General features: G+C 41.4%; 2 protein-coding genes across 3 annotated transcripts; both read left to right on the top strand.

Annotated features, from left to right (window-relative positions):
• The first annotated feature begins 28114 nt into the window (after window positions 1-28114).
• On the top strand, window positions 28115-77528 carry myt1lb (myelin transcription factor 1-like, b). Its single transcript, XM_053335206.1, has 20 exons — window positions 28115-28611; window positions 40100-40566; window positions 44492-45670; window positions 49471-49605; window positions 53263-53353; window positions 55517-55624; window positions 58198-58424; window positions 59110-59405; window positions 65336-65566; window positions 67383-67504; window positions 68048-68110; window positions 68934-69002; window positions 70349-70411; window positions 70737-70820; window positions 73324-73545; window positions 74560-74654; window positions 75241-75344; window positions 75476-75619; window positions 76598-76660; window positions 77388-77528. The coding sequence occupies exons 1-20, from the start codon at window positions 28115-28117 to the stop codon at window positions 77526-77528; spliced, it is 4401 nt and encodes a 1466-aa protein (XP_053191181.1).
• An 8554-nt stretch (window positions 77529-86082) lies between these two features.
• Window positions 86083-137130, top strand: LOC128375238 (peroxidasin). 2 transcript variants are annotated; one of them, XM_053335534.1, is made up of 23 exons: window positions 86083-86267; window positions 98069-98140; window positions 100159-100230; window positions 102833-102904; window positions 105009-105080; window positions 106981-107052; window positions 108117-108286; window positions 111027-111144; window positions 111442-111611; window positions 113430-113702; window positions 113872-114147; window positions 116208-116320; window positions 116680-116836; window positions 119200-119308; window positions 124254-124411; window positions 128317-129323; window positions 129461-129957; window positions 130155-130289; window positions 130513-130721; window positions 134838-134927; window positions 135324-135442; window positions 136029-136142; window positions 136958-137130. In XM_053335534.1, exons 1-23 carry the CDS (start codon window positions 86083-86085, stop codon window positions 137102-137104), a joined length of 4407 nt encoding a protein of 1468 aa, XP_053191509.1. In that variant the 3' UTR covers window positions 137105-137130. The 2 variants fall into 2 exon arrangements, with proteins under 2 accessions (XP_053191509.1, XP_053191508.1); XM_053335533.1 differs by having other exon boundaries at window positions 134838-134949; window positions 135313-135442.
• The last annotated feature ends 7049 nt before the right edge of the window (window positions 137131-144179 follow it).

The following is a 144179-nucleotide window of genomic DNA, read 5'->3' as shown; positions in this document are numbered from 1 at the left end:
ATCAAAACACTGTAACATCACACTCTGAGAAGGTAATGTACCTCCAAATTGAGAACTATTCACAAACTAAGCAACAGCTGTGTTTTTTCATTTGTTATTCTTTATTTTGCTAAAGAAAAAGGACATTTGCAATGCATGAAGGAACTCTTAATCCTTCACTTTATCTGAAAAACCACCAAAATCACCATATGATTAGATGTCATTTGGATTCTTTTTGACAGAAGTTATTGGTTGTTAGTGGTGGACTATTTTCTCTGGAGTTTGTGTCATTATATTTGTTTGCTTAACTGGCCAGTCTAAACTTTTGGCACTGGGGGATCAACGTGACTCTGTGGTTATTCATCTGGGCCTATAATGCCATTGATCCAAGGTCTAATTGAGACACAGACAGAGCAGGAGTGGGCCTCTGCCTAATCCTCAATAAGCAGGCTAACCTTCATTACAGCCGTGACATTTTCCCATGAGGTGCTAAGAGAGAGAAAAAGCCAGGCAGAATATGAAGGGCTCTCCAACATATGGCGAGCCGCAAAGCCGTGCGCGCTTCCTGCGTTCAACTCTCACGAGGAGCCTTGAGAGGAGGCGAGCGGAGACAACAAGACGTACGCTGCTGCCGCTCTTATTCGTTGCCGCTGTTTCATTCTGCTGCTTGTTGTTGATGATGCAGACCTTAAAAAATATGGACCTCAGAGAGAGTCTGACAGCTTCAGATAGGCGCTGTTAGTATGCATGTGTGTGTATGTGTGTATGTGTGTGTGTGCACTATGCTTCAACTACATATGTCAGTTTCTTTTAAGTAATTCAAATTTTTAATGCTTTTATCTTTGGTACATGGCAGTACAGTGATTCCTTGTTGCTTACAATGCATGTAACATCAGTGGCATAAAAAACAAAAACAAAAAATACTAAATAAATTAAACCACTAGTATAAGGGGCGTACTAATAATTCATTACCATCAGGAGACAACATTCATTCTATAATCTTTTTAGTCAGTGTGTTCTGAGTCCAGAAAAGATCCCAAACTGGTGCCTTAGTGTGTTTTTTCTGTTATTCTGTTAAGAATAAGCTCATATGTGGCTGTTTTTACTATGATGTTTGGCCATTCTTTTAAAACTAGAGATTTGAGGGTTTTCCATTGTCTTAAATATTCCACTATGATACCCACCATGGTTGCAGAAAATTCTCCACTTGGTATATTGTGTATTTTATTTCTGTCCCCTTTAAATAATCATAATCATCATAATCAATAATCATAATCTCAGGTTTTCCAAAGCTGTTGGGGTATAATAACTAGGCGTTCTCAAAATGCAGTTTAACAAAGCACCTGTGTCTTTCTGATATTACCAATACAAATGACTATTTATTAAACCCATTCCATTGGGTCTTATTATTTAATATGGGGTGAGTTCCCATTAGCTTCCCTTATGTATTTCCCATTGTTAGATATCATTTTCAGCCAATCCTCCTCTTCCATTACACATCCCAAATCTTTCTCCCAGAGTATTTTTAAGCTCTTACAGTCATTGCCTTCACATCGTCAGAATTGGAACTCCTCGGGTAGCGTGAAATAGTCCATGATGTGGTTTCCATCGTTATACTGAATCCTGGAGGTAATGCGGCTCCTGATTTGGAGATACTTCCAAAAATGTTCTCTTCACTTAAGATTATATTTTATCATTATGCCGCAGTATGAAGTAAACACACTCTCTTCCTCTTCATATAAATCTGCAATATTACATAGTCCATTAAGGTGCCACTTTTACCAATATACTGGTGTCTTTCCTATCATAGTCATGTACCTTAAGGAGGAACATAAGTGGTAATGTATCAATAGAGGTAAATGAGAATGACAGCTTATTTTTAACATAACCCTCTCTGACTGGTTATCTTTATACCAGTGTTTGGCTATTTTGGCCATGTCAAAGGAAACATAGTAAATCTCAAATCTGTTCTCCACCATACATGAGAACATATTTTACTGTGTTTATTCCTGGGTATTTTCCACTCCTATAAAAAGTCTTTAATTATTGTATCACATTGTTTATCTGAGGATATACAGTGACTGGTAAAGTAACTAGTAATTGTAAATTCTCCCATTTATCTGACATAGTTCTAACTTTTTGAAGCACTGGTTCCAAATGTAATGTAGGCATTTCCACCACATTCAAGCTTAGTTTGAAAGTCAAGTATTTCATCCTATTTGGTATTTGCTAGCATATTTTTTCCTTCATTAAAATCATGATTCTAGTCAATTCATTTGGACTACATAATCCAGATGTAGGCAGAGCTTCCGACTTCGTCCAATTAATTTTATATGCTGCTAACCTGGAATAAGACTGTTGTGTCCGTTAACTGCGGTATTGAATTCAATGGGTCTTTACCAGCATCAAAATATCCGCATACAAAACAATTTGTACTCCTTCCCACCTTCTTCCACCCCCCTAATATTTGCATTTTCTCTGGTGGCCATAGCCAGTGGTTCCACTAAGCCCTTGAACAATAATGGTGACGGACCGCAACCATACTGAGTATCTCTAGTAGGCTTAAAGAGAGGTAAGATTACACTATTGGTTATTACCATTGCCTTAAGGCTTTTGTATAATATTTTTATGTATTTAATAAAAGTTGGTCCAAATCCAAAATGTGACAAGACTGCAAATAAAAAAAAATCCCATTGAATTCTATTAAATGCCATTTTGGCATCAAGTGAGAGGGCAATGACTGGATCTTTTTTTGTACCATTCAAATCAAATGTAATAATCTCTCATGTCTGTTGATGACCTAGTTCTCATAAATCCTACTTGATCAGGTTGTATAATACTTGGTAATGCCTCTTCCAGGCATAGGGCCCACCATCATAGTTAAAATCTTGCAATCCAGGTTAATCAGACATAAAGGGTCTATATGTAAGAACCAGAAATTCCTTCTCATTTGTGACACCTATGGCTGTTAAGAGAACTGCAGTCAGCATCTTGTTACTTGAAGGTGATGTCTTTTTCCTCACTCACACTTCTCATATTAACATAAAAGATCACTAATGTTGTGTTTTGCACATTGACTGCATATAAATATGGACGACACATCTCTAGTTTCTACCACTAAATAAAAGTGAAGCCAGAATATCTCTTTTCTGAGAGCTGCCATCTTGCTTGTGTGATGTCATTTGGAGCCAAAGTCTGTGCAGTTGAATTGGAAGTTTGAGAGCAGCTGTCAAAGCTGTCAATCATGACATCACACCCCCTTTTTATATTGTATGCCAGATAACTCATTTCTTTCTGAAAGCACTTGGACAAACATCAACATGACAGGAACTACCTAAAGTTTGGGGAAAATGTATTTAATTCATAACCTATACTGCAGCCAGCAAGCAAGGGGTGATCACAATGTTTTGGCTTCACTTTTTGGGAGCTGTCATGGCATCCATATTGATATACAATCAATGGTTTTGCACCATGTTTCTGCAAAGAATGTCTCGCTCTCAGTCAGTCAGCCAGTATATCTATATACTGCTTATTGCACTCCACTGGAAACCTGTCACGACCAGTTGACTTCCCTGCTTTCATGAATGATGCAGCATTCCTGATTTCATTCTCTGTTACTGATCTATAATAATTCCACCTGTTCAGATATCAGTGTGGGCAGATTAATGTCCTATTTGGGGCTGATGTGTGATGTGTATAGTTCTTAATAAATCTGTTATATGACAGTTTCTATTCCCTTTGTTGAAGAAGCTCCTGTATCACCTTTCTTGATTGCTATTATTACATTACATGAATTTTGTTCCTGCAAGTAGCTTGCCTGTTTTCTCTCACCCTTCACAGAACGTTGTCCCAAGCCTAAATAAGGTGTATTCCTTTTTTTAAATTATACATTTCCTACAATCGAAACTTAAGCTTACATATATATCTTGATATAACTTGCGTGCAAATGTTTTGATAGTTTTATTTCCTGATTTCTAATTTCAGTTTCCAAATGCTTTATCTTCTCTTTTATTCTTTTTAGATGCATGTGCAATCATTTTCCTAACATTAGCTTGCAGTGCTTCTCATTCCATCACTTTTGTATCTGTGCTGCCAGCATTAATTTCAATGAAAGATTTAAGATCCTCCTTCAACAATAAGTTAAAGGTCTCTTCTTGTAGTAGCAACATATTCTCCATATTCTTTTTCTCTGTCACTGTGTATATCAGTACCAAGCTCTACGGCTGCATGATCCAAACGATTGCATTTATTTTACAATTTACAACTTGTTTTATGATACTGTTTGATACCAAAAACATATCCATTCCAGAATGAGATATATGGCAGTGTGAGAATAGAGTATATTCACTTTCAGTGGGTTTTATCAATCGCAATGCATTCACCAAGCCCATATCCTCACTGATCATATATATTGCAACTCTATCCTTAGGCATTACTGGAACACTGAATTTACTCCTATCTAAAAAAGCATCTGGAACTTGATTGAAGTTTCCTGCCAGAATGATGTGACCCTGCCTTCTCTCTGGTTAAAAGAGTGTTTTCTGGTATTAATGTGGTTTGTTGTTGTTTCTTTAAATACTTTAATGTGGTTGCCATTGGTGTTCAGTAGGGCTGGGTATTATTTAACCGGTACCAGTCCAAATACCCTTAAAGTGATACTGATACCAACTGAGTAATTTATTCGATATCCATTGAACATTTTGTGCACTTGCTTTTATCCGGTGCAACAGGCGTGTAGTGTAGACACACTAACTCAGATTCACTACGACTTCACCACCACAGACAGGTCGTAGCTGCTGTGGTAGTGGGTCAATCACATGATGCATTATATTGAAGAACGCTTGCATTGATTGGCTGTGAGCAAGTCCATACAAATACTACTGTGCACGTGACAAGTCAGTCTCATATTTTAGTCCTCTGTTTATTTATTCTTTTAATAAGACAAACATCCTGACTTTCCTAACTTTTTTTAATAATAAATAATAATATTTTTAATATTTAAATCTAAACCAATGGTTAGTATTTTCTAAATCAGACAGCTTACACTTCAAAATGGTTATTTTCATCTACTTATTTAAATATCATTATCAGTAGCATCGTCATAAAAACTATGTTCCCACTGCATAATAAAGTTGTATTTCTACACATTGAGTGTAATGTAAGTGTTGTTGCTGCTGTTGGAAAAGTTCAATATTTCAACAAGCAAGGAAATCAATTTGTTTAGAGAAGAACTGGGAGTTTACAATAATATCTTTTTCAATAATATGGCTGAACAGGCAAAGAAAATAATGCCACATGCAGAAATATATATTTAAAAAAACAAACAATTAAAAGACATGGCAATGCCACCCACACAGTGTGACTGACAAGGATATTTCAGAGCAGAAACACCACAGCATTGAGTACATATCAACTACAATGTAGAACAATTAATAAACAAACATTTCAGAGTCATCAGAAATATAATTAACTGATGACTGACTGATTTTTAATGTATTTTTGAATGAGTGGCAGAAGTGAGTCACCTAACACAGACAAGCAGGGCTGCTTCTTATATCTGTGCTTTATTGTTTAGACATATAAGAGCCCATGTACTGTAAGAAAATATACGTATACAACATGATTTCTCTTTCACTTTGAAGTAGATTACACATTTATGTCTTTCCTGCTTATACCCCATGTTGGTACAGAATAGCTTTGATAAAATGGAACAATGTTGAGACTGATGAGAGACTGGGAGCGAGAGACCCTGACTCCACTATGCTTACATGACTACTTAAGAAACATTCAGGGTTATTTACTCACACACACACACACACACACACACACACACACACACACACACACACACACACACACACACACACACACACACACAGTACTCTGCTGTTCTCAATCTCTGTCTGTGTGAGAGCCTGAAAGGGGAAAGCAGAGAACTGGACTGATAAGTTATTATTTTCCTTTTTTCTTTTTTTCCCATATTGCCATGGAAACCACAGTGATACTTCATGCAAAATATATACATTATATAGAGATATTTTAGGGTTTACCCACAGATACATATACACTCACACAGTAAGTACCCTTGCCCTCATCAAAATACTCTGGGTCGTTCCCTCCCTGCTACTCTAATAAGATTTACAAGGTATCCTTGCCTTTCATCATTTTATTTTTCTCCCGTTGAAACATTTATGGGCATTCATAAAGAAACACACCATTAGGGCTGAGGGGCTCTACAGTACAGTAAGTGTGGCGTTAATAAATCATGTTTAATAAAAAGAGACATCCAAACAGGGCCGCGGCCGTCGTCATAGTCCAAACCCAGCCAGTATGAATATTTAGGGACATCTGGAAATAACAGAGCGACGTTCAGAGGCGTTCAGGCTTCTGAACAATTTATGATGTGTTGGTGAGGGATAGACCTACCTTTACAAGGATATATGTAGGTCTGACATACTTGAAGGGGATGTGGAAGGAAGGATAATGCTTACTCTGGCATATGAAGAGCGTTAAAGGCCGGAATACAGCTGTTGTGTGGTGTTACAGTATGTCTGCAGCACATCTGTAAAATGAGGGTGACGCAGTGATAGATGGTTGGACAGACAGATAGGAGAGATAGGTGGATGAATACAGATATTGTGTCTTGCATCATTTCAGAATGTAAAGAGTAATTTGGAATTTAATATATGATTATTCAAACATTTGGGGAAGGAATTAACTAGGCGATCTCCTAGTCAATCCACAAACTAATTCATCTGTTCATTTGTCTCGGCCAAATATGAATCTCTGCATATTTGTATAGGTTTATTCTCTGTACTTTATTTATTATTTGAATAGTTCTTATACACAACACAACATTTGGCCGTGAGATATGAAACACAATTTGAAGTAGCTCAAAAAGCACATCATAATATATGCTTCCTAACAAAATAGAAGAGTATTAAGTTGTTGCCAAGTCATAAAGGCCAAGAAAAAGAAAGAACACAAAAAACCCAACAATGGAAAAAAGGGGGCAAACAAAAAAAGTTGGTTTTGTGTGTAGAATGATTAATAATAATGAATATACGGGTCATCCAGGTCATACCAGTCTACTAGGCTGAGCGGGAACAAGGCTGGAAGGTCTCAATATATCTATGGATGGGCTGCCAAACCCGTTCAAATTTAGAGGTGGAGGCACGTAGTGTATGTCTGACTAGCTTCATAAAATGAAGTATATCAACCACTCATCTTGTATGTGAGGGTGGGAAAGGCACTTTTCCAATTGAGTAATATGAGTTGCCTGGCCAAAAGTGTTGCAAAGGCAAAAAAGTCACGCTCGCAGGCAGGAAGTGTCAGGGGGGAGAACACCGAATAGACCAGCAATAAGAGAGGGCTCAGAGGGGTTTGCAACAACTCCAGAGTGTTGCAAATACTAATTTCCAGAAAGTAGCAAGAGAGAACTGGACCAGAACATGTCTAAGAGAGTAACAGGAGCTTGGTGGCAACAAATACATGTTGGGGGATATGTTTAGGTCAAATCTAGACAGTCTACATCTAGTCCAGTGAGTTCTATCAACAGTTTTGTCATTGAATTACTTCATGTCTGGCACAGATAGAAGGTCAGAACAGCTCATCAGGTTGGGTCATCTATAGCACAATCTACATATATCCTGGGACCAGGCTGCTTTTAAGGTGATTTTAAAATGTGGGGATGGCCCCTCAAATATCAGGGGTCAAGGTCGAGAAGAGGGTCAATAGGTGAAGAAAGAGGGGGATTTTGTGTTGCCAAACTGGTGAACAAGTTACTGTCTACGTAGAGATCTGCATTATTGTGTAAAGAAGGAAGGGACAGTGGGTTGGTGTAGAGGGACTCCAGATTTTAACACTTGGCAACAGTAATGTTATTGTTGTACCTGTAGGATGGGTCTGTGAATGCTAAATAAAACAAAGCAAACTATGATAAAGAAGAAGAAAGATTCAATGCCAAGCTCAGTTGGGATGGAGTCAGGGGGATTTAAGTTGGATCCAATGTAGTATTGAGTGGAATTGGCTGCCCAATAATAAAACTGAAAACTGGGACAAGGACATATCACCTAAGCTTTTGGGTTTCTGTAATATCTCCTTCTGCATCTTACGGTTCTTATTGTTCCAAATAAACCGAGGGGATAATATTGTTAAGTTTATGAAGAAAAAAGATTTGGCAATGAAAATGGGAATGCACTGAAAGAGACAAAGAAACCTAGACGGAATATTCATTTTGACATAGTTTCTGTGGTTGGCCAGTGAAAGAAGGAGGAGAGCCCAATGCTGAAAATCTTGCTTCAAGCGGTTAAGCAAGGGGGTGAAATTGAAGTCAAATAGGTCATTACATTTCTTTGTAACACAGACCCTGGGGAAAAGTTCACTTTCCCGGGAGATCTTGAATGGAAAAATATAGTGAGGGGGAAAACCTTGCCGGATGTATTAACAGGCATGAGTTCACTTTTATAGAAGTTCAACTTATAACCTGACATAGAAATATATTACCAAATGCATTTGAATGCATCAGTACTTAGGGGATTGATTTATCTGGGTCTACCAAAAACAGAAGTATGTCATCTGCGTACAGCGTTAACTTTTACTCGATGACTCCTCTTGTAGTACCCAACACATTCTTATTGGACCTTATTGCAATGGCATGTGGCTCTACCACAATGGTGAATATCAGTGGAGGAGGTGGACAATGGACAATGCACTGGTTTTAAGTTATTTCCTAAGATACTGAGTACACTGATATTTTCACCAGTGATACCGTGAGTATAGATTTTTGATTGAAGAGATTTTATAGCGAAGCATTGACTTGCAGCAAGACACATTGACAAAGATTCTACAGATCAAATTTACTCTGATTTAAAATATGATTTGCTATGATTGAACATGACAAGAATCCAAATGTTTCTTTAATTATTGTTCAATGTTACGTTTAAGTTGTGAAATCATCAGGTGTGAATTGCCTGGTAAAAGAGTACATTGAACCCGAAAGAACATTAAAGATCATTTTTTCGAGGCTGTCTGTTGTGTGTTTAACAGCTTGTTTGTGCCTTCTCTGCAGATGGAGGTGGATGCAGACGATAAGCGCCATCGCACACGCTCCAAAGGTATTTGCACCAATACACACACATACACACACACACACACACACACACACACACACACACACACACACACACACACACACACACACACACACACACAGGTATTCAGGGTGACCTTCACTCCCCCGACACAAAGACACACACATGCACAGACACAAGCACGCACGTGTATAGATATATATTGTAGACACAACACTGCACAAATCCCAGACTCTCACACTGTATTTTTCAGAAGCAGAATAAGATTTTAAAAGCTTTGTTCCAAAAGGAAATATCCAATAGGACCGTATCTAATCCTCCAAAACAATGCATGAAGTGCAAAATGAAAAGAAATAATGGAACTTTTAAATGTTTTTGTTAATTAGAAAACATTCTGCTTAAAAATGTGTGAACAAAATTACAACAAACATCAAAATTCTCACTAAGTTCTACCCCCATCTGATTCCCTGCCAGCTCCCCTGTCCACTCTCACAGGTTTAAAGCACCTAAAAAGAAATGACCATGTTTTAATCAGAGAACCTTGATCCATATTTTATTTCCTCTACCATTTAAAAAGTAGCGTACACCTTTGACCGAACAAGGAATGAGGTGGTAACCATTGTTTCTACATTATGTGGATCAAATGCTTTGTAAGAGTATTGAAGGCTTTGACAAGACGCTTGTTTGATTGAGTTCCAGGTATCCTCTAACCTGACATGTTACACAGAACTGAGATGAAGTCATCCTTGGAAACTATTTGGAAAAGAGCAGGCACTTTCAAAAAAACCTACTTGGCATGTGATTGGATGAACCATCTGTCTATTACCGTCATACCTTTACGAGGCAGCTGGAATTATTATTTTCTCGTGAGAATCCTCATAGCATGCAGAGTGTTCCGAACCAACGGTGGTTCAGACGCAAACCTGACAAGAGGAGATTCTTGCATGATTTCTTGACATGATCTCACGAATCCAGCTGCCTGGCAAGGTAAGGTATCATCTGCCTGTCAGCCAAAGACAGAACAAATGTACCAGTGGAAGATGGGCATCGAAATCATCTCATTGACCATGTCCAAAACTACTCCATCTTTCACTTATTCACTGCTAACCTATACACTATACACATTCAATCATTTACTATATAGAGAACAGTGCATTTACATTGTAGATGCTCATCTAATAATTTAAAACATGATGCATTACACTACCTTTTTTTTCTCTTGTTTGACTTTTAAGGGCACAATGCACATATTCACAATGAATTATCAATGAACTATCCAGCCTTATGCCTCAATATCAACAGGTCACCATTTCCTCACCTATAGGACAAAGCTACTCTTATACACACTGAATATTTGAGGTCTTTCTTTATTGATGTTTAGTAGAGCATTTGCAATTGTTTTGCTTTAAAATCATGTAATCTAATTCTACCATCATGTCTGCATTATTATTTAATCTGATTCATTACAGTTTTTAATATTCAAAACCAATTTCAAAATGAATACTGATAATTTTCCGATTGAGCAGATTTTCTTTTCTTTCTTTTTTTTGTCAATCTTTTAATCACATATTTCTTATGGTGACAAATAAATGAACTGAGATGTGCATTTCCTGTGAACATACACTGAAACTACTGTGTGTGTGTGATTGTAATTGTTCTAATTGTTCACTTAAAGCAGTTTTCATTATAAAGTCTGTCAGCTGGACGTAACACACTACACAGAGGAAACTGGTTTAGAAGTCAAATTAAAATTTAAAGAAGTTAAATATCACATATTTGAGTTGCTCCCACAAACGAAACTACTTTTCTAAGTTTTACTTGTAATTTATTTCATGGTGAACCTACGCAGATCATAAGTCACAATGATCAACTATTCAGCAGGTTCCTTTTTATGTGTTATACAAAGAGAGCCTGTGAATTTAACATGCACAAGTCAGTCCTGTTTCATAATCATACTCTCTCTCTCTCTCTCTCTCTCTCTCTCTCTCTCTCAGTGCCTGTGGATCCAGCATTAACAGAGCTTTTCAGGTCAGTGGGATTGCTAAAGTGCACTGACACACACACACACACACACACACACACACACACACACACACACACACACATACACACACACAGAGAAAGAAAATACCAGAGCAGTACAAACACATCCACACCCCCCACAAACACACACACACAAACACACACATTCAAAATTGCCCTGCTTGTTGTCTCAGTGCCAAGGTAGAGACAGTCAAACAGTGCCTGGATCAAAACTGTCACCTTAACACCAACCAGAGACACTTTCTGTCATCACTGTAGCTGTCTTCACATCAGCTACCAGTTCATACATTTCTCTTTCTTCTTCTTTCTGTCCCTCTTGGTTTCTTTTTCTCCATTTCTCGCTTTTTTACAGCCATGAGGAGATACTTGTAAATAATTTGCTTTCTCTCTCTCCTCCATTCCTCCCTCTGAGTGTGAATTTCTTACTCTCTCTCTCTCTCTCTCTCTTGTTGGACATCTTCAATGTCACAAACGATGTTAACAGATGAACAGAAACAACAACCACCAAATCCTTTCTTCCCTCTAGTTAATACAATTCCCCCGTATGAAATATTAAATAAGAGGGTTTTTCTCCTCTTTTAATGTTCCAACTAGACGAGATAAATAATTCCGTCTTTGTCTCATGTACTTGATGATATTTAGCATGATAGCCAATTATCAATTCATTACCCATGCAGCACAACTCGTTCTCTCTCACCCCTCTCTCGCTCTCTCTCTCTTTTTTACGCCTACAGCCTTAAAGTTCTTGTTGGGTGAGCTGAGTGGGTGGAAGGTGGAACACAACTTCATTTCAAATTTGAAGCTTTTCTTTGTCACTGTAAAAGTTTCTCGCTGGTGTAGTTTTTAAGAGCTATTGATAACACAATCTGCTTTATTTAATGTAAGATTTTGACTTTACTCTCATACTCTAGAGACAAATAAAGATAAATATGAAAAAATACATTTTATAATCTATATAAATACAGTATATTGGTACACAGTAGGGCTGTACATGCAGCCTAGATTTCCAAGTTGACTCAGAGACTCCAGTTATGGCTGAACATTTGACTTTTTTGGGGTTGGGATTCACCCCACTTCTGTATAACACTTTGTCAAGTCATCTGCATATAGTTCCTGCTTACTTATCTATGGAGTTGTGGGATTTATTTGACATGTTACTGATGTTTTATATCAAACATGGATGGATCTACTGTACGGGCAATATAGGCACATGCCCTACAAAGGGTCCTCAATTTTTTTTCTCCACAGAAATATGACATAAGGCTTGACCCGTTCTCTTGATGTTGATGATAATGGTCACTGTCAGAAATCTAGTATGTCCAAAACAAAATATGGAGTTACAAGGTTTCCACCTGCCTGATATCAGAACACCTTACCTACAATTACAAGAAACACATTATTCAATCTGCTGCCAACTTACACTGCAGTCCAGTAGGATACACATGCAGAGCAGTAGCAACATGCTACCTGATGTCAAGTCAAAGATTTGTTCAGGAGTCATGTTTTAGTGCCTTTGTTTCTCATCTTTTATGTGACAGTAGGAGATTTCCACACAGTAGAAGAAATAAAAAGTGTGTATCCAGGTAATGAAATGAATGAAATCTTTAGCTATTCTGGTTCAAAAGTAGTTTTGCTGATCTGCTGTCATTCAACACTGGAGCATCAGAGTCGTGCTGCCCCACCATTCTATATTATTATTTGTTTTTCAATTCAGGTGATTATGAGGCAAGACCAGGTTTGTTACCATGTTGAGGTATCCATGTGCCATGTTATCCTGGATTTCTGTGTGTACAGTAATGAAGCCAGAACCATTTTTCTAAGTCAGGCATGTTCAAACTATTCCATAAAGGTTCATGTGGCTGCAGGTTTTCATTCTGACCAAGCAGCAGCACACCAGACCTGACCCATTGAATCAACTGATCTCAGACAGCTGATTGGTGGAATCATGTGTGCTCTTGATTGGTTGGAACAAAAGCCTGCAGACACACAACCCTTTTATGGAATAATTTGGACATGCCTGTTTGACGAAATGGGGTTGTATCCAGTTTCTACTTACCTGATGATGACAAAAATAACTGTTAATAACTGCTGCTCACCATTCAAATGCAGCAGCTACTGAAACATCTGGGCTTGAATAGAGACCTCACACTGACATTGTAACAACATATTGACTTATGCTACACACAGTCTCTTGGGATGCGTTGTATAGCCCAAAGGGTCTACTTAAAGTTCATTAATGTTAGCCACTCAGCCTGCTCATCCAACTGTAGTTGTGTTAGACATACACACATGGGCTAGCATTAATATGCAGAATGTTTGCAGGATTTTTTTTGTCATAATATACAGGGCATATGTTTGACTTTCTTATTATTTTCACTATTATTTACAGAGAGTAGAGAATAACCTGTTTGGGAATTCAAGGGTGGGTATTTCAGTGTCCTCTATGTGTCTTTGCAAGTTGTTTCCACCCCAGCTAAGTATGAATTTCATTTGTCCTTGGCTGTGTGTGAGGGGGCGGTTGCTGCTAAAGATAAGGGTTCCTCCCTACCTATATATCAATAAATAATATTCCACCTGGAAGATTACTGTGTAGCCTTTAGCTGATATTCATAGATAGTACAAGGTGTACTCTCTCGCTCCCCTCTCTCTCCCCTCTCTCGCCCCAATCCTTCATCCCTCCTTTCCCCATTTTCTATCATTCTCACCTCACTTGCCGCTCTCTCTCTCTCTCACTCTCTCTCCCTCAGCCTCACTCTGCTGGTGCCTGCAGATAGTAATTAATCAGGGGATCGATGTGAAGCCTATCTCCAGGCTGAGGCGTCTATAATGTCGATAATGCTGCTCGATGGCCTCTCTCCCCGGAGACTTGATAGTCTTCAAGACCAACACACTTGATTCTACACAGAGCAGACTGGGTTGGGTCAGGCCGTTTCTGCTCTGTGTATGTGTGTGTGTGTGTGTGTGTTTATATGTGCAGCCATGTAATTTACCCTCAAATATAGGAATCACACACATACAAACACTGAAAAGGGTCAACAAGGGCCTGATTTACTAAGATCCCAAATAGTGGGTACTAAATTGTGTGCACGGTGCAATAGATTGCGCGTTTAGTTTGTGTGCGTTTTGCGGTGATCTACTAAGAATAACTGTGTAACTGAAAACAGGTCCAACAGGTGCAGACAGCAGTATTTAAATGAGGGTTTTGAGAGTTTGGACGAGCAGAAAGCTGCAAGCACAAAATGAAATGTGATCAGGTTCTAGTGGAAAAGGTTAACAAATATATTGAGTTGTAACAAAAACAAATATTACCAGAAAACCCGACATTTTTATTTGTGTCAATGATGTTAATAAAACCAAATATATTCCACTCCAAAATTATTAACACATGGAAAAACTCCATCCTGTGTGTATTCTGTCATTGTGCCTCTGTCTCCTCCTCGCCAGAAGTCATCTGAGTGGAAGGTATTATTTATAGATGCGGTTTCCGTCAGAAAAAATACCTTCAGGTTTGGTAAATCACAATGCATGTGCTAAATAACATATTTGCATTTTTCCTCCCTGTATTTTGCACACATTACATATTCATTATGGCAAATGTACTAAATGGACAGCATGTACTATCTTACACAGTTGAAAGATGCAAACCTCAGTGCGCTGTGTTAGTAGATCAGCTTGCACATTTTTTGCGGGTGATGTCAAGTTTGCACACGTTTTTACAAGTGTAATATAAGTGTAAAATATTTGTAGGTTGACTGTGAGGCATCGGGATAAGGATGTGTGTGAACTGGTTCTAAAACACCTTGAGAAGGCTCCACAGGAAGTTCAGAGCCCTGTGAGTCCTTCTAACCGTGACACACCAGATGGTTTGTTACACAGAACCATCTGAGAATTCTTCCATGGAAACAGTTTGAAAAAAAGGGCAGACGCTTTCAAAACATACTTGGCAGTTGATTGGATGAACCATCTGTCTATCACGTCTTACCTTACGAGGCAGCTGGATTCACCAGATCACGCGAGAATCCTCGCAGGACGCTGATTGGTCTGAAACACCATTAGTTCGGACGCGAGTATATAACCTGAAGCCTGAAAAGATGGATTCTCACGTCATCTTGTGATCTCGTAATCTTTCAAATCCAGCTGCCTCTCAGTGTAAGCTTCCTTCATTGTACAACTCAAATTGAATTGCAGATTTTTTTTCTCCTTCAGCATGCAGATCTGCTCTGTAAATCACGCCACATGCTCCCCTTTGAGAAACAAGTCAGCGCCTAAAAGAGAAATGTATATTTTTTGGATTTAGGATTACGCCCTCAGTTGGAATGGCATTTATTCTTCTTATGTAGATGGAGAGCTTCTTTCCATGCAAACAATCAGATTGTTTCATTTTCAAAGAGCTCCACACTTTAACTTCCTTGATAATATTTCTTTACCTTATTATGTCTTGTTCTATATCTTTAGCCAGTCAGCTGTTTCATATTGAACAGTTTAAGAAGTCAGGTGGAAATGCTCTCAGCTACTGTTACCAGCAAAGTGTATTTACTTTGTCTCTCTGTGCCAATCCCATGAACATTAACATACCCTCAAGCTTGAAAGAAAAGGAGCACTTCTCATATTTCCTGAAAGACCTTTTTCTTTCTTTTAATAAGAAAAAGTCTATTTAAAAATCATGTTGCCATCATTTAGGACTTGGAATGGATGATCAGTTGTTTCCAACCAGCAGTAAAATGCATGTTTCCAGAGCTTTGTTGAGCTGAAACCTGCCAGAATGCAGATTTGGTCACAGTTAGCTGGATCATGACTTGTAAAGGTTCAAACATAAAGTAAAATCAATTATATTCATTCATTATTTTCATTATTCAATGTAGATATGAATAATGAAAATGTTAATTCCTTAAAAGACACCAACCGTAGTGTTGTTCAGTTTGCTTATGGTGAGAACATCAGTGAGGAACTTTCAACATCTGGGATAATGATGACTTCATTGTCACAACTGCAGAAAATACTAAGATAACATTGCTGCACTTGAAGAAGTGATACATTTTAGTTTGTCTCATGAGCAAAAGGACTAAATATAACTTTTTTTATAATATTATTGCTGTTTCCATGGAGATATGTCTTTTAGAAAATGTATTAAATTTAAATATATGTTATACACCTGGATTTGTTCTATTTATCATCCATTTAGTTTGAGTAATTTTCATAAATCATCTGAAAAATCAGTCAAACAGATCAAAGGTCGAACTATGAGGAATCAGTGTAATCTATATAAAGTCATCTATATATAAATAATGCTTATTATATACAGTATGCAGGAGGGAGGACATAGATTCCACATAGACTAAGGTTTGAGGTCTAGGTTTCTTGACATGTGTGAAACAGTTCAGAAGTTGTATTCAGTGAGAGTCTATGTGTCATTTCATCAGCCCCACATCTGCACACAATAACAACAGGCACAGCAGCAGGAGATATGAAAGAAATAGAAGGTAAAGGCATCACTTCCCATTTAAAGCTCCAATTACATGCTTGAATTTCTTTTATGAAAGCAAAAAAAAAAAAAAAAGAACGATAGCTTTAACAGAGACCCCATCTCAATAAACCTCATCATGGTTTTTCATATGCGGGAGGGGTTATGGGAGGAGTTGTGCTAGACACAGCTCACAGCATAAACATTCCCCTCCACATCTCTTTTGTCATTAGCATATTTACAGTCTGCCATGCTAATCATGTTTATTGGGGTGTATAAGTACGGTGCATGAGCTCAATAGGGAAGGATAGGTTTCTGCCAGAGACTGTATGGTGGAGGCACACACCCTCCCCCTCCCCCTCCCCCTCCCCCCATTTCTAGAAATAAACGGTTTCTCCTGTGGTAATCCAATTTCAAAAGACAAAAAGAGAAGTCTTACGTAACTAGGACAGCACGGGCTTTTGCTAATTACGACGTTAATGCATGGAGAAAGAATTCCCCTGATTTTAAACAAAAAATAAGATTGGTGAAGATATTTTAGTGTTGTTGGTTGTTGTGTGCAATATCGCATCTTAAAACAGAGTAGGATTTAAATAAATCTCTCGCTGTAAAAAGTTGATGGATGTCTGGCTCACAGGTAAAAGGAATTTGTTAATTTGACTGAATGTAGCATAAAAATGAAAGGAAATTACACATAAAAGCTATCAATATGTAAAGACGTTCAAGGTGGATGTCTCAGTGCCTAAGGCGGGCTCGCAGAGGTAAACTATTCACTCTCTTATTTGCATTAATCAAAAAAAGAGAGAGAAAAAGTAAAAAAAATCCAAGGAAACCAAATCCAGATTTGCACGATTTCACCTTGAGCACGTTAGATTTCATTGTCAGTCCCGTTGTGCTTTGCGCTGAAGTGTTGAGAACAGTTAAGTAAGGTGGATAACAGCTAAAGCCTCCCTCATTTTTCCCCTGTCACATTCCTGCTTCCGTACCAAAAAAAAAAAAAGACATAAGGTTGTCCTCTGTCGCCAACTGGCCGAACGAGAGAGGCGTTCCAGCCTTGGCCCCGACTTTAATTGCCGGTGTCAGAGCTTGAAACATGGCCGAACAGGAAATGATCAAGTTAATGAAACGTTTTAATTATTCAACATAATTGTGGAACGTGATGAGCGTGTCGGTGAATCCCTGCTCTCTGGCTGTTCACACAAGGTGTCTCCAACATCCATCCGAACACACACACACACACACACACATAGAGCTCTCTCTTCCTCTTTCTCTCTGTCATTCCCTTTGTCTCACACACATGTGAACACTTGCTTTCCTCACAGTGCTCTCCCTCATCCTTATTACTCGCCATTCTCTCCCAATGATAGAACGAGAGAGAGATCAGTCCGCGTTATAATTACTCGCTCTCGCCTGCTCTCGGGGTCGTTACCACCTCAACCCCCCCCTTCCTCTCCTCCACCACCCAGCCCCTGTATGCCCACTGGCCTGAGCCCCTCCAGCCATTCTGCACATGACTGCAGGGCTTGACAGGCACCGTCGTATCGATCTGAGAGCTGGAGAGCGCTAGAACGAAAGTCTTTTTTTTCTCTCCATCGTTCTCCATCGCCATCTCTCTCCGTTTAATACCGCACACGCACGTTTGCTTTACCGTGCACGCCAGATAATTAAAGCCAACTAAAACAAACATGAGGATATCAGTTCATCAGCACGCCTGAGACTCCTTCCTATCTCACTCTCTCTTGTCTTTGGTCTCTCCTTTCTTCCTTCCTCCCTGTTCCCTCATCTTGAAAGTCCTCCTCTCTTCTTTTCCCCCCTTCCTGGTTCGTTTCTGTTCCTTTCCCCCCTCATCACCTCACATCCTAACTGTCCCTTCCTCTCTCCTGTCCTTCCTTCCTTCCTTCCCTTTTTTTTTTTCTTTTTCCTCTCCTCTCCACCCCTCCCATCTCTCTCGGCTGTCTCTGGCAGAGCTAATTCCCTCTTCAGATGGTGCGGCTCTCATTTGCATACTTATCAAAGTGTTTGGACTATCCGACAGAAGCTGTAGGAAGGTGGGGTCATTAATATGTTAATTAGCCCCCCCCCTCCTCTTCTTCCTTCCCCCCCACCCTCGCCTTTAGACGCCGGCACACCATCCGTATCCTCTACCTCTCTATCCGCTTCACACACAGCCTTTGAATGTTTGAATACCCTCAGAGGCCCCCGCAAATGCCATAAGACTCTGTAGACATCCACACATGGGGTTAGGGTAGGTTCACAGTTATCTATAGAGTGTGTGTGTGTGTGTGTGTGTGTGTGTGTGTGTGTGTGTGTGTGTGTGCATGCACTCTGTAAGCTACCATCATTTACATGTCTACGCTCATGGATTAGTAGCATTTGTACATACACTCATAGGAAATTTTAGAGCCATATGATGATCCGGTTGTACAATATGTAGCCCACCTCTGAGTTTTAAAAAGGCTGTATTGTCATAGAACAGTGCCATAAAATCTACATATGGCGCTATTTGTAGATTAAGTCTAATCCTAACCCTTCAACAAAGCAGAGTTAATGAAGAATCTCTCCATTCATATTCCAAGGCCAGGTTTAATCTGCATACAGGATGCTGTTCCTGTGTCAGTAGCGCTAACATGACTACAATAAGTGTCCTGCGTGAGGGTTGCAGGGTCAATGGTTAAGTCACTCAACTGAAGGAAGGGGACACGTTGTTAATTCTGACTTATCTGCTCATGAGCAAAGGTGAACAGGTCAGTGGAGGCGTCCGCTCTGTTATAACAAGGCTCGGTTGGCAGCGCATTGCAGATGAGTCAACGTTGATATAAGTGATTGACTGAGGTACTTAGAACGGGCAACAGTGGCTGACATTAATTAAAAATGGCAAGGGATGTTATAAGCAAATGTTGGCGCAAGGCACCATGGGAATTTCTGTCCTTGATCAAGCTTGTTTTTTGGGTTTGCTATTTAAACTTTGGTATGTGTGTCTGCCACTGTATGGGAATGCCAGAATCCACAGAATTCTAACATTTATTCAGTAATATGCCAGCAAACACAGGTAAGTGCCTCCTGGAATGAAAGGGAAACATGAAAATAAATCAACATTTTTCTACGGAACAGAAAGATAACCAGGGACTCAAGTGTTTTCTAAAGTAGGTTTCAATAATTTAACCAGTAGACAGTGGAGGGAAGGCAGAGGAACTGTTACAATATTCCTGTTAGCTCACCAGTTTTGATTTGAGCTTTTCAAGGACTTTAACAAATATGAATTCTAACAGCTACCTTGCTGAACATGCTTATGTGTAAGTAGACTTTCTTTCAGTCACTTGCTTTCACCTCTACTGTGGTTTCTTTTCTATATGCTATTGTACTAGCATTATGCGTATTTAGTGGTGGAAATGAATTTAGAAGGGACTATATTATTACACATTCATCAGTATAAGTGTATATCTTACACTGTATCAGTGTAAGATATGAACAGTGTGATTTTTATAGCAAGAAGCAGCAGAGACCATCAACGCTTGTATTTTACCCTTTCTGTGGGTAGAACAGGCTAGGATGGTAGCAGGGTTTGATGATGTTTGGAAAGGAGAATAGAATAGTGTTCCTGTAACTTAGTAATCAACGTCTCTTAAAGTATTCGGAATATGACAGTGTCCCTTCTCATCAGTCCATGGTCCATCAGAGCAGGGTCATGTATTTTTAATTTATAAATTTGCAATTTCCTCTGCTTAATTGTGATATTGTCTTTTGTTGTGTCAATGGAAACTATGAAGTATAGCTGTTTACATATATCATGATTATAGTACAGTAGCATGATTGTGTGCACTGAAGCTCACCCAGATATGACAACCTAAAATGCAACTGTTCTAATTACTAGGTAGTATTAGGTAAATAATAAATACATGTGACATTAATAATGGAGACACATGCAATTGTACTATCAGCTACTGCAGTCGTTGCCTCATTGCCTCATTGCTCAATGAATTGTGGCTGTATTTTCTAAAGCTAATTTTCAACAAACCAAAACAAAATGAGAAAATATTATGTATATTTATATTTTGGCTATTTGGATTTACAACTGGTATTTATTCATTATTACTACAGAATATACTTCATCATCATGTATATGTACGTGGAACAGATTCACCCTGTGATGCTGTCATGGTTTGAATGTGTTTTTAATATCACATGGAAATTGGCGACAGTGCTTGTGGACTGGCACCAGGGTGGTGGTTCCCAAAAAATAGGGGACCGGAGGGATCACACAACCTCAGCTTATGCCAGGGTGCTGGAAAGGAGGCTCTGGCCTATGGTTGAACCTCAAATTAAGTAGAAACAATGGTGATTCTATCCTGGCTATAGAACAGTGGACCAGCTCTTAACCTTTACAAGAGTACTTGAGGTGTTGTGGGAGTTTGCACATCCAGTCTACATGTGCTTTTTGGACATGGGGAAGTCTTACAACCGTGTCCCTCAAAGCACCTTGTAGGCGGTGCTTGGAAAGCGGGCCATTGCTGCAAGTCATTTGGTCCTTATGTAACTGCAGTGAGAGCTGTGTCTGCTTTCTCTGCAGTGAGTTAGACTTGTACTTGGTGGGTGTTGGGCTCTGCCAGGGTTGTCCCTCACTTCTCTTTTTGTAGATGATATGGTTCTGTTGGTTTCAACATACCTAACCTCCAGCAGGCACTGGGATGGTTTGTACCCAAATGTAAAGTAGTTGGGGTAGGAATCAGCACCTCCCAAATCTGAGGTCATGGTGTTCTTCTGGATAAAGCTGGACTGCTCTGCTCTCTGGAGCGTGAGGTTGACAGAATTGCAGATTACACTACCTTTTTTTTTGTTTTTTCCTATACCCAACCCTGGAGAAAGGATGTAGGAATGAGGAGAGAAGTGGAGGAAAGACAAAGAGATTAGAGAGGACAATATGTGACATCAGGAGAGCCCTCACCTTGTTCTTCTCAACAATAAAAGCCTCACAAATCCACTTGGCCTTGCCTCTGAATACATATTTCTCTCTGTGCCAAACAAAGAGGGCGTTCAATTCAACCCACGCAGGGCAGACTTAATAATTACTCTCGCTTTGAATGCAATTTCCTGGCTGGGGGAAATGATTGACAGATTGTATCCATGGTGTCAGGGGGCCAGCCACGCCCCTCCTGACTAAGGCAGAAATTAGAGAACAGCAGGAGCTAAATCACACCTTAGCAAAGACCTCTGGCAAGAGGACAGGAAGGGAAGCATGATGAATGAGAAAAGGATCAGAACAGAAAGGTAGAGGGTGAGCCGTGTGGGAGCATGGACATGATTGGAGGAATGGTTCAGAAATACATTTGTAGCCGCACACACAAACACACACACACACACACACACACACACACACACACAGATGCTGGTAGACACACAAACACTCGCATGCACGCATGCACCAAGGTAATGGGTCTGCAGTACTATTGGAGTGCAAAGGGAAAGACACTTAAATGCCATCTCTACAGTTGGGATGCTATTTACTCCCTCACACACACACACACACACACACACACAGGCATCTCCACTCTCTACTATGTCATGCACTCAAAGCACTCAGACTGATATGAGAGCAGCAAGCAACCAGCAGAGTGGCACAATGAGTCTCAGGGTATCTACAGTGGAAGAGCTCAACGGCAGCAGGTAGTGGGAAAGAAGGGTGACAGATTGTTGGTGTGTACAAATTGTAAGGTGCCTTTTATCAGTCTGTATTAGGTCTTGAAGGACAAGTCTGGTGATATAGCCAAAGCTTGATATATCTATTTCTTCTGTGCTATAAAACTCCATCGTTGTCGAGAAACTATTAAAATACATCAATCAGCCATACTGTTGCACAGGGTGACAAGTTCCTTCATTATCATGAACACACACAATGTAGTTTGTTTTAACTCAATCCCTCATATTGTCCTGTTGCTATAATACTCAGAAGGGTATTAATCCATGTCTGAAAATAGTCTCCAACAAGCTTTTAACTACAAATTATTTTCTTCTTTAGTAATGTTTGCTAAAAAATGAGCGATCAGCTGTTTTTTAGGAAATTCTTGAAAATGAAGCCTTTTTGAAAAATAATGTCTTTAGTAGACAATGGGTTTGTAGCATGATTGGGACGTCTGAAAGGGTTGAGAGATGAGCTAACATATTGTTGGTTTTGGTCTTTTATGGGATTTGTTGAAAAAAGACCCAAACTTATCCTTTAAATGTTGTTTTTTATGTTTAAAGCAGTTCCACATCTTTCGAACATTATTTCAAAAGTGGAAATGTTGTAAACCAAAGCAAGACTAAAACCAAGGACATTTTGAATTTGGGAAACAGAGGGTAGATAGTGTTCAAATCCAACTCTGGTTTGATACAGGTGAAGGACATAAAACACGAGTCAAAGGAAAAGAAGAGTTGTCAACACGATGAAATGTTCAAGCTCCCAAAACATTAATTGATGTTTCAACCTATAAGGTCAACATCCACCCAACTGTAAAGCAAGGAATCTCTGTTTGTCTTTCTGTTTGCATGACTGTCCTTCACATATCTCAAGATCTGTTCTACTCATCTCCCATCTACTTCATACAGGACGTGCAGTGTTGAATTTAATGCAATTTGGACATACAACATGTTCGGTATTAATAAACTTTGAATAAAGAAGCTATCAGCGAGCCGCTCTGCAGCAGCAGGGCGGGACTTCTGTGACTGTGTGAGCAAGCGATAGAGATACAGTGATGTTGAGAAGAGACAGTGAAGAAAAGCCTGTGAATGACAGAAATACGCTGTTTCCTGATTGTTTCTCAGCAGTGAAGTTCTAAAGCACAAATAAACAACCATCAAACACTCAACAGATGATTTGCTATGGAGAGAGATACTATTAGTTTATGTTTCACTTTCCTTCTGTGCATTTCTCCTTTTCAGTCATTCATTACATCCAACTAATGCAGCGCTGAATACAAAAAACAACAGAACAATTCCGTATGGTTTTCTCCCTTATGTATGAATGCTGTGTTTCAAGTACAACAGCTGAGCTAAGGAGCTGTGGAAATCTTTTCTCTGAAACAAAAAGCTATGAATAAGATAACCAATCAGTGGTATTTAGTGTTTCCATGTTACCTTTTATTATCAGTTCAGCTTGAGAGAAGATTCTTCTCATGGCGTGATCTAAGACCCTGTTTATACCTGGTGTTAACATATCGCCGGTGATCCAATCACATTGCTGTTCACACCTGTCTCTATTATACGTCCCTAGCAGTCTTGAGCTGACCTCTTGTATGCAGATTTTGTTGCCCAGTTCAAAGTCATTATGTCAGTTAGACAAGCCTTTGTCTTCTTAAAGGTTCAGTTTTCCAGTTTAGTAGCATATAAAAACTTAGTTCAGGGTTGTTTACTCTGTTGGTAGTTCATCCGACCACACAGAAGCTTTTTAGGCATTAGTTTGCTAGCAGATAGAAGTGACAAGGAGGCACTTTCACTCAATGCAAAGTCAATGAAGAACAATGAATTGTGTTCCTTTCCGGTGTGGGCAGGACTTAATTGTGCTCTGTTTCTATATAAACAGTTTGTCACCATTTCTGTGTTTAGGATTTTTTTTTAATATGGGTCTGAGATAGTGGCTTGGTGACATAACGACATCAAACTAGCATGACCTCCCTTAATACCATATAAGATCTAGAGTACCTTAGCATCAGCTTGGTGTGTAGTCTGTTATTTGCTAATGACAGCGAGCAATTCTGTTATTGTTAGAAGTCAACTCTGGGCAGATAGAAAGGTCTACCCTTAATTATGAGATATTCTAGCTTAGTAGAGCAATGCCTCTTGATAATGGTCCATACACCAACCTTAGTGAACATAAACATGCAGTCCCACAGTCGCCACCTGTGGTCTTATTGAAGTCATTACCTGTTATATCCATCCTGCAGGTGTAGGACCCCAGTAGCTCAGCGGCGCTATAGCAAATGCTGCTATTAAGCCATGTTTCTACAATCGCAGTTCATCCATTTGTTTCACCAGGGACTGTACATTGACAAGGGAAATGCTGGGTAGAGATAGCTGATGAGGACTTAGCCTTAGCTTAGCCCTCAGCGCTCCCCTTCCCCCTTTTGTTTACACTGTCTCCTGGCTGGCGGAGCAGGGTTGATAGCCTCCAGTGTCATGATATTAGCTGTTATTGGTGAATGGGACCATTTTCAGTCAATAGTAGCTCGCAAGGAATTATTTCAAACCTAGCTGAAATGTCTATGGGTGGGTAGATTCCGTCTTAAAGCGCCGGTCCACCCAGAGGATATATCCATATCTCACTGCCTTAGGCCACATTGCAGACCCTTCTCCTGTGGCTACTATATCTGGCCCTTTTAGCAAAGAAGTGAAAAACATTAACACCGATCTCCATTAAAAAACACATCAATTTAACATAATGATTGTTGATGGATCGCTTTTTACCTAGTCATTTAAATAACACATTTACTGAAATAAGTCCACATTTACCTACCAACTATGTGCCAAATTAATCAGTGGCTACTTTACGTTGACTGTCTTACAATTACATATAAGGTCTATTTTAAATTGTCTATGTTTATAAGGCAGTGCAGCATGAGTATTGTTAAGTATTTAGGGTCAGAGGCTGTTTAGTTGTGCCATGCTTTCAGCACCTTCAGCAGCTTTACCTGGACTAGATATGACCTGCTACTGTCATCATTTGTCATTTTAACCAGTTAAAGCGATGGTCTGCGCTAGCTAAAAAGCTGCTGTCTGAATTTTTAGTTTAATAAGAAAGAGGGAGGACAAAGATAAAAGGATTGATTACCACCTTAGCATCTTAGCATACATAGAAACTGTATATTTTACCAATCCAGATGTCAGAAATAATTGTTCACATCACATCTCTAGTATTGTAGTATTTTAGCCAACTTAATAGATAAAACAAAAGAACAAGAGAAGAATATAGTAAATGTGAATATGGATATTCTTTGCAGTGTAAGGAGTCACTGTCTGCTAGTGCCAATCCACTTGTGGCTGCTGTCTGATGGTCCGCTAAGTGTTTGCTGCTAAGACAGATGGTGTACTGTACGTTTACCTCTATCTGGCTAAAGTGCTGCCAGCCTGGTTTCAAGTGCCCTCGACTGGAGCAGAGCCTTCAGAGCAGGCTCTTCACCTGGAGGGAGAGAGGGTTAGAGAGGCAAAGGGCAGCACGTCCACACACACACACACACAAACACACACACACACACACACACACCTACGTAGACTCTCTTAACATGCGCTGACACAAATGTAGACAAGCCACACACACACACATCTCCTAAGCCCTCACACACACACAACCTACTTCACATGTAGAGCAGCATTCCCAGCTGAGTGCCTCTCTCCAACCTGGCAATTTCAGCGGAAAGAGAATTCAGCTAAAGTACACAGGGCGTCATGCTGATTTCACAACAGGGGGGTTGAATGGCAGAATGGCCTCACTACAGCCCTCGTTACTGATCCGGCAAGATCCAACTCATCTATTTCAATAGCACTCTCATTTGCACTTGTGTGTGCATATACAGATGGAGTCAGATTGCAGAAGTCCTAGATTTTTTTTACAATCTTGGTACAGCAGTGCTGGATTGTTGCTATAAACACTGTTTATCTAATGCAGGGCAGATTTCAGGGGAGGACGGACCTGTATACCTCCAGCAAGCAATGCACAGATACAACTCATACACAGACACACTGTGTACTTGCTTAGACACACAGCACCATCTGATAGTGTTGTTTTGGGTGACATTTAGTTTCTAGGTTGCACAAGATGCTCCTATAAATGAATCATGAGTAAATCTGTGAAGTGTGAATAATAGATGGGAGGAGAGGTAAAAAACAAAGGAGTGCTGTTATTATTTGTTAATAAGACACTCTGGAGCATCACTAACTAGAGCTCATTACCACAATACACGCAGGCATGCATATACACACACCCACAGCCACACACACACACACACACACCTTGTGCACACATCCCACATGCCAAACACATGCAGAAGTCTCTCATCCTGTATGACTATTTTTACCTGTGAAGCCTGTCGTTGCCTAGCACTCTGTAATTACATCCCACACTCCACCAACGAATGATTAGAGGCAATGATGGATGGGTTAACAGTCACCTAAGGATGCCTCGGTGCAAAGCTAATTACGAAACCATACATGTGTCATATGCCTGATACATGCGATAGCCCTCTCAGCCTCCTGCCATAACTGTGGAACAAGTGCGATAAAGGTGGACGACGTGTCTCCTGTTAATCAACAGATAAGAGATGATGAAGTAACTCTGCCGTTGATTAATATATATCGTCGTAGCTCAGCGCTGTCTTAAATACCGACTTACCTGAATGACAGAGAGTGGCTTCAGTGTCACTTTGCCTTACTCAACATTTAACTTACGTTTAACATGTTCTTTCTTTCTTTGAATTGCAAAGGCAAAAGATTTATGTTGTAAAAAAACAACTTTTTCTCTTATCAATAAAAATATGGTCATAATTTTGTGTTCTTAGCAGGGTTATATATCATGTAGAAGGACTAGTATTCCACCTGAGCTATTCATTTATTCTCAGCTCTTCTGAATGCAAAAACTTTCATTTTTCTCTGTCAGACAAGATAGTGTACTATGGATTTGTATTTATGGTTAAAAAACATTGAATATTGACAATTTTCGTTTTATTTGGACCAGGAAATGGGGTATGCATGTCTGCTTATACAAGTATGTGTGTCTGTGTAATGTGTGTGTGTGTGTGTGTGTGTGTGTGTGTGTGTGTGTGTGTGTGTGTGTGTGCTCAGACAGAGATGTGAGAGGTTGCGTTTATGATTGCCACGACTGCAGCTGGGGCTGTGGGCTGAGTAATTGCCTGTCTTGGTAGGGACAGCATGGTAGCGAACTAAAAGTCAAGTGCTCTCTTCCTGCTGTAGACCTCATTTGGATTCCACATAGCTAGCTAGCAAGCTAACGCCAGCCTTGGGCCTGTATTATTCATAGCTTGACAGATAGCTCTCACTAAAAGCATTGGAACTGGGCCAGGTGGTGATGGAGAGACAGGGGGAGAGGCACCGGTGCACCTCACTCTCTGCCTGGCAGGAGAGGAGAGGAGATGAGAAAAGAGGTAGAAATGAGGAAAGAGGAAGGGTGAGGAGGGAGGGAAGGGAAGAGGAGAAGAGAGAAGAGAGGTTCGATTTTCAACCACTGGAAGGAGAAACGAGATCACTGTCACATCATCACTTGAGGGCAAAGAAAGAAAAACATTACTAAAATACAACAAAACCTGTCAACCAAACACAGAAACATGTTTCTCTGACCCTAAGTTTACAATCATCCCCTGTCATCTGATAATAATTATGTTCCACTATCAATCCTTCCAGAACCAGCACTGGCTCCACACTGCCGAAACTCTGCATGTTCAGTTTCAATGACAGCCGAGGATGCTGAACAAATAAATGTACCACTGTCCCAATCTGAGAGCAGATTCCCCAGCTCTGAATCCAGCTGTGCATTGTATCTGTTTGTAGCTATTGCCTCATGCACAACCCTCTACTGGAGGTCTGCTGTCTGCTTTTGAAGGGGCAGCTTGTACAGGGACTGCCAGCTGCCTTGCGAGGTAACGTCTGGACCAAAAAACTCAGTCACTTTGATTCCTTCATCCCTGCCAAAGAGTGCAGGTTCCAGAACCATAACACTGATTTGGTACACTGCTTTTTTTCCCTGGAGCCTGAAACTTGTCCAGGTGGGGAGTTGTGTCAGCAGCTGACCTCCTACTTCCTGACACTCCCCCACAGCTGGGGTGATAGACAGAGAGACGGGAAACTGTACTCACACTCTTCACTCCACTGGTCATACCAAGTATGGTTTTCTGCAAATGCTCTGTTTCGGGGCGTCCACAAATGTTGCTGTCACCTTCATCAGATGTCCCAGTTTGGTGCATCCAGCCTCTCAGAGATTGGGTCACAGGCTGGCAGACTGAAGTGGTTGAGTCTTTATGAGGTTGTTAAAAACAAAGGTTCCTCAAACAATCACAGGTCAGTAATCTTATTTGTGGCATGTGAGATCTTAAAAATTTTCCATGCCTGCAGTGCACAGCTGTAAAAAGGTTGATTAAGGTCCACATCCCGTGGTTGTAATGGGAAAAGCTGTTTATCATAGCTCAAGTGACCAGCTCTCCTCAGTATGAGTTGAGCTGTGTCTAACCAGCTTGGACCAAAGTTGTATAGCAGTTTTTGTGCAGTGAGGAGTCTAAATCTGGCAATTTTGGACTGGATGTTGATAAGTCCCTGCTCCCTTACCACCACAGGGAGATAGAGTCTTGGCCAAGGACTAAAGGTGATCCGAAGTTAATGGCAACCATAATTCTTCTTCTATATGATAACTGGGGTAACCACTTCTATTTAGACAACTGAGAGCGTACTTTCTCCTTCAAAAAATAAGTTACTGTATGTAGTTGACTTGAGTAATTGTCCTGTCAGGAACACTATAGGCCTGATCTGTATGTACAATTATTTCCAGGATGTCCCTAGCTCTGTTTCATAAGGCTCTGGAAAGCATCTTTTCGGCTGTACAGAGGAGAGCTACTGGCCTCCAGTTCTTAAGTAAAGCCAGGACCTTAGGGCATCAGGCAGAGCACTGCTCGCTTAAAGGAGACGAGAGGAGATTTTCTGAAACACTCCAACAAAACACAATGTAAATCAGTCCCAAAAGTATTCCAGAACCACTTATTAAAGTCAGTGTAGAGACTGTTAATCCCTGGTATCTGTCTTGATGCCATCTGGTTGACACCAAATGACTTCAAAGTCAGCTCGTAAACCAATGCAGCTTTCTCTTGTAGGCTGAGGAAGCCCTTCCAGGGGCTCCTTATGGGCACTCCATGCTGCATTGTTCTACTCTAAAGAGGACCGCATCAAAGTCCATTGTGTAGCTCCTTATTTCGCCCACACTGGTGGTCACTCTGCTCCTTGAAGCTTAAGGCAAGTCATCTGCTGGCTCTGTGTAACTGAACTCTCCAGATTGGAAAAGAAAGAGTACAGGCCATCCATGTCCTTTAGCTGGAGGAAGCGAGACATGACAGTAGCTCCCCTCTCTCTCTCTTGCAGGAAGGAGCTCAAGTGCCACCTGTTCTCCAGCAGCACATGACCTGTAGTGGGATGCAAGTCTCTGTGTACCCTCTCTTCAGTATTCCTAACGTTGGCTTCAAGTTCCCAAACTGTTGCCTTGATCTTATGGAATGGGAGGAATTGTGTCCTACCAACCGCCCACCACACTTTCAAAGAACTAAAATTAGTTTTTTTATTTTTCACTGCTGCCAACAGTGCTTAGAGTTCTGGCAGAATATATTGTCTTGCAGGAGGTTGTTTGATAAGAATCCAGAAGGACTTAACCCTTTCACCTGGTGAAATGATCCAGTCTATGCTAACAAAGAGGTGGCCAATAAAGCCAACTGGACTAATGTTGCTGTGAGCCAATCTGGAGCGGAGACTTTTGAGATGTTTGACCCTCCATGTTTCTAACAGATCGAAGTGTGTGATTTTACTCCTAAAGTTCTGAGATGACTGTGTGTGGGGATCCTTATTTGTCCTGTCCACAGTCAAGTATAGAATGCAGTTGAACTCCTGAACCAATGGTGAACTGATCCTGATGGTAATTCCTTACCTCATTTTTTAGCCGGGTGAAAAAACTTGTTCTTTCTGTTGATTGTGTACAAAAATGTTCATACAGCAGATCATAGAGCTCTCCATTTCTGCCCAGGTAATCAACAGCTGACTCTTTACCAACTTAAGTAGTTGCATTTACAATTGCTGTGAACAGAACAGGTCCCGCTGCACTAAAGTTAGCGCCATAGCTAAGGGCACATGAACCCTCCCACCGTAAGACCCAATCTAGCTTTTCTGTGGGATTGCTATGTCTCTCTTGCAAAAACAACACATTTTTTAAATTAATGCCCCTTTGTGCCTGTCTCCCCCACCATTAACATTCAAAGACCCTATTTTGGGGCTCTGCATAGAGAGGTCAGAACAGAGAAACAGATAAGATTACTCAAACAGAGAACAGAAAACACATTATCATGTTAACTTTTCGAATTTTTATTAGCTTTACCTTTTGTTGCTTTTCTCAGAGTTTTGATATGCTTTTTGAGATGTGATGGCTTCTTTTCATGAAAACTGACCAATTTTACATCAACAGATCTGATGAACTTGTTGCCAGTGTTGCTTAAGTGATCATTCACTCTATATATACTTTTTGAACATTTCATCCTGAAATTGATTTATTTCTTCCGAAGAGCAGAGGTGTATTCCTGTTAGATAGATAGATAGATAGATAGATAGATAGATAGATAGATAGATAGATATCGTATCTGACTTGGAGTGATACTTCCTGTCTTCTCCTTTTGGCTGTTAAACACACCCTGTACTTCATTGGGGGTCGCTGTGTGATCTCTGCCTGATGAATTTGTGGAAGCTGCTTCCTTCTGCCGACATGGATCGCAATCCAGTACCTGCAGACCGAGAGGTGCTCAGGTTCTCTGCAGCAGCAGAAGCCTGTTGCTTCTCGGGATTTACCTTTTCTTTGCTATCTTAGTAATTATCTTCAGAATGTGAATGAGTGGCAATGGCTGCCGCACCTGCAACCCCATGATCTGCTGATCTGCTGTTACACTTACAGGTGTGGCGCCCACCGCTGCCTTGGCATGTGTGGAGCTATCTGCCGCATTGCCAGACTGAGCCACCACCTGCTGTTTATGCAGACAAACAAAGCATTTGTGTCCCACATTTCTATATTTCACCTGTCCTGAGCTAGCATACACCATATAAAAGCCATCGTCGTGCTTTACTCTGAAGCGAGTCCAGGAACATAAAACACCTGCCACCTCAGAGACTGTAAGGAATCCTTACATCCCAAATGCACCATTTTAAATTTAGACAACAGAGCTCATTCTCTAACTGGGTATGTATGAACAGCCGAGCAGCGGATACTGTGATCTGCATGGAGGGAACTGGCAGCTCGGGGAAGGTTGCACAAATATGTCCCTGGTAAACACGCCATTCTCTATCAGATGATAAACATATGGCTCATCTTTCAAGAACACCACCACTGATTTGTTCATTCTTGATGCAAAATATAGTTTATCATGTTGTACCTGCTCACTGACAGCCAACAGAACCTCCTCCACAGTACCGTTACTATCCAGCAGAGCTGTCCTTACGTCTCTGAGAATGCCATTCCACCTCCAAAAACCACCTAACAATACCACCGATCACTTGGGCAACACAAAGGTTTTACTCTTGGAAAGCTTACCTGATTGTGCACATAGGACAGATGGAGAAAATCCAAAAACAGGGCTGGAAAACAATCCAAAATGATGCTCAACTCACCCACTGGAAACAGGAAGGAAGATAGGAAAAGATATATTGAAGTAAAGGATATGGAATTTGAAGATAAGTTGGAGCAGCAGTGAGATGAGCTGTTTTAACAGAAACAGAGAAATGTCTAAGTGGGATAGGAAAACGAAGCAGGGATCTAGAGATGAAGAGACTGAAGAGGTGAAGAGGGCACATGGGGTGAAGAAGAAAATCAGACAGAATTATCAGAAGGCCATATGAACTCAGAGAATAGTGCGACTACAAGATGTAAAAGCAAAGCTTACATTATGACTGAGATAGAGGATGAGTGCACTAACCACAAAAGGGTGAAAACGGAGAGAAGGCAGAAGCAGAAACGAGCGAGCGAGTGAAACCATTTCAAATAGAGGAGAGAAACAGGCCTGGAAAAAGAAGAAGAGGAACAGGCAGCCATCCACCCCCGCCAAGCTCAGCAACCCCTCTGCCTCCATGTGCAGAACCAGATAAGGTCGCATTAATCAAAATCTGCCACTTCCCCTTCCAAAAAAACACCGTCTCTGCCATCAACCCCCCTCTGTGAAGTATCTGTCACCGAAACGGAAATTTCCATATTTAATGGGAAAGCTTTATATCACCAAAAAGGCAGTGTGGGCTGAGGGTGAAAAGAACAGAGTTGGTTGGATCCGTCAGCTCTGTCATTAGCTTCTACACTTTAGACAGCATGAGGAGCATTTGGGTTCATTACAGTGCGGTTGTGATTTCCATTGTTATCATCTTAACATGATGATGAAGCCGGACAGAGATCGCTCCTTGTCTTGTACCACTGCAATCTTTAATATAACGATAGTATATTGTAACAAAGCCGTATTGTCTACATCACACATTAAAGAGTACTGTAACAAAGGTTTTTTTTTTTCTACTGCACATTCTGTCCTCACGTAAACCTCTAATGCAATTTAAAAGACACTTTGAAAGCATTTCAAAAGCAGGGCCACTGAATTTACAGTGGCGTTCTCATGCAGCTTCCCTCGTCATGCCGTCCTCTCTGATGCCATTTGTTTATTTTCTCCCCTTTGTAATTTTCCCCCTTTATTTGCCTCCTGTGCATATTATGACAAGCCTCGCACACTACCTTTCCAACATTACCCGGCGTCAGATAAACAGGTGGTGTTTACGCTTTTTTTTTTCCCATCCTCTTTCTTTTTTTTCTCTCTCTTTTTTTTTTTTTTTTTTATAACCGCCTCCCCGAGGAGAGACATCAAAGGGAATAACAGATCATGTGCTGTGAGTGCGGAGCGTGCCAGGGGGACGTGGGCATGATGGTGGGGGGGAGGGAGGGGTGGGTGAAGGGTAGGGGTGGGAGGGGGGTGGTGGGGGCGGGCAGCTGCTTAGGGCCGGCTCCAGGCCCCGGCACATTGTGACCTCTAACCCCTGAACCCCACCCCCCCACTCCCTCCCCGATCCCATCGAACCCACCCCCCCTCCCCGACCCCTGGCCAGCCCTCCCCTCAGAGCAGCTGCCAACTAAATTACATCAATGTCAAAATGCTGTCCTCGTCTGCTCGGGAGATGGAGTCTGGTAAACATGACACAGAGCGGGAATCACAATGCAGCACATGAAGGGCACACACTTCATTCTAATGTGTGTGTGTGTGTGGGAGTGGGGGGGGGGGATACCAAAAGTAACCAAGTACTAGTCCATTTCTCAGTATGTTTCCTCCTCCCCAGCTGGTCTGTGGCTCTCGGTAACCAAGCCCATTTCTTCCCAATGCAAAGAATAAGATGTACAGTATGTGGCTCTTTGTCTACAGAGGGTCACTTTTGGTCTTTTCTTAGGATTTGTTGACAATAAGTAAAATGTAAAATATTTCCTTTGTTTTCAAGTCAATTAACTGATTAGTCAGCAGACAGAGGATTCATCTGCAAATACTTATTCATCGTCTAGCATTTGTCATTTTTCAAGCAAAAATTACAAATTTTCCTTAATGGCAGCTTCTGAAATGTGAGGATCTTTGCTGCTTTTTCTTGATTTCATGTGATCATAATGTGAGTATCTTTGGATTTCATGAACGCTATATATGATTGATTGATTGATTGATTGATTGATTGATTTGTTTATTTAAGTGTCTTTCACCTTCCCGTGCCCAGTCGATATAGGCTTACAAGACACTAACCATTAACAACCAGGATGACTATGTGACCAATCATAATATACAATTCCATAAATTCACCAGCAGAACAAAGCAAAACATTTAGTTTACATGACAGAAGCTTCCTGTTGAGCAGCCAAGACTCTATAAATCCTGCTAAGCCAAGAATCTCCATCTTTAAGAGCCAAAACTATACATCAACTTGGACAAGCAAAATAAATCAGGATTTTTTCAAGTCACTGTACAAAGGGCAATGAAATGCACAATGAAATTCATCCTCAACAACACCATCAGTGACTATAAGTGACTAAACACACTGCTGATGACTTTTTCAGCATGAGAAGCTAAAGCTAAAAGTGAAGGGAGGAAGCATCATTCGCACTCACAATCTAATTCACCTCCTTTTTATTTATTCACACCTCATCCAAATAAGCAACTGTTGTGAAAGTCTGCACTGTGGTTTACACAGACAAATGGCCAAGCTAGGAGGAAGGAAATCCTTTTTTTTTTTTTTTTCAAAATGGCTGCTGGGCTCGCAGCTAACTAGCTGTGCTTCCTCTGTGTGTGTGTCTCTGGGTTCGGGTGATTGATTGAAGTCATTACACTGGTGGAGAGACTCCTTACCTGGCTAATCCAGGAGTGAATTTAGCTGCAGGATGACAGATAGGCGCATTACGCCCCCAGAATCTGCTGCCCGATGAGCTTTGCTGCTCAGGACTTCCTCCGCCAAATTATGCAAAAACGCCTCGTATGATACACATATAAATATTATCCCAGATCCATCTTCCAACAGCTCCCCGATATCCACATTACAGTCAATTTCCAGGAGTCAGAAACCACTCAAATGTTCAATAATACTACACACTAAACCCTACATAATAAATACTGATCATCATGTTTTAGATACAAGCTCTGAAATTCACAAAATCTACATGAATGTTCGGCGCAGCGACAAAAAACAAACCCGTCTCATTCCAACTTTAATGCAACCTACTCCCTGCTACTCCATCTCAACCCCCCACCCCACCCCTCTCCACCACCACCCACTACTCTACAGCTGCTTGATGGGGACAGTATCAGCAAGGTGCACAAACAGCCTTTTGAAAGGAGGTGTTTTTCCCACCAAGCAGGAGACTCTAGTATTTGGCAGATATGGACAAAAGGAGCTAAAAGGGGGGGTGGGAGCAGCTGAGATCTTGTAAAGATTGAGGGGAGGGGAGGATAAAAAGGTATAGGGAGATGTTGCCCACTACAGTCATCGTGCCGTATCTCGGTCGCCATTAGGCTTAGCGGTGGACTCGGGGGCTCTTTTTGGGATAAAGAAGAGACGAGGGGATGGGGAGACCCACGGTGGCGTTGGATAAGAATAAGTGTAAGGGTTAACAGCAATGTAAGGGAGGGGGGGGTATTTGACTAAAGTTGAGACTTGATTCATTTGGGCTTTGGGCTACAACAGGCTTATTGAAGCAGTGAGCTGAGTAGCTTGCTGTTGGGTATGGAAGCCTGGTAGCATCATCTCTACCAAACACACTGTCTAAAACATATAAAACCTATGTATTGTCTTTGCAAACATGTAGTCAAACATATGAGATTATACTTTCCACGCCGCTTGTTATCACACAGACCGGAGTGGACAGTAATTTCACTCACACACACACGCACACACACAAACACACACACAAACACACACACAAACGTCCCATAAGTTTCACTGACACCCAGGATTATTTCAACAGCGCTGCTATGAAGTAATATTTCATGAGTTTTAGGACAAACTGACAGTCATTCTTGCCTTTTGTGTGTATGTATGTGTGTGTGTGTGTATGTGTGTGTGTGCCATAGCAGCTGATATGCGAGCTGGAGCCTGAGCTGCCAGAAAACGCCCCAAATTGCAGCGTCTGCCATGCGCTGAGCCTCCTGCACCAAGACACTGTCTTTTGTTCTCCCCTGCTAGCGGGAGAAGCCTGACAGCTCTGAAATGATCCTCTCTCCTCTTTCTCACACACACACACACACACGCACACACACACACACACACACACACACACAGACACACACACACACACACTTCTGCTTTTTCTTTTCAACTCCTCTACTATATATCTCCCAATTTTACACACAAAAAAGGTATACACACATGAAAACATACATCCTCCTGTCTGTCTCTCTCCTATAGCCCTCTATTTTCCTACCCACCTCTCTTTTTCTCTCTTTCTCTTTCTCTTTCTCTTTCTCTCTCTCTTTCTCTCTCTCTCTCTCTCTCTCTCTCTCTCTCTGCCTGTCTTCCTCTCTCATTTTTCCTCACTGGCTTGCTGTGAGGATGGCGAATCCCTCATGGATTTCTGGAGGGTATCACCATGGAGACGGGCTCTGCCACACGTGTCTATAGATCCTCCTGCTGGATAGGGGGGCACAGCCAGAGGTGGTGCATTCCCTCCATCCTCCTTAGTCCTCTATAGTCTCTCTGCAGAGAGAGGGAGACAACAATGAGCTGAGGTAGTGGTGGTGAGAGATAGGAGGAATATTAGTGTTAAAAGAAGGATTCTGGGTAATATATAGATACAGGATGTACAGAGGAGGTGGAGAAAGTGGATGGAGGGGGGAGGGAAAAAAGGAGCAGGTGAGGTTATGATGGGTGAGAAATATGATGTGAGAACACCGGGTGACAGGAGGAGATGACGAGAGAGGGAGGGAGGTAAAAAATAAAAAAGCAGCAGCAGCAAAAGGAAGAGGAGGCAACAGCAGCCCTCATCCCTGTGTCAGGGAGACAAATAGCATGTGATGCTAATGACTGGCTAAAGCTTTTGCCCCTGCTGAGAACAGCCGCTAATATGACTGCTAATAAAGGCGACGTGCAACGCTGTCGCATTCCAACAGTCGCTCAACTGTCGCCCAAAATTAGCCAAACGGGAGCTCGCTCTCTTTCTCTCTCTCTCTCTCTCTCTGTCTCTCTCACTCTGTCTCTCTCTCTCTCTCTTTCTCTCTCTGTCTCTCCTTCTCCCGCCTCACATTACTGCTCCAGAAAACCAACGGGGCCCTCGCTGTAACATTTCCAGATGTTTTTTTTTTCTCTTTTTTTCTTTCCCCTGCATTAAAGGGCCACTTGTTCACACTGTAATAGAATTTGTTCCATCTTATAATGCCGAAGATGCCCACTCCATAAAATATGAAGTGGTCTTTTTGTGATCTGAAGCTCTTTTCTTCTTTGATTGCTACCTCTCATACACACACACACACACACACACTCATACACACTCATGGAGGATTTTGTGATTCTTGCCAGGGGAGAAAGCAAAAAAGAGAAACACAGAATCGTACAGTATTTTCTCTCTGCTTCTTCTTCTGCTTCTTCTTCTCTCAGCACAATGCCTGCAGAATCCCTTTTCTTTTTCTTTTTCTTTTTTTTTTTAATTTAAATGCCACCTAATTATTTCTGGAATTTTAATTGCCAAGCGCAGCGAGTGGGATGCTGCGCCTGCCACGACCAACGCCACCGTAGCCAAGGTCACGCCGCGACAGAGCCGGGGGAACGTGGGATGGCGGGGAGCTGCCGATTTCTTTCCCGTGGCTTAGTCATCACAGAGGGGGGGGGGTGAGGGGGGGGGGGGGAACACACACACCCTCTCTTCGCCGTGTCACAACAACCTGACAGCTCGGGGGGGCTCTGGGAGGACACCTGAGACCCCGAGTTTGTTCGTTATCCGACATCTCTTAACCACGAAGCAGCCGTAGCTTTTAAAAGAGAGGATGGATACTCGGAGCGGCGAGCGCAGTATTAAAGCGTGTATCAAAAAGGCCTATTTGTTTGTATGAAATCCCGACCCCAAAAACAATAAAGTGCACTTGACTCCTTTTTAAATACACAATGAAAAAAATACACAAGCTAGCGTTTATTACTCGGTGTCCATTAGCTGATGTTTGCCAAGCAATTACAGCGATTCGACGCCTTTTTTTTTGTGTGGTTATTTTTTCAAGTGATTCAGGTGAGTGCAGTCACATTAATACCTGTCAGCCATTGAGCTCTGCTGTGGCTCAGCAGCTGACAAGCAAGCACTGCCTTCAAGACTGCTTTATTGTTAAGATAAAGGAAGGTAGGAGGGAGAAGAGATGGTAAGGCCCTGTTTCTATCTATCTGCCATTCCCACACCGCTTCTCCCTCTCCATCCTTCCTCCCTCCCTCCCACTCACCTATCCTCCTCTCCCTGCCAGCCCGCCTGCCTTGGCAGCCGCTAACCTGCTGGGACCAGCCCCTTGATTTATTTGGAGAGGGGCCCTGGAACGGAGGGGCCAGGATGAGTGGCATTTTAATGTGCTTTTGAGATGTTTGGTCACAAGCACTATTGATCACAGTGGCGCAGCAGCACACACACACCCACACATATATATACACACACACACCCCTCCCTCACTGTCCCGTAGACCCCTCTCTCTCACACACTGCCCTAGGGGAGAGGTCTGGCTGTCAGGCAGGGAATGAGTTTCCATGTGGGCTTAGATTAATGAAATGAGGCCCCTGGTTGCGGGGGGTGCAGGGGGTCAGACCATTAAGGAATCCCTGCGCTGGGCGAGATTGAGCCTGCCAGCTGACTGGACCCTGACTGACTGATGGACGCCCGGGATTTAGCAGAATGGGAAAGAGAAGGAGAGAGAGAGAAGGAGAGAGAGAGAGAGGGAGCAGAATGGATAGGATATTGGATTGTGGAACACATGAAAAACAGAGAAATAGAAGGAGCAAAAATGGCTTTCTAAGAGCACAACACACCATCTAACAATCCACCATCAGCACCCAACTACAAGTGATGAGCCTTTCTCTCCACCACAGATGCAACACACACTGACCAACAACTTACTATTTTCTTCCTCTTGCAACACACATCCTCCGTTCATTCACATCAGGTCTTACTCTAAGTAGCAGCGAGCTGTGGGGAAACATCCAGAGGTTGTAAAAATAGGAGCTGGGGATATTTCACAGCCGAGTGAGCATGCCCAAAGCGTGTTTAGCTCCCTTACACTCAGGCGTGGACAGCGGCTTTATTTATTTGATGGCCAAAAAAGACTCAGCAGAGCTCATCATAGTTTCTGACTTGCACTCGGTGCTTTTGTGCAACTGTACCACACACATACACACACACACACACACACACACACATAAGGCAAATGTACTAACAGCATTGTAATGTCGCGCACATGCATCTTGCCTTGGAAAGGGGGGGGGGGGCAGGTATAGCAGCTCAGGGGCTCTCCGAGGTTTGATGAGCGAAAGGGATTAAGCCCCTGTGATCAATAGCCTGAGCGAATACACAGATTATCAGATTATCAGATTAGGATCTGTGCCCCTCCACCCCTCTCCCCCTCCCCCTCCCCCCCCTCCTGCTGCCGATGGGGGAAAGCCAGAGAATACATTAAAACCTGAGGTGCCTCTGCAAGATTCAATTAATCAGGCTACAGGTTGTCTCCCCTCCAATCCCCTCCACCTCTCTCTCTCTCTCTCTCTCTCTCTCTCTCTCTCTCTCTCTCTCTCTCTCTCTCTCTCTCTCTCTCTCTCACACAGTCAATTCCAGATGAGCGGCGGGTTGTTTCGCTACACTCGGCTCACATCAGAACAAGGGCATATCAGTCTTGTACAAAGCGTTTGCGGAGCATGCACAGTGATTTTCTTTAGCCTGAAGAGCAAATTGATGTTACCTGCATATAAATGAGCGCCAAAATAAACCAAATCTTTTTGCTTTGTTTGTCTCAAAGATAGCGATTACTCCCCCTCCTTTCCTAACTGTTTCAGAGAAGAAACAGAGCATTTTCTTCTAATTGCTCAATAGTTAATGAGTACACGTCTAATTAAGGGTAGTAACTTTGATATTCTGCCCCCATCTCCCCCAGCAGAAGAAGTTGAGAGGTATCGCTTCTCTTGTTACACCTTCACACACACACACACACATAAGCTAGAGGCCCATGTGCAAATGAGCATTAGCATTTCTGTCCAGGTGAGGCTAACGGCTAACGGCTACCTTCTTATCTCTCCTCCACAGTGTGTACGGCTGCCCTCTGGCCAAGAAGAGGAAGAGTCTAGACAGACAAACCCTGGAACCCTCGCCCAAGAGGAGCACCTACCTAGATGACATGGACAACTCCACCATGGAGGAGTGCTACGAGACAGACGGGACGGAGGAGATGGACGACAGGGAGGAAGAGGAGGAGGAAGGCGCCGTAGAAGAGGAGGAGGAGGAGGAAGAAGAGGGGGAGGTGGAGGAGGAAGAGGAGGAGGAAGTGGAAGGGTACATGGACTATAACGAGGAGCAAATGGAGCAGGAGGAAGGCGAGGTGGAGAGAGGGGAGGAGGAGGAAGAGGAAGAGGAGGAGGAAGAAGAGGAGGTAGAGGTGGAGCAGGAAGAAGAGGAGGAAGAGGAGAGGGTGGAGGAGGAGGAAGAGGAGGCGGTAGAGGAGGTGCACTATGAAGAGGGGGAGGAGGAGGATGGAGAGCAGAGTCAAGGGCAAGGTAAGAACCTTTCACCAAATTTACACCAGGAATTTAACGCTTTAGAATTTCAAATATTTCCCAATCTTTAAAAAAAACAAAAAAAACCCCATTATTTTTCAAGCAGCATTTGCATATCTGTGGTTTATATTTCCATATTTGATGGGCTGGATGAAGTAGTTTGGGGCAGTTGGACATGATGTTCAAACACTGATTGTGTTTTGCATTGGAATGAGATGAAAGATCCAGAACAACATACTGAAACTTCAGCATGGCTGTGATCGCTTATTCCTTTGATATTTATTTTTTTGTTTATGTTATTCATTAATTCATTCATTTACACATTTTCCTCGTATACTTGCGTGTACTCATTTTCAAAGCCTCTACTGTACTGCTGCTGTAGTTAAAAAACAGCTTTAGAAGTGGAAGAGAGGTGTACTGGCACCAGACAAACACCAACTTACTTTCTTATTTTTGATGTTTTCATAGAGCTTATTTTAAAAATATATTTAGGATTTTTTTTTTAATTACAGAGCAATGATCAAAATTGATGGCTAAAATCAGCAGGGCCATCCTTTCCAATTATTTCCTCTCTGAAGTGTTTTAACCCTCTCCAAGAGCTTTGTTAGCAGTATCAGAGCCCAAATTGTCGATGAATCATGTTAAACTGCTAAAACTGGAGCCATGATTACTTTTTTTATAAACTACACAAAGACTACTAACAAATTCATCTTCTTTTAATCACAAAGAATATTGAGTTTCCCTTCGCTAATATTAAATCTTATGAATATTAGAGCTGCTGACAATCAAAGCTTTAATTACGCCTCTCTTAAAGACATGATACAAAAATACCACCCTAGTTTTTGGGTAGTGGGATTTTTGAGAAACTCCTGCCCCGTATGTTATCTCCTCTTCCCACCCTTGACGTGCTCGACACCAGATTTGGCAGGTTTCTCTCCAGCAGATTCTGTTTTGCACCCCCACATCACGATTGGACCTGACAGTGCCTTCAAGTCCAATTAAGAGTGAAGCTCTGAGAGAGAGGAGTGCGTTAACCCTGTTTGGTGCGCCCCGCTCTACCCACCCAAAGTGTTGATGTGGCATCTCAGCAGCCGTGGCTCTTATTGTCTCGCAGACGTGTTAAAACATCTTTACTGACTGGTGTTCATTAGAGCCCGAAGCCCAAGCCTTAACACTGAGACTGTGGACTGGTTGCTACTGTCTGATCAGCCTGGCAGCAGTTTTCTATGAGTAGTATCTGATTACCATGGATTGTTAATAAGACTGTTGTTGTCACTGGCAGGTATTCATGAGGAGTTCTGCAAATCCTCATCATTTAGCTCTATTATCATCATGTTTGCTTTGTAATTGAAGAATTGTTTGTAATCTGCAGCGTTTTCCCTAAGACAGGCAGAAACATTTTTCAATATGCTGTGACAACCTGGATTTCAAGCAGTATGTCCAACTAGTAAACCCCCCTGGAAACACCCGTTTTCACCCCTTGAAACACCAATTTTTCTTAACACGCTCACTGATTCGTCCTTGGCTCACACCAGCATACAAACATTTCTGTATATGGGTCAATGACGGGGTTTTTTGTGTCCATGTGGTTTAGTCAAATTTAAAGAGGTTAAATTTTTAAAATAAACATATGAATAACTTGCACTTACTCTTTTTTTGTGGACTCAGCATCAAATTTCTGCTTTTAATCCATTTTGAGAGAATATATTAGAGGATTATGGCAAAAATGTCTAAATGGTGTAACCATAAAAACTTAAAAACATAATTAAACTTGCTTAAAAACACTAAACAATAAAACAGCATATCAACTAGTTTGGCATGATCTTACATTATAACTTTTATATTAAATAAAGCTAATGGAATACAATTGTTCTAAATATTACATTTAATCTGGAGAATCATGGAGATCAGGAACCATTTACATGTTTATTTTTTAAATGAAGTCATTATTAGTATAAATCCACTTCAATACACTGTAGGTGGATAAATTATTTGATATTTATCATCTTTTGTGGTTACACCATTTGACATTTTCAGGAGCATTCAGTCTTACTATTTGTAAAAAAAAAATGGTGCAAATGTCATTTCAAATGATATAAAACCAACACAAATACTAAATGTACATTTTAACAAACCTGATGCTGCTTTTAAAACTATTCTGTAAGATATTTTTGAACTATAAAGGGTTTAATGACCTCACTGTTTCCTCTCTCCTCTGACTGACCGGATATACAGAAAGGTTCACATGTTGGTGCAAACCAGGGACAAATCAGTGAGTGTATTAAGAAAAAATGGTGTTTCCAGGGATGAAAATAGCTGTTCTGAGGAGTTTATTAGTTGTGCATACTCTTTAAAATCCAAGTTGTCACAATGTGTCATTACCATGTTCCCCCGTTCACCCCAATACATCAGTACTGGATGGCCGCTGGGCAGATTCCAATCTCCTGAAAATGTAATAGAGGTGACATTCTGGAGCTTCCCTGTGTTTGTCAGCGGCAAATTCACATCTCTGTAGCTAATCCGAAGCCACTTCAGGGCAGGACAGTCTCTCTGTTCCCTCCTTAATCTGTTTCGCTTCCATATCCCTTTTGTGTACCTTGATTGCTCTTCAAATTGCTTCCCCGTGCCATGTTTCATACCATCAAAAATTAAACCCCTGGTGCAAGAGGTTGCTGTTAGAAGGCTTCCACTGTCAAAATATGTGCCTGGTCATTCGTGACTGTTCCCTCTTCTCGCTCTAAAGCCCCTAACCCCCCAAGCACCAATATTGTGTTGCTCTTGTTAGATTGGACTGTGAGTCTGTGTGTATGTACAGTATTTGAGGGAAGTCGGTATGACTGTTTGTACAGTACATGTACTGTATGAGCATGATTTTTATAGTCTATGTAGAACCTGAATTGGGTAATATTCATATTTTCTTTTAAATTTATATTCAAATGTTGCATTCTTCGTACTTGTAACTTTGATCTGCAGTCAAGTTCGCATTAATGTGTATATTGTGATTACAGATCAGCGTTTGAACCTGCCGATTATTAACTTTTCATCACTATCAATTAAACTTACTTTTTTTTCTAATATTATTATTATTTTCCTTCTTCTTGTGATTCACTCCTTCCCACCAAGTGAAACTCTCATTTATTATTTCTGTGCATGTGTGAGGGGGCCTTTGGGTTCATTTTCTCTGCAGGAATGTAAGTGGCAAATGTGACGCCAATGTGAGCGATGTGCTCTTGGCGGTTCAGGGCGGAAATATGAAAGGAGAGATTGGAAGTGCTCCAGGAGTGAGTGCTTGAAATTACTGACAGAAGAGGTTCAGTAACCTTTTGCAGCCTGTCAGAATCAATTAGGCAGTGAAAGGAATTCTAAAGATACTGATGACTGAATGAAAAAAAAGAACTTTACTAGCAAACGATGAATAGCAACTGACTGGGGTTCATCTTGTTGCAGATGGAACATCATATTATTCTCAGATTTGAAGACTTGTAGGAAAAAAACTCGCCAATTCATTTTCTTGCAGTGTTTTGATTTATACTGTTGAAATAAGTGAAATGTTGTCTCATTTGCAACTATTTACATAATTCTTTAGTAAAATTATAAATCAAATGACCTTAAAATCTCTCTCTCTAAAGAAATCAAGGGAATTAGGGCACAAATAAAACTTGCCAAAGATATAGTCTCTTGTTTCATACATTCTCATTTACAAGAGCATCTTTTTCTGGAACGCTCCCAAACCGCTATATTTAACTTCCTGTGCTGATTCACAATTCAGAACACAAGCTGCTGTTAAGACTCTCAAAGTAAATTATTAGGGGAAGCAAAGAGTTCCTTATCCAATTTAGATGGACCAAGCCCAGAAATCAGATTTACCAGTAAAATAGAATGACGGAAATTAAATTACTAGACGTTTGTTCTTTCTTTCCAACAGAGGACGATCTGATGAGCAGTGGAGAGGGGGGCGAGGGTGATGGCGGAGGTGGCGGTGGCGGCAATGCCAAACCTGGCTCCGTCGAAAAGGACGACAACAACAACGACGAGTACGAGAACTACGACGAACTCGTGGCCAAGTCGCTGCTCAACCTGGGGAAGATCGCCGAGGACGCTGCCAACCGAGCCATGACGGAGTCCGAGATGAACAGCAACTCCTCCAACAGCGCGGAGGAAGAAGATGAAGAGGAGGAGGAAGAAGAGGAGGAAGAAGAGGAGGAGGAGGAGGATGAAGAAGAGGAGGAGGAGGAGGAAGATGAAGAGGAGGAAGAGGAGGAGGAAGAAGAGGAAGAGGGGGAAGGAGATGAAACACAAAAAGCTGACCTGAGTTTGGACGTTGACAGTGATGTGGTCAGGGAGACGGTGGACTCTCTTAAACTGCTGGCACAGGGTCACGGCGCAGTACTGTCTGACAATTTAGATGGACAGGAGTATGATGGTACAACTGAGAACGGGGGAGGGAATGACTGTTCCCATGGGGGAAATGCACACAATGGTGGTAATGGACAAATTAAGACCATCGGTAATGGACAATTAGAAAACAGCGACGAGGAAGTGTGTCTAAGCAGTCTAGAATGCCTACGGAACCAATGCTTCGACCTAGCTCGGAAACTAAGCGAAACCAAGTCCACAGACCGAAACGGACCACCCCAGCTAAATCTTTTTACATGCGGGGATCCCAATCAACAGCCCCAGCATCACGGCTATGGGGATTACCAACATAGCCAAGACGACAGACGACTTGATAGGAACTATTCCGACATGGACAATCTCATGAAGCTGGAGGAGCAGCTGAGCCCACGCTCCAAGGCCTTCTCAAGTTGCGCACAGGACGACCGATATCACAACCACCGGGACTTTGACGAGGACACGGCCTCCGTGACATCGGATCGATCAGAAGAAGTGTTTGACATGACGAAGGGTAACCTGTCCCTTTTGGAAAAGGCCATTGCACTAGAGTCAGAACGGGCCAAGGCAATGCGGGATAAAATGGCGGCCGAGGCTGCCAGGAGAGACGGGGTGAGGTATAGCCACGAAGACCATGGCCCAAGGCACGGCTACGGTGTTGAGCGTAAAGCCCGTCTTCCTGATGGTATGAAGAAGCTTTTCTACCATAAAGGTGAGTGGTTCTTTTCAAACATGGACATGCTAAGATTGCACACCACGCTTCCATTGGAAACCATATCTCCTCGAGTGTAGACATGTTTACCTCATTTAACAAGCTCAGGTAAAATGTTTGTCTGCCAATGTTTGGCTCTGTATTCTATCTACCCTGTACTGGAGACTAGACAGCCCACATGCATTCTGGGAACCTCGCTATAACCCCAGGACAAGCTTTTTTCAGCCAATTTGGAAATTCGCATCTCGGTAGCAGCGGGAGCGGCAGCAGCAGCTTATGTTGTTAAAATAGGCCAGCATGGAAACATCAGAGGGTAGGCTTGTCAGGCATAAGTAATGGCAATCTGCATGGCCTGTTAGGACCGCAAATCTCATCCGTGCGATGCAGCTTGGGGTAAAGCTGCCTATTTTTAAACCTGTGCAAGTACTTGAGAGAGGGAAACTACAAAACAGAGGCCTGCTGCCTTTAGAAAGGATTCATTCTGTATGAAACATGAAAGCTTTATTCATATTTTATCATGCTTATATCTTACTGTTCAGTTATTGATACTTATTGATTCTACAGAGAGGCAAATACACATATAATAAATGGCTTATCATATATTGCAAAGAGAGTGTACTGCCTTTGCTAGATGTCTGCTTGTGTACAGAGTAGACTCATAGTCACAGAAACATTGCAGGGGCATTTACAGTGGTCTGGCTGCAGCTCCCTTATTTAGCTCCCTAATTATTCCTCTCATCATATCCTTTACTGCGACAATATTCAGACTTAGTTAGGTTAAATCATTTCCTCCCATAAGGAAGATATCAGATGAGAGCAACAAATAAGCATGCTAATTCACAGCAGGGTGATATTACACCTTAAATGCCACACAACTCACAGCAGGTATATATTGCGACGTAAATGCCACACAAATGTTAATTTCAAGAGCCGTCCATGGCCTCTGTGTCTGGCTAATGTTGGAATAATGAGAGGACGCAAGACGGTTGCGTCACGATAAGATCTTTTCCTTGGGCGAGATAGTAGCAGACACTCGTTGACCAGAGTTCCTGTGTGTGATTTATAAAGCAGAGCGTGGCGAGGGAGTGGGGAGTGGGGGTGAGTGAGGGTGGGGGGGGGTTCAGAGTATAGCCCAGCACCCCTAAGAGAGAGAAGCATGAGGCTGAGATGAAAATTGAACAGTATCAGAATGACCGATAACGAACGACAGGCCCACTGACTGCACATTAATTATCCAGAGATGGTATGGTAATGGGGGCCATTTGCTATGCAAAGCGCAGACCGTCCCCAGCCACAATCAATATCCCCTGCTTTCTAATATGCCTTCCACTTGGCTGCCTCCACTCACTCCGCAATGGAAAGCGCGGCAGGCAGAAGCGCACGGCCCGTCACGTACCTTATGTGTGTGTGTGCATGTGCGGCAGGCGTTGGTACGTGCGCAGATTGAGAATTATTTCCAACATACTGTTCAAACACTAACAGTCAATGTAATAATGTGCCCCAAAAGAAGCCATTATTAAGAAATCCCCATTTTTTACATGCACGCCAAGTTCTTTATCAACATGAAATTTCCCTGTCTTTATTGCACTGGTGCTAGACAGAAGGGCCAGACATGACATAGCAATATTGTACCAAACTCATATGCCCTTAACACGACATAGATAGATGACAGCCACACAGGATAATAAGGTTCTTTTTTTTCTCTCCAATGAATGAGACATGGGGTTTCATTTGGTGACTCACTTGTAAATGTATGAGTAGGTGTGCATCGTGCTACCTCTCGATTTTGTCCTTTCTTAACCCTCCTCTTCACTTCATTCTACTCCTTGTTCTTACTCCACAACCTCTGGGGTTATTCAGGTTTGTCAGTAAGGGTCTTAGATGCAGCTGCTCGGTTAGCCTATAAAACTAATGGATCAGTCTACTCTCCAAATACTGATCCTGACACAAATGGCTCCAATTGATTGGTCTACAATCTACAATCTGATACGTCACTCATCTCCTGTGTTGATTGCCTTTTCTAAACATTTTCTACATTTTAATTAAAATGTTAATACAAACTCTACAAAAAGCCATTGCATTTTGAATGTAAGAAGAATCGTTGACCTTGTGTGAGAGTGAAAGTGTTTTAAAAGGTGGATGCTTGCATTGGAGAAACAAAGCCAGTTGGCACGGCTTGGCATTGCTGCTTTTTGGTGGTAACCATATCTGATCTGGGTTTGGAAGAAACAGGAGAAGCAGGTTTGGGGATGGGAAAGACAATCTCATCCGGTGTTTTTGTGTGTGTGTTTGTGTGTGTGTGTCTGTGTGTGTGCTTTTTGGACCTTCTCTCGCAGCACTCAGCTCAACAAACTGTCATGTGAAGGCATGAGCGGTTCTAATGAAGAGAAGAGTGATAAATTCCTAATTGAATCTAAACTGGAAGATGAAAGAGTTTTTTTTCTTGGGGGTCACTCACACCAGAGTTGTTATATTTCATAATTTCACAATTTCATTACAGTAAACAAACTTCATGATTAAAAGATCTGTCAACAAGCCAATTATTGCATCTTTGTCCTTGTCAGTCTTCACTCCATTCCAATAAATAATGGCTTATAAATAAAAAATTTAAAAATCCACTTCAGAATATTTGTGGTTGCATTAGTCAAGGAGCGTAGATTTGGTTTCATATTTGAGGGGGTGGGGGGGCACATGAAGTCAGAGCTTCTTTAACACATTCTACATTTTAATATCAATCTGGAAAATAACACATTATCATGAAATTGGTAATCGTGCTCTCCAAATGAACAGTGGCCATATTTAAAAGTCAGACATGCCACATTATTGCTTTATTATTCATATACTAGCCCTACTTAAAGATGTAGTATATAGATTTAGTGGCATCTAGTGAAATGGACTTGGTAGAAATGGAATATAATATTTATAAGTATGTTTTAATCAGTGTATAATCACCTGAAATTAAAATGTGTTTTTGTAACCTAAGAATGAGCCCTTTATATGTACATAAAGACCAGGTCCTATTCCTCATAGGCCGCCATGTTGCACCGCCATGTTTCTACAGTAGCCCAAAACAGACAAACTTAACACTGGCTTTATAGAAGGACTTTTGGGTGTCAGACAAGTTTCGTGGCCATCGTAGTTTCTCGTACACACTTGGAAAGAAAAGTGTATTCAGTTGGTTGCAATCTAAAACCTGACCACTAGATGTCACTAAATCCCACACACTGCACCTTTAAAATCACATTTAGGTTTTTAATGATAGAGGTATTATAGTTAATTTTAGAATAATATTATATGTGCATGTACTGCCTCATCAAATAATTAATATGAGTAGTATTGACTGTGAATAATAATACAGATACATGATTTTTGAACCCCTCCATCCCCCTACCCCCTCCATTCCCAGTGGATATTATAGCCTTGGCAACAGCTATTAAAAAGTCTGTGAAATCCAGAATAGACTGACATATATATAACCTGAATATCTTGTGTTCTTCAACATCTGTTCCTTCACGATGCAGCTGTTCACAGCTCTCTACATAATACAGTATCTGTGTATCTTTCAGTCATATATTTCCAGTTATCCACCAATGGCAGTTTTAACTCCCTTGTAACTCACATAACATCTGGGAGATACTGTTCCTCAGTCGCAACTTATAGCTCTGACATTATGTGGCTGCCATAGTAACTGCCTCCATCAGCATCGCATGTTGATAGCCCCCATCCTCCCCCTCCCCCATACATCTGCCAGCATGTTGTACTCAGTGTGTGATCGACTCAATGTGACTTCCTGCTCACAGATGCTTCACGCGCCGACAAGAAGGAGAGCCGGTGTCCGACGCCGGGCTGCGACGGCACGGGTCACGTGACGGGCTTGTACCCCCACCATCGGAGCTTGTCCGGCTGTCCGCACAAAGACAGGGTGCCACCAGAAAGTGAGCACACACACATACACACACACCAGCTAAACATTATTTACCCAACCTGTGGCCTTGATGTCCTTTGATGTTGGAATCCAGCATGTCCCGTGCTCTGTGAACTTGTTGTCGTGGTTGGTCTGTGTTTGATATTTGAGTGGTGGAGGGTGGGGGGGGGTTACAGCGAGGGGTCGGACGGGTTGCAGCTGCACTTCTCTCGTGACCTTTTGCATGGGGCCGTGGTTTTTCTGTGCTCGCTGATTGCCTGCCTAGTGTGCCGTGGTGATGAAGTGGGGAAATGAGGCCTTAGTGATGTGCAAACAGTGGCAACGCAGCAATTGGTGGGATGGTCAAGAGCTGTCAATCTGTGTTTTACTCCACTGCATGAGACTTTCTCCTCCACTAGATGGATTGACAGTCTTTAGAGTGTGATAATCCCATCCACTGCTGCTGGTTTCATTCATACTTTCTTCTTCACAGTGTGGTTTATACACTGCATGTATGACTGAGAAGAAAAAGTGTCGATGCCATGCTTGTATTTCATTCATTTGTGTCAATTTTTAACATTAATAGAGTCTTAACGTCTCATTTTTTGTCACCAAACTTGAATATGCTCACCTTAATAACACTGAGTCTGTTTCAGTCATCCATGCCATAAACCTGATTCATTTATTTTGTGTTCCTTGCTCAATTAAGCGCCGTTGAATAGAAAGGCAGTATCATATCTCTAAGCCACAGATCAAATGAAGTGGCAATAAACATTAGCCTTGAGTGAATAGTGAGTTTTCCCTTTAGAGGTTTTACCCCGACTATTTAGTCTCATTCACCTTGTGCAAACTTCTCAATAAAAGCCCCTTTACACGTTTCATTAACCGCAGCGTGAAAATCAAGTTATGATCCGCCATGACCCAGACTGCAATCAAAATAAAAGAGGGTTTTTTTTTTATAATGGCAAAGAAATTAGTTACTATTACAGCCAGGCTTGTAAAAAGACCAGCCGTGTCACAGACGACGACAGACTCGCACAAAAAGGTCCCTAACCTTAAAGATGTACCCGTCTCCCAGAAATGTGAAATGACTCAGAGCTCTTGACCTTGACCGGGGGATCGAGAGCCCCAAAATGGAATTCGGAATGGGCAGGAATTGATTGTCACTGGAGATTTTTGGAATATGATGTCTGTGTTCCTCCTCCTGTTCCTCACTCGTGTTGATCGGGCTGACTTTTGGTGGAAACGATACCCGCTTAATACTGAACAGGATGCTCAGGATTGCAAAAAAAGTTCTCTTCTTGATCTTTATGGCATCATCTTCAGTCCTTATCCCCCGACTTCAAAACACACACACACTCTACAGTCTTGTTGCTATGAAAAGGTGACCTGCTATAGGCGGTGTTGGGGAGTAACCATGTGACTGAATAGATATATTGCTGCTTTCAATTCTTTGAAATCAATAACCCAAATATCTTTATTTTATATTCCAAAATCTACATGAATTAATGAATATATTTTCAAATGAAAGATAAATGTTGCTTTATAAGAAATGATCTCCCTTATAAATCATGTCAGTATCCATGAAAAACAGCTGAACTTAGATATTGCCAGTTGAAAATATACATTTATTGTGTCACGCCAAATGACGCCTATTTTAGGGACAAAATGTATTTGGTCAGAACTTGCTTTGACATTATGCATAGACATCAACACTTTCTGTGGCCATTGAAAACACATTACTTATTTAATATGAATTGTAGAACTATCGAATATGTAATTTATTTGAAAATATATACTTATTAAGGTTACACATACGCCAGACAGTCACACCATATGACATTTTTCAAAATCAAAATTCTAAGTAGAAATCTTAATACACCAACAACAGCTTTGGTATTGTTGGTATTATTGTACTTTATCTTGGCAGAGAAACAACATTTACATATACTGTATATTCTTAAAAAATATCAATTTTTATTAGTATGTGACACATGGACAGTCAGAATAATATTATTCATCATTCAGCACCTGGGTATACATACCCTAACAGTTGGAAACCTTCATTAGACATTTTGAAAAACAATTAAATTGAATAAGTAACATTACTTTGATGAAGTGATTGAAATAGTTACATTACGTATTACATTTTAAATAAGGTAACTAGTAATCTGTAACATATTACATTTCCACAGTAACCTTCCCAACCCTGCCTATAGGTGGTATGAGATATTAGCAGGTTTCTGCATTATCAGCCACAAAGCAGCCAGTCACCAGCATCCTATCAATAAGTGGTCAATAGTCTCATGCTGACAGACTCCTCACTCTACCGCTTCCAAGGTAAAGACTAGTCCATGTCACACATGGGGCTGCCTGCAGGGTGGACTCAGCCATGGGCAAATCTCTCTCTCTCTTTCCTATTAACACATTTGCTGTAGTGGATGGACAATGTTTTATTAATGCAGTGGCTTCATTTAATTGGGAAATCACACAGTGCAGCCAGGCTCTTCCTTGGGAAATGTGAAAAAAAAAGACGATTAAATTATATCTCAAATTCATTCATTCCAATTCTTGTTTGCTCATTGTGGCTCTTTTTTTTCTTTTTCTTCTTCAGTCGAATATTAAAATATTTAATCACCTCACACAGGAGTCTTTGTTTTCCTCTTGAAAGGAATTTACCTTTTTAGAATATAAAGAATTTGGGCCCACGTCCCATTCCTTTCCATGTATTCCTTTTCCCTCCGAATCAGCCTGCTGCTTTAATATCTTGTCACTCTGGCTCTGTCTCTGTGCAGAGGGGGCAGGACAAAACTGGGATATGCATAATGTATTGGCTTGTGGCATGTCGAGGTGGCCAGGTTTCGTCCAATTACCTGCGCTGAACGCCAATTAGTATGTAAGCGAAGGAGGATGATGAGGGGGTTAAAGTTTAAGGGGGTGATAATGATGAAGCTGATGCCGATGGGGTTTGGCCCTGCACGCCACTGGTGCCGAGACGACCCTTACCCACACACACCAACCCCCCCAACTCCCTCACTACCACCACTACCTCCGCCCGCCTCCGGTGCTCCAACACTTCCTCTCGGACATCAGTAGATCATTAATCTAATTGGCTAGTTGCCGAGGGGATGTGAGACAGTTATGGACTGTTTTAATGGTAAATGGTATTGAAGACCGCGCTCTCTACCCTAACAACGTGCCGATGATAACAAAGCGCACTCTATCAAGGAGCTGTATCCCATCCGTCTGCTTCCTCCCATTGATTCCAAGACCTTGTGTTTTGCTTGATTGAGCTGTTGGTCGCGCCGTACTCTGCATGCTCAAAACTTCCTTTTTTTCCATTTCTGTCTCTTACCAGTTTTTTTTTTTTTTTGTCCTGTTAAACTTAAATGACATCTTTTTATTCATGACCACCCCCCCCCCCCCCCCCCCCCCCCATCCCCGTTCCATGAATACTAATTTGAAAGGGCTGGATAAGTGGAAGCAATATGGTAGGAAACCTCGCCTGCCCTTTCAAACTAGTGTTCATTAAAATGAAGGAGGGGTCATTTAGGTTCACACAGGCTCATTTCTTAATGATGTTTATAATGCCAAAGCTCCTCACACACTAATAGAGCTCATGCGTGATTGTTAAGGGGGCTCCTAACCTTCCCTGTCTTTCACTCCTATCTCCTGTCTGCGTGTGAAGTCGTGGCTATGTATGAGAATGTTCTTAAGTGTCCTACGCCTGGCTGCACGGGACGCGGCCATGTCAATAGCAACAGAAACTCCCACAGAAGGTAAGTGACAGCCTGCCTGTGTGGATCTGGCACTGTCCATGTTCAGTTTTTGTTCACTGTGGGACTTTATTTTTTCAGTTTATACATTTATAAGGTGTTTTTCTTAGTTTTTTCATCCCTAATTTCTTATTAAAGTCATCTTTTTGTTAAATCCATTGTATTTGCCCAGGGCTGGGCAATAGGGGCAGAATCAAATATCATGATATTTTTTAACTAAATACCTCAATATCGATATTAAGATAATATTGTAGGCATGACTATCGGTGCTTTCACAAAATATTTACACAATGTGGATAAATGCAAATCATAGAACAGTTCTATAAAGCCAGTGTTAAGTTTGTCTGTTTTGGGCTACTGTAGAAAGATGGTGGAGCAACATGGCGGCCTCTGTGGAAGAGGACCCGCTCCCAATGTAGATATAAAGGGCTCATTCTATGGTTAGAAAAACCCAATATGGAGAAGTTCCAAAATTTACATCAGTTTACTGTAATGCAGTCGATATCTATAAAATATCATGATATTGATTTAATATCTATTTATACTCACTGACCTCTTTATTAGGTACACCTGTCTGTGCAATCTTATTCAAACCAATACAACAACTTTGCCATAAATTCTACATTTATGATGTTTTTGTTAACATTGTTAGAAAGGTGATAATTCTATTTTATGTCATGGTGGTGAATTAGGGTGCATTACATTGAATGGTGTTCCTGATATTTTATCCAACACAGCAAAAACATTTGACCGAAAAAATTGACAAAACAAATAAATAATACCATCATAAAGACAAACAGAAAACATTAAAACAAAAAGACAAAATCCAACAAAAGCACAACTCAGAGCTGTTGTATTGGATTGAATTAGATTACACAGGTGTACCTAATGAAGAGGCCAATGACTGCATTGCCCAGCCCTATTTTATGTCTTTCCAACACATCATTTTTTATGTGTGTGTATGGATAAGCACTGTTAGCATTTCTAGTGTAATGTTGGCAAGTAGTTCAGCTGCTTAACAATCCCATAGTTTTCAACTGAGTCTGATTAGAATGCAGCAATTCACACCTTCAGCAGCATAAATCATTTATCAGCTCCTGGCGAAAAAATGGCATCTATCAGGTGCAGGTTCGGAGGGAGAAAACCCCGAAATAGCAGGGCAAGCTCTCGCCAGTGCCTGTCAGACGTGGGGGTGGAGGTTGGGGTGGCGGGGGGGGCGAGGTGACAGTGAAAGAGGAGTGTCACCCACAGCAGATGCTCGGGGAGTCGGGCGTAGCAGCAGCCATTAGCACCTTTCCGCCACTCAGCCGGGGTGAAAGGAAGAGGTGCAGACCCGGGGAGGAGGAGGAGGAAGAGGAAGAGGAAGAGCAGAATGCCAGCGTGCTGTGCTCAGCAACACGCCGGCAGTGCAAAATAGGCGCACACATGGACACGCGCCGTAAAACTTTCACTTTTACTAGAAAGAGTTTCATACTACCTCACACTCCCCACTCCCCGAAACTGATACACACTTTTATCCCTGCTCAGGCGTTTATGCACGTCTTATGACAGGTGCTCATGAACACAACTCTATATATGCTTCAGGCCATTGTCAAACATCATTTTTTTCACTGAACCCCCGACACACTCCAGCTGACAGACAGGATGGAGAATAATAGGGGTTAAGGATAACAACATGAACTTTTGTCACATTTGGTCAGTTTAGTTGTCAGGACGATGTGTTACAGCATTAAATCTCATTCAGACACACTGCAGGTTTAGTTCCCCAAGTGTATGTATGTAAGTGTGTGTGTCTGTTTTGATAGAAAGATGCTGCAGAATGTACATAAAAATGGTCCATATGGGAAAAACTATTCCGAGGATTGTTTTCCACTCAACCAAGAACATTCAAGCTGTCGCCAACTGCAAAAATGAAGGATTCTGCATTTTAAACAGAGACTTTCTGAACCGTAATCAGGTATTTTCAAACCGGTATATAGACACTGGGATTGATTAGCTGACAGACAGATGTGCACTGACTGTTTTTTCAGCCCCGCCACGCCAGCTGACAATCAGTTATTTACAAGCCAAACAGTTTGTTTTTTACAGTATGTGCATTCGGTGTAATATTTTCACCTATTGGTAAGTGTGTCACACGTGCCACTTAACGCCGCTGTCTGGTTTCAGTCTGTCAGGTTGTCCCATCGCCGCAGCAGAGAAGCTGGCCAAAGCCCAGGAGAAGCACCAGGGCTGCGACGGCCCCAAGTCCAACCAGGCCTCTGACCGAGTCTTAAGGTAGTATTCACTCACTTTCATTCACATTACATGTAATAACTTCTCTATAAGAGGCAGCTGAAACCATGGAAAGACATGAAGCTTACAGTAGATGCATATAGTTCCAGGGGTGTCAAACTCATTTTAGTTCAAGAGCCACCCATACAGCCCAGTTCAATCTTAAGTGGGCCAGACCAGATATATATAAATATATAAATTATATATAATGTACATATTAAAAAACGTTACTATAATAAACCTTCTATTTAGTAAACAAATGAACAGTTTGAGATGTATTAGGAACAATAAGTGCAATTTCAACAATATTATGTCTCATTTTAATTCAGATTATAGTGTTTCCTACTGAATTTTGAGAGACTATGGTGGTTGGACTTCAGTCAGACCGTCGAGGGGGGTCCAGCTCCCCCACAACAATATTTTGTACATTTTTAACCCTCACATACTGTTCATATTCTGACTCATTTTAAGTCTCTAAACCAATTCACATTCATAAATTCCTCATCTATTCATTTGTGCAGAAAAAAACATTCACACTCACTGTTTAATAGTCCAGGAGGTGATTTTATACCATGTTTGACAACATGTTTGAATTATGATTGATTTTGCATATATATCAATGTGTATCAGCTGCCCAACAATGTTTTAACATGTATTTGATTTCCATTTTTGTATGCTGTGGGTCACATTAGAGAAAGTCTGGCTAAAAGAAATGTTTACATGGTGTTTATACAGCTCTTAAATGTGAAAAATGGGTCAAATTTGACAATTTGACAAGGATTACTGAACTCACTCAGCAAAAAGAGACTTCCCTGAACAGCATGTAAGGGTTAAGTCAAATGCACCATTCTGGTGCACTCTGAGAGCAAAATTAAGAGGTTATATCTACACTGCAAAAAGAATCTACACTTATATCTATAGTCTATCTTTTGTGCAGGTCTACATGTCACCTTTGTGTATGTCCCCCCATTTAAATTGCATAGCTACGGCAAAGATTTAGAGCATATAGAACTCTAGAATATTTGTGTTTTCATGCATTTTGGTTCAAAATGAATTGTATGTCACCAGGCTACCGCAAACAAAGAACAATCACTGCTTGGTTCTTAAAGTCTTTTTCTACAGCTATAGTTTAATTATGGCTTTGCCTATCTCGTTCCACAAGCAACACACACTCACAGAAGCAGGAGAGGAGAGGAGGCAGAGTAGCAGCAGAGAATATCTATGGCTCTGGTTCAGGGTGAGATGCTTTAGTGAAGCAACTGGTCAAAACAACATGACATCGTGGCGGCACAGATTAGACTATGACAGGCCGCCACATTCTATATAATTAATGGGAAACGCTGAGATTACTTTGCACAGAAGCTGCTGATTGACAACATTTTGCACAATGTTCAATATATGAATGATTAAAATATGATCACAATATTTATTATTGTTTTTTCAGAGGATTGTTTTCTGGTCAGGGTGGAAAAAAACTCTGAATCAGCAGAAAAATTGGAATTACTTTTCTACAATTGTATACTCTGCAGACTTATCCAGTGGGCCAGACTGGACTCTTTTGCGGGGGGTTCTGGCCTGCGGGTCGTATATTTGACACCCCTGGTCTATTCTATTGTCTATTATCATATGAACATATTACATGTAAAATTAGGAGCTTGATCACTGAATTCACTGTAAATATGATTTTTGTGCCAGTCAAAAGTTTGGACACACTTCCTCATTGAAGTGAATGTGGAAGATTTGTCCAAATGAATGTATGTAAACTGATGTGGAAAGAGCTGACTGTTAATTTACATGTCAACAACTATTATCCAGGCATGCTGGAATGTTTTTGTCCTTTTTTTTTTCTTCCCCTCTACATTTCATGAAGCTATTGAGATTTTAAGTCTCCCCCTTTATTTTTTGTTTTATGTTTATGTTCTCTTGTCTTCCCCCCTGAGAATACTTCCAAGAGATTGCATGTTCATTTCCACGCTCGCTGTTGAAGGCAAATGGCTTTATTAGATTTTAACAGAATCTGCCTCATTTATCACAGAGACGGCTGGGATGTTTTTGAACGAGAGTTTGTTTGATAGTCATGAAAAACGCTGTGATGAAAAGTCATAAGTAATTGTAAATTTTTTATATTTATATCATAAGTGAGCATCGGCAGTGTGAGATCTTACTTTTCATCTCTTCCAGGTTTTTGGATTGCGTTCATAAATGCATATCAAATGATAAAAGCATATCATAAGTATGCAAGCGTAATAAAAGATATGCAGGGATTCAATTTAGCCTGTTTTTTATTGACTAGGCGTGAAAAATATTTGTAGCAGGTTTTTTAAAGCAAGAGGGAGGAAAATATCCATGCTATGAATGTGTGAAAAAAGGACCCTGCACCCCAAAAAACATCCCTCCATCCACCAGCATCCTCCTCCATATTCTATCCCTGGAGTATTCCCATCAGTCTGCCCCTTCCCCGTGCATCTGCCCTTTTTTTTACCAAACCCCCTCCAAGTTCCTCCTCTCCTTCCTTCCCCCTGGGCAATGTTGAGTGCCTCAGTCCAACTTCCACCCCCTCGTCATTTATTTTCCAGGCCTATGTGCTTTGTCAAACAACTGGACTATCCACAGTATGGTTACAAGAACAATGTCTCCACCAGCACGCCCCGCTCCAACCTGGCCAAGGAGCTGGAGAAGTACTCCAAGACCAGCTTCGACTACAGCGCGTTCGACGGCAGCAACAACCACCAAGTGTACGGGAAACGGGCCATCGCACCCAAAGTTCACGGGCAAAGAGACACCTCCCCGAAAGGATATGATGGTACCGTTTCTTTTTTCAGCAAATGAGTCATGTTTCATCTTTTTTCATCTCACATCCTGAATTTACAGTTTTAAGCCTATAATGTTTAATAATGTTAGGTTTTTATGTATGGAAAGTTTAGCAGTCTTGTTCTTTAAAATATGGCTTTCAGAAATCTTATAAATCAGTACAGATAAGATCATCCTTTATTAGTCCCACAGTGGGGAAATCTACTGTATTGCAGCAAGTGGATAGCAAATAATAGAAAGAACTAGCCGACCGAGATATTGACCTATCACAGATGGGTATTGGTGAATATGCTGTCCAATATGTGCTGATATTATGGGGGGGGGGGGGGTGTCGGCCCCAAAAGTCCAGCATCAGTCAGGCCGTAGAAAGAACATCAATAAAAAGAATAAAGAACAATAAATAATAAGTACACAAGCAATAAAAACAATAGTAGTAAAAGTAAAGAAAATAATAACATGATGTACAAGAGTAATATTGGTGTTGTCAGAATGATTATATACCTGAGTCTGATATTGATATTCCAAAGTTTTTTCCAAAGTGAAAATAATGTATAACAATATGTGACAAGTTTGCAGGATTTAACTTTAAATCCACACACTTCATAAACCCACATCAACATCATTTATTCACCTTTAATGTTGACTGATTTTAAAAAATGTTTTAATGCGTCCTGCAGCCAAACGCTACTGCAAGAACTCCAGCTCGGCCAGCAGCACCACCAGCACCTACGCCCCCAGCAGTAGCAGCAGCAGCCTGAGCTGCGGGGGCGGCGGAGGAGGAGGGGGCGCGGGCGGAGGCGGCGGCGGGGGCGGAGGCAGCAGCGCCAGCAGCACTTGCAGCAAGAGCAGCTTCGACTACAGTCACGACATGGAGGCTGCTCACATGGCGGCCACAGCCATCCTCAACCTATCCACACGCTGCCGGGAGATGCCACACGGGATGGGGGGGAAACCTCAGGACCTGTGCTCACAGGTAGGAAGGGAGAGGGGGGGGGCGTGTTTTATCATACATTTAAATGTACCTGAATGCCTAAAGTGTATGTGTATAAGGGTCAATGATGTGATGCAACCCAGTGTCCAGTTGGTGTAACCAGAATATTTACATAAAAATCTGATTATATACAGGGAAATAAATATGAACTAAAATGTGGAGTACATATGATTCAGTTTTGCAACACAACACTATGTTTTGTAACAAATTTGTCAAAACTTATTTAGAAAAAATGGTTGTTTTTATGTTATGTCCTGCTCAGTGTTGACAAAATGTAAATACTCCCAAAAAAAGTTTTTAAATGAAGTCATTATTAGTATAAGTCCACTTAAATACACTGTAGGTGAATAGAATATTTAATATGTATCATTCTTTTGTGGTTACACCATTTGACATTTTCAGGAGCATTCAGTCTTACTTTTGGTAAAAAATGTTGCAAATAACATTTCAAATGACATAAAACCAACAAAAATACTAAATGTATATTTTAACAAACCTGATGCTGCTTTTAAAACTATTTTTTAAGATATTTTTGAATTGCTCATCTTGCCAACCTTTATTTGTCACTGACCCATAGACAAATTGTGCAGTACAGTTAGTTTTTGTTTTATTACGATGGGAGGAAGTTACATACACACTCTGATTGGACACTGCAGCATCACATGACTCTATACTCACCACACCTTTGGCCTCCCGCTGTAGTCACAGTGAGATTATCTCTGTGCTTCCTTCATTATATTAACGCTAGCAGTGAAAACCGACAGAGATAGTGAGATTTCAGTGGTACACATCCACACACACACACATTCCATCAAAGATCCGGAGCTGTGTTTTACACTCAGAGCTCAGCAGGCCAGTTTTTTTATTTTCCTGTCTGGGGATCAGATAGGAGCAGGACGAAGCGCCGTTTGACACGGCGTGAGCCCAGTGTGTCATTTCTAAGGAGATAAGGTGACGGTGTTCCTGTATTATCTGCGCCGAGATGCTGAGCTAGAAAATGGGGGCCAGAAAAAAAGAGAGAGAGCGCACAGCGGAGGGCTAATACTGGCTTAATGTTAATGTTGACAGCCGAGCCTGCTGCAGAACGAGAGCAAGGGTGATAGTAATGAAAATAAAGAGAGTACAGAAAGCTTTTTTTTTGGTGGGAGGTTTCTAAATGTCACAGTGCAGAATAAGAGGAGGAAGGTAGCAATGGAAGAGTTGGAGAAAATGAGAAGGAGGAGGAGGAGGGAGGGGGGGGGGGGGCAGATGAAATAAGGAAGAGGGAAAAAAAAGCCAATAGCAACATACTTCCAAAAAGAAAAGTGGAACGGAATAAACTTGGCGGGAACAAACGCTCGGAGCAGTCAGGACTTCCTCTGGTCCTACCTCATTTCATTGTCTGTCCTTCTCACGCTCCGGGGCGAGACGGGCAGGATGCTCTCAGGGCATGATGGGAAGACGGGAGACTTCAGAGGGCTTTTTTTCCCTCTCTCTCTCCCCCTTCCACCTCCCTTACCCCTCCTCTTCTCCTTCTTCCTCTTTCATCTCTATACCTCACCTCGTGGCACACACTGTTCCTTTTTCTCCGTCTGAATGAAACGTCACACACACACACACACACAGAAACACACTCACACATCTGTTCTCGCCTCCTTGTGTTTTTTTCAGTCTAACTGCTCGTTTCTCCTCTCATTGAACTTATTAGTAGTTCGGTCGGCCGAAAGAGTGGAAAACGTCGTCTTCATTTCTGTCTTTTTTTAAGAAAATGATTGTTACATCACGTGTGAGATGATTCTGAGTTGGTAGAGGTCTGAGTGGAAGGTATAATAACCAGTTTAATTAGTTTACTAGATGTCTATATATGTGAAGTAGTTCCACTCTAATGGAGGGAAACACACCTTTAAAAGTAAGCCATTAATACTATACTACTTCACATACATTCAAACCATGTTTCAATTGTTTGACAGCAAAACATTAAAGGTAAAAGTAGTACTGTATAGTGTTCTGGAGCTTTGGGCCAGGGGCGGAGCTAGGTGGTTTTGGGGGCTTAGTTAGTCACTTTTTTTAAACAGTGACTTCAACCAACTACTGACTGAATCTGAATCTGGGTGAGTTCACAACAATAATGATTAACAGTTGAAACGTCTGAAGACATTTCAGTCAAGGCAGTGTTAATGAGTAAAATGTTAATTAAAAATATATGTCATATTTTCCTTTTGATCTAAAGTCTTAATTATGATTTTATTTCTATGTGCATTCTATTTGGAAAAATAGTTAATAAGGACCAAAATAAATCACTACTATCACTAATGCACACAAAACATTTCTACCAACTCACACAGTCCTTATCAGCAGGTTGACTTTTTTGCAGTCGCCATGGTGTTATGCTAATTACACAATGAAGTATTTTGACAACTACTTCTTCAAGGCCAAGAATGAACTTTAGAGCCTCAACTCTCATTTCTGAAGTCAACATGGATGAGAAGTTGTGAAGGTGTGGGTAACATTATGGAAAGATTAGTCATCTAGAGCTCCATCTTCAGAACAGCTACTCAATGTAATAATGATAATACTAATGATAAGGTTATTTTATAGCACCTTTAAAAACAGTTGTTACAAAGTGCTTCACAGAGCAGAGGAAGACAAAATAATTCAGTATCGATCAATCAATCACTAAGATAAGATAAGACATTCCTTTATTAGTCCCACAGTGGGGAAATGTACATTATTGTAGCAGCAAGTGGATAGTAAAAAATAAGAAAAGCATCAATAAAAAGAATAGAAAACATTAAATGATAATAATACAAACAATAAAAAAAATAATAGTAATAATAATTTGTTTTATTTAAAGGCGCCTTTCAAAGCACTCGAGGTCACCTTACAAGGCACATATAACACAACAACAGTACATCAAACAATATAAGTTAGGTGACATTTAGCGCAAAGATAAAGAATAAATATGAATGTGACTACAAAGTGCATTAATACAATAAATAAACAAGAATAAAGATTGCAAAGTCAGTGTGAGACAGAGTAGGCCACTCTGAATAGGTGCGTTCTCAGGTGGGATTTAAAGGTGGAGACAGAGTCAGAAGTGTGAATGTCTGGTGGGAGAGAGTTCCATAGGCGGGGGGGGGGCAGATCAGCTGAAGGCTCTTGAACCCACGGGGGTTAAGTTGGCAGATGGGGCGAAGAGCTGGTTGGCAGAGGAGGATCGGAGAGTTCAGGAAGGTGTGTAGATGTGAATAAGGTCAGAGAGATATGATGGTGCCAGGTTGTGAAGGATCTTGAACGTGAGAAGTACAATCTTAAAGTCAATGCAGGATTTGATAGTAGTAACTAAATCAACCAAATACTAAATCAATCAATCAATCAGTAAAGTGCCAGATCACAACTAAAGTTATCTTAAGGCACTTTTCACATAGAGCAGGTCTTCCCCGTACTCTTTAATTTAATTTTAAAAGACCCAACATCCCCCCCATGACCAAACACTTGTACCCTGAAGTCAGATATTTTGTACTTTTTACTCTATTAGTAAAACATTTGATTATAAGAAACATGTAATCTACTTCCTGCGAACATCGTGTGGCCACGGCAACAGCAGCAAGCAAATAATACTCAGACTAATAACAAAGTAATGGATAATGTAACTGTTACCAGAGATAGAGAAGAACTACAAAACCAAAATAATCTCATTGGTCAGCATACCATGAGACTGCACACAGCACCCAAGAAATATTTGTTTAGTTGGAAAAATAGCACAAGCTGCCCTTTTACATAGAATCCATGGAGAGGAGGGAGAGAGGGAGGGGGGGGGGGGGACATGACAGAGCAAGACACAAGATAGAAAAGGCCACCGAGGAGGACAGGTTTTTATTTTAAGACCTGGAATAGGTGGGCAGAAGTAATGTGCCGAGAATTAGCAAGTGACCTCTCACGCTCCGGCCCTCCTCTTCCCTCGCCAACGTCTCCACGGCAACGGGGGGGTCAAGGGGGGGTCACCGGGGCGGTCAGAGCGAGAATGGGTGGTCTGCAATCACGTATCGTCCCCCCTGTTAATTCGAGATGACGGCACGGGTCACGTTAATTGGACGGCGACATGCAATACAGCGGCTGACGAGGAAGAGGAGGAGGAGGCGGAGGAAGAGGAGGGGGGAAAAGGGAGGAGGAGGGGAACCATATTCACAAGGACGAAACAAGTCACAGCAACACGATTTTAGACACATACCTTCAGATCTGTTCCTCCTTTACTCTGTTTCTCCTCCTTCTCCTTCTTCCTCTTTCAAGCCTCTAGTCACACTTACAAATTAACTTTCATAATGGAGTTGTAATAGTGTGTTTGATGGAGACAGACACCTACATCGTGGAATAATGCCCACCACCCCCACACCTCCACCCCCTCCATCATCTCCATGTTTATCTGTCTCACATCACGCCCCGATTCTTCCTTTCTTTCTTTCTTTCTTTTATAGCGGCTTGTATTATTCATAGTGAGATTTTTTTCTTCTTCTCCACAGACTAATGACATAGCAGCAGCACTTTTTCTCCTCTCTCTCTCTCTCTCTCTCTCTCTCTCTCTCTCTCTCTCTCTCTCTCTCTCTCTCTCTCTCTCTCTCTCTCTCTCTCTCCCTCTCCCTCCCTCCCTCCCTCCCTCCCTCTCTCCCCCTGCTGTTTTCCCCGAGTCCTTCAGTTCAGTCACAGTCCTTGCAGTATTCATGCCCTGGTCCCAAAATCCATCACCCCCGTGCATTCGAGTCAACGTGCGTCACAGAGGTTTTGGCTTCAGACACCAGGAGAATCCACCCCTAGGGACACTGTCGACTGGAATCAGCATTAGGACGGGCTTTCCTACTCGCGAAAGGGAGGAGGACGAGAAGAGGGAGTCAGAAAGAGGAAGAGAGAGAGAGAGAGAAAGAGAGGGGGGGGGGGTATTAATGAGAGCAAGGACACAAACACATGCCTCTCAAAGCATAATCCTTCAGGGAGTGGTGTATGCAGTATGTGCCACATGTAGATTAAACACAAAGGCATGTGTTGCTTATGTAGATATAGATACATATACATAGTGAGCGCTCACATGTCCTCTTGGATGTGCCCCACTTTGTTTCGGAACAGGGGTATAGTTGTGCGCCTCTATTTTTGGGTTTTGCAGTAGTCTAGTTCCAGCCACTGCTGCTCATCACCGCTCTCAACCCCAAACCCCCCCCACCCCAACCCCCTAACCCCTCAGCCCCTGCCCTCCCTGTGATGTCCACTCACATTAGGCTCACACACACACACACATACTCACACATACTCTCTTCTGACTACACATAACACAGGACACGCCATAGCAGGATGGAAGGAAAGAGAGAGAGACAAGAGAAAAAAAAAAGGAGGGGTTCACAGAGAGGATGCACTCGTCCTTGAGTCTCGAGCGCCGATCACCTCTTCTGCTTTTGACCCTCTTATGAGCGTAATACGACAGCGTTACTGTACACCGCCAGTGTCTGCTGTGTCATCCGAGACAGACCTGGGAAAATAAAGAAAGAAAGAAAGACAAAATTGGAATATCGTTGCAGATATTTGAACTGCAGGTGTTCTCGATCCATCTTTTCCAGACATCTATAAAGTTTGAAAGTGAGCGTATCACTGGAGGAACTGAAAATTCAAGAGCTTTTCATGTACTTCTTTAGTATTCAGCGTGTATTCAGCTACTGTTTTGCCCAACTCTGATCCTAGAATATGAATATGTTTGACTGCTGTTTAATCAGGAACTCTCTCTTTTATCCCTTTCTCTCCATCCCTACCCCCTTATGTTCTATGCTTCTATTACTATCCATAATCACCTGACTGAAAACACACATACACACTTATCTCCATCCACACATCCACTGACCTGACGATACCCTCAAACACAAACCCAAACCCATCCACACGCACTTCTCCAGAGTCCCAGCCTAGATGTGGATGAGAACGGTACATTGGACCTGAGTATGAGCAAGCGTCTGTGCAGCGGTGGTGGAGGAGACTCGGTGCTCACACCTCTAGAGCCCATGTCCCCCCAGAGGCAAGCCGCCCTGCTGGGCTCCCGCTGCTACGGCATGGGGGATGCCGCCGACTGCTGGGACCTGCCCGTAGACTACACCAAGATCAAACACATAGATGAGGACGAGAAAGAGGTAAAAAACAAAATAAAAGGTGGATAATGTTTGGTAGTAATGTAGATGCGGAGGTTCATTTGAGCATTACTGGCTGGTTTATGTTGTTTAGGAAGAAGGGTAACCTGAGAAAGATAGATAAAATTGTGCTTTACTGCTTCTTTTTGTCTACGTCTTCTGTTCCTAATTTTGTTTACTTGTTTTTAGTTTGCTACAACTACAAGAATTATAGTCACTTTTTCTATATAATATACTGTAAGGCGGTCCCTGCAATATAAGGTTAAATATATAAAGAATTAGAGATGAAGGGAATACTAAAAAAGGTTAGACCATACATTTGGCATACTTCACTTTGTCGGTTCCACGTGTCTCAGCCTCCGAAAATTACCCCCCTAGTCATTGATTCAACTCAGTGTCTCCTAGTCAAACATTTGCACTGCTGCTGATTGTCTTCTAGGTTTCTCACCTCCTGTCTGACTCACAGTTATATCTGGAATCATTAGAAAGTCATATTAGGGGGTTTTTTTTGTGAGGGGAAACCTAATGAATCTGCATGTTAATTGATGTCAGCGTTGCCATGCACAGAGGTTCCTGCTCTGTTTGTATCATGCTCCCCGCATGCTGGCTTTCTGTTTTTACATTTTGCTCTTCTCCAAAATGAATTATGCAAAGTAGCACCTTGGGAGGGAATCGGAATAGCTCATCTCATCAAAGAACTGCTGGAAATCAATGCACCACTGCTGGGTGCGCCTGTCGGTTGTGCGCGATGGGCGTGTGCGTGAGATGTACATGTGCTTCTTGTTGGTTGTGTGTGTGTGTGTGTGTGTGTGTGGGTGTGAGAGCTTGTGCATATTCATATTAGTGTATGAGCATCTCATTGGGAGTGTGTTTGTGGGAGTGTGTATGTGCGAGTTCTATCCACTACCCTACTTTATTTTTGCGCGGCGTCTCTGTATGTATGTGTCGTTCTCCTTCCTGTCTGCCTCTCAGCCTGCGCTCCCTTTAATTGGAGAAGCTTGCTGGATGACCCAGCATCACACACTCAGAGACAGCTTGAGCGCTGGATAATTTGGGCCGTATCTGGACCTGTCTCTTTATGGGCATTACTGTACATACACTGCGGGCACACAAGAGAGGGAAGAAAGCAAAAAAAAAGAAAAGAAAAGAGGATTTGCATCAACAGCCGTCGTGCCCTGGCTGCATGCACTGCAGACAAAGCACAGCCCCGCTTATACACAGCCCGGCAGCAGCGGCCCCACGCTGCACCACAGTGCCATCTAGTGGCCGAGTGGTGCATTACAACTCCCGACCAGACAACTCCCTCAATTGTTCTGCACTGTGGTGAATTTACAGAGAGAAATGAGATAATGCAATACGCATGAAACGAGGCACAGGAACACGTATGTACCCACGAGTGAGCCCACAAACACACAACTCACACGCACACACACACACACACACTGTTCATTTGCCACTGAGTCATTATTTCCTCCCTGGGATGCCATTCTCTCGCTCTCTTAGACTGACAGTGACAGGTGAGGCTCAGTAGTCACACAGGCTCAACCATTAGCATTCAAATCAAGACTCTGTGGTGTGTGACAGGTGTGCATGTGGTGTGTGTAGCTATGTGTGTGTGTGTGTGTGTGTGTGGGTGGGTGGAAAAGACAGAAAATGACTTCATTACGAACTCTATAATAAGCGTTTTCAAAATGTGCTCATTAATAAGATGTGTCTTAATATGTGTAATAATCTGGTCATCTGACACACACTCTCTCTCCCTCTTTCTTCTCCTGCCCCTCCTCTCTTCCTCCCTTCCTCCTCCTCCCTAATTCCTCAGCCGGATGACCTGGATCCTTTCCACGACTTGCTGGAGGACCGGTCCTACTCCACCGACGTCAACATGTCCAGTCCCAAGCCCAAGTATGTCCAGTGCAAGGAGAGTAAGAAGGACCTGATAACGTAAGACTGCCCCCCCACCTCCATCTACACTCTCCCCTCCCAATGTCCCAGCGTTCCCTCTATGTACCTGGCCCCCACTTGCTTCTCCTCTCCTCCTCCTCCTCCTCCTCATCAAACTTCTTTCTTTTGATCAACATCTTCCTTTTTTTGTACACCTCAGAGAAGCACCTCTCTCTCTCCCTCTTCCTCTCTCCTCTCACCCATCCTGTGCTGTCGGCAGCTGCTTGCTATCTGATTTTTATTTAACAGCTTTCTATCCATTTTGTCCGCACTGATCTCAAAGCTAGCTTTAACTTCACTGTAGTTTCCCCTCTTTTGATGCTCTATCCATATACGCAAAGTAGCCTATCATGCAGTATCAAGAGAAACTGATCTCAACCACGATATTAATCACAGACAGTGAAGCTAAACTGGAAACAATGAAAACAAACAAACAAAAAAGAAAAAGAAAATCAGAAAAGACCTCCCCTTTTTTCTGTAATTTTCACATTTTTCTTCTCCTTCCCTTTGGGCTTATAAATCTGTCTATTTTTCCGGTGGCAGATGTCCCACACCGGGGTGTGATGGAAGTGGTCACTTGACGAGCAATTTCGCCTCACATCGAAGGTGTGACTTCCTTTTCTCCTGGTGGATTCTAAGTCTATTTCTCTTTATTGTTTTCAGCTTACCTCAACTATGCTGTCAAATATCTGTAGGCAGAATGTCTCTCTCTTTTATTGGTTAGCCCTTTGACTATTGGCCAATTGACATCCTGAAACAAAGGTATCCAAATTCTATATTAATTAAAGATTGACTACACTCTCATTTTTTCAAGCTAAACCCTGGGATAACATTATTTCTCAATGGGCCGTGTGTGGAGCGTTCTTAGCTGATGTTATTCAGTCCTCCAGGCCCTTCCCACAGTGCAATGCAGACTAAGCATTTACCATTCAGAGCAAGAAGACTTAAACAGAATGGCTGAGCGTTGCAGTGCGAGATGAGCCTGCGAGGACTGAATGATATCAGTCTCGTAGACCCACATGGCCTCGTGTACATCAGATTTCTACTCCCAACAAGTTCTGATTCCTGCTCAGCTCAGCCATGTCTTTGAAAACAACGCCATATGTTAATTTACTATGTTTTTATTCACTCAGTGAATTCTGAATAGAGTGCAGAGCAGACCATGCATGAAAACAAGTCTCCCTTGCAGTTACATATGAATACAAATACTCAGAGGGTTAACTGTATTTAATCAACTCCCTGCACTTGCACCATGGCTTTTTTGCATTTTCTTAGTTGATGTTTTTTGGTATGTGTGTGTGCGCGTGTTAGTGTGTTGTAGATAAGGCTGCAGGCTGAGAAACTGCTTTGTGTTATATATTGTTATACAGTGGTTTGGAGCATCTCGCCATTTGGGTGTCACTAATGTACTCCTGATGTATTTTTTCAGTCTCTCAGGTTGTCCTTTAGCTGATAAAAGCATTCGAAGTATGCTGGCCAACAACGCGCAAGAGCTCAAGTAAGGCATGAGATGAGTCACTGATATATGTATGAATTGTATGTCTTGTTCATTCTGCATAGAGTAGGTTTTATGTTATTAGTGTTAGTGCAAACAAGCAGATACATCTTATTTCACTGCTTTTTGAAGGAAAACAATTCAATTAAAGCAGATTTGAACCAAAAGCACAATTTCTAGATGCAGGAAGTATTAAAGCTTTAAAAATGGTAAACTAGCTTCCCAGCACTTAAATGGCAGATAGAAGTTATCCATTTTCTAATGAAAATAGTGGTCCAAGACCAAGCTAGAAGGAGCATGAATACTACCTAACCCTCTTGTTGTCCTCAGGTCTATTTTGACCTCTGAGGACAAAAGGCGTTCACTAAAAAATGAAGTATAATTTTATTTAAATGAGGCCTAATAACCATAATTTCCAAAAATATGTTTAAAACCAGTGGTAATAAGTTTGAATGAAGTTGGCTAAAAAGATCTAACACAGAATTCAGTCATAATTTCTACCTTAAGCTTTATAAACAGTCAAACCAGACACTTTTGACCTGCAAGGACAAAAGGCGTTAACTCAAAAATTATGTATAATTTCATTTAAATGAGGCCTATCGGCCCTGATTTGCTAAAATATGTATAAAATCATAGTAATAAGTTGGAATGAAGTTGGCTAAAAAGGTCTAACACAGAATTCGGTCATAATTTATATCTTATTCTTTATAAACAGTCAAACCAAACCTGGTCAATTTTGACCATGGAGCACAAAAGTTCCAGGTTGACAGGAAGTTCCAGGTTGACAGGAAGACAACAGGAGGGTTAAATTGGTCAGGTGGTCGGAAACAACAAATGTCTACTAATGTTGCTCCGTATCTGCTAGATACTGTGTTCTAATTCCTTCCCCATTACAAGTTAAAAGCTGATAATATGTCAGTGTTGTATTTCCAGCTTGTCTCTGCTGACCCCATGTGGCCAAAAAACTCTTACTGCAGCTTAAAGCCAACAGTTAAGATCTCCTGAAAATCTCAAAATACAGTTTTGAGGGTGTCTTTAAAACTTAAGCCAACTTTTTTGTATTCCTCTGACAGTTAACAGGCCACTAATGTACAGCTGGCGGCAAAGCCTGTTACAGCTGTGCAAATATAATTATATTGCATTATATATATATAATAGATTTACTGCCTCTCCACTGTATATTAGAAAAGCCTCATCTAAAGTCTTTGAAGTAACGAAACAAATACATTAAAAGATGCATGAATTGGACTTTTAACCGGCGTGTGGTCTACTCCATACATATATTGGCCTTTTTTGGATACTCTACTTTTGCTATAGGCCCTGAGCCCTTCTTGTGTTTTCTGCCCCAGGTGCCCGACACCAGGGTGCGACGGTTCGGGACATATCACTGGCAACTACGCCTCTCACAGAAGGTACAGCACACACACACACACACACACATACTTTCAGCACCACACACACATGAACTAGTTCTTCCTCTTTGCACAAAATAACTCTTTGTGTGTTTTTTTTCTTTCTCACATACAGTAGCAGTCAAAAGTATGTCCAAACTTTTGACTGCTACTGTACATCCTGAAGTTCTTTCTTTGCTTTGCTTCTACTTTACTTCCTCTCTCTCTCTCTCTCTCTCTCTCTCTCTCTCTCTCTCTCTCACTCTCTCTGTCTTGCTCACACTCAAACTCACACACACACACACACACAATGCTTCAACTTTGTAACACTGTCATTTATCTGCAGTCTCTCAGGGTGTCCGCGGGCCAGGAAAAGTGGGATAAAGATCATCCACAGTAAAGAGAACAAGGAGGACCAGGAGCCTATCAGGTACAGTACAGACACTGATCATCAGTCTTCTGTCTCACCTTCCTGCTACCAACGCTGCTCTCCTCCCGCTGCTTCATTTACACTTGCTTGTGTGAATATACAGTACCAGTCAAAGCTTCGTACACACTTTCTCATTCGAGTCAGTGTGAAGGTGTGTCCAAGGTGTGAATGTTTAAAAATGATACAGAGAGTATGTGTAAATGAGAACAAACATTGTCTGTCAGTATATTGCTCTCTGACGCAGGCAGGGATACATCAGTATTATCTCTTGAAAAGATAAATGTGCTATGAGTGTAAAGTTTCAGCCCAAATCTAAAGGTGTAGGAGAAACTTCAGAAGTGCAAGGTTGTAGCAGTTAAGGGAAGGAAGATTCTGCAGTCTCTGGTGAACTCCTGCAGACACACAGGTAAGGAAAGACGTAGAGGCAAGCAGAGAGAGGGAGAGAGAGAGAGAGAGATTGATTGGACTCCACTTAAATCCCACAATGGGCTTCTCTGGCCTCAGCCCTGCAGCTGCATTGATTTCTCTGGTGGTGCAGAGCACAAACAACACACTTTGGCCATTCTCGATCTTGTCACTCGGTTGGATTCTGAGGATAGTTTGCCACAGGAATCCCTGTCAGTGTGACTAGCTGATGTTGAAATATATCTGACACTAATTTTATTCAACATTTGAGCTTTCGACTCAAAGGAAGGGACTTTAAGAGCTTTGAGAGAAGAGTGAAGTGTCACAGCTTTACTGCAAGACATGTGGCTGTAATTAAAAATTAAATCTAAAGAATTCATCAGAATGAAGCATATTCATTTGATTTAAAGGGGACGTTTTGGGTTAACACATGAAAGCACGGTGCTGGACTAGTTTCCTGCCAAGCTGTGCCAATCTGGCTCCTGGGTCTCTGATGAGGTGTTGTTAGCAGATATGTGGTGCAGGCAGCTGAAACATTTATGGATTTAACTGGCATCCAAAGTTCTCCCTCTGAGGATAAGGAAAGGTGCAGTCACGGGAGGCTAGACAGAATGTAAAGACATTTCAAGAACAGTGTTTCTTACATCAACATGAGTCATGAGCCAAAGCATTCACAGATCTGTAGAGAATAAAAAGAGTACAGGCACACTTTGATTAGTTTAAATCCCACGCTGAGAAAAGTGGAAGCCTTTGTGGTAAATAGTAAAACTAATAGATAAAGAGGTGGAAAATATCATTACAATCATTTTACTGTATCAATTGATAATCAGTTGTAATGCAGTGTTAGATATTCTAAAGGGGGAAAAGGTTGGAAAGGTAGTAAAGGGATGTCAGACAAGGAAGCAAGCTATCAAATCTGGATATTGAATCAAAGCCTCTGTAAGTGTAGAGTTTTTTGTTTGTTTGTTTTTGTTTTTTTGGTGTCCCCTACTGGTCATATCAAAAGTGGCCCCAACTCAGCCTGTTAACTACTTTTATTGGACGATATTTTGTCTCCGAAATAATCGCGATAAATTATATTATTGTCATTGAAGATCATTTTATAGAGAGTGGGCTCTATGCTTCTGGAAAAACACAGACTGTCATTGTGGTTGGGGACAGAGTTATTTACCTTTAATTCTTCTACAGTCTCCACTCAGGACATACACAGTGAGGAATGGAGGACACTACTTGCTTAGCCAATTTGACATGAATAGCCTCTTAAGGTCATGTCCATGTATCATATGATAAGTCCATATTTCGACATGATGATGTTGATAATTATGTTATTGAACGATAAGTCGACAAGCCTAGCCCCAACTAAAGGACTCAGATATCTACATATGTTAGCTTTAATTAGATGGACATATAACATTTAAGACAACAGAAGAAATTCAACATGTATTAGATCCCAGATCATGAAGGAAAATGTTTTTTCACCGTCAGCTTTATCTTGTTTTACTGCAAAAACAAATAAAAAAGCATGCATGACTAACAACATAACACTTTAGACGTATGTCCAAACATGCCCGTATCTTCTTACAGTCTAAAGGCATGACGTTCAACTAAACTCAGGAAGCTGCTGTTTGCAGACAGAACTGATACTTTCACGGATGAAACTAGCTTTCAGCTGTAATCCATTTTGCAAGGTGTGACATTTGGAATAATTTACTGCCTCATTGCATCTGATTAGCACTGGTGTTGATGCACTGTCAGCATTCCAAAACAGTGATAAGGCTGCCAGTGGGACAGCTTTAAATAAGATGATCATATCTTTGTTTATATCAAAGCAAAAGAGATAAAGGGGGAAACAGAAAAATGAAGTTTGCACAGTACAGTATGTGGTGGTTTGTTACTCAAGAGGCAAACAGACTGTAGTGTATACCAGAGAGCCAGGAGCTGAGACTCAGCAGGTCACTGTGATGTTGACAAAGATGATGGAGTCACCTTTGAATATTGTATGTAAGCAAATGAAGGTAGTAGTTGAATGATTGAATGAAAATCCATCTAACTGTTGAGTGAGTCTCCTTTGAGCATATTTAACTCTTTCCCCCTCCAGATGTCCAGTCCCAGGTTGTGATGGTCAGGGGCATGTGACGGGGAAGTACGCATCTCACAGAAGTGCATCAGGATGCCCCATAGCAGCCAAGAGACAAAAAGACGGCTACATGAACGGCATCCAGTTCACGTGGAAGTCCGGCAAGACGGAGGGCATGTCCTGTCCAACACCGGGCTGTGACGGCTCGGGTCACGTCAGCGGCAGTTTCCTCACACATCGGAGGTGGGTCTTCAGAACCTGGCTACAGTGCTAAATAATTGCTCTAACTTGTGTTATCTTTCTACTGTAGCCTGAATCTTCCTTCTTGAATCTTTTATTCTATCCTTCTATCATAAGAGTAGATAAATAAAAACTACAGATTATTGATGGAGATCAATGGTTTAGTTTGATTTACTTTACTTTCTTAAGTTTAGTTTAGCTTAATTTAGTTTAGTTTACTTCAAACTGAAGCTGACTAAGCTGAACTGAAATAAAGTAAAGTACGGTAGTTTAATTTACTTTAGTTCAGTTTAGTTCAGGTCAGGTCAGGTCATTTCAGCTTAATTTAGCTTAGCTTGGCTTAGTTCAGTTTAGTTCAGTTTAGCTTAATTTAGTTTAGCTTAGTTTAGTTCAGTTCAGTTTAGTTCAGTTAAATTCCGTTTAGTTTAGTTCAGTTCACCTTAATTTAGTTTAGTTCCATTCAGCTGAGTTTAGTTTAGTCAAATTTGGACAAATTTAAAATAAATAAATAAAAATTGAAGCCTCCACCTAAAAAATGTTGACATTTCACAATGTTATAGACAATAATATGACCACATAAAAGTGATGCGCTTTAAATTTAAGGGGCATTCCATCAATTTGACACATTACAGAAGAGGTCATAGGGAGTGAGTGCTATGAGAAGACAGGCGGGTACATAACATGGAGTATTGTATATGATAGTTTAGCAATCTGGTAAAGTCCAGCAAAAACGTGCCATTGGTTGTATTATGGGAGGTGTAGGTTTCATTGTTTTTGAAACATACTGGAGACTAAATGTCCGGATATGTCAACCTCTGCTGCATCCATTTTTTAATCTCTCTCTTGTGTGTCCTTCAATTTAAGTGCAGTACTAAATCTAGCAGTCACCCTTTACGCACTGACAATGATGGAGTGTTCCTTCTTAACCTGCCGTTAAATGAAACACTGAATGTAGATCATGTGTGTAAACCAGAATATACTGACACAGTTCCCCCCTCTTCTCGCTTCTTTCTCCAGTCTGTCGGGTTGTCCACGTGCCACCTCTGCCATGAGGAAAGCCAGGCTCTCCGGAGTGGAAATGCTAACAATAAAGCAGCAACGTGCCAGCAACGGTAACCACAACCACCACTCACCCACACAATACAGCCAATCAGGAACATGGATGTGGAATGATTTACTGAACAGAGTTCCAATTTCAGATAATAAGCCAATCAGGAGGGTGTGTGTATGTGGCGATCAGTGCCTGAGTAAAGGCCTAAATTGGAAATAAAGTGCCTTTCAGGGGTATGGTGTAAATAATGAGAAGAGTGGCTCCAATCTAGAGGAACAGGGCCGGCTTCAGTCAGCAGTAATCAAACATGGAATATCTGAGCTGGTCTGCGGTTGTGCGCTCCATCTGTTTTACTAACACTTCACCCTGGACTGCAGAGAATTTCAGCAGTTCATAAAGAGACGTGACGAGATCATAATGTAATTTGTCTGTGAGATTGTTGAGTCTTAATCAGCTAAAAATGACTGGCCTCAGTTCTATTGAAGAGGTGAAGACAGCGACTCACAATGTCCACCCAAATTCTTAGTTAGCTACAGAGTTTTATGATGTCATTTTTAATTACTCTACTCAAACATAAAGGCTGTTAATCTCATTTATAACTCATTTTATAACTGAGGCCTCGCAGTGACGTGTCAGTTCCTCTGCAGGACTGGAGCATGAAGAGGACATCAAACAGCTGGATGAAGAAATCAAAGATTTAAGTGAATCAAATTCACAAGTGGAAGCGGACATGATCAAACTCAGAACACAGGTGAGCTGCTTACTGTCCACTACATTCATTGCTCTGTGTTTTTATGCGTGTCTGACTCAGCAGTGGTGTGTGTAGCCGTCTGTTAGTACAAAAGCTGTACTGTAAATATCCTCCTCGCCTCCTCTCCTCAGATCACAACAATGGAGTCCAACCTGAAGTCCATAGAGGAGGAAAACAAGGTGATTGAACAGCAAAATGAATCTCTCCTGCATGAGCTGGCCAACCTCAGCCAGTCACTGATTAACAGTTTAGCTAATGTCCAGCTCCCTCATATGGTAAGGGCCTCCAGGAACGGCAAGCCGGCAAGTTGTAGCATATAGCTAAAACCGTAGCATCATAGCAGCTTAGTCATTAATTTGTGTATTTAGCCACAGTGCTATTGTGCATGCATAGTCTACAATGTGCTTGTCTTTCCAAACAGTGAGGGGGAGTTATGAGACGAGGCTTGATTGGACATGTAGATTTTTACAGTGGTAGCAATTCCAAGTAAAATGATTTGCTACATTCAACTAATCTCATTAAGATGGACAAAAAGTGAACACAGTATAGTTTATATTGAGGTTTTTGTCTGTGCTATAAAGAGGTATGATGGTTTAACACCTTCTTGTAACTGTAGTGGCTGTAAAGATTTCAAAGTGGTTGAATTATCAAAGCAAATTGATGTCTCATTGTCTTTGTGCGTCTGTATGTTCGTGTATTTCAGGCCCTGACAGTGTTTTGTGTACAATAATCACTGACATATTATCCATGCGCTTCAAACACCTTATTCTCACTTTTATTCTTCCTTTTTGCTATTTAAGAGAAAACATAAAGCATTACTTCCTGTAGCTAAGAGTTTCATAATAATCACACACTATTTAGTCTTATTTCACACGTATTCTTGTTTCATGTCCTGTATGGTACCATATCTTGTAGCCTATCATAATGGGTCATTTAACATTCATTGACAAAGGAATGAATTAAACTTCACTTACACATCTGTATCTAAATGGCAAATCATTTTATATTCATATTCTCCTTTTATATTTCAGCAGTTGTTCAGATATGTTTTTGTTTTTTTAAGCAGTTCTTAGGTGGCCCTAACTCTGTGTCTGTCTTAATGTCTGTATTCATGTCCAGTTTGTGCTTATACAGTTAATCTATGGTCGTCTGTATGTGATAGCAATACAGCCACCTAGTGTTTAAATATGAGAATAACCGTCGTTTCTCAAAGTAAGCTAAAAGAAATTATGTTCCTTCCTTTACCTCCATAGAAACCACTGGTACACAAAGAGCCTCCTCTGAGGAATAACAGCTGCTTACAGCTGCACCAGCAAGTAAGACTTATTACTCAGTTTCACTGTTGTATTTCACTGTTTGAATCTTATACTCCTCTATAATGTTATCACTAATGTTGAGGCTTATTGTTTGTTGTTTGTTTTTTGGGGGGATTTATTTTTTGTTTCTTTGAATTGACTGTTGACTGTTTTTTTTAAAGGGTGAGATAGGACTAGAAAAGTTCCTTAATTCATCCGACACTCTTTTCGAACATTGAATGTTTATTATTTTGTTGTTCATCAAAAACGTTGCTGTCATTTCTATTTTATGTTTCGCTGCCTATATATTTTATTTTGTTATTTTAACATGTTCAAATAAATAAAATAAACTGAACAATTTAACTTTAAGTACCTTTAAAAAAAATCAAATTGTTTTGGCCTTTCTTGGCTTCCATACATCATGCTTTACTCGTGTCCTTTGACATGACTATGGATTATGCATGTTTGTTCTCGTTGGGGTAAAATGAATAATAAATAAGTAGTTTGTGACTTTGAATTGAACTTTGAAAACATCAGCTCATAGGCAAAACTGCATTTTTACCAGCCGATCATTTCTTCAAGTTTTAGTGAGACACTCAACCCAGAAAAATGAATAGAATTGGACATACCAGCACATCTTCCTCTTTGAAATTTCAGATGAGAGGATGTGATGTTTTTTTTATGTGACATCTTTACCTCTGCTTCCCTCTAAATCGCCTACGTGTCGTGTTTCTTTTCGATCCCACAGGAGCCAATAAGCGAGCAGAACTTTGACGCCTACGTGACCACTCTAACGGATATGTACACAAACCAAGACCAGTACCAGAGCCCGGAAAACAAAGTCCTGTTGGAAAATATCAAGCAAGCTGTTCAAGGGATCCAAGTGTAACCATTCAGCAAAGGGAGATTTTTTTTTTGTTCCCCCAGCAGGTGTGGGTGGTGTATCAAAATCCACAGACAAAAAGGCAGTGACGGTTTGGTCTCCTGGGTTCGGTGCAGTAACTTATATAGTGTTATATATTCTAAATTCAATTCTTTCAAAAAAAGAGGTATTATGCTTAGAGAAGACCTCCAGATAATTTTCTTTCTTTTCTTTTTCTTTTTGGGTCTTGCTTTGAGGAAGAACATAAAAAGAGTCAAAACCGCAAAATAGTTTTTGAGGACATTCACATTTTGTACGTTTTCATATGAGCTGACATAGTGTCATGTAATGTTTCTAGCTGCTCATGTATGCACATTTTTAGTGTATATTTCTGAACAGTAAGCTAATGATAACGGAACGCGAGTTCTTTTTATTGCTTGACAACAAAGCATTTTAGATGAAAAAAAAAAAGCTGAACTGGACAGTGGAATAAAAACGAGAACACCACAAGCAAGGAGGAAGCTACTTATATTTTCTCCTCACCGGGTGATTTTGGACTCAATGATTTTAGATGGGTTTTTTTCTCCTCTTTCTTCTTCTTCTACTTCTTCTTCTTCTTCTTCTTCTTGCGTGTAGATTGTTCAAGAGCAAGAACTGGTTTGCGAATCGCTTTATTTTCTGACGATGCTTGAGAAACGTTTGTGTTTTTGTTTTGATGATGAGAAGAAAACAGCTGTAGGTGGGGGCATTTTTAACTGGTGCTGTAAATGAACCTGGAGAGGGTAAACTGACCTGACGTATGTATGAATGTATGTATGAACAGTTATATTGTAAACATCATTACACGGAAACCCGATGGTGGAAGTCCCATTATCTAGGAGAGCCAATTCATTCCTAGACGAACACATCTGTGCGGTGCATGCATGTTCACATGCTCATCCTCAAATAATCTCAAATAGAAATGATGTGTAAAGACAATGACCTATAGAGACCACATTCTAGCCTTTCTAGTATCAAATCCGCTCAATTTCGAGACTCGCGTTGCTAGGATCAAGAAACGTCTCAGCAATATAATAACTAAATCATTTGTTTATAATAGGTACGGGATGCAATCTGCAAAGGAAAAAAAAGGTTGGGTATATGCAATTTCTTGTTTATAAGCATAGTGGGGTAACATGAATCTTTTTAATATAGCCTATGTAAAATATTGATTTTTATACAAATCTTTTAATACAAAAAGTCTTTTTAAAAAAGGAGGAAGGGAACCTGGACATTGAGTTTTAGAAGTGAAAGTATATGAGTTCCACTTTTTTTCTGTACGATTTTGCACAGGGACACCTTCGTTTCCATGTTTTGATGTTCTTACAGGAAATAAAAAAGCAGTACCCGAGAGCCTGAGAGGAGGGTTTCAGAGGGTTTTGTAAAGAGTATTTATAGAGTATGACAGCGGGACTTACAGGGTCACTGTCCCCACTTATGTGCCAGTAGACTATTTGCACTTGTCCTTGAAGATATTATCCTTACGTACGGCAGCGTGCAATTTTTCCAGGTGACCTCTTTGGCACACGATTGGAGCAACCAACTGCTTGGAGCCACTGTAGGTGTGGATTTAGTACCACTGAAAGAGGAAGAACAGGGACTTGAAATCAGAGAAGAGGATGATTATAACCATAGCAGTTATATTGTAGGCTATTATCAAGTGTAAAAACATTAACAATGTTCTTTCATTTTTTGCTATGTTTTAGGAAGATGAAGTTATCCCCCAGCAGCACTTTATATCTAATCACTGTACAAATGATTAAGTAGTCAATCAATTCAAGGTTTTAAAAAAAAGCAGAAGAAAACGAAGGCCAGGTGAAGACAAGACCTTCGAGGGGTGATACAATCCAGCATCACGCCCATATGCCTGACTTGTATGCACCCCTCCATTCTGTTGTTCTAGTTGTTAGCGATCATGTTCAGAATTTGCCTTTTTGAGAGCTAATGCAAAAGGTGCTTGTCATTCACCTGATTGAATCTCATCTATTGTACTTTACTGTCCTCTTTCAGGACTCTACTACCCATCATCCATGACTGCATACGCCTTTTTCCACCGCATCGTGTCTGCAGCTTTTTGCCAATATAGTAATGCTTCAGTAGAGTAATAGCTAGTACCAGTTTTTTAAATTAATTCTCATTATCAGTAAAAATGGAAAAAGGGATTATTAAAGCACAAACCAGCTGCTCATCTGATGTTGGTACATAAATAACAAACCTGAAAAGAGTTATCTGTGACTATCTATAGGGAACACAAAAGGGTTGTCACATATTTAGAATGCTGACTTTTCATATAAATTATTGTGAATTCATCAGAGTTTATTATTTTATTTGAGCCATTTAATTTTGAGATTGATTTCAGTGACCATTAACAAAGACAGGATTTTGTATAAACTATTGTGCTCTCTGTGAAACTGAAGTTTGATTTATTTTTGTACTACACAGCATGGATTTGTTGACATTTTAATTTTGCTATAAATGTGTGAGATCACAAGTTGCTGTGATATTTCATTTATAAATTGTGAACTTTGTACAATTTTTGTCATGCTGGATGTTGACACATCTTACTCTGAATAAAGAAAAAAATGTGTTGCCAGAGGCCTGTAAAAATGACTTCTTTGGACTTTGTGTAACCACAATCTACAGGATTCCTCATTTATTGTTGCAGTGAACTTTTCCAGCAGATGTCAGCAAACCCAAACTCTGCAGGACTGAAATACACCACAGGTATGCCAAAATTACACATTTATAAACTTAAAGTTGCACTGTCTAGAATTTAGTGGCATCTAGCAGAATGGATATGGCAGAAATTGAATATAATATAAATATGTTTTAACTAGTTTTTGAAAATAAGAATACTTGTGTTTTCATTACTTCAGAATGAGCCCTTTATATAGGGAGTGGGTCCTCTTCTGTGGAGCCCACCATGTTTCTATGGAAGCCCAGAACAGACAAACCAAACATTGACTCGAGAGAGTTACACAGTCATTGTGGGTGGCGGGGGCATCATTTGGTTGCAATCTGCAAAATGACCACTAGTTGCCATTAAATCGTACATACTGCACCTTTAACTGATTTGTAATCTCTCCTAATGCTGCCTCTCCCTTTTGACTATTTGACCCTGAAATGATTGTTTTGTTGCTGTTCACCTCAATAGGAAAACCTTTAAACTAAACTACAACTTCACACTTTTTATTCAAATACCTTTGTGTGACCGGCTTCTTAATTAAGATGAAGCTCATTCAAATTGCAATTCAGTCAAGATGCTCATCTTCACGATCGAGCCTTTAAAGAAGGCTACAAGGCCATGCTCCATATTAATCGTTCCATCCCTCATTCCACTACATGTTACCTTAGTACCCACACTAAGTATAATGATCAACTCAATAGTCTTTTGTTAGACACACATATGCATGTCTTTAAAACTGCACCTCCCTGTTTTGTGGCACAAACTTTCTTAAAAAGTTGAAAACATCTTCAAGCCCAAGCTGAGTTTATTCCAGTGATGTCAGACTTTTTCACAGGCTCAACAGTCCTCCCAGTAACTTCCCATATAAAACCAGTGAGGTACTCATTTCCCAGGGCAGTCTAATTATTAGTGCAGAGATACTTTTTTTATTATTTTGATTCTACACTGAAATATTGAATGTGAGGTTAATAGGGTAGACAGTGTAGTTGTATAAAACCTGTTAAATTACTATATAGTATATGGCCATAATTAAAATGAAATTATCACTGGACTAGTCTGTGCCCTTTAGACACTAGGTTACACACTGGACAAACTAATTCTTTAGTTTAATTACATTTTTAAAGTTTTTATGAGTTTTCTTTGTTTATTTGTTCTGTTTTCCCCACAATAATTGTCTGGACTTCTGTGCTGTATTGTAACATGACAGAGTTACTAATGATGTCTTCATCATTTCCAGTCATGAGGTCGTCTCTACTTGTACTCATACTTGGATTAGGTGAGGAGCATACTTAGGAGTCTGAATTTAAGCATAGCTACCTTGTCACTTCTTTTATTTACACTAACACATTTTGGTACTCTGACTATCCCCATTTACTTTCAAGTCATGTCTTCAAATTTAAAGTCCCCCTTTACTCAGACATTTTTCTTCTTGTTCCATCAGTTGGATGTTTGAGCTTCACTGTGCAGAAATATGTATGTGCAGAATTTGACACTAAAAGGCAGTTTTCATATTCATTTGCTGAAAGTGGAAAGTTTCTCTGAGCTCATTGAAAATCTGAGTTAATGGGTGTTCCTATGAGCATTTCCGATGTCAGAGCAAGTTTGGCAGCCAGTCCTGATCCAATATTCAACTTACACAATTGTGATGTGGAAACTTGAAGTCTCCAGTGCACAAACACTGAGAACAAACTTTTTATGTCTAACCCTAACCCTAACCCTTAATACACATCTGCAGGGGATCTCATATTAGGTCAACCTCTTATCAAGCACTTTGAATGTAGTAGTGTAGAGGCAGACAGGGGACGAGGGGATACAGAGTACAGGTACAAAGTATCAAAAGGTATCAAAGGAATCCAACTGAAGACAACAATCAAAGACTCTTTCATCAGGAAGAGTCTTTCATCAGGAAGAGTCTTCAGACTGACTTCTCTGAGGTAAGATCTAGTTTATTATCTTCTCTGTGTATATAGTGCACACCACTAGAGGGTGCCCTTGAACTCATATTCCTTTCCTTTACCACGATGCACATACTCCTCATCTTCTTTCAGCTTCTGGACTGACATTGTTCCGCTTTTAAAGAGGCTTTTTTAAAAAGTTTAAGGTGTAGCTGTCTCCAACCACTATCAGAAAAATCTATCTCACAGTGTACAGCACAGTATTAAGATACACACACATGTATATCTATTGAGATCCATATATCAACAGGTAGGTGCTATCATTTATTGGCTTTGCCCTTTTCCCTTGTCATTTCTTACTGAGTGTCACCTACACTCTGGCTTACCTTGACAAATATCCACAGATCTCTCATTCACAAACTGATACAAGAACATAAGAAGGAGCATTTTGACAGTGGCATCAGTTGTCAAGTCTCAGTTCATCATCATGAACAACATCTAGACAGTCGACATCAAAACTGTCCAAATCAGGGAGAGGTTAAGGAATGAATCTGAAATGTGCACATCACACTGGGGAAGATGTTTCTCAACACATTGAGAGCAGAGAGAAACTCTTCATCTGTGCTGTCAACAATGTGTGTAATATATGAATGTGCTCTGGGAGTGTTTCCTGTCCTCCTCCCAGGCTACAGCTCACAAAGCAGCATCAACTAGCACGCACATAGTGTTATATTGTTCCACATGAACCTCCGGGGCTGCATCTGACAACTCCGCCTGGAGTAGACAAGTATTGTTCTCTATCAGTAATTCATGAATCTGATTCATTCATCAGAATAGCGTTGGCAGTATTATGAATCATTTATCAGTGTGCAAAGATTCCTAAAATATCAACAAACTGTAACTGATTGGCATTGAATATGACTCAATGTTAGATTTAGTTATTATTCAAAGTAAACATGTCTGGAGTGAATCTGTACTTTCTGCAAATATTAACTAGATGACTGGAGAGCAGTAAGTCAACATAATGTGTTGATATATCAGAATATACTGAAACAATGCTTCCCCTGTTGATCAGTACCTCCATTGTGTCATACTGTGGAAAACACTAACAATAGCAGTGGGATAGCATTGTTAGCAGTGGAAATGATAACAATAACACAGCAGCGTGCCAGCAACAAGCACAATGCTACACAATCAGAAACAAGGAGGTGCAATGATACTGAGGAGATTTCCAGATGATTGACCAATCACAAGGCTGCATGTCAGTCTATTTACAGGCAGTGCAGTTTCTGAATGAATCCTTTATATTAGTCAAACTGAAGGTTCTAGGTATACACATATTTATTTTATATAGGAATTTAAAATGACACCTTTTTAAAAGTACAAAATGTCACTTTTTCTAACATGATTCTACAAAATGAATATGAATTGTCTCAAGCCTGTAGAGTTCACTTTGTATTGTATGTATTGATATTGGGTGTTATTACTACATCTACCAGCAGATGTCAGTAAAGCCAAACTAATACTAAAGGAAGGCTGCAATGTGTGACTGATATCATGACTTGATGTTAATGTTACTGCTTATTAAAATAGTTTTGGGATGACAACTGATGTGTTTAAATGTTTAACATCATTATACATGTGTAGTGAGGTATAGTGATAGTCCTCTCTGATTGGTGCACCAGTTAGGCCGTATACTGCACGCACACCTGTGATTAATCCAAATGGTAATTAGCCCTCCAGTCATAACTTAAGAGTAAGCACAGCTGGCATAATTAGTCAAGAGAAAGGTAGGTTCAAGTACTTTTGGGACATAACAAAAACATATAGCCTACAGCGGGGAGCCTGCCTTCACCAGGGGCCCTGGTCTCTGCCAGGGGCCCTCCAAACTAACTGAATGTGTAAAAGCTTCCTTTGCGTTCCTTTCTTCATTTTTGTCATACCGTTTTAAGATCCACCACCTAAAGGCAGCTTTCACAGCAGACATTTTCAACATGTCAGGACAAGCACAGGTCTAATTATTAATATCATTAATAGCTGGATTACATGTACAGTGAGTATGCCAGTTGGTGGACTCTGATATTGTGCTTGCTGGCTCACTAGCACAGCCTGCTTTAACTAGTGAACTGTAACTGAACCCTTGTTTACTGTAAAGTAAATAGACCTATATGTGGGAGTACTTCAATATTTTCATTCCATGCTCGCCTACTTACTTCTACCTCACTGAATTTTAAAGCAAATACATTTTTACTCCTCTTTGACAGCTTATGACATTCAAGACATAATATTATCTGCATGCATATACAGTAGTAGGCCTATATATCATATATTGTATAGACTAGCAATTTTAACTGAAGTTGACTCCACTCTCACCATGTCCAACATTAATACTGCTTACACATGAATGCACCAGTATTCTAAAAACTCAGCAATATTCACATAAAACAGGTACTTTTACTTTGATAGCATCATCCTACTTGAAACTTTGCTAGTGATGCTTTCATACTTTAAAGTAAAGTAAGATTTTGAATTCATTTTCTTGTGATGGAACAGGCTTTTTTCAGTGTGCTATTTTGCACAAGTGAGGGAGCTCAATTATTTCACCATTGTACGGACCCCTAAATGCTACTTACTCACTGTTACCTGTGATTGCCTATAAGTCAAAATGTCTTAAATGTCAGAGTAATGAGGACATTTAGGGATTTAATGTCTCCTAGCAACACTTGTGTTAACATAACACATTTTGGGATTATGACAAAACTGCTAATGAGCTACCAAGTTATCCAGGGGGTGTTATAGCATTTTTTGATTATCTACAGTGAGTTTTATAAATAACATTTATGAACAGCTGAGGACAAATAAGATGCTAATTGTGGTCTAATTGAATGACACCATGTTGAGTAATAATACATTCATTCCACTAGATTCAATCCCTCATCTGTAATGCCCATCGGTCTCTCTCTCTCTCTCTCTCTCTCTCTCTCTCTCTCTCTCTCTCTCGCTCTCTCTCTCTGTGTGTGTGTGTGTGTGTGTGTGTGTGTGTGTGTGGTCTGTCTTAAGACCAGTTAATTAGGGACAGCTTGTCCAAATGGGGACAAAAGCTGTGTCCCTAAGTAGAAAAAAAGCAGATTTTTGGGGTCAGTGGTTAAGTTAAAGGAAGGTAGTGGTGATGGTTAGTGTTAGGGGAAGTCTTCAGGAAATGAATGTGAGTCTATGTAATGTCTGTCTCTGGCTCTACTAGCATGGGAATAAGATGTTTATATTACATAAACAAAGTAAAATAAAAACAATAAAAAATGTACATAAATGTAAGAACTATGATTTACTTGTTATATATGCGAAATACAGGCTACATACAGATAAGTGGTTGAAGTTATGGTTAGATTAAGGTTAGGATTATGTTAAATTTAGTTTCAGGCAAGTTGTGGTGATGGTTAGTGTTAGTGTTAGTGAGTAAGTCTTCAGGTAATGAATGTGGGTCTGATATGTGTATGTGTGTCTCTGTCTTTGACTTTACTGGCCTAGGGAAAGACATTTAGATTACTAAAACAAGTGTGACATGTAAAAAAAAATGCACATAGCAATAGCTGTGATTTAGTTGTAAGAAGTGTAAAAAAAAAAAAAAAAAAAAAAAATGTAGACTTGTAGTTAAAACATATATAACTACAAATAATTGAGACCCATACAAACAGTGTAACATTATTATTTTGTAATGGATACACTTGAAGATAGTTTAGATAGATAGATTACTTGTGTATTAGTTGTGTATTAGTATTAGTACAGTAAGTATCTGTCTCTCTCTGTCTCTCTCCTTCTGTGCTCTCGTGCGTGCGCTCGTGCGTTCCTCTCTCTCTCTCTCTCTCTCTCTCTCTCTCTCTCTCTCCCGGTCTCTGTGCCGCGCGCTGTTAGTGTGAGAGAGGAGCAGCTGGCGGTCTGTGCTCTGCTCGGCTCACTGCTAGCAATGGCGCTGCGGGCTGGCCAGCTCTTTCCTCCGTGTCTAGTCGCGGTGGCTTTGTTATTACTCGCTAGCGGACCACAGTTTGGACTTTGTTGTCCGAGTCGCTGTTTATGCTTCCGAACCACCGTGAGATGTATGCACCTCAACCTGGAAACCGTACCAGCAGTCTCTCCTCAGACTACCATTCTGTAAGTAGCTTTTTTTTCTCTCCCCCTTAAATCTAACGGGAACTAACCCTGTGGGCACAGCAGAGGGAATGCAATGAATGCTCAAAGCACTGTGTCTCTCTCTAAACTTCTAGCCTCTGCTAAACTTCTACTCATTCATACCATTCGCGTTAATAAAATAATAATAATAATAATAAGTCACACAACTTTTTTTTCCTTTCTTTCTTTTTTTGTTGTTGTATTTATGCCGCTCACTGAAGTTGAAATGAAAACAAAGGCTGGTTGAGATAGTGGAGTCCTTGTTATTACACACTGTCTCAGGACCTTTTTTCAACAAGTCGTGACACCTGCCAATGAGTTCAGCTGTTGGCTGCAGAGGTTAATGAACAGGGCTTTCTAGGGTCACACAGCTGGTGAAGTGAGCCGCGAGCAATGTGGAAGAGGTTAGGCTCTTCAGTTAGCTCCACACACTGCATTCAGACTCCTAATGTGATGGAAATGCATTGTTATACTTCCAAATAGATTGGATCTGAATGTCACTGGGTGTGTTGTGTTATGTCATGTTTTGGAGGAACATTTTCTTTTTCTTTTTTTTTTTTTTACAATGGATTTTTATTGTGATAGAGGCATGATGAGGGCAGATTCTTGACTTGCTTCCTTCCCTTACGTCAGAAAAAGGTATCATTGTGTTTTGTTTCCATGTTTGACTTCTGAGATGAAAGGAAGGAAATACTTGTTACTTGACAGTCACTTGTGAGTGTGTCCTGGATGGCAGGAGCTCTCTGTCTCAGTTAAACAACCCCCCCCTCGCCACACCACCACCCTTTTTTTTCTTCTTCTTTGATACATGGCCACAACGCTCCAAGCTCCTTCCCAAATATGTCCCATTCTTTTTCTGTAATTGGCTGCTGCAGATCTTGTTGTGCATTTCAGTCCAATAATGCATGGACCTATAAATAGCTTCATTCAGCCTGTGAGTACAGAGGAAGGAAGGGGGGGGGGGGCAAAGGGGGCAACTCAGCCAGCCTGAACCACACCAGCCACTGCAGCATACTGCACAATTAGCCTCCCAACATCTGGGGTCAACCCACAAGCTTGGGTGCAGCCCTGCACAGCCCAGCCCAGCACCATATACCCCCCCCCCCCCCCAAAAAAAAAACAGGAGAGATGAAAGTATCACCCTTCACCACAGCAATGAAAGGATTGTTTAGGTTATTTTCTGTAGGATGTGTCTAAATGTGTTTCAGGGCCGATCAGAGCAGGAGAACATGCAGGCGAGCTTTGAAGCTGCAGCCACTTGTCGCCTTTTCCTCCCCGCTCCGCTCCTCTCCTCTCCGCTCGGCCGTCATGTCAGGACATGAACCACCCAGCTCCTTACTTCAGCCTTCCCCTCTTTAAGGCCTGTATTAAAAACGTTGGACTAAATACTGCCAGTCCTCCTCACTGGCAATAACACCAAACTCGAGTTCACCCAGGCAACTGCTGATCAAATTAAGCCTCATAACATGGCAGTCAGAGCGGATTCAGCTCGCCCTCTAACACAGAAGCTCTGTGTGGAAGAGAAACAGAGTCCACAACTTCTCAATCTAAAGTCTTCTTTTTTGGACTCTTTCTTGCTTTAAAGACAGCTAAATATGTGTGAATATAGGTATTGCATTCATCAAATCAGCTGGCAGGATTCCACACTCCTATAATTGGGCTTCTTAGGATATAAAAATCATATTATAAGACATTACTTCACTTATTTCTCTATTTACTGGCATGTTATTACAGATATATTCTTGCTTGCATGATTCATACGTGATTAAATGATATTTATTATCAAGTTTATCCTTAATATACTTTATTTGAGCATTAGGGACAGCATTAGGGTTTTTTTCCAGGCTGGACTCACACAAGCAGAGCTGTTGCTTATCTTTGTTATGTCTATTGGATTTTTCAAGCAGCAATAAAGACATTTTTCCCTCCTTGAGCTGAGATGATGGATGACTCACCATAGATTTGTACAGGCTGGGAAACCTCTGAGTCATGTGTTTGTATCCATAACATTTCAATCAATGTAAGCATCTGTATGTTTGATGAAGACATACTTTGCGTCTTTGACTTCTCCAAAGTCAGAACATCTCTTCCTCTCTCTGTCGTTCCTCCGGTCGCTGCAGCAGAGAATCAAAAGTCTTGGCTCAGAGGTTAAAACTGCACATGGGCTCCGTGCCAAGAGCTTTTCTACATGACACTTGGACCAAGGAACATTTACTTTTTTTTTTTTTTCCCCCCTCAGGTTTTTTTTTTTGGCCTACATTTGTTTTTCAGCTGTTTTCTCTGAGGACTTTCTGTTTGAGGCATGATAGTAAATTATGTTTCCTCTCTGTAATGACACCGCTGCTGCATATCTTCTTCTCAGGGATCCGCTGGAGTTTTTGGAGAAATGATGACTTTTTCACGCGCCATTCTTCCTACATCACATTGGTACTGGCTGTTCATAGCGCTCTTTGTATGACCTGCAGTATTAAAGCTCGCTGGTGGAACAGATGTGCCATAATTGGACATTTTTGCAGTAATTCATTTAAGTCATTTTTTTAAACAGAAATGCCACTCTTCTCTAGTTCCAGCATCAATGTGAGCATTGGCTGCTTTTTATATCACTGTAAACTGAATATAGTTGAGTTTTGGAGTGGTGATCAGATGAAATTAGATATTCGATGATGTCACATGGGACGTTTTTCTATATTTTCTGACATATTTTCTGAAATCAATCTGCACAATAATCAATCACAGGCCTGCCACAATAATTATAGACTTATCATACAATAACTTAATTACTAACATCATCATGTCTATATATGGACTTGAGCATTAGTTGCAGCTTTAGTCTTGTTTTTAAGATGCTTGAGTGTGACATTATGTCATATAACTGTACAGATGTTATATTATATGTACAGCATGTGCCTGCACAGCTGCAAACAGCGCAACTCTGTTAATGCATTACTTTATAAAGTGGCTTGTTGTTGTCTTTCATTGCTCATGATTCAAGCTTAATGCTTGTATTTCAGCTGTGTGCTGCAATTCAGTTGCTTTCTATTATACTGTGATGAATGAGGTTCTTAAGCACTTATTATAAACTATTTTGAAATTGTGTACTTCACTGAAGCTTGCAGACAGTTTGAAAGATGCCGGTGTGTGTGTGTGTGTGTGTGTGTGTGTGTGTGTGTGAGGCTGTCAGTGAAGTAGCAGAGTATCCAGATAACAAGTAGAATCTGGTGTTTAAAGGTGGGGGGGGGCAGGTCAGCCGGTGAGTCAGGTCACAGTGTCACTAGGCTGTCACTCATTTCTGTACACCCCCCCCTCAGCCAGCCCCCTTCCTCTATCCTGTCTGAATGTCTTAACATGGTTTACCCCTCACCCCTCGCACCCACTGCACTGCCCCACCACTACAGCAGCAGCAGCAGCGGCAGTGGCCCCCTCTGACTGAGTGACAGTGTGAAGCGAGTCAGGGAGGGAAAGTGGAGTTCCATTGTGTGGAATTTGCTGCAGTCAGGCTTTGTGAGGCGCTCAGTCTCTGCAGCATTATGGAATGCAAAGCCAGAAATCCCCGAAGCTTTGCTCATTTGCACAGGGAGATTGGGCCCAAGATAGTTGTTGAAAGGAACTCTGCTGGCCCCCTTCCTGTGCTGTGCCCATCCAAAGCAGGACAGCTGCTGAAGTTTTTTTTTTTTTTTTTAGGGGGGGGACACTGTTTCACATTTCTGTTCAATTAGTTCCTGAAAATCTCTTGAATAAATTGTGGTTATTATAAAAAGCTGGGTCTTATTTTACTTGTCATGTTGGCAGTAGACTGATGAAATGACTGCTCTGTAGAATTAGGTGTACAGCCAGTTTTCAGGGTTCTTCACACAGAGCCAACACGACTTCTAACAAATTAACTCAGAAAATCACATGAAGCACATATTTAGAGCACAGTGACACTGATTAAAATAAGTCTTAGTTGAATCTTTCTTTCTGCTTTGCCAGCAGCTGCCCTTTTATTGTCTGATTTAATATCCATAAAGCCCTTTGTAAAGCTTCTCTTCCATTTATAGAAGTCACACAAACTATCAGCTATAAAAAAAACCCAAACTGTAATATTCCGGATGTTTTCAGCTGCTTCAGTATCTCTCACTTTTTGGCCTGAATTGTGGAATTCAATAACAAGAAGTAACAAGCGCCACGCTAGCGGCTCTGAACTGAGGCACAGTAGTGCTTTGACTTGAAATCACAGCTGTATTTAAAGAGCTTGATGCATTGCTGCCACTCAGCTCAGCTGCCAATTTGTCCCACAGTTTGTGTCCACCAGCAGTGACCCCCCCCCCCCCCCCCCCTCACAACTCACATCCCTCATAGACCAGCAGCTTTGTATTATGGACTTTTAATCCATGAAGGTTTTAGATATGTTAAATGTGTACAGAGTCTACTTATTTTTTAATGTGCATGATGTCATCCCTTTAATGTAAAGTCTCTGTGTGGAGCTAGAGAACACCTCAACCAAGAAAGCTTTATCTTTTATGTGCTTTAATTCAAGTTAATTGGCACAATTGTAACTATAGCAACATGCTGCTGTTGAGTAGAAGTTATCGTCTTAGTTTAAGGTGTTAGCGTTTGCTTATTAGCTAACTGTGATGAATCCTCTGGGCAACATGGGTACACCTGTCATGATAACGACCTTTTATTGGATGATATATTGTCTCAGAAATAATCGCGATAATTTATATTATTGTAATTTGAAGATCATTTTATACCACTGATGTAATGATTATATAATAGCATAATAATGCATGGGGGTGGGATTGGAAAGTGGGGGCTTCACTTCTATAAAAACACAGACTGTCATTATGGGCCAGAGTTATTTACCTTTAATTCCATATAAGCAGTGATGAGGTCAAAATATGATCAAGGTAATGTCCATGTATCATATGATAAGTCCATATATAGACATGATGATGTTTATCATTAAGTTATTGTATGATAAGTGGATAATTATAGTGGCAGGCCTACATGGATGTCTGTACCATATTTCATGACTATTCCAGCTTACAGTTGTTGAGTTATTTTAATGTCTGGATCAAAGTGTTGGACTGACCTTAGAGCTATGCTGCTTACATGGTGAATGAATGGGAGTGCAGTCCACTAATGACAGCACTCAAGAGCATTTAAGGTCACAATGACCTGTTACAGTCTGTGATATGAACTGAAGGAGACAGTAGACCAACAGCTAGTACAGCAAGCTAAAGAGACTGTTGTGTCTATATGACACTGTAGTATAGACAAGATTAGATAAGAGTTACGTAACTGTTACTGTGGTCAGACAGATAAACAGATAAAACTATGAACTATGAAAAGGCTCAAGATGACAATAAGTTGCTCATGTTTGATGGTGTCTGACATATGGAGCTATATTCTGTTCTGTTCTGTTGTTAGGCACATAGAGGTTGGTTTGTCCATAGTAACGTGCCTAATCCTGAATTCATCATCATGAATCTACCATGTCCGGTCACTGATCATTCACAGCTGGGATGAGACAATGGTGAAGGAAATCTTACACGACAGCTTAATGATCAATAGTTCCACTGATTGTTACCAAAGTCATGTGTACTGTATTTGCACTGTGCCTCCAAGCTCTCTTTGGTCAGCTTTCTGTTGTAATAGTGGCTTCTCTCTAACTTGCCACCTAAAATAGACCGGATCTTACTTAGCTCTTAACAATGCGTTCCCCTTGTATTCATTTCATTTGTATGACTCTCTTCTGGCTCCGTAGGAACTTTCTGATAGGCTCTCGTCGTGCACCAGCGCTCCCTTGACAAGAAACAAATCCTTGTCATTTTTTTTTTTCGAACACAGGATGTGTTTCAGTAGAGAAGCACCGCAGCCATGTTTGGAGATCCTGGTTCACTGTTCACTCCAACCGAGTGAGAAGCCAGCCATGTTCTTGTTTAACTAAGAATGACTCACGCGCGTTTGAGAGTCCTTGGCAAGCCCACTTGGGCATGTGTCACAAAGCCAAGCGACTCTTCAGACTACAGAGAGATATAGAGAGAGGAAGATAGAAGGAGAGAGAGAGGAGAGGTCCACACATGGCACTCAGATGCGAGCAGAATTGGGCAGAGGCCAGCTTCACTCGTCGTCCTGACTCAGACAAGAATTTACAGAAACCTCTTCTGAAATTTTTCCCTCGAAGCTATAGTCCACATTTGCAGAGCTCAGCATCATATGATCTCTGTTTGCCTTGTGAATACTCAGGACCCTTCACACTATACGCATGCTAAATGCCACGGTCACACACACATGCACACCAGTGGAAGTTGGCAGATGTGCTTCTTTTCCCCCCTCATTAGCGTTGTGAGGGTGGTTAATTATTTAGCAAGTGCACACATTGATTATTGCACGTGTATTTGCGCCGCCTTCTCTTTCTAATGCAGAGATTGGCCATATTAGTCTTATTCACACCATTGCGTGCAAGGTTTGGTGGACACATGTTGTTGTTGAGAGAATGTTCTGCATCTGTTCACTGCTCTATCTGCTTTTACAGGTGGAACTGTGCACAGATTCACTCATTTCTGTAGCTTTTCCAGTTCCAGTCTCCAGCTTTCTCCTCACTATCATCACAGTGTTGTTGTTAGATGGTCAGAGGGAGTTCAGAGCACCTGTGTGGCTAACTAACAAAATGCCAAAAACTGAAAACATATAAAGCAGTGAATAATTAAATAGACCAGACACAAGATAAATATCTGCAGATTTTAAAATCACAGGCCAGTAACCACAGAAGGAAATGTCAGAAGCTTGGCAGTGCCACACAGAGCTGTGGCTCCTGCCTGTTGCTCTACAGCACCATTTAATCATTTTACAGGCTTTACTGTCCTGCCAAGAATAAGATCCTCATAAAACAGCGAATCACTTCAGTTATTTTAAAATCCAATTTAACTCAATCATTAAATGAACTAATATTACACTGACTATTGGCAGCTTTAATTCAGGCATGCTAGTAATTATTTTGGCCTCTAATATTATGAATTGATTAACCTGTTGTCCAAGTCTCATGTCTGTTGGAATAAAGTCTTGGTGGGAAAGTTTATTATGGAAGCCAGTAGACACATGAGGGATGGAGTTGTTATCACGCAGGCCATTTGCTTAGAGGAATGAACTGGATAGGTTACATACTGGATACAGTGACAGCAATAACAGCATCAGGTCTCCTGCTGTTGTCATCATGACATCATTGTATCAGTGTCAGTGTGTGTCAAATCTCTGAGGGCTCACATGGTTGACAGAAGACTTTTACAAGGTCTACAAAGTAATGAGGCCTTGGGGGAAAACATTCACCTTTGAGTTCAACATACTATTGAAATATGAAATCGGAGGCATTAAATGAAGGCCTCCCAATGCTTTTAGGAGGTGAACTTGTTTTTATGTTTTCCATAATGCCATTGCATGCTGTTTTGTCTTCACTTCAGTCTGTACTGAGCTCAGTTGCTGTGAATACTGAGCATGATGACTGTAAAATGTGATTTTATTGTACTAAATGTGTCAATCCCTCGAGTAGAGGAGAGGAGAGCGTAGGTGAATATAGTACAGCAGAGCAGAGTAAAGTAGAGCAGAGCACAGTAGAGCAGAGCACAGTAGAGCAGAGCACAGTAGAGCAGAGTAAAGTAGAGCAGAGCACAGTAGAGCAGAGTAAAGTAGAGCACAGGAGAGCAGAGCACTGTAGAGCAGAGTAGAGCAGAGCACAGTAGAGCAGATTAGAGTAGAGCACAGGAGAGCAGAGCACAGTAGAGTAGAGTAGAGCAGAGCACAGTAGAGCAAAGTTAAGTAGAGCAGAGCACAGTAGAGCAGAGCACAGAAGAGCAGAGCACAGTAGAGCAGAGTAAAGTAGAATAGAGCACAGTAGAGCAGAGCACAGTAGAGCAGAGTAGAGCACAGTAGAGCAGAGCACAGTAGAGCAGATTAGAGTAGAGCACAGGAGAGCAGAGCACAGTAGAGTAGAGTAGAGCAGAGCACAGTAGAGCAAAGTTAAGTAGAGCAGAGCACAGTAGAGCAGAGCACAGTAGAGCAGAGCACAGTAGAGCAGAGTAAAGTAGAATAGAGCACAGTAGAGCAGAGCACAGAAGAGCAGAGCACAGTAGAGCAGAGTAAAGTAGAATAGAGCGCAGTAGAGCAGAGCACAGTAGAGTAGAGCACAGTAGAGTAGAGCACAGTAGAACAGAATAAAGTAGAATAGAGCACAGTAGAGCAGAGTGAAGTAAAGCAGAGCACAGTAGAGCAGAGTCTAGCACAGTAGAGTTAGATGTTACTAGTAATGCATGGAGCAGTCAGTAGTGTAATGGAGCAGACTAACAGAGTGTCCCTGACTCACCCCTGTGCACTCACTGGACCTGCACTTTCATCTCAGACACAGTGTGCCCAAAACACTGCAGGCAGATTGTTAGCATTGTCTCCTCTAAATAGGTCATACTAATTATCTTTGGAGAAACGTAAGGCTTGAGTTTAGTTTATGCCAAAGAGATGCAGTGCAAACAAAGGACCATCATGGTAAAAATCATGTATAAAAAACCAAAACCAAAACAAAACTCTTTAAGTCCTTTTATCGACTATTTTTTAATTAAAAGCAATCATTTTCTTCCTTCTTATCAGCATGGCATGTTACATTACGCGCCCACCATCCTGTGTGGATAAATGACACATGTCTTTGTTTTCAAAAAATAGGGGGAAAAAAGAAATTAAATGATCTTTTGTTCCACGCTCACAGTATCAGTGCTATTGTTGTCAGATTCCCATGGCTCCCTCATTAGTGAAGCCAGAGAAGCTGTTCACTTTTCAGAGCTTTTTGTTTAGACTAAAACTTAGACCGGTCTGTCAGCCCCTCCGCAGGGTTGTCCGCCTCACTGTTTTATAATTCCCTCTGGCACGCCGCCATCAAAACACATTAATGGGAGTTAAAAGACTTGGTTTAATAAGTCCTGGAACAAATACCATAAAACATTCAGCGGCCTGTGCTCGTTTTTTGATGACAACATCCCAGCAGTGTCCGGTCCCTCTATGAACTATTTGCTGAAGAATGTCTGTACTTTATGGACTGACTCCTCCCCAGCTTTTTTCTTTTTTTCTTCTCCTTCTTCTTCTTCTTGGACGATAAATCATTCAAAAAGCAGATTTATGGAGCGTCTCCTCTGACTAATTCTCATTACTTCCTGTTTAATTGTTGTGAGCTCTGCTACTAGTGTGGGATTAGTGCAGATCATATTCTCTGGGTTATGATGGATGAGGGGGGGTCAGAGGGTTCTGGCACACACACACACACACACACACACACACACACACACACACACACTCACTCACACAGTTTTTATTAACTTGATCCGAACACAACACAGTCACTCACACAAACACACACACCCTACTCTTCAAGTCTCACTCACTGCAAGCGCGATAGCACTCGCAGCATACAGTAATATCAGCATGATGATGTCATCAGCGCCAATACTTCCAGTTCACTGTGGTCAGCTGAGCCGCGCCTCCTCCTCCTCCTCCTTCATCAACAGCTGATCAGCTTTAAACACACACCCACCATACGCATACCACTGCCACACACAACACAGTGCTTGACCTTATTTAGCCTTCTCTATTAAGAAAAACACACACACGCACACACACACAAAAAAAAAATAACACACTCACATTCATCCACTCGGCTCAGGGTAAATTATCGTGAGTGTGCGCCGTTTGAGATCAAGATAAAGCCTCATCATCCTTCCACTTCCCCTCAGCGTGGAATCATTGCCATCGAATCATTGCTCTCATGCCTGCACTGTCACATGGGTGCTGCTTGAACCGGCACGTAGGCTGCTTCGCCTCCCCTTTACTCCCCCCGTCGCCTCCCCTTTAGAGCCAGAGGCAGGTATGCAGGAAGGACAGCCCCTGCCTCAGCACGCCTGCACTCTGCACCCTGGGCCCGGTGCCTGGAGAGAGAGAGAGATGTTTTCCCCTAAGGGTACTGCACCCATTCAGATCCCTATTCTTCTCATAAAAAAGACCCTCAGCTCCTTTTTTTCAGCGTCATCTCGACATTAATGAGGTTTTCTCACCTGCTCGAGGGGACGCCAGAAACAACAGCATCATCACGGCCGAAGGACACACACACACAAAAAAAGAATCTCTTTTTGAATGGATGGCACCAGCTTACAGCCTATATGAAAGGAAGTCAGCATATGAAAAAGCAAGACTGGCTCTGATTGGATCCACATGTGAGGGCTTTTATAGAGCGAGTGACCCATAAACATTTCACTGGCTATGAAATCAGTTGATTTTTGTTATTTGACCCACTTTTCTTTTTTTTTTAGAAATATAAGAAGACAAAACTGAAGAATGTATTGCTTTATGGCTCTTTGGATGTGGTGCATAAAAAGGGGGAAATAGACAACATGAATGCAGCAACTGAATTCAATCTGCATGCTTGAGATGAACTTCACAGCATGGGAGTTTGTATTAGATATCACTGAATAGAAAAGGACTAATGTTTTAAGATTCTGGCGCGTCGACAGTTTTGCATAATCAGAGGGGTACGTTACGTCTGTGTGACCCAGTCTCACATTATTTACTTTGTAAGGTCAATGGTTGAGAAGAATGCTGGTAGAGAGTGCAAACTGTTACCGGGGGAGTTGAGCTTTCTAGAAAGAGTAGAGGGGGCGGGGGGGTGGAGAGGTTGATGTAGTTCTTCCTCTCCCTCAGCGCAGTGCAGCGGTAAATCTACTTTGCGGTTCCACCCCACAACGCTCTCTTCAAAGTCTTCATCAACGTCTTTGTCCGGAGGTGTTTTTCAAGCAGGCTTTTCTCCCACAATACCATGCTGGGTTAAATAATACTCATGTTGTTGATTAAAGATTAAAGCACCAGTAAAGGCTCTAAATGAGTGTGGAGTGTGAATGATTTTAGGAATAGTGGGGCCTCTCTTATGAATGACTGGTTCCCATGGATGTATTATAAGAGCTGGATACTGGACTAAAATTGGCGCCCATTCATTCCTATGAGATTTGGCTCAGCTGTGTACATACACCAAAAAAAAGAGGGTAGACCCACAGACTTTACATTGTTATGATATCATGTACATTTAAATGTCTGTGGAGAAAATTATTTTTGGGCTGCAAGGGAATTTTTCCAATATTGTGCAATACAACAAGTGACCACTGGGAAAAATCAGCACCCTATCCAGCTGTTATTCTGCATCCGTGCTGGTTCCACTTACAGAGTTGATCTTGTAAAAATACATTAAGGTAATAGCTCAAGCTGAAGGTCCTCAAACATAACATCTCGTCTCTATGTGGATGGTAATGTCACACAAGGTTACCAATGATTTCACCTTCACATGGCTAATAGCAGCATTACAGTCTTTAGCCTGTCACTTTAATGGCACTACGTTAAGTCATTTGCTGTTAGTCCAGGAGTGCAGGAGTGATTACTGTCACACCTTTATCATCTCACAGTCTCTTTTTAAAGGAGAAAGTGAAGGGAAGGAGGGAGTACGGAGGAGAGAGAGAGCGAGAGATGCTGAAACCTGCTGACTGGCCTTGTGATTATTATCTTTGGGGCAAGTGTTATATAAATCTACCCTCATGATTAAAGCTTGACAAAAGGCATTCTTGCGAGATGAGTAATGTGTTCAATTATCCCAGAGGATTATTATTACATGAAGGCTCCGCCGTGCAACTTGAGTTCATGCAGATGTGCGTCGCCTGGTAACTACACATTAAGATACCTTCCATTGATGTACTTATAATATATCCTTTCTTTCTGCTCCACAGAGACCTGAGGTTCAACAAAGTCAAGGATTTACAACCTGGTTCCTTTAGGCGATTAAAGAACCTCAACACACTGTAAGTCTTTGTCTCCACTCTATGAACTTGAAACATTATGAGATCGTTCCAAATGAATATGCAGGTACAAGGTGGTGAAAGAGCGATATCAACATGCAGGTAAGAACATTCAAGACTGCCGCCGAGGAGTTAATCAAGCCCATTTCCTTAAAAACAGCGCTCCCGCATGAATGATTGTCACTTCCCTAGAAAGCCCTGTTGTATTCCACACACACACACACACACACACACACACATGAACACACACACGCGGGCAAATTCTTGCTCTGTTCTCGCTGCGGTTTCACACATGTAGGTCAGCTCGTAATCTGTGAGGAATTTATTTTTCCACTTCCACTCACAGGGCTATTTATCATATGTCCAGCCTGCTAGATGGTGCAATGCTAAGCTAATAAAGTAGAAATGTTCCAGGTTTTTTTTTTTTCTTCGTCTTCTTCGTGGGGCGATGTATTAGTTTAACAGTTTCTCTGATCATGTCTCCATTTTTTTCTATGCCCACACTGTCAGACTGTTCAGCTGATTGCAATAATAAATCAAACACACCTCACCTTTCTCAAATATTTGCATTAGCGAGACGCTTTCTCATTCCCGCTCTTCACGCTGAGGAGGAAGGTGGAGATATGCAAAGAAGGAGAGTTAGCACGAAGCCGGCTAGATTCTCCATCCAGTCGTATGTATCCACGCTGGTTAATAATCATGAGAATAAGCTCGGGGCACAGACATCGTGGCTTAGATTGCATTTCAAAGTGAAGAAAAGTCCCTTAAGGCGGGAAGAAAATCCCAGCTTTTCCTATCAGCCGGCCAGCCATGAGGCACTGCTGAGGCTTTATATCCTGAACAGCTCTTTATGGTTTCAGGCTCCAGTTGCACAGACTGAACAATAACACACATACTAAAGTATATCAGTCTTTGAACTACGCAGACATGTCCAATATTGCTGTCGCACAGACACAAATATTTTTGTTATGTCCGTGCGGAGATGAGAGGAAGAGCCGTTTGTCTTCTCCGGAACGAGCCGCAGATAAACTGTCACTTTTTTGTTTTTTAACTTATGTACAATCAAAAGCTAAAGTACTTGTTTTGATCAGCGAGATAAAGAGGAAACAAAGAGGAAACATCACAAATCAAATCAAACTTTAAATCACAGCCCCAAACAAAACTTAAGATAAGATAAGATCTTTGGGAAATTTGTCTTGGACCAGAAGTGCTACTCAGAGCTGCAGTCAAGCAATACATGACGATACAAGAGAGTGGAAATAATACAAAACTGAGAAAGTACAAAAAAGTGTTGCACACAAGCTGCAATCACACAATGCATTACATTCAAAACTCTGCAGCTCTGCTATGAACCACAACCAAGAGCAGAGAACACATCATAGTCCACTTTTAGCTGCTCTGCACCAGCTTCCTGTAACCTTCAGAATGGACTGTAAGGTCCTCTTCCTCACATACAAAGCCATTAATGGGCAAGGACCAAAGTTACATGGCTAACTCCCTTGTTAAGTATTTGCCTTCAAGAACACTGCCATCATCTGCTGCTGGTTTATTGGAGGTTTCACAGCAACAGAAAGAAAATCAGGGATGCAGCCTTCATCAATGAAGCCCTGAAGCTATGGAAACACCCTATAGATAGATATCAGGGCTTTTAAAAGAAAGCTAAAAACTTCTTCATCTTCACACTGATGCACTGATGAACCTCTTTTAAAATGTTTGTATTTTACTTGATTCTTTATATATTCGATTTACTCTGTTTTGGCTACTTTTACTTATTTGACTATTATTACTATTTTTATTTTCCATCTTATATGACATACATGTTTTTATGTCCTTTTAATGTGAAGCACTTGGTGCATATCATTTATTTTGTTGTAAAACACTTGAATATTATGTTAGGAACTCCTTCAGAGTCCTCTTGTGTTAATATCCACAGCATCATCCACTTAGAAATAACCAGGAACAAGCAGACTGTTTATAATAACCTCATAATAACCTCACAATAACCTGTGTGTTCTTCACAGCCTCCTCAACAACAATCATATACGAAGGATCCCCAGGGGGGCGTTTGAAGACCTGGAAAACCTCAAATATCTGTAAGTATCACCTTATGAGGTCAAGAGATAGATTCTCAGACAGAGCGGTGCTGTGTTCATCCTGTGTGTGGTCGCTTTCTATTTACTCAACAGAAGAAGAAGCGTGATAACATGAAAAAGAAAATAGGCAGCAGACATATTGACTGTAAAAGTGGAAGACAGCCGACGGTGCTTACTTGCTGAGTCAGTAAAATAGGAGGAGTTGGGTTTACGGAAAACGCATCAATGAGAAGCCTCCCTTCGTCTGGTCCTTTGTACTTATGTGTCTGGAAGTCCTGACCTGGAGGCACGGGGAGAGGTGATTTGAAGGCGTGCGGAGCTTCAGGGTATGTTAGTGTTAGTCACCTGACCTCGACATCATCTCACCCCCCCCCCCCCCCCCCCCCACACTCAGTGAATACAGCAAAACTTCCGATTTAGTGTGTAGTGTACATGGTGTTTAATGTTGTGTCCAGCTGTCTGCAGTAAGCTGACACAGCAAATTATACATCAGTGAGAACTACTGATAAAGGCCTGTGTGTCTGAGGAAGAGTATCACTGTCCAGCCGGTGTGTCGGACACGCTCTGCACACTTGATACAGGATCATACATATCAGCTCCACTCATCGAGGCACAGAGAAGAGAGGATAAAGGGATGTACCGCTTTTTTGTTTTTTTTTCACATACACACACATTCCGTCCCGGCATACATCCCCACTCGTTAAACACTGTAGCTATTTACGGACTGTTTTAATTACAGAGCCCCCCCTCTCTCTCTCTCTTTAAAGCAGAGTCAATCTAAAGCCCTGCACCATGGCCCCCCGACCTTTGTGATTACCAAACCCCCCCCCCTCTCTTTTTCCTGCTGATTCAGTCTTCTATAGCCGGGGGCTAGATTATATCTCCCTCCTCACCTCTTCACTTCCTTTGGACCCCAGTTAAGTCCACTCCCTTGTCATCTTTCATGTCCTCCTCACTTAATAACTAGACGGCTGTCTATACAACAGCACCCCCCCTCCTCTCCCCCATAACCGCCTCCATAAACAAGTCAAACTGAGGTCACAGAGCCAGATTGTGGGAACTTTTTACTGTTTATTGGATCTCGTTTTAATGAGTCAATCCTTCTAATTGGACAAATATATTATAGAAACACATCTTTTTTGGTTTTCTACTTGCATCAAAGTACATTAATGCAAGTTTTTGTCTGTAGTACATATTGTATATGTATAAATGTAGGCTTTTTTAAAAAAGGGTTTAATATAGATACTTTGATAGTACAACAGTGAGGAAAAAGCCTCAAGTGTCCTAAACCTCACTAACAGGAATACTTTGAACATATCCAGCCAGTGAAGTGAAGCCACTTGAGAATTGAGTATGAAACATCCAAATCCAGTTTCCCATGTAAACTTCCACTCAAAATTCACACACACACAAGCACAAGGCTGCAGTCAGTTGCATTTCACATAGAGCCTGAGGGAGAGTTCTTGAAAATGAAGCCAAACGTAAAGTCAGTTACTCATTAACAAGATGTAATTGTAATACATCTGGTTGCTATAATGTCATTGAATTAAACAAATGATATTTAATGACGCAGGTTTTCATTACCATCATCATTTTTTACATTTTTTTTACATTTTTCTCCACATGGAAATTTCAAAACAAAAGATTTCCTGGTAGAAATCCATCAGGGACATGTATGAAATCTGTACAATATCCCAGTTCACGTCACTATCTCACTTCTGGATTTTAGCTCAATCTGTCTATCAAGCAATACGTGATAAATTTGTTTATTTTTTCATTTTTTCCCCCCACATCTTTCATCTTCTCTATGAAACCTTATAGACAGAAAGACAAGCCTCAGCGATGAAGAAGGGAGCTAAAAAAGAAGATGTTTATTTTTCCACAAATTACGTCACACATGTGCCGCAGGGAGATCTGTATCTATCACCACGTCTCATTATGAGCGCGTCGGTGCGATGGAAAAGTGTAATAGGGAGATAGGAGATGAAAGGACAGACAGCTGTAAGCCATTGCTTTTCTAGTATCACGTTTCTCCCAACACGTATAAACGGAGGGAGAACACGAAGACATTGGAGGTGTTTGTCTTTGGACCGCGCAAAAAACCACCATGATGAACTCGCACCGGCTGCGTGTTGATTCAGTCTGTTTCCAGTTCTAATGTAGAAGACTTACAAAGAAAAAGTCATGTTTACTGTTTGTTCATTGTCCTAACAGCTGTGTTTTCTCCTTTTTCTCATTTGAGTGTTTAATTAAAGTCTTTAATGAGTTGTTTTATCTACATAACTACAGTTAATGATGTCAATGAAGCAGGGTTGGTGTGGTTTATACTTCACCAAATGCATTTTAACATCTACAATAAACTTATAATACAAGAAATAGCACATAAATATGAATATTACCTTTAAAATGACAACTAAACAGTCTTTTCCATAGTAACCAGGCAGAATTCAGATGATCCTGTGTGTGTGTGTGTGTGTGTGTGTGTGTGTGTGTGTGTGTGTGTGTGTGTGTGTGTGTGTGTGTGTGTGTGTGTGTGTGTGTGTGTGTGTGTGTGTGTGTGTGTGTGCGTGCTACTAATGTAACTGATTATCTCTCCTTTCAGCTATTTGTACAAGAATGAAATCCAATCAATTGACAGACAAGCATTTAAGGGGCTCGTCTCTCTTGAGCAACTGTAAGTGACCAACTTCCTCGTCCAACTTTTTTTCTCCCTTCCGCTCTCCGCCTGCTGCTGCTGCTGCTTCTCCTCTACCTGCTGTCTGTAAAATACCTCCACCACCACCCCCCCCCCCCCCCCACACACACACACACACACCCTCTCTTTCACCAAAGCACTGCTACACATGAAGCCTGGTAATGTCTACACAAGCCTTACACAGGTATCATGATAGTTATTGAAGTTATTTTCCCCTTTTTGAGCGCCCCTCTATCCACTTCTTCCACCGCCACCATGCATGCCATGTGTGCACCCACCCTTGTACACCGCGCTGACCCCCCCCCCCCCCCCCATTTTGCATGAGCCGCATGTCTTGTGGTCCACGGCGACAGATATGTGCCGCCCTCATGCGAAGCTTAAAGCATGGCGTCTGGCTTTTTGCTGATAATAGTGCTAGCTGTGTGTCGTCACTGGAGCTGCCTTGTGTTTATCCTGCTACTGAAGAGGCCAGTCCGACTTTATTGTAATGTGCATTAAGTGTTTATATAGTACACCTGTTGTGTATTATGAATGTTTAGTCTGTGTGATATAAATCTGCTGCTTTCTTTAAGTCTGGACATCCAGAGCCGTATTAGTGCTGTGCTGCTTCTATAAAACCTTTTGCATGTTTGACAAGAAAAACACATTACCAATTGTTTTGATTGATGTTATGAATATGAAATGTTCAGACTAGTGATAAAATGTCCTTCAGTACTATTAGAAGAAACGATCCCTGTAGAGTCGTGTTACAGCCAATATGGCCGATACGCACCTTTTCCTTTGCAAATGAGGCTGTCTGCACTCGCTGACTCGCTGGACCTCACTTGAACTGCATCAACAGAGAACAAATGGCTAATTCACCAAATAAAAAATAAAAAAACCCAATTCCAACATCAGGCTCCGTGTCTGGCAGCCGTTTAGAGTGTTGTTACATTAATGAAGGGTTTTATATGTGTGGGTGACAAGTTCGGAGCCAGATTGCGAACTCTTTACTAGTTCTTCTACATCCCCACTGAGCAACACATGCCAAACATTGAAGTCACATGCTTCTTTTGGGTGGAATAAAGCTTACACCTTCATTCATTCCCATACAATCCGTGGGCCATTCATCTGTCGATGCGTAGATTGATCACACATCCAGACTTTATGGCAAAGTAATGGTCCGAAACACGAATCCAATGCCGACTGTCTCCTAGCCCTCTTTACACACTTAAAACCACGGCTGAGTGACTTCATTTCATCTTGTCGCTCTCTAGGCTTGTGACAGTTATACTGGATCACAAATAGTTTTGAAAGTGTAATGAAATAACTGGCGTGTGATGTTCAGTCATCCTTTAGAAGAGGGGATTAAGTGGCTCTGAAACGAGTTTACCACTGGCACCGTTAAACCTTTCTGTCTTTTGCGCTTTTCTGGACTGCGTTGTGTTTTTTTTTCTCTGTTCTGGCCCTTCTACAACACATACTTTAGGCAACACCCAAAGACATAATGTTGGATGTCCAGCCCAGCTTGTAAAACAGCAAAGCACTTGAGATACATCAACAGACAAAACAAAAACGGATTTTTGCGTGTGTAAGACATCGAGAGGAATTTTGCATTTGATTTGTATTGAACATAATTCAGTGTCTTTCGTGTCTGTTTTTCTGCTACAGCTGCTTTAGCTGTTGCTTAACCCTTATAAATAAGTAGATACCCAACTGAACCCTTACAGTTATTACCATACAGCCATCAGATGGTTTTTATTTGCGTAGACTTTTATTTGTTTGTGTATGGTTTGATTTATGTGCTCTTATGTGCTTTTGGGGACGCATAAATTCAGTTTGCATTCCATGAGATAAAGGTTGTCTGCATTCACCGTATCACCTTTTCAACAACTGTAATTTCGGTAATATAAAGTGATAGCGATGGACAGATGGACAGGGAAGAACAGGTGGACAGGGACGAACAGGGGAACAGGGAGGGCAGAGGAACCTTTCAGTGTCTCATTGACCCATTTCTTAGATCCTACTAGGATATTGAAAGTATATGTGGTCAAATAGAGAGGCCTAATCTACTAAACTTTGTCTACAATGTGTTCTTCTCCAGGTACCTTCACTTCAACAACATTGAATCCTTGGAACCAGAATCCTTCACTCACCTACCGAAGCTGGAACGACTGTAAGTTCATCCCGTCTGACCTTTCGTCCAACATTCCTCGTCCAACGTACGCCGTTCACACACACAATCTTTCTCAGAAGGAAAAAACATTTCCCCCCAAGTTGAATTTTCTCACATGAATCAGCGGATCAATAGACACCGGAGTGAGCAGGACACTTGATAGAAACCAGAAAAGAGTAACTAGCATGATGTACTTGGCGTGGAATTAAGTGTCAACCCAGGCAGGTCCAGACTTTGCTTAGCATGATGCAGAATGCAGCTATAATTCAATACAGCCACTGAGGCTGGCTGTATGGTAAAGAGATTGGTTTGTCCTTGCTTGCAAAATACAGTCATGAAATTAGATTGTAGGAACTGATCCCTGACTTACATGTAGTCCCCATGTGGTTAATTTTGTGTGTATTGTCAGAGCTGTGAAATGATGTAAGTGTTCTATCACTCTGTAGTTTATTTGTTAAACGGACAACTTGAGTTCAGCGGTTTTAATAGACCTACAATATGTCAGGAAATGTATCGGGATACTTTTTTGTCCTTTTTCTTTTTTTCTTCGTACGACACCGCTTCCAAAAATACTCACTTTGGGACAATCGGTCAGAGAAAAAGAAAGCAGGGGAACTGGATGAGATCACAACATTCGACTCAGTCCTGGATGGGACAGAGGATTGAGAACACATCTTGGCCTCATTAAACCCAGAGCTGAGCTAATTGTAACCACAGATAGGAGCGTCACTCTCTTAACATGCTGTTCATTAAAGGTTACTGATGACATACTATAGAAACATCCATCCATAACACTGTAATGGATTCCACCAGTTGTCATAACTAACAGTTGTGCTGCATAATCTACATATGGTTTGGTTATCTTAATGTGACAACTTTATATTACATTTAGTACCGATGTTAATATTATCTCCGACCACAGTAATTCTTTCCATAATATCACAGTGAAAATATCTTTAATCTTTTGTAAAAGAAATCAGCTTTTTGCCTCACTAAACATCAAAACATCATAAATTAAGTCATTTAAACCCGCTGTTGTCTTGCACACATGCTTTTTTATACAGCCTGTTAGTCACTAGCATTGACTGTGAACTCTCTGGATCTGAACCTTCCTGTCAGCGTGCGGATGCCATGTCGCCTCTGCCTCTCAAACTCTCAAGCAGATGTTAAAAAATCCTGTTAAATTCCTGTTTCATTGTCCCCAGTTTATGGGCCAGAGGCTGCCCAGTATATGCATACTCCCTCCTATCGCTGGAGAAGGCGAGGAGAAGGAGGGACACCTGCAAAAGAATGAGGAAAAAAGGCGGGAAAGGAATTCCCAGGTGCACCGCTCCGAGTGGCTTGTTGGGGAATATCTCCATGGTCACGGTCAAAGCAATCACTTTGGCAAAAGCGGCAAGAGAGAATATCTGCATAGTGTGTCTGTTTCTGGCAGATACAGAAGTGCACATCAGATGATCATGAGTTATGGTTTTTAAGTTATTTCAAATTGGTATGTTTTCGGTCGGAGCCTTCCATAAACAGGAAAATGTTTTTGATGTCAGCTTTAAGCCAAGGAACACAAGTCTCAGAGGGCCCATTGTAGAACCATCATGTCTGGGAAGATGATCATATTTCTTCCCCCATTTTGGAATATGGAATATGATATTAACAAGGGCCACATATATCTGCTATTATTAGTTTGGAAAATTAACTTCAATAAGGTTATTTCTGCAAACTGTTTATCCGTTTGAATTGTACACATTCCTCATGTTCAGCCATTACTGGATATCGATGAAGTGAAGTCTTTGGCTGTCATTTCAAGTCAGCTGTATTTCTGATTGTTTCATGTATTTACGATCTCTTGTAAATCATTTCATGGATTTTTCTTTTTCTTTTTCTCTTTCTCTCACTCACTCAGGTTTTTGCACAACAACAGAATCACCCAGCTAGTCCCAGGAACCTTCTCTCATCTTCAGGCCATGAAGCGATTGTAAGTCTCCCAACAGCCACTGAGACAGCTGTGTGAGAATGCGTGTCCGTATCGATTTCTGTCGTTTACCCCCATGACGGCCCCGGCATCAAGCGGCGCCTGTTTGTCCATTAAACGCCGCGTTAACCACACTACTCTGTTCTCACGCTTTTTTTTTTTTGGCTCCAATGATCATTTCTATCTCGAGGCTCACAGCCCTCATTGTATTTTGGCCGTTCTTGAGATCGGAAGAGACTTTGTGGGGTAGTTTATGAAGATAAAATTGTACTCTCCGTCTAGCATAAGAGATGCTGTACTGAAATCGGAGAAGTCAAGGTCTTACAACATGAAGCTACTATCTTTAATACATCTTTGAGTTCCATCTACCTCCAGCCAGTAGACGATAAAGACTAATCAGACGTTTGGCCTCGTCTCATTGTTCTCTTCCATCTTGTCTCAACCGTGAATTACCTTTAAGTACTTGTTAGATCCCGGGCCAGCGAGCTTAAAAAGAGATTCCAACAGGAGCTACAGTAGACCAACAATGACTTCACTATGGCATCCAGCGTTGGAGGATATTTAAATATATAAATGATCAGTTTAGCTGTGAAAAAGGCCAGAGTGTGACTAAGAATCTAATTTGTTCATAACACACTCTTCTTCCAAACTATTAACAAAGGGAGCCTCACAAATAGACTCACCAATGTCAAACTTTGCCAGTTCGATTTTTTTTCTTCTTCTTCTTCTTTTTCTGAAAGGCATGCCACAGATAATGGACATGTTGTGGTAGAGCAGAAAGCTGGATCAGTTACCAGAAGACGAGGCCAAGCAGAGAGATAGTTTCCCACGGCAGGAAAACAGTTTGTTCCAATATGGCCCCCGCTTAGCCCCCTCTGTTTGGACTGAGCCGGGCTCTCGGTGCCCATGCCAGACCAGTCTTAGCTCATAAACTGCCAGAGAGGACTTACACAACACACTGCCGCATGCACAGCTCCACACTTACATGAATGCATTTGTTCCAGTAGTAAGAACTAAAATGCCCGTTCCTTTTCTGTGTCTCTTTCTGTACGTGTTGTGCATTTAAGGCGACTGGATTCCAACTCATTAAACTGTGACTGTGAGCTGCTGTGGCTGGCCGACCTGCTGAAGCAGTACGCCGAGTCGGGCAATGCCCAGGCTGCTGCCACCTGTGACTACCCCAGCCGCCTGCAGGGAAGATCTGTAGCGACGCTCACCGCCGAGGAGCTCAACTGTGGTACGCAGAGAACAAACAGACTTAGAAAGAGGCACGGCATGTCTGGCACAGTGTGGACCATTCGACACAGCGACAGTCGTTCCACACTTAGATGTCATTAGATTAAGTATGCTAAACAATGTATTTCAAGACTTTTTTCCAGCTGTTATATTGGATTGTCACTTCTCCACATTAAGCCCAGCAGTAGTGGAAATAAGACTGTTAATCTCTGTGGAACTACATTACTAGTATCAACTTGGCAAGACAAGACAGAATATATAAAAAAAAGACTCAGTTATTGAAAGTAGAGCCCGACTGATATATCGCTCAGCCAATATTGACAGATATCGGTATCAGTGAATATGTTGTACGATATGTGCAGATATATATATTTTAAACTTATATAGGCAGAATTATATGTAATTGTGACCCTTTTTTCAAAATTCAAATTTATTATATGCGTATGGTTTTTTTTGTTCAGCTTTTTTAAAATTCAGTTTTGTTAGTTAACGTTTGTTAAACTAAAATATCACAGCCTCCATTATATATGTTTTTTTATGTATATACAGGATATACACATTACATGACACTCACATGATCCCTCAAATATGGCTTTGAAACGCTTGTGACAAAGATATGTAATGGAGGTATTATCAGCCAATATGTATCAATATCTGAATTTTTTAAATCCCTTACATCTGTATCGGCATTGGTCTGAAAAATCCAGTATCGGTCGGGCCCTAATTGAAATTGAAACCATAGGGTTTTTCAGTGGGGCCGCACACATAAAATATGGTTGGCTAGCAACATGCATGTGATTTCCCTCCTGACTAAAATCAAAAATTCAGTCCTCCAGCCTTCCTGCTTGCAGACAGCAGCTACACTTAGTCACCCTCTCTGTCTCACACACATACACCCACACACAGGTGTATCCTCTCTTTGTGTCTGGGATCTGCAGGCACCCAGCTGTTTCACTCTTCATACAACACCAGCTGTGTGTCTTGTTTGGGTAAAATGTCAGTCAGGACTATCAATTTTAGCCTCTGATCTTTTCTGTATCGACCACCAGCAGCTGTCCTTCTAGTCGCTGCTGTGTGTGTGTGTGTGTGTGTGTGTGTGTTGGGGGGGGGGGGGGGTAGATATGAATAGGTATTATGGTGTAATGGATGGGCCTACAGACTTTGTCATTAATGTGAAGAAAGTATCTTTTGTGTTCTTTCTTTTGATGGACTGATGCATGAAAACTTTCACTCTGCCACCAAAATAATGACTACATCAATTAAAATGGCTACTCTTACTTTCAAAATTGATTATTTAGTTTATATGAAGAAATTATGGCGTACTGAATAGACCAAATGATAATTTAATTGTTTAAGTCCCAGTTAAACCAAAATCTATCTTTTAAATCTATTAAATCCCCTGTAGACATGTGGCTTCTTTTTTAATTGGAAAAGTTTTGGTTTTAGATATTAATTTATAGCATTTAAGTGGATACTTTTCTTCTGCAGTAAAAACGTGTTTAGACCAAAATGAGTTTTGACACATATGAAAAAGAAAAGAAAAAGAAGAAAGTGACGGTTTTCTAATCAAAAGATAGATTTTGGGGTCGAGTATCACATGCGATCGTTGCGAGCCAAGGGGAAATTTGCTTAAGCGTAGTGCGCATTGATCGTTTTTAATACTGCGAGTCGAAAAGAAAGTCCACATTTTTTACTGTAAGTCTATGTGGCTGATTTCCAGTTGGTTTCAATAACGGCTCCTGTAGCAGTAAATCCAAGTGTCTCAGCTCTGCGTTTCCTCCAGCTCCCTCTGAATACTGCAGCCTGAGCCAGGCAGGCAAGCTAGTTGGCAGCAGACTGTAACCCAACCACATCTAAATCTCAGCAGCTAATTTGATGGCCCCAACTTGCCCATTCTTGCTCAATGTAAACCCCCCCCCCCCCCCCCCCCCCACACACACACACACACACATACACACTCCTCCACTCCATCTGTCTGCATAGCAAGGCACCAGGGGAAGAATGTCTGCTTAAAAACATGGTGGAAGTCATTCCACACCTCCCCGCCCGTCCTCCCTCCCTCTTTCCTTATTCTCTCTCTTTTTCCCTGTAAACGGGGCGGAACAATTCACGGCGGGTTGAGCAGCTGTCAAAACAGCAGCCCTCCTCGAGCTGAGGTGCCACCTCCCTGCACATCTGGTATCTGATGAGCCAACGCTCACCTCCTCGCCGTGGCTACGGTAAAGTAGGGTTACCACAAACAGGTTTTCCAACCCGCCAAAATTAGCAGCCCCAGTGTTAATGTGTACTCTGATGAGTTTGTGTTTGAGGTGGAGGCCACAGGAGGGAGTGTGTGCTGTATGTTGGCAGGTGAGTGTGGGAGATGTGCCAGAGGTTAAATTAATGTGTACAGTGTTGTTTGGGAGCTGCCACATTCACATTCATTCCTCCATATGAGGATGACCACCTACCATACTTACCAAAGTCAGTTCCTTATACTGGAGGCAATTAGGATGATTATTTCTGGAGGGACTTGTGTTGAGACATTCGGTGGACATCTGCCTGGACATTACAACATTACATATATACATTATAACAGCTCAGCTTTATCACTCAGCCAGCAACCTTGCACAGAATCGTCAGGGCGACTGGAGGTTTCCCTTAACAGATGGAGTGATTAGTGCAAGATGTAGGCATGTACTGTACATTTAGGCCTGTATAGAATTGTCTGAACAAATCCTCCTCTCTGGCCTTCTCTCCAGAGGTACCCAGGATTACCTCAGAGCCGCAGGATGTGGATGTCACATCAGGAAACACTGTCTACTTCACCTGCAGGGCTGAAGGCAACCCTAAACCACAGATCATCTGGCTCAGGAACAAGTAATACACTCACTGTTCAGACCGTGTTGCGTAAGCCAAGTCTTGAGTGATTGTTTTTAACTAGTTCCAGTTGATGTAATCAACATGTTTATATCCCATAATTTGAATAAACAAGTTACTAAAAAGTATAAACATTCCCATTTTAACAAGAGCTCATGCCAATAATTATAGTGTTACAGTGTTAAAATGATAGTGTAGAATTGTAGACAAGTGCAGAATGTGTATACATAGACAGTATATACTCAGTGATTTATGTTTAACGGGTCAGTATGTTTATCCCTTATGTTTTCCCGGCAGCAACGCTCTAAACATGCGGGATGACAGTCGTCTGAACCTGCTAGAGGACGGGACGCTGATGATTCAGGACACCAGAGAGACAGACCAGGGAATCTACCAATGCATGGCCAGGAACGTGGCTGGGGAAGTCAAGACCTCTGAGGTCACGCTGCGATATTTTGGAGCTCCCTGTAAGTGGCTGCTTTTTATTCTCAACCTCCAAAGATCACAGACTGCCTAGTAACTACTAAGGTTGCATTAGGTAGAGATTTGAGTTCTAGCCATCAATAGAAAGAACACTAGAATACAGGTCTGTCACAATAACTACTTTTATTGGACGCTATATATTGTCTCAGAAATAATCACGATAAACAATATTATTGTCATTGTCATTTTATACCACTGATATAATGATTATATAATAGTATAATAAAAGAAGGGGGGTGGGATTGGAGAGTGGGTGCTACACTGCAGTCTCCACTCAGGACGTACACAGTGAGGAATGGAGGACACTACTTGCTTAACCAATGTGACATGAAAAGGTCATGTCCATGTATCATATGATAAATCCATATATAGACATGATGATGTCGATAATTACGTTATGGTACAATAAGTGGATAACGTAATTATTATGACAGGCCTAAATGAATGTGATTTAGTTACTTTAGTTAAATATACTATGAAAATAGAGGTACAGAATTGGCCAGTTAAATGGTACCATGTTACATATTTAAAGAGGGGTAAAGAAACAGTTTGATATAATCCTGATTAAACTCAGTCCTCCATCAGAGAGTGAATAGCAACCATCAGTAAGTTTGTTGTTGCACTCATCTGTCTGAGCAGCGTTCGGTGAACTTTGTGCATCATGATAACTTCTTGGATAACTTGGATAACTCACTGAAGGCAGAAGTTCCCAAGTGAACATAGAAATCACTGCTAGTGACTTTTCTAGCAGACAGACCAAACTTTGAGCACTTACTGGCAACAGCCGAAGCCCTTGTTAAAAGATTTATTACGCAATTTCCAACTTTAATCCACCGCATTTGTCAACTTCATGTTTTCGACATTTGCTGGACCGGAGAACACTGCTGACATCCTCTATTTGACAGGAGTAAATAAGAGCAGGATGAGGCTTCCTGTGTATGCGAGTCTTCCTTTTGTCTTTGTGTGCAACTTTATACAAATTGGATAGTAGGGGCTTGTCATCACTGTCAGACCACATACATGTCCAGAAACATGATGAGATTTGTCTTTTATGAAAGGAGACAGTAGAGTAAGGTGTCTACACAGTGAGTAGCACAGAGGTTAGCTCCAGAGTTCAGCAGGTCAAATAACTGGGATGTCCCACTGAGCTGTGAGCAATGCCTGCAGGCTTTCATGGGGAAATGTTTCCTTCCACACACTCTTACTCACACACATAAACACACACAAATACATTCAGTCCTGTCTGTTGCTCTTCCTCTCTATCTCCTGTTCTGTCTGATATACATACACATTCAAACCGGCTAACACATCAATCAGTCATAGCACCAATAACTGTCACTGTGGAAGATTAACACGACTGTCTCTATATGACCTGAAAGTCATCGCCGGGGTGATGGGTGGCCCTGGTGACGACCTCATGTTAAGAACACTTTCTAAGAGCAGATGTTGAGCATTTCCTGTCTCCGTGTGATTGTAAACGGCAGGCCCCCTCGCTGTGTACATATTTCCTCAGAGTCCACTGTAATCACTGGCCAAATATGGACAGGACACGACCGCATTGTGTGATCCACATCGGAAGTTGTTTTAGCAGTGGTCAGAGTGGCGAAATAGACAGAAATATACAAAGAGGAGACTTACGTATGATGTTTTAAATGAGGTTTCTCAACAGCTGATCATTTTGCCAACCTTTATTTAGGACATGACTAGTTTTCCCATACACTGAAACCAGACACCAAGATAAAACCACCTCTCACCTAATTAATCTAACCCCCCTTCCCATGTTCTCTCCCCTACTCCTATAGCACGGCCAAGCTTTGTGATCCAGCCCCAGAACACGGAGGTGCTGGTGGGAGAGAGTGTGACCCTGGAGTGCAGCGCCACAGGCCAACCTCAGCCCCGGGTCTCCTGGACAAGGGGAGACCGGACACCCCTGCCCAGCGACGCTCGCATTACCATCACCCCCTCGGGGGGGCTTTTTATCCAGAATGTGGTCCAGGCCGATGGGGGACAGTATACCTGCTTTGCCTCCAATAACGTCGATACCATACATGCTACAGCTTATATCATTGTACAAGGTAGGATGCATTTCAATCTTTTTTTTTCTCTGTAGGGTGAAATACAAAGTGAATCCAATCAAACCGACCAATCAACTAAGCAAATTTTGCAATGAAAAGTAGAGTCAATGCATCAAGGTTTCATTTTCATACTAAGCATAACTCCTCTTTTACCCCTCCACCCCCCCAGCTATCCCCCAGTTTACCGTCACACCACAGGACCAGTCAGTCCTGGAAGGCCACACAGTGGACTTCCTCTGCGAGGCATCCGGTTACCCCCAGCCAGTCATCGCCTGGACCCGCGGGGGCAGCCCATTACCCCTGGACCGCCGCCACGTGGTCCTGTCCACCGGTACTCTCCGCATCACTCGGGTGGCGGCCCACGACGAGGGCCAGTACGAGTGCCAGGCGGTCAGCCCCGTGGGGACCGTGCACACTGCCGTACAGCTCAGCATCCAGCAAAGAGGTGAGGGTACAGGGCAAAGCTTCCAAATGAATTGAGTTGATGGGACATGCTGCTGTTGGTCATTATAAATCAACATGATGGATAGCTTTCTATATATTTGTTTTTAAGATGAACAAACAGAAGCTGACAGAACCACAGATTGGTTAACATGGGAGACTGTCTGTTCTGGAAGACAGATGACTAAAAGACATGTCTGTCACACACACAGGCTGTTAGTGTGGCTGCTTGCAAAGCACTCTTCAAACACTGCTTGATTGTGTAAGAGGAGGAGGGGGAGTGCTAGGTGGTAAAATGTTAAGTGGGTGGGAGGGGTGCAGAACCCTCCATTCACAGCTAATTTGTCGCTTACACATACAGATCTGCTATTACCATGCATGTATACACTGAAAGACATATAGCTCTCTGTGTGTGTGTGCTATATATTTATGCTTCTACACAGTATATGCAGTGTAAAGATACTGTGCTCTGTTATGCTATACTGAGCTGTAATTTATTGTGCCTGTTCATATGTGTTTGCATGTTTTTTTCCTCAGGAGAAGGCATAAATAAGTTGGTGTGCCACACTGCTTCTTTCTTGGGTGCGGATGGTTGTGTTTTATGTGTGTGTGTGTGTGTGTGTGTGTGTGTGTGTGTGTAGTGAAAATTACAGGCTTGGCATAGCACAGGAAAGCATGGCAGTCTGTAATCCTGAGATGACACCATGTTTTTCCATGTAGTAATGGCTGTTAACATGGCTCAAAGTATAAGTTACATAATGGCCCCACACTGTTAAAGTACTGCACAAGACCACAACCACGCTGGCAGTGTGCGGATGGCTGCTTTATGCTTCATGCTAAGAGGGCTGTACACAATAGACTAAGCATTAGAAGAAAGGGAAAGCATGGATGAGCAGGATGTGATTGTTCTAGTGTGGATGTTCAGCATGTTTCCACTCCGTTCAGATTTTAATATTCCTGTGCTGTTACTTGCTGTTTTTATGACTCTGTGTTCACACCCCTGAATCCTGCATCTCCTGTGACACAGAGCAGGGCCGGCAATACATTGCCGCTTTGATGCTGTGTACTGTACGCTGCAGTGAACCCTGTGTTTTAGAAAGTTCAACTTTGATTTAAAGACAGTTAATTAGTGTCAGACTGCTATTAAACTGCATCCACCTCCTCTTTGTGGTTTAAAACTTGTGGGATTTTCCCATGGCCAGGTGGCCCACTGCTGGTTGCTACATGGGAACCATTGAGGAATTTGAACTGTGTGTGTGTGTGTGTGTGTGTGTGTGTGTGTGTGTGTGTGTGTGTGTGTGTGTGTGTGTGTGTGTGTGTGTGTGTGTGTGTGTGTGTGTGTGTGAGTGCGTGCGTGCGTGCGTGCGTGCGTGCGTGCGTGCGTGCGTGCGTGCGTGCGTGCGTGCGTGCGTGCGTGTGTGCGTGCGGGGGGGCAAACATCCACCCTCACCCACCAAACACCTCAGCTACGGAAGGGTTGGATCATGAATCTTAGACATTATAACACACTGTGACTCACACTGTAACAATGCTCAACATAGAGTGTATGTGTGTGTGTGTGTGTGTGTGTGTGGATGCAGTGATGGTGCAGACAGTGATTGTTGATCCACTCAATCTCAGCACACAAATGGAAAACAGCTGTTTTCACTTAATCAAAAAAAAAACATGTTGTACATGTGTCTGTGTGTGTATCACATTTGTGTGTTACAACAGGTTGAAAGGGGAAAAAACTGAAAACTAATTTATGAATCGCATCATTAAAAGTTTCTGTAACATACGCAGCAATGCATTATTTCCATTTTTTCAATAGAGTACCCTTTCATGTCCCTTTGAACCGCACACTGACTTTGAGATGTTTAATGTTTTGCAGCTTTTTAATAGAAGAAAGAAAAATAGCAGCTTCAGTGTAACACAAACACTGAGTGTGTGTGTATGATCTGTGAGCATATGCAGGACTCTGAGTTTCAATGTATGCCGTGATTGATTGCTAAATGCACTTTACATGTACTGGTGCATAATCATTAACACATGCGCATGTGTGTGTGTATGTTTTAACTCATTCAGTAACGCCTGTTTTCACAAATGCTCCAAGGGACCTGACGGTGGAGTCTGGCCAGGACGTCCAGATTCCCTGCAGTGCCCAGGGCCAGCCACAGCCTGTCCTCACCTGGAACAAGGTTAGATGCTTAAACTCTGTTCAGACTGTTAGCTGAGTGAGGTCAGCTCATCGCCACAGAGATCATGGGTTATACAAGTGGTTGAAAGAGAACAGTGAGGAAGAAAGGGGCCGGTGTGGTCACAATATTTGTAATTATTTAAATGAATGGAAATGATGACAATGAAGTTACTCAGTCATTAATATGTTTAAGTTTAGTTATGTTTCTGTCCAATGTGAACTGAAACTCAACAGGCCCAGTCTGTTAAGGCTCTTAATCACTGTCTGGTAATATGATCCCCACCTCCCACATGCCAGCCCCCAGGAGCATGACCTTTGCCTTTGTCCCCCCCGCACCTCCCCACACCCTTTCTCTCCCAGGATGGTGTACAGGTGACAGAGAGTGGTAAGTTCCACATCAGCCCCGAGGGTTATCTAGAGGTGAAGGATGTGGGGACGGCAGATCGTGGACGCTACGAGTGTGTCGCCCGCAATCCCATCGGTTATCAAGCCGCTAGCATGGTGCTCACTGTCACAGGTAAGATGCTACTGATGTCAGCATTTCAAAACCTTCAGGCATATCTAAACTTTTCCATAAAGGGCCGGGTGCCTGCAGATTTTTGTTCCAACCAAAGAGCACACATGATTCAACCCATCAACTGTCTGAAGACTGAGATCAGTTGATTCAATGAGTGGAACCTGGTGTGCTGCTTGATTTGAATGAAAACCTGCATCCACATGAACCTTTATGGAATAGTTTGGACGTTCCTGCCTCAGATGAACAACAGTGTTTTATCATTTGTAAATCTGCTGTTAAATGAAATAAAGATTATCTGTTCATTGTAATTAGAACTCGACTGATATATATGAGTCAATGGATTCTATCTGCTCATAATATCGGCATCCGCCCCAAAAATCCAGTATGGGTCCAGCCCTTATTGTAATTATAACAATTGATAGGTCTTTCCTACTGTACCCAATTCAGGGCTAATTACTTGACAGAAACAGCAACATACTACATCATAGTAAAAGCTGAGGCGTCAGTAGACAAAGGCAGTGTTGTGGGGGCCATGTTCCTTGATTTACAAAAAGCATTAGACACTGTTAATCATAACATCTTAATGTATAAACTACATAACTGTCATTTTTCCACTGACTTTTTCAACCTTACCAACCTTACCAAATCCACTTTGTCAAAATGGATAACTGTACATCTAACCCACTATTTCTGTAAGCTGGTGTAGCACAGGGCTCCATACTGGGCCCAATACTGTTCAGCATTTACATTAATCATCTGCCTACGTTGTATGGCAATGTGATATCTTACTGTATGCTGATGGAAGTTATTTTTACTTATATTAAAACTGCAGAGGAACTAACAGATGTTACGTTGAGGGTCACATGCTAAGCTGTTTGCAAAATATTCTCATTTTAGGCCAGAGACTACAAGTTGTGTCTGAATTCAACTATTTAGTAGGGGTACACATATATAATAATCAAAAGAAGACACTATTAGGATTCTGCAGAATGACCATATACAGATATAAAATATGGAATAAAGAAGGGGGGTATAGAAGAGGTGGGGATGAAGAAATACATTCAATAAAACTATGAGAAATCCTTGGTATAAAAATGAGTCTTAAGAAGAGATTTAAATGATGAAGTTGATTTTCATGGCCCAGACCCAAAAGTCCTGATCCCCCTTAGTAATAAGACAAATATCCAAACCTCGCCTTCATTACACCACATAAAAAGGATTTGTGATAAAGTTCATCAGCTGAGGCAGCTAAGACATACTTTCACTCAATGGTTCTCTAGCACAGGTCTATTATATGCTCTACAGCCTTAAAACCACTGGAATCATGATATAAACAAGCACATTAAACTTCAGACAGAAGCCAGTCACCTATCATCTTTGCCATACTCTAAATAAGTATAATCTACTTAGCTGGGAAAACTTCATCAAATACAAAAATGTCTGCCTAGTTTATAAGATTATGCATGATTCAGCTCCTCCTTTGTCTGGCTTCATCAACCTCAAATCTAGTGCAAACAGAGCTTCTAGAGGTGCAGCTAGGGGGGGACTGCACAATCCCACTAAGAATGGAATTCAGTACCACAGTCAATTAAAGAGTCCCCATCCTATTATTCATTTACTGTAAGTGTAATGTTAAGAAATGGGTTATTGAGAACCAACAATGTCAATATTGATGCAGTTTTAATCCAGCTTTAACATGACTGTACTCATACTGTACCTACAAGAGGAGGGCGCTCCCTCTCTTCCAGCAGCACTGATGAAGTGAATCCATGTCTAAGCTATTCTTCTTTGATTTCTCAAGAAGACATGAAGTGAAAGTGAGGCATTTCACAGACTGAGAGGCCCTCTGATGATCTTTGTGTCCAAGTCAGTCAGTAATTTAGTCACACACTGTTGCAGTGCTATCATATTCCTGTCAGCTCCTCCCTGTGTGTGTTGGTGTTTCCTGCTGAGATTTCTCAGGTCACACCACAGCACTCTGCTGGTGAACCATAAACCGTATCAATGTGCTCAGTTGTTGTTGGAATCTCTTCACCCTCACGTCACAATCTAACTGTTTTCAATGGCACACTAAGAGCAAGGAGTTTGCCAGAAATGTGTTCACTCTAACTTCGGGAGGGAAGCTGAAGTAGAGCACTTTACAAGATTCACTCACTTATTGTGTTCATCTGGAAATAAAGAACAATAGTCAACCCAAGCTCTCTTTACTCACTTTTATTTTGAAGCCTTAAATTCTTTGTGGCCATTGCCAAACTCATGTATGTTAAAGCATACATTGCATACTACATATACTATTAAGTTTCAGGTCTAAACATAGTATATATTTAACTTATCCGCTTCTTTCTGATTGTGTTTGACAACAGTTCCTGAAGTGAGCAGAGAGGGGGACACTTTTGTCAGCACGTCCATAGAGCAGGCCATAAGGAATGTGGACAGTGCTATTGAGTCTACAAGGAGACGTCTGTTTGATGGGTAAGCTGTGAGAAACTCACCCAACATACACACAATAAAATAACACATGTAGGTCTTCACACTCAAGTGAATCAGAAAGCCACACTGTTCATTATGTGTTTGCATTGAAATGAAGCCTATGCTTATTATGTTTGTCCAGCAGTTATAATGTATACACTAAATCTTGTTGTTTTCCTTTCATACTATAGTGCACATTGTGATTGTGTTATATATTATACTTAAACTAACATTTTAGTGCTCATATTCACATTCCTCCATGTTAGTGTTGCACAGAACAGTTTTGTGAAAGACAAAGAAATAAAGACTTGCAGTCAGAGTTCACTTGAGAAAATCAATTGGGGGTTTAATCACAAACATATGCAGGCCTGCATCATTTCATGCCCATGGAGCAAAAATGCATGCTGTGTATTGTTTACACAAAAACAATATCAGTGTTTCCCCCAGGTTGACTGCTGTGGGGTGGAGGGATGGGAAGAGGAAAGGAGAGGGTGACGGTGCTAACCTAATTAATTAGGATGTCACAGAGCATTAGGACGTGATCAAACAAACAGAATCCTGTTTTATAAGTCTAACCATATTTTATTTACTTCCCAGTGTTCCACTCAGAACATTATTGTACAAAGTCATGTTAGCTTCTAGCATCCTTGTCAGATTTTAGCTAGGTACCTTTAAAAAATGCAGATATTTGAAGGTTTAGGGTCGACATCTGTCCATCTTTACTGATCACACTGATCACATCAATAAAATACTCATGTTGGATTTTTACTAGCAAAGTCTTCTTGCACTTACAGTTATGTAACATCTGTAGTAGTTACTGTTAGAATATGTCATAGACATGAACAAAATATAATGGAGGTCAGCCTGCGTGGTGCACGCTGTCAGGCAATAAACCCCAACACAGAGAGTCAATGACACACAGCTTCTTTTGTCGACTCCTGCTCTCTCTGTGATATTAGTTCAAACCAGGACTCCTGCCTGCTGTTTATTTGCTTCCAGATGGAGATTTGGTGTTCTTCATTTGTTGTCATTTGTTTGGTTTCCCTCCTGACAGTTAGTTTGAAAGTTCGTTGTTTGGCTCACATGGGGAATTTGGTGTTGTCGTGGAGGGATTCTCTTCACTTAACAGCAGGGGTGTAACTGGCAGAATAATCAATAGAATCAATACACAGCCCATCCTGTGTGAGGAGATCCCACCAAGCCTGTCAAAAAGAATTTATTTTTCACAATTAGGCACACTTTTGTCAACGCTTTTCTATCTAAACTAAATAGAAATGGAATTTATAATGAGATTAAATGTAACATTGTTTTATTGATGGCCTTTATCAAAGCCAAACTATGCAGAATGATAGAGAGTAGCTTCAGCAGCAGCACTGTCTGTGTGGCCCAGGTGTTATGTTTCAGATTAGTTTCAGATACAATGCTTATTGTTTTTTAAATGAAAGGATATTTGGCGTTATTCTTACATTTTTAAAATGATTTTTTTTTGGCCTGTTTGGGTTTCTTGATTGTCTGGCAGCCCACCAGGGGAAACACTTAATCAAGTGCATATTTAAAAGTAAAACTAGAAAGTAACTCAGCCCAACTAGAGCACCAATCTGCCACGAAATTATGTCATAGGTCATTTTATTATTGGGACTAATTGAAATATTCAGCCGTGTACACACTCGGTCCAGAGCTACGTGCTCATGTGGCCTAAGTTAGAACAAATTGTCTGTCTCACTCTTCGTCTCACATCATCTTGGCACCTGACTTGCATGTTCGAAGTCTGAGTCAGAGCCTTCAGGGAAAGAGTTTGGCCATTGAGATGAGCTGTTAATATTGCTGCAAGTTTCAGGACTAGCACCATCGCTGCCTTAGTGCACAATACTTACACCACTTATTTTTACATTATTCTAACAGCTGCAGGCAGTATTTGCTTATAAACAGCTTTTTGTGACTTTTTTTTTTCATCTGTGCATCATCTTAATCCTTGTGGAGATGATACAGGAAGTAATTACGTCTTGAATTTTTATCCAATGAGGTTTTCAATACATTCTGTGTCACCATAAGAGATGTCGTTGCTTTCAGTACAGCTCCTAAGTGTTTCCATCCTCTTGAATGATGTGGTTAGCAGTTGTGTTTTTCTTGGCACGCACACATATACACTCTGCCCACACATGCATGCGAGAATACAGTGAATAAACACATATGCGAGAAGAAGAGAAATGCACACACACACACACACATAACACACAGTGGTAAAACCTCAAATGAGAAGAGGGGATTTCCATCTTTGTTTAATGACAATCACAGAATAAGATGCAGTCTGCTCCGATGGCACCAAGGGTGTTTGAACATTGTTTGGAGATGAAAAGCCAGAGTGGTGATGGTGAACGGTGATATGTGTGGTAGCGTGAGTAGATCATAAAGCACAATGGGCTTTGTTGCTGCTAAGTGTCAGACACTAAGATCCAAGGTGTGTCTCAAATCATCGCTGGCATGCTTCAAAGTCTGTATTTGATGATTGAATACATCACACAGCAGCACGACCAAGACTGTCCCAAGTTTGAGTTGAAGTTTATTTATTGTCATTCCAACCATATCTATTTTAAATACATATAGTGGAACAACATTACTCAGGACCAGTGCAAAAGAAATAGAATAAATGCCTAAACATAGCTAAGAAACACATAAGAACAATTAAAAAGACAATAAGAACCAGTGCTATACTAAAATAAAGTGCGATCAAGTGCCTGATAAAATCATAATAAATAACATATTGAGAGCAGGCTTACATTACATCCCTGACATCAGAACGACCACACCCCCCTATTGGGTTAAAACGAGCTGGCACCAAACTGGATGAACTCATCTCAACGTTCTGTGTTGCATTTTGCATGTCAAACAAATATAAAAGCTAGTTTACAATTTGTTTTACTTCCCCAAAGAGTGAAAAACAGTAGAGAAAGAGATGTGTGGCTTCAGGCTATCCACAGAGACAGTGGGTGTAAATGGTAAACTGTGGAATAAGTCTGTGGCAAATGCTTCATCACAGGTTGCCTGTCCCCTCAAGTGATTTTATATCATCATAATAATCCAAGTCCAAACTGTAAATGCTGCATTAACCTCTGGCCAGATGTGCTGCAGTAAGCATATAACATCTGTGTGATGCTGATAGTGTTTTTGCTGCTATCAACTCCATTAATGTAGCTATGTTCTTTATTAGATTAGACTAACTTTATTAATCCCACAGTGGGGAAACTCATCTGCCACCAGTTCATACACACAACAATATGAACAATACAATGACTGTGGCTAGTCACCTGCTGTATATTTAAAACTACACTAGTTATGCTCAAGTATTCATAGCTTCAAATCTGCTAGTTACTTTAGCTTAATACATAAAGAGTGGAAAGTCCCAGTGTTGTAGATATTAGCCCATACAGAATGTGTTTATGTATACTTTGGTGAAGCTGAGCAGGTGGTCCCTGGGTGCTGCCACGGCCACAATAATGAAATTAGAAATTCTCGTTCTTCTAGGCGTCAGGAGCGGCACTTCCTGACGCAAGGACGAGAACAGCCATTGATGCGAATAGGAAATCCTCCGTAGACCAGGCCTTCTCACTTAAAGGGAGTGTTTGGAATTTTTCAAGTGGTTTAGTATGAGGTAGTTTTCCATAGTCAGTATATCACCTGTAGCACATTTGAGTCGGCACGCTCCCAGTTTGGAGAAGCAAGCAGGAGTACCGGCACGGAAGCTAAGCAGTGGACCGCTGTGGATGGGGAACAGCATGTATTTGTATTTTAGCCACCTAAAAAAATGATATATGAGTTTTAGTGTAATGCTGTACTTTGAACATTTTCTCAGACATCCTTTCATTTGGCACTACATTTTCTCAACTGTAGACCTTCTGTATTCTAACCGTATTACGCCGCAGCAGCACTTTGTGATCCAAACAGCTGATCGGCAGCTTAATACAGCTCATTGCATGTGTAGGAATACAGATGTTCAACATACACCTACAGTATGTTAATGCTGTCAGCTGGGGGAGAGAGAAAAGTCTGATTAACCACAGAATGAATTAATGTGCAGCACTAATTCAGTACAGAAGTTCAGTCCTGTATTACATTATTCTACAGTAAGGTTTTTATTATAGAATATATATTTATATCATTACATATTTGGAGTGTATTGCTGCCTGTAACAGAAAATCCAATAAAAAAAACTGTAACTGAAGTGATTTTTGCCAAACTTTGTGTTTTAAGTAGATCAAATGTGAAATGAAGTGTTCATGTTTTAATAACCACTTGGCTTACATGTGCATTATGTCATCACCCCAGTGTGCTTGCAAAATGAGAGATTTTTATGATTTCTTTTTATGTTTTTCATCTCAGTTAGGATACCTGCGGATCTGGCACGTGGCTTTTAATGGTTTAAAGTTCAGCTCTGGCAGAGATTTAAAGGCTGGAGTTTGAAATGAGAACGTGTTTTTAAAGAAAAAAGTAGCTTGAGGTGATAGTAAAGCAGTGCAGTGGTCTTCAAGAGCAGGAACAAAACACAGACATGTACACAAACTCAGCGGTAGGCTTATGATGGAGGAGATCCAACGAGTGAGGGGAATGGTGTGTGTGTGTGTGTGTGTGTGTGCATGTTTTCGGCTTCTCTGGATTCTTGTGTGAACTCTCTGACCTGCTGGAGCTGCGGCGTTGAAATTTTGCTGCTGCCCTTCCTGAACACGAACAAAAACAAAGTAACCTCCATCATGAAATTTCAAATTGTCTCTTACTTTCTTTCTATTTGTCTCTCCCTCTTTACTCCCCACACATTTTCCCACATTTTTCTCCCTTACTTCTTCTCTACACTTAAAATAATATTCACTCTCCCCCCTTCATCATCACTCTTCTCCTTCTCCTCCTCCTCCCACCTCCCCCTCACGCTCCATCTCTCTATCCCTCATCCCTCCAGTCAGCCTCGTACCCCAGGAGAGCTGCTTGCTCTTTTCCGGTACCCCCGTGACCCCTACACAGTGGAGCAGGCGCGTGCCGGAGAGATCTTTGAGCAGACCCTACTGCTCATCCAGAACCACGTCAACCAGGGTCTCATGGTCGACACCAACGGCACAGGTGAGGCTGATCTACCATGTTGATACTAAAAGGCTCCAATCAAGTGTCTGCAAAATGTACAAGTGGAACAATATCTGACTGATGAAATGAAGGGGATTGTTAAATATTCTTCTTTCCACAAAACATGCTGTACTGTCAAGCAACTTAAAAGCTCTAAGCTTTGACTTCCATATTTTAAAATGGTCAAACTCATATAGACCTGTCATGATAACTACTTTTGTTGGATGATATATTGTCCCAGAAATAATCGCAATAAACTATATTATTGTCATTTTAAGACCATTTTATGCCACAGTTGCAGTTAACATGGTAATATTGGTTCAGATACCATACTTTTTTATTTGAGAGGTGCTAAGACCCCCTATAGTTTCCCCCTTCTTCATTTACACCATACCTGCAGCCTACATACATGGGAGAAATTGGGTTTTTTAGAAATGTCAGGAGCCAGTTTTATATGTTGGGGCGAGTGTGTTGCTAACAAAAAATGGATTTTATGAGTTAAATAGTTCATATACACATACAGTAAGTCAATTTATATTTTCTTAAAAAAGAAAATATATTTACAAGCACCACAGCAAGCAAAACTCAAGAAAGTCTCAGCAGCCAAACAGCTGAGATTGTCACTACAATGAGAATACATGGTCCACCTTAAGTGAGCCTGACCCAGGCTAGGCTAACCCATTGTGACTAACCTCAGGGCTAACCCCTTTACTTCAGCAGGTGGCAGGAAGTTGGCTCGTAGCTTTTATTCACTAAACTGAACACAGATTTCACTGCTACGTTCACAGCTGCTGACTTCAGAACAGTTACAGTTACTCTCTGCTGGGGTTGCTGATCAGTCATGTTCATGTATTGTATGATAAGTCAATAATCTAATTATTATGACAGACGTAACTTCATATTTAAGTTTTCATTCTTGTGATGATTGGAATCTCTTAACACGTTTCATGCATCAGTGTGTTTGCTTTGTACAAACCAAACACTGAAAACCAAAAACATCAAATTCACACAATCATTTTTGACCCGCTTCCTGTACTGCATCACCGACCAGATGGTAATATTGATATTGCATCATCCCTCAGATGGACAGTCAGTTTTTGTGAAAGCCCTGTGGCCGAGGGGAGCCAAGTTCTGCAGCTCTCTGTCAGGGTGTGAACAGCCTCGCGGCACCCAAGGGAGTCTGCAGTTTGGTTTACTGGTGTTCCAGGGCGGAGCCTTTGGCACGCCTTCGCTGTCGATCATGTCATATTAACAGCATGAAGAATAAGCGCTGGAATAACTTAATGCTTGCAGGAAATGACTTCGGAGGTGTTCGTACACTCGAACAAGTATAGTATGATGCCATGTAATAGACAAAATGACTTCCAGCCTGTTTTCTGTGGACTCCTGACAAGCGTTTCCACTGTTTAAGACATGCATGTAGTGACCAATGCATCAATACATATGGAGAGATTGTTATTTCACCTACTCATGAAAAATCCAAAGTTGTGTCCTGCTGCCAGTACCTTCATTGGTGTATTTATTTTTTTTACATTGGATATGCTTTTAAAGTAAAGAGAGTAAAATGGTAAAGAAGTTTAATAAGTCATAAAACATAAAGCAGCAGTTGGCCAGTATTTACATCTGCACTGCTGTTGCCAGGTCAGATTTAAAGAAGCTGTAGGCTAGGAAAACTATAGTAATATAAGTAAAGACACATATGTAATGCAATTAAGTCTCTAGGTTGCACTGGATTCTATGCAGGTCAGTTAACACACACACACACACACACACACACAGAATTGTACAAAACCCACTACACATTCAGATGCCTATAAATATTGTGCACAGCATATTTTTTGGTTGTCTTGGTCGTAAAGAGTTTGACAAATGTCATTTTTCTGTGGAATATCCATAATATCCCTCTGAAGTCTCACTGTGGGTTCAGTAAGAAGCTCCTCCAGTTTCCTAAGAAAACTGTCACCAAGCCAGTTATTCATTTCTCCACCACTCTATGAATTACCATGTTATTGCGAGCAACATTTGGCTGCGCATAAGCCAACCCTGCATCTGTATGCCATTTTCTTCCGTAGGCAATGACCCAAGGCGTAAAGACGTAATCACGGAGCAGTTGACGAGGCCCCTGTAAACAGTTTTATTAGCCTCGTGTCACAGCACACAACACTTAACCTACGATCAGCATTGAGCACAGGACTAACTTTTTAAGATGGTTTGTGTTGGGTGTACAGATTGTCTCAATTATGCATGCGTGTGGGGAGAGCATGGGTTGATTTGGATGTTTATATGCATAAGCATCTGTCTTTGTTTGCATTCACATATGCATGGAAAAAACTGTCCGGCGGTCCAAGGAAGAAAACTGGAGCACGGTGTATTTTGACTTTATGGTGCATGAAAGAAGTCATTGTAATGGGGGGTTAAATTGAACAGCGCAGAGGTCGAATGCATGCGTTGTGTACAGAGTCTATGTTTTGGGTAATTATGTCTGATATTTTGCGATTTGGTCAATTTTGACTGAATCAAGAACAGATTTATGAAGAGAGGAGGAAAAAAAGTGTTTGAAGAAAAAAAAAGAGAGATAGGGATAGAGAAACAGAGCAGTGTGAAATATGAACAAAGAGAGAGAGTGAGACTGTGTTTTCATTACTTATGCCAACAACCAAGTGTTCATTGTTGCACTGGCCCCAAACCAAGCTAACAGAGAGATTTCTGCCCGTCAGCAGAAACAAACGTGCTGTTTTTATTGTATCACTACTTCATCTGAGAGGGGGGACACCACTGTTCCCCTCATTTTCCTCTGACCCCCTTCACACATAAACACCTACACTGGAGTTGGTAGCAGGGGCATGACATACAGACACCTAACTCATATGATGATGTTGTTAAAATATGCAATTCATTTTGAAATTGGTGTCTTGTAACTAGAGAAAACAGAAAAAAGGCTTTAGATTACCCATATAGATCTTAGGGAATCCTACAACAACCAGAATACATTGCACACATCACATGACTGAATCTAACTTTTTTCTAACTTTATGTATATAGCAGTTTTCATACAGGTTCATGTAGGTCAACGTGATTCACAGCTGATAATGAGACAGAACAAGAGAAGACCAAAAGGAAGAAAAACTATGAAGGAACCAAAAGATCCGAAAGATTTAGGATTTATAATAAAAATCTAAAATTAGATTAAGTAAAAAAAGACAGACCAAAAGAGATGAAATTAGTGAGTAGGAGCATTATATCTCTTTACTGAGGCTTCCTCTTCCAGACCCTGTTGATTCAATAGCATGATATTGCATAATAAAACTACTTTTCTTGTGAACAGACTGATATTTTAAAGTATTTCATAACATGATATTTTAGTGTCTGCTTTTCTTTATCACTGCTGCAAAATTTTTGGTGGTAGTGTTTTCAGACATCCACATTTTGCCAGAAAATGAGCAGAGAGCTCCGGGTGCAGGCAACATGGAGGGTTAGTTCCATGTTAAATATTGTTTATTTGCATATACTACCCACATTGTAATGATACAGCACTGGTCAAAAATCTGCAAAGTTTCCCTTTAACACTTCTCATGCATGACCGTAACACCACATGGCTAACACATCACAGACACACACTTAGATGTTGATGTGCTGCACATTGAAGCCTCCACAGAGGAGCTCTCACATATGGAAGCGTGTCAGGGCAGGTTATAGTGAAATACTGAAACCTTTGCCCTGAGAACAGGAGGTTCTTTCCACTCTGAGAGCCAGCAGTCATGCAAGGTTGTGTCCACTGTGAAAATATTAGATACATGTGTGTGAAGCATATAAATAGACACAAGGTTTCTGTATATTCTGACAGTTTAGGTCTTCTCCAGTCTTATCTTTTAAAACTTGTTTGCTTGTGTTGCTTGTTCTTGCAGCGTTTCGCTACAACGACCTGGTATCCCCTCACTTTCTGGAAGTGATTGCCAACCTGTCTGGCTGCACGGCCCACCGCCGCTTCAACAATTGCTCTGATATTTGCTTCCACCAGAAGTACCGCAGCCACGACGGGACCTGCAACAACCTGCAGCATCCCATGTGGGGCGCTTCACTCACTGCCTTTGAGCGACTCCTGAAATCGGTCTACGACAACGGCTTCAACCTGCCGAGAGGCGCCACAGACAGGGTCCATAATGGATACAGGTTGCCTCTGCCGCGGTTGGTGTCCACCGCCATGATTGGAACAGAGACCATCACTCCAGACGACCGCTACACTCACATGTTGATGCAGTGGGGGCAGTTCTTAGACCATGATTTGGACTCAACTGTGGCAGCCCTCAGCCAGTCGCGCTTCTCCGATGGTCAGCTGTGCTCACAGGTCTGCACCAATGACCCTCCGTGCTTCCCCATCCAGTTCCCTCCCGGCGACCCACGGCAGCTGAGAAGCGGCGCCCGCTGTATGTTCTTTGTGCGCTCCAGTCCCGTGTGCGGCAGCGGGATGACCTCTCTCCTCATGAACAGTGTATATCCAAGAGAGCAAATTAACCAGCTGACCTCTTACATTGACGCTTCCAACGTCTACGGCAGTTCACGACATGAATCCGAGGAAATCCGCGACTTGGCCAGCCAGAGGGGACTGCTCCGTCAAGGTATTATCCAGAGAACAGGGAAGCCACTTCTGCCATTCGCCACTGGACCACCTACTGAATGTATGAGGGATGAGAACGAGAGTCCCATCCCGTGTTTCTTGGCCGGTGACCACCGTGCCAACGAACAGCTTGGCCTGACCGCCATGCACACGGTGTGGTTCAGGGAACACAATCGCATTGCTACTGAGCTACTGAGACTGAACCCACACTGGGACGGAGACACCATCTACCATGAATCCAGGAAGATCGTGGGTGCTCAGATGCAGCACATCACCTACAGTCACTGGTTGCCAAAGGTAACAGACATCAGGTTTAAATTCATGTTCTTTCATCATGGTGCTATTTCTGTTTTTTAACCTTTATTGCTTGGCTCGTTCTGGTGTTAATATCGTGCAAAAGACAATAATTGACCATTCCTTTGTCCATCATTTAGATCCTGGGTGAGGCAGGCATGAAGATGATGGGTCCATACGAGGGTTACAACCCCAACATCAACTCCGGCATCTTCAACGCTTTCGCCACCGCCGCTTTCCGCTTCGGTCATACCCTCATCAACCCGATACTCTACAGGCTGGACGAGGACTTCCAGCCCATCCCCCAGGGACACATCTCCCTGCACCGGGCCTTCTTCTCCCCATTCCGCATCGTGAACGAGGGCGGTATCGACCCGCTCATCCGCGGGCTCTTCGGCGTCGCCGGTAAAATGCGGGTTTCCACACAGCTGCTGAATACAGAGCTGACGGAGAGGTTGTTCTCCATGGCCCACGCTGTGGCTCTGGACCTGGCCGCCATGAATATACAGAGAGGAAGGGATCACGGCATACCACCATATAATGATTACAGGACTTTCTGTAACCTGACCTCAGCTCAGACGTTTGAGGACTTGAGGAACGAGATAAAGAATCCTAATGTTAGGGAGAAACTGCAGAGGTAATTATACGCTCCATGTTATTATAATTATTTTCAGCAGGAAATGAAAAGTAATGGAACAAGATTTGAGACTAGTAAATGGAACCAGGATCATTTCTTGGCTGTAGTCATACTTGTCAAGAGTTTAAAGGAAGCCCAGTTTTTGTAGGGTCGTTATTGTTACATTCCTGTTGCTGACTGTTCTTCCTGTGTGGCAGGCTGTACGGCACTCCTCTGAACATAGACCTGTTCCCTGCCCTGATGGCTGAAGACCTGGTCCCCGGCAGTAGACTGGGGCCCACCCTCATGTGTCTTCTGGCATCTCAGTTCAAACGTCTGAGGGACGGAGACAGGTACAGTAAGACCGCAACACAGTCCCGCTCACCATTCACAAAAAAACGTTGAAAGAATGCCTCCAGTTCATTCAGTCAGCCACTGATATAAGGACTGCTTGGTAGAATACATTAGTAGTAGTAGTAGAATACATTGAGGGTGCCAAATTAAAGCCACAAGAAAGGCATAAAGAACTTATGATAGATCTCACTTCTCTGTCCTCTCGCCCCCCGTCTCCTTCAGGTTCTGGTATGAAAATCCGGGCGTGTTCACTCCTGCCCAGCTGACCCAGTTAAAACAATCCTCACTGACACAGGTGCTGTGTAACAATGGCGACAACATCACGCGCATCCAGCAGGACGTCTTCAAGGTGGCTGAGCTACCCCACGGCTACGGCAGCTGCAACGACGTCCCTCAGATCGACCTGCGCATGTGGCAGGACTGCTGCGAGGGTAGGTGCAAGTGGAGCAGTCACACAGGAATGGTTTTAATATTGTACTCTTTTGTTCACTATCATTTATATACACATGGATATATTATTAGAGACAACGTTACAAGCCTCATAAAGACAGGTTGGCTGTTGTACTGGATTGCATTGGATTAGATTCTAGAGGTGCACATACAGGGGTAAAGCTGGAGTAAATGTTTTACTTTTAACAAATACTTTGTTTGTTTTAATTAGCTAAAAGTAACAAGTCATGAATTGCAATACAAAGATCATCAATCAATCAGGCAATCAATCAAACTTTATTTCTATAGCAGCTTTCATGCAGGGGAATTTAGGTCAATGTTCTTCACAGTTGATTGCAAACTGATAACAAGACAGAACAAGTGTAGAAAAGAAAAGGAACAAAAACGATGAAGGAACCAAAAGAGACCAACACATAAGATAAAATAAGAATGATAAAAATGTAATAATAATAATAAAAATCTTAAATTTAATAAAGTAAAATAAGAGAAATAAAGAGATAACAAGAGAAAAAGTTTATTAAAAGCTAGAGTAGAAAATAGGTTAAAAAAAATAAAAAGTAAAATGAGTAGTTGTAAAATGAAATGAAAGTAATAAAGTTCAATAAAAGCTGGATTTAAGCTAGGTTTAAAAAGATTAAAAAGACCAGGCTCTGTCCTCCATGTCTAAAGTGAGTGTGATGTATTTTGACAACACAACTACACATCATGACTCTCTTACAGCCGTGTCTCTCTCCATTTGGCTTTTTTCATGACGAAAGAGCTCATTGAACAGCACAGGAAGTTGCCTAGACGTCTCAGTCACACAGGTTCAGCATCAGGGCCGCTTTAGCAAAATTAAAGCCATACAATATCCTCACCCTTTGTTTCCCTTTGATAAGATCTTCCTCTAGGCAGCCCAGCTTCACAATAATCACCAGTTATACGCTGCAGTGAACAACCCCCACCAACACCACCTCTTTTTTTTTTTTAAAGAAGCAAGGTCGTCCTTTGACTGTACTTTCCTCACAAGCGCTCCAGCCTGTACAGCTGATGTCAAATGGATGTCACTCAGCGTGAACGTCGCTCGACCGTGTGTGAAACTTGGGAGAACGGATGAAATGGGGGGGAGAGATGGAAGGACAAACATTTTTCCAGGCTTTCAGCACTTCATAATGAAAAAGGAGGTTTGACAGTAGAGAAACATAGAGTGGGATCATTTCTCCACGGCTTCAAAAGAGGCGAAAAAATTAAAAACCGACGCCTTTCTGTCAGATGTTGATTTTGTCTTGTTGTGAAATCAGCATTAAATACAGTTTGAAGTCAAATGTCATGAAATGTTACGGCATAGCTACTCAGCTGGATCTCCTGTGCAGTGAAACAGCAGACCACCACCACCACCACCACCCCCAACCCTCCCCTCTACCCCACTTTCCTGAACTCTCATGACATAACCAGTGTTGTGCTTTTCACAGACAGCTCCTGCTAATTGAAGCTGGTAAGAGATGGAGATTTTTTTTTTTAAACATTCCATCCTTGGGTGCAGCTGACAAAGCGAAAAAGGAGATGAATGAAGGAGGCACCCCCCTGCTGTTATAATATACCTACAGGAGGGTTTCAAGCGGTTGTTTGCTTTGTGCCATTTATTTGGAGACACGGTCAGTTGTGAAATGTCTTAGATTACAAGAGATAATCTGAGGAATTTAATACAGCTGCAGCAGCTGTAAACCATGCGATGAGTGTTTTAACAGAACAAGCAATCTTAATAATGAACCTTGTTTCATGAGTTATATGACTATAAAGAAATGAGTCACAATCAGAGGCTCATCAGCTGTTATAAAGGACTTACAAGAGAAGCATGGATAGACCTTAGATTTTAGTTCAGGGGTCAGCCATTACATAAACCAAAACCATTACATAATCACCTACAATGTTTTTATTAGGGCCCGAGCGCTGACCAGTGCGAAGCCCTATAGTATCTTATTTTTATTAGTTTACACATATACAAATAAAACACATTAAAAACAAAAAACAATGGAAACGTGCAAAAAAAAAAAAAACCCACAGTGGGGCTTAATCGAGGCACTCTCCAGTGCAATGGTTACATTAATCAAAGAAAAAAAAGAAAACTAAGATCATTGAAAGGAATAAAAAAAGAGAGATTAAGATTTTACAAGATATCAGATTTACATGCTGTACAATTGCACGAAGAATACTTAAATTAGGATTAGTGGGTTGTTAACAAAGATAATCCATAAGGGTAACATTGCTACTATAGAAGCAAACCTTTTACAGCTTTCTTAAAATTTGCAGGTGCTAAATAAAAATTTGAGATGGCAACACATTCCATCACTGAACCTCTGTAGATTTGACAGATAGGTGGCCTGAGTTTAAAGTTGTTACGGGTAGAATAGTTATGAAATTGGTGACAGTAGGAATACAATTCATGATAGAAAGGAGGAAGAGAGAATATATAATACATATATAATGCATATTATAGCATAACTATAATAAACCATCTAGAGATTTGAAGGACCGTTATCTTACAGGTCTTGACTGTGAATAAGCGAGAATAAAAACTTGTTTCTGCCTTTTGTACACTTAAAGTTATCCAGTGGGCCGGAATGGACCCCCTGGTGGGCCGGTTCTAGCCCGTTGGCCATATGTTTGACATTCCTGCCTTAGAGAAAGATTATTGAAGTCATTTTTTCATAATTTCAAAACTGCTCCGGTACCTTGTGAGCAGTTAATGAAGCGAACAGTGATTTTCTAGCGATACCATTCACTGTGAAACATACAGCCGCTTTTCCATTTAATCAAATCATGCATGAAGTGTCGAGTGATGCTGTGAACTCACTCCAGATTGTACTGACAAACAGCCAGAAGTTCATGGATTTTGCCGCCCATGTTACCAGAGTCAATAAAATTCCACTGGGTTAACACTTGATGTGACACTTGAACGGTCTGAGCTGGAATACATTGTTATGTTCCTCTATGATATGATGCTGCTGGGAGAAGATATATTCCATCAGTTAGATGAATTTTATAATAACAGGTAAATGCAAAGACTAGAGTCTGGCACCTTGTTGAATGAATAATCACTGAGCTACACCGAATGATACCTTCATCATCAATTTATTGTCTTCTAAGAGTGAGAGACATTATACTGGGATTAAAAACAAACAGTTTGACAAGCCACACATGGTGCCTCAAAGTTATTCTCCTTCCATCCCACATTGTGACCCCGGCATCCCCTCTTTCCTTGACAAAATGTACAAGGGAAGAGCTGAGCTAATAAACAGGGTGTATCCTGCCAGAAACATGGGGGGGGTCAGCCTGTCAGGAGAGCTGTAGCTACAGTCACAGTTGTGTTTGGCTCAATTAGGAGAGAGGACACCGCTGGGAACTATATATGTGCCTGTGTGTGTGTGTGTGTGTGTGTGTGTGTCAGCAGGGTTTGAGCATTCATGTGTGCACTCATGCAAATCTGTCAACATGAGATAGGAAGTCCTTGTTATTAGATAAGTGTTTGTCTTTTAACAGCGTGTCATCTGGTAAATCAAAGACATTCTAAAGCCGAGCAGCCACTTTAAACTTGCACAGATAAAGGTGCAGCCCGTCACATTCATCTGTCCTTCTTCAGGTTTATTATCAACCGTCTCTTGATGATCTTTGCTGATGCTCAGCATGCCCCCTGATGTTTACTGGAGCGAGACCAGACCGGTGTGTGTGTGTGTGTGTGTGTCTCTTTGATCTGGGTACAGTGATGGCAGCGTGAGAGTGAGGCATGGTAATACAATAAGCCTCAGAGTCTTGGATTAGCACTGTGAGGCAGATAGAAAGTGGCATCAGTGGTTATGGTTTCCTGTTTCATGTGTGTACAGTATGTGTGTGTGTGTGTGTGTACGTGAACGGACAGCTGAAATAAGACAGCAGGTTTTTTTAAAATGTATTGTGGTGTCTTCATTATTGCCACTCTGTCATAAATGAATGTATCATGATTGAAAAAGCCACTTTGCGACAGTAATGACTCATTTTCTCATCAGCCTCTATGACTGTTCTTTTGCATTGTTAGTGTTTGTTAGTGAACTGCAGTGTTTTCCTGTTTTTGACACCACCAGACTGCAGAACCAAGGGCCAGTTCAACGCCCTGTCCTACCACTTCAGGGGACGCAGGTCAACAGAGCACAGCTACAAAGAGGGTCACCCTGGTTACAGCATCCAGGAGAGCAGGTAACACAGCAGCAAGGCATTAATAATGTGTGTGAGCAGCAAATATGTCACATGATAGGAAAATGATGTATTTAATTCTCACACCCAATCTTGAGGCAGTTGTTCCAGTGACAAAGTGTGACTGTCATTTAAATGCTTTGTCTGAACAGTATATACTAATAACAGAAAACTGACTTAGCTAATGTGACACATTTAGCTTCTTCTTGGTCATGTCCATGTATCATATGATCCATATATAGTCCATATATAGACATGATTATGCTGATAATTTGGTTTTTGTTTTATAAAGGCTAAAGAGATGATAATTGTAGAAATCTTAAAGTTAATTTTTATCTTAATTCATTTTCATGTTTGTCTTTTCAGCCCAGTGGAAGAAGTCGGAGAAAGAGCCAATGTTACTGTGACCTCCAAAATAATCACTGAACCCTCAGTCAGCGACTTCCAGGACTTTGTCTCTGACATGCAGAAGACAATCACAAGTTTACGAAAGCAGGCATGTATCTACACACACACACACACACACACGGATTCATTTCTGTCTGTTTATTCCCTGATTTATCTTTACCGATGATGCTGGAACGCCTCACTGGAAAATCTCATGTCTGGTCATAGAAATAAATTTCTGCGTCTTTGAGTTCATTTGTAGAGCAGAGTTCTGACTTTTTTTTTATGTGTAAAAGGGGTCAATTGATAGTTTGACATCCCCTCTGCTTCCTAGTAAATTTAAATGAGTTCCATCAGTCTAATCATGTTTGGCTCTCTAGTCTGTTATGTCTGTTTAGAGGAACTCTGCTGAGGGGCTTACACATTGACACTCTTAAGCCCCATACATACAGACATGTTTCCCATTAACATGTCAGAGGTACAGTTAATACCTCAGGATGGGGGCCCCAGCATCCTGACCGTGTCCTCTGGTCAGCTGCACAGCGGATGATACAATACAAGTAAAAGTCGAGGGGGGGGGGGGGGGGGGGGGTCTGATGAGTTTACAGAATGTGGTAGTAACCTTCACTTGATAGTTCATATTCTACTGCAGTTTATATGTCTGACTCACATTTCCTGCCCTCCTATCTCTGCAGATTAAAAGACTTGAAACCCGTCTGAGCAAGACTGACTGCACTGATAACGAGGGACACGAGAGAACAGATGGAGAGCGGTGGAAAAAGGATCCCTGCACCATATGTGAATGCAGAGTACGTTCAGCATATACTAGACAATTAGCCACACACACACATTTTCACACACACACTTCTACCTGGTCTCATATTTCTCTTCATGTGAGCAGTCTTCCCTGTTTTAAATGGCCTACTTTCTCTGTCTGGCACCCCCTGCCAGTAGTTTCACCTCTTGGCAGCAGCATCCTCCTCTTGGCACCAGCGTCTCCTCTCACAGAGTGTTTGTGTGCACCGGCCGCTTTTTTCTCCTGCCTTTCATTCTTTATCTTTCTACTTTTTTTTTTTAAAGTGCCAACCGCTGGCAGAGGAGACGCTCACCCACATGCTAAACGAGGCTGTCTCTTTCTATCCTTCAATCCTCTCCATCCCGCCCTCTTACCTTTCGTTACCCACTCAAGTTTATTCAGCCCAGCACGTCCGATAACATACCTGTCACTTTCTCTTTTCTTTCTATCTGTTTATCTATTCCCTCCTGGCTTCCTCTAAACTACCTCCATCCACGCCTCTCTCTGTAATTGGAGTGTTTTTTTGTCGTAATTAAATTTGGCAGGCTGAAGCAGAATGAGGAGGGTGAAACCGTCTGGGAAAGAGCAGTTTGGTTCAACTCATCATGTTGTTGCTCTAAAAACAAAGCGCCTCATTGTTCAGATGAGCTGTCGTCGAGCACCTTAACGAAGGATGGTCATGGGCAAACCTTGTCAGTTTCTGTTCAGTCAAACAAAAGCACAAGACCAGCTAACACATTATTTTATTTAGACACTTTTCTCTGTTTCTGATCTAATAAAGTAATAAAATTGACCTTTTGGCCTTTCTCCCCCCCCCCCCCCCCCCAGGACACCCAGGTGACCTGCTTCGTGGAGTCCTGTCCACCGGCCGAGTGCAAACGACCCGTCAAGCTAAAAGGCGCCTGCTGCCCGATGTGCCTCCAACAGACAGAGGTGGAGAGCCAGCAAACAGCAGACACCCACCAACACCAATAATCCTCAGGACTCCCCGATAAAAACTAGTGTCTGAAAGTCACACGCTCACACTCAGACATCCAGAACCAGAGAGGATGAGACTCCTGAAGGTGCGCTAACCTGAAGCCACCAATAGCCTCAATAGACCCAATAGCCTCATTTTTTTTGTATTCTTTTCTTTGATCAGGGGAAGGGGGGGGTGATTTTTTTAATGTTTTTTTTTCCTTTTTTGGATTGTTGCCCCCTCCAGGGCTAGCAGCCTGAGGCTCGGTTTAAATTCACTGGCAACGAGCCAGCGATTACTAAATGGATTTCTATCTGAACCGATGGGTGGACAGACGGACGGATGAATGGGTGGATTGTAAACAAGACGGACAACCTCTCTCCTCCTCGCTCGGAGTCCACCGAACAGAGACTCCTGAAGTGTAACAAACAGCCACCGCGTCTCCTGCAACTAACACTCGGTGACCAAGCGCAGGGCCAGTTGCCGTCAAAGAGCGGGAAAGGGAAGTAGATTGTAAAGGCGGTAGCCATTTGTTTTCTCACACACACAAAAAATTCTCAGGTTAGAGATGCCGAAAAACTGGTGCTATTTCCCCCCGTTTTTTTTTTCATTCATGATTTAATCACTAAATAAGATCCTTCTAAGTATTGTCTTTTGTATGCAAAGCAACCTATATACACTCAGTATATGCCTTTTTATGCTAAATCACAATTGAGAGGATCGTTTTATTCAATTTAAAAGACATTTTATAAATAGAGTTACTTCATCTTTAATCTAAGGTGCTTTATATCATGTTATTAAAATCTATTTTTCTTCCCTTTTTGTATAAAAAATGCTTACATATGAAGATAATGTGAAGCCCTTCAAAAATGTTTGTAATGCAAAAGAAATGTCTACTGATTACTGCTCCACTATCCATGGACAGCGTGTTAGTTAACTTACTTAATGTGTCTGCTGGCCTGTCCTGAACTTGAGTGAGGCGGAGCTGTGTGGCGCTCCCCATTGCAGGACACTCCAACCAGCTCTTGCACTGTTGTGCTCCTTTTTCAAAGTTTTTTCTTTTTTTTTTTTTTGCTTTCAGAAAGCAGTGAAAGAATTTTTTTTTTACCACTGTAATATTGTGAACTTTGTCCCAGTATTTTTTCCTCAGTCCTCTAAAAGCCAAATGTATGATTTTAGTATTTAGTAACTTCTAAAATTACATAAACAGCACATGTCTATCTATGGAACTATGTATGAATGTTGTAATAAGGTCAGGATTTAGCCTTTGGTACTGCTAACTCTACCACAGCAGTATTCTTCTTCTGGCCTTCTCACAGATGTTTTTTTTTTATAATTCTTGTATAGTCTTTAGTCCACAGACTAACAAACAATTGAAGGACTGCTATCACAACTGTTGACTGTTCTTCTCTGCTGTTGTGGACCTGCAGCTCTCTAGCTCCAGTTTACACAAGGACACGCTTGCATGCATTCCTTTGTCAAGCAACCACTTTTGACTCCTCCTCCTTTTTCCCCTCTTTTAAAAAATTTTTGCTCATGTGTGTTCAATTTTTTGGATATTTTACCCTGTGAGGATTTGTCTCTCAGTGTTGATACAGTTTAGGAATGCTCGCCCCTGCTCGTGTTTCTTTGCCATGTTGAAGTTTTTCAGACCGGGGTGACGTCATTCAGCTGAGCATGTGTGGAGCGCAGGATTCTCTGGCCCTCTGACCCTCATTCCACTGTAATGGAAGCCATATGAGAGAGGGGGAGGGGGGGGGCGAGGGTAATGTTTTTTTGGGGGGGCAGGCAGGCGGTGACAATTTGGGATACAGCGTCAATCAAAACAAGCCTCCACCATCTCGCTATCGTACACACCCAGACAGACCTGACTCCTGTCAGCTGGCCTTTACACACGTACTGTACATAGACGGCTGCCACTCACTGAACCCCCCCATGCACTGGCTCACCTAGCGTAAACACAAGTCACGATTTTTGTTTTCCTGTTTTTGCTCGGCTCCTAATTGTGGCGAAGGGGCTGCAGCTGCAATGTTCCTCTCTCCATTGTTTTCTTTATGTGGTAACGTCCTGAGCAAGCATCTGTCACTAAACAGAAATAATACTCTCCGGAATGTTCCATTCAGGATTCCAGATGGATTACGGGGACGGCAGTCGCACTGGCAAATTAGTATCATATCATATGTTTAAGTATACTGGACAGGTTTGTACATCAAATTGTGCGTTTACAGTTTTCCTCTCTTTTCATTACTTTCTGATTGTGACTCCACCAACTAAAGCAGTATGTAGTCATCCTATTTCCAACATGTCTTCCTTCATGTTGTATGTATGTTTTACTGAATTTAGTATTTTGATATATTTTCATAGACTTTGTATGGATGAGTGTGTGTCTCAGTAACAGGCTAAAGGTATTTTGGCAAGTGTCCCATGTTTTGGCTGCCAAAAGCACTGTGAGCTCTCTTCAATACAGGTTGTCATATTCATATATCTGTTGTATTAGTTCTTTCTTTTTTTTTTGTGAAATTTTCACCACATCTTTTTATTCTTTTTATCCCCCCCTAAAAGAAATCCCAGTGTCAATGGAATGCACTGCTCTGCAAGACTGAACATGCTTTACCTACACTGTCCCTTAACAAGTGGTCAATGTGGATATACTAGTACCTATCATGACATTTGTATTGTACGTTTGCCAAAGAATGGTTTGCACTGTAATGTATGCCTCTCAACAGTAATAATTAATAAATAAGCCACATTTGAATTACAGATCATGATGGCGCTGGTTCTTTTTTTTCTGTCATTAGCTCATCACTACTCTGATATTTGGGGATTTTTTTGCTTTTGCTCATAAAACAACAGCTTAAACAAGTAATGCTGATCATGGATGTTTTCATGAAGTTGTAACTTTAAAGGTGCAGTGTGTAGGATTTAGTGGCATCTAGTGGTAAGGGTGCAGATTGCAACCAACTGAAGGTAGGTATATCGTGCAGATTGGCAGTATAGGTTTAGGCATGGTTAGGGTTAGGGGTCCAATGTGTGTCATGTAGTAAAGTGACCGTGTTATGTAGGCCTCCCTCCCTTCAAAGCATGTAGAACAGGGATGTCCAAACTATTCCATAAAGGATCATGTGGCTGCAAGTTTTCATTCCAACCAAGCAGTACAACACCAGGCTTGACTCATTTAATCAACTGATCTCAGACAGTCGATTGGTCAAATCATGTGTGCTCTTGTTTGGTTGGAACAAAAACCTGCAGGTACACGGGCCACAAAACTGTTTGGTCTGAACCATTGCGGTGCAACATGGAGAACTGAAGATCTGAAGGTGTCATTCTAAGCTAACAAAAAGATTAGCTTAGTTTCAGGGGATTTCATACCAAATTAAAAATACTTGAATATTATAATCAATTTCTGCCAAGTCCGTTCCACTAGCTGCCACTAAATTCTACACACTGCACCTTTAAAATTATTCTAGTACAATAAACTTTCTTAGTAGTTCCTGTTCTTCCATGGGAACCTAAAGTTCCTCTTGATATTTGCATTTGCAGACTTGACCATACTTGATAAATCTTGCTTCCCTTTTTTTCTTCTTTGTTGCTCCGTCAGGTTTTGACATGAAAGACTACTCTATGTAAATCCAGTTTATAGATAAACCAGCCGAGAGCAGCTGCAAAGTGTTTGGGGAATGCTATTTGTAAGGTGAGTAATATTAGCAGTTGAAACATTAACCCTGAGAAGTTAGTGGTCCCATGTTTAGTCTTGCGAACAAACCCACAAACTGCATTTAGACCTGTGGTTTGTGGCAAATGATCTCAGCTCTTTTTCAGATCAGAACACAAAAGACTCAGAATCTCAACGTAACACAAGCTTTCCCTCCTGTACTCCTGCTTCCCTCGGCCATCTCCAACTACATCCCCCTGCTTTTCCCTTTCCATCCACGGCCCTGCCTCGGCCCTCTATACTCCTCCCTGTAGACTCAGCGCTGGCAGCCGGGGCAGTGAGTGGACGGAGGCTCTGGAAAGAAAACCGGACCAGGAAATGAGGTTTCCAGTGGCTGCACAGATAAAAGCCTTCATCTTCTAGCCAGGCAGGAAAAGACATTATCACCCTGACAACAAGGGACCTACCTTACTTACAGTAATAGGTCTATTCCGGGGAGATCCAAACATGAATACACACACACACACACATGTACTTCCTTTAGTGGTTTTTTCACCCTGGGCTTGCTGCTGAGTTTCCCTTCCCCAAAGATACAAGCTGTTGTTTGAATGAAACTTTTTCTGTGTACTTTGGAGAGAGACGTCCAATCTGATTATGCAAGAAAGGGAATGCTGTAAATGGAGGCAAGACAATATGACGCACACTGAAATTGGTCAGCTATCAGCACACAATATCTGCTTTATTTAACCAAGACTACTGTATCTTAGACCTGAATCCTCATCCAGTGCTTTTCAGATCTTGAAGCAGACTACAGGAAAGAGGCCGAGAATTGTGGCTTTCAGGGTTTGGATGGGACACAAGCCTGCAGCTGCACAAGCCTGGCTACCCAGCAAGCCTCTCACTTCCCACTCATCACATACTGGAATTTCATTTAGGCAATTGGCTCTCCGCGTTGCACCTCTCACTCGCCAAAGGTGGGGAATTCTTTCCCCTTGCTAATGGAACGTCACTCTCATTTCCAGAGCGAGGCGGATGAAAGAGAGAGAAGTGGTGTCCCGCTGGGGGAAAATAAGTTTTGCATCCCGGGACTGAAAAGGACTGCGGTGATGGCTTGTCACCCCCAGTGGGTGGGAAATGTCATGAGATGGCTTCCCGCTATTGTTTTTGGCGCTGCTACACAAGCCTACTGAGTTTATAGTGCAGGTGTTTGCCTGGGCAGGACAAGTATGTGTAAAACATCTCAGGAAGGTATGACCTGCTGAAAATCACAAAGGATGCAGTCCACTGGCATCAGCTGAGTAATAACTCAATGACTGAGTTATTTTGAATTTTTGGGTTTTAAAAAGAGTGGAATATGTCCTTGGGTTGTTCATGGTTAAAATCATCCTCTGAAGTATGTAATCAGTAGATTTCACAGCAGTTTCTTATGTTAAATTGTACATTTTGAGATGGTGAAATAGTTTGTGTAACTCCTAGGATCCCTGTAGCTATGTTATATTTATCTTGAGTGTGTAGTACAATGAGACAGGGCCTGAGTTCATTGTTGAACTGTTATGTGTAATATTACCCTGTAATTTACCTCTTTTGATTGTTACCACAATTTTGATATCAAAACTTCCTCAACAAAATTACTAAGGACGCTACACAACTGTACTTTAAATGCAATAATCCTTTTACAGGTATTTATTTACAAAATGAGATAAACTACAATTTGGGAACTCTTTCTTTGTGAAATAAAATAAACAATACTCAAAATGTTATAAATAAAAGTGTACAAAATGAAATATCAGGTTTCCTTGGTTTTTAAACCTTTTCCTTTTAGTTTCAAAATACTCTTCTATACCTTTATGTTCAGTAAAAAAGAAGAAGAAATTTAACTTTCTTTTAAATAGCTTTTATATAAAATAAGTACCTTTTAGATACCTTAAATCAAAATAGTTACCTATCCAATGCCTTTTAAACGAAAAGTTACCTTTTAAATATGGTTGATATTAACAAAACACAGTTTCAATCACATACAAATAATCAAAATCAATCAATATATACCTGTGGGCCCACACATTGGGTCAGATGCAAGAACCATGCGTATGAGTGATTTACAAGGATTTGCCGCATTCACCAATTTTCTCGTATTTTGGATTTTCTCTTAGGTACGAATAACATTTACGAGATGCATGACACCTCCACATGGGTATCAAGACCAAACAACAACTTTATGATACAATATAGCCAAGCACGATACAGTAGCTATACCACAGAGTGATGTAACCTACTGTAGTTTATCAGCACAAAAGACACAGAGAGGTCAAGCTGTTTAACTGTCAAACGTCCTCTGCCAGCTTGCCCTGCGTTGTCATCCCGGGTGTTAGCAGGTCTTTGCTGACAGCAGTCCGGCAGCAGGTGTAACATCAGCGGTTGAGCTTCAGAGTCTAACTGGATTTTCTTTTTAACATCACTGTATGCTGACTACCACTTAAGAGAGAAATGAAAAATGTCGATTTAGGTAGATATATCAGTCATTTAAATTGATAATTGAAACAATGATAATGCAAGCTTACAATATAAATATTAACGGCCGAAACTACAAAGCGACTTGTCCACAGTTACTTTTACACAGTTACTTTTACACAATATAAACTGACTATTTATTAATAACTTTTATTCATTTAATTGAAATATTGCTTATCGAAGTAACAGTTTAACTCCCTGGCTGATGACATCTCCTGGCATAATTCATATTCAGTCATTTTTGTTTTTATTTCTGTGACAGTGCGCGCAACCGCTGAAACAGTGTTCACAGCACGGCTCATTTTTCTTCATTCTTTGTCTTTCTCAGGACCTTTAATTCCACCACTTCCACACTAAATAATAACAAGTGTTTCTGTTGATCTGAGAACAGGGCCTCAGTCTGAGAGCTCGTAAAGTTCTTATTCTTATTCACAACCTGCCAGACGTCTGACCTTATATGGTATTTTGGGGGCGTCATTCGTGTTAATTTACTATTCTCAGAACATGTTCATTTAGAACAGGTGGGATTCATCATGTTTACGAAGGTCATTTACGAACTGTTTCCTGGTGATAGGAGTGTTTGGTGAATCCAACGTGGCACACTAGTAAATTCCACCTCACGAAAAAAGTACGACAGATTTAAGATATGAACATATTCTTGCATCTGGCCCAATCACTCCTTAATCCTGATCAGGCCTGATTTGAAGCTGGGGTGCGGTGAGGCCTAAAAACTTTAATGGCTGCTTCACTCTTACATGAGCAGAAACAAAAAACATGTGCATTGTAGTTAATTTAGTTCAGTTAGTACTCACGAATCCCAAACGAGTTGTTAGTGGGGATAGCGGGCACAGGGGCAATGGTAGTCACAGTTGAGCAGCTAGTACACATCATTGAAGAATCACAGGAAGAAAACAGCGGAGTCCTTCCACTGG

The sequence above is a fragment of the Scomber japonicus genome, chromosome 16, assembly GCF_027409825.1.
Source record: "Scomber japonicus isolate fScoJap1 chromosome 16, fScoJap1.pri, whole genome shotgun sequence".
Classification (NCBI taxonomy): Eukaryota; Metazoa; Chordata; class Actinopteri; order Scombriformes; family Scombridae; genus Scomber; species Scomber japonicus.
Note: the sequence above shows the minus strand (reverse complement) of the source record. Positions and strands in the feature narration are given on the sequence as shown.

Excerpts from the sequence above, each read along its gene's own strand:
- myt1lb (XM_053335206.1), top strand. The coding sequence starts at position 28,115 with ATGCACAACCCTCTACTGGAGGTCTGCTGTCTGCTTTTGAAGGGGCAG. Across the intron at positions 49,606-53,262 it reads AGACAGGGTGCCACCAGAAA|TCGTGGCTATGTATGAGAAT; the intron begins GTGAGCACACAC and ends CTGCGTGTGAAG. Across the intron at positions 75,345-75,475 it reads TGATCAAACTCAGAACACAG|ATCACAACAATGGAGTCCAA; the intron begins GTGAGCTGCTTA and ends TCCTCTCCTCAG.
- LOC128375238 (XM_053335533.1), top strand. The coding sequence starts at position 86,083 with ATGGCGCTGCGGGCTGGCCAGCTCTTTCCTCCGTGTCTAGTCGCGGTG. Across the intron at positions 105,081-106,980 it reads CTACCGAAGCTGGAACGACT|GTTTTTGCACAACAACAGAA; the intron begins GTAAGTTCATCC and ends TCACTCACTCAG. Across the intron at positions 116,321-116,679 it reads CTGTCCTCACCTGGAACAAG|GATGGTGTACAGGTGACAGA; the intron begins GTTAGATGCTTA and ends TTTCTCTCCCAG.